The sequence below is a fragment of the Peromyscus californicus genome, unplaced genomic scaffold, assembly GCF_007827085.1.
Source record: "Peromyscus californicus insignis strain IS unplaced genomic scaffold, ASM782708v3 Scaffold_4__1_contigs__length_199733344, whole genome shotgun sequence".
Lineage (NCBI taxonomy): Eukaryota > Metazoa > Chordata > Mammalia > Rodentia > Cricetidae > Peromyscus > Peromyscus californicus.
This window is the reverse complement of record NW_026294562.1, coordinates 85,031,536-85,175,714: the sequence shown is the minus strand read 5'-3', so window position 1 is coordinate 85,175,714 and position 144,179 is coordinate 85,031,536. Positions and strand designations below refer to the sequence as shown.

Genomic DNA, 144,179 nt, shown 5'->3' with positions numbered 1-144,179 from the left:
TCAGGCAAGTTTATTAGGGTACACAACATATCACCACACCTTGAACCATGGTTGACCTCAGAAACTCTTATGTAGCCAAGGATTATCTTGAACTTTTGATTCTTCTCCTTTTGCCTCTCAAATGCTGTGAGTACAGACACATGTTACCTCGCAGTTTATGTGGTTTCTGGGTCTTGAACTCAGGGCTTCATGCATGTTAGACAATTATTCTGCCAACTGAGCTGCAGCTCCAGTACATCACTAGCTCTTTTGATTTTTTTTTTTTAATTAGAAGCCTCTGGTTCTCCAAGACATATTACTGCCACCTGCTGGATCTGTCAAAGCAAAGACACAGATCCATGACAACACTCCTGTAGAGAGATGTAGGCCGACCTTGCACAGTGCACAACCCATGCAGCTTGGGAGCACTAGCCTCAATGTAGGGGACAGAGACTGCAGTCAGATGTTTATTGGATGGTAGTTCAATAAATTACACGGGTTTCTGATATTATGACCTTCGTGGCCTCTGGAATAGGTAAATGCTGGATGGCTGGAGTCAACTGGTTTCGGCTGACAAGCACCAGGTCAAGAGAGAGTAAATGTTTTTCCTTGTCTTGCTTCTTTTGATTCTTAGGTTGGTTCTTGGTCCTTGGCTTTGTCACCCCTGCAAAGAGTTGTTTTGAGGCCACTAAAGGGGGTGCCTTTACAATTTCTGTAGAGGATATATCCATGACATCTGTAGAGGGTGGCTTCATAACTACGATAGAGGGTACCTTCATGACATCTGCAGAGGGTGCCTTCATGACTGATGCAGAGGATACCTTCATGGCATCTGCAGAGGGTGTCTTCATGGCTGATACAGTGGGTGAATTCCTAGGAGGGTACAGGACTGGGTTGATGTTCTTTCTGAACCCATATGCCTGATCCATCAGTTGAAGCCTAGCTGTGGGATTTTCAGGGATATAGGTTTCTGTGGCCGCGGGGATAGGGACATGTGACTGCGGCTCTGGGTCCAGAATCTTCCCTGCTACAAAGGGACACAGGTCTAGGCAGTACAAGTTTTTAGCCTCAGGAAAGTAGTACTCACAGTTCCCTGGGAGCTGCTTGGACAGTTTTCTGACCGAGTCCTGTGTCTTGAGGAAGGACCCCTTGGACTTGTTGGTCTTGGAGGATTTGTTGGTGGCTTTGGGGCCTTCTGAAGACGTCTGGAGCAGAACGTAGGTCACTGGCTTTGAGGCTGGGACAATGTTCTTGGTTGTCATCATGGGGTGATGTCCTGTGATACGTTGGGTGGCTTCAGTCTGGGTCAGGGTTCACAGGAGGCAGTGGCTCATGGGTGGTTGGTGTGGTGCAGAGGTCCCTGGAGACACTGTCAATGAGGTGACCTCAGAGGGCACCCCATTCCTACAGGAAAAGAATTTCTGAGACTGGAGCAGGAATTCTAGGGAAACTCTCAGAAGGGAGGCTCTCTTTTTTCCTACTTCTCAATCATTTATCTACTGATTCTTGCATTTATTATGTGCTCACTCATTCCTTCACTTCTCATCTCCTTGTGGGTTGGTTCATATATTCAACCATTCCTTCTACATTGTTAACTGACTCATACTTTCATTAATTAATCCAATAAATGCTGGTCCTGCTGGAACTGGGAATGTCTACAAAGGGTTATGTACATGCCAGGTATACTGACAAGGGCTTAACACTAGCTTAAGGGCTGAGGAGATGTTCTGTGGCTCAAGGCTGGGGAGATGCTCTGTGGTTCAGGAATGGGGGGATGCTTGGTGGTTAAGAGCTCTTGATACTCTTGCTGAGGACCTGAGTTCAATTCCTATCACCCAAATGGCAGCTTAAAACCATTTATAACTCCAGTTCCAGGGAACCTAACAATTCCTCTGGTCTTCATGGGCACCATGCATGCATGCAGTTCATGTACATACATGAAAGTAAAATGCTTACATACATAAAATAAAAATAAATAAATAAATCTTTAAAAAAATTCAGCTTAAGCCTCTTAAAATTTTCATGAGGGAAGTGATTATTATAGACTGAATATCTGTAACCCCACCTAACATTCCTGTTGAGGCTTGCATTTGGGAGGTGTTATGTAGCAATTTCTTCTGACCTGGAACATTTCATATATCATGGAGGTAAACTCCTTAAGACTCAAAGTTCTAAAGGGAATGTGTAAAGACTGATGCTGTAAAAACAAACAAACTAACAAACAAACAAAACAAAACAAAACTCTCTGGATTCAGGAAGTCCCTAACACTTAACAGATTCACAAGGTCCCACCCCCTCTAAGCTTATATAAATGCTAAGAGTTGTGATCTGAGCAGAAGCTCTGAGCTTTTCCAGTCCAAAGTTCAAAGGTGCTACCACAATCCTCTCAAGACACACAGGCCTGTCACAGCAACACCCCATGACCTGGTATCAAGTTCTGTCAGAGTTTCTATTACTGTGGTAAAACACCAGGATCAAAAGCAGTTTGGGCAGGAAAGGGTTCATTTCACCTTTCAGTTTATAGTCTGTCATCCAGGGAAGGTAAGGCAGAAGACCATGGAGGAGTGCTGCTTCTTTGCTTGCTTTCCAGGGGTTGCTCAGCCTGCTTTCTTATGCACTAGGAGGACCACTTGCCCAGGGGTGGCATCCCCCACAGTAGGCTGGGTCTTTCTACATCAATCACTAATTCAGAAAATGCCCCCAAGACTTGCATACAGGCCAGTCTTATGGAGGTGTTTTCTTTTTTTTTCTTTTTTTAAAGATTTATTTTATTTATTACGTATACAGCGTTCTGCCTGCTTGCAGGCCAGAAGAAGGCACTCTTTATCGATGGTTGTGAGCCATCATGTGGTGCTGGGAATTGAACTCAGGACCTCTGGAAGAACAGTCAATGCTCTTAACCTCTGAGCCATCTCTCCAGCCCCCTGGAGGTGTTTTCTTAATTGAGGTTCCTTCTTGTCAGGTGACTCTCGCTTGTGTCAAGTTGGCAGGAAACTAACCAGGCCCGCTGCTGAGGAGAGAAGGCCGGTCAACCTGTGGAGTTGCCTGCAAGTTGAGCAGAGCGCTCCAGGGCTCTAACTTAGCAACTGTCACCCATATATATATATATATATAGGTGTGGGCTTTGGTGACGCCCTTGTCTCTGAGTCATCCACACTCTTGTAAGGAAGCCCTTGCTCACACTCTGTAGGCAATCCCAGTGAACGCATTGGCTCACAGGTTAGACTAGGATTGTATTGTTACTTCGGTTTGCCATTGATTCTCACTCTGGGATGAATCGATACTTGCTCATGTTTCCCCGGGAAGAATGTCACACAGCAGGAGGTCACGAGGGTGGGGCCCTGTGGTGGGATTAGTGTTTTCTCCCCGCTCCCCGCCCATTCCTTGGCCCTGTAAGGACACACCATGAATACACCGGGCCACCCGTAAGTCACCAAGAAAGCCTTTACCTGTAGTAGAGCCATTTGGCGCTTGCTTCTGAGCTTCCGGCCTTCACAACTGTGAAAAGTAAACATCTTCTGTTGAAACCATCCAGCAGAAGGTTTTGTTTTGTTACGGCAGCCTTAGCTGACTAAGGCATAGTTATCATCACACTCTCATTTTGGTATTTGGGGGGTGGGAGGGGAGGAGAAGGAGGAGGGTGGAACTGAGGTATCGCTCATGCCAGGCAAACACTCTAACATTGAGGGACTTCCCAGCTCTAATCCCTGCCTCCCCCCCTCTCTTGAGACAGGGTTTCTCAATGTAGCCCTGGCTATATTGGAACTCACTCTGTAGACCGGGCTGGCCTCACACTCAGAGACCCACCTGCCCCAGCCTCCAGAGTGCTGGGATTAAAGGTGTGCGCCGTGGCTGCCGCTGCTACCACCGCCCAGCCAAATTCCCCATTTCTATAGGTAATCTGTTGTTACAGTTTGGGAATGTCCCCAGGTGCCCTTGGGAGGTGGCAGAACATTTAAGAGGTAGAGGCAGATGGGAGGAAGTGAGGTCATTGAGGCATACCATTGAAGAGGATAGCAGGCCCTGTGCCCTCCCTGCCCCCTTCTCTCTGCTTCTTGACTGGCAAGGGGCAAGCAGCCCCCTCTGTCCTACCTTCCCACTGTGATGTGTCGCCTTGTCACAAGGCTGAAGGTGATAGGGTCAAACAACATGGGCTGAGACTTCTGCAACCATGAGCAAAAATGACACACGTCATCTGTCATGCTGAGGATGGAGCCCTGGTCCTGATGCCGTGCCTTTGAGTTACATTCACAGTCTCAGTTTTTTTGGTAGTGTCTCCCTATGTATCCTTGGCTAGTCTGGCCAGGACCTTGCTATGCCGAGATCCACCTGCCCCTGCCTCCTGAGTGCTATACCTGGTTCTTGGTTTTTTTTTGTTTGTTTTTTTTTTTTTTTTTTTTTTTTTTTGAGACAGGGTCTCTCTGTGTAGCTTTGTGCCTTTTCTGGAACTCACTTGGTAGACCAGGCTGGCCTCGAACTCACAGAGATCCGCCTGGCTCTGCCTCCCGAGTGCTGGGCTTAAAGGCGTGCGCCACCACCGCCCGGCGGTTCCTTCTTTTTAAGTTGACTGTCTCAAGTATTTTGCCGCAGCAACGGAAAGCTGATTGAGACAGCTGTTCTCTACAGAGCTAGGCAACAGCCAAGCTGGGCTTTGAATCCAGGCAGGTAGTTCTCAGAGTGTAGCTTCTCCCCTGCAATGCTGGACCACCTTCTGAAAACAAGGCCACCTCTCTGTTCCCAGGCCACACTTCAATGGGGTAAGTACTACTCACGAGGTGAGCAGAATAGTGGGGAGGGGTAAGACTTGGGGACCACACCAAGTGCTGTGGGAATCATGGGGGTGGCTTCTTCACTCACCTGATGGGGATGTGGGTGACATAAATGTTCTCTTGCTTACTGGTTAATGATACCCTCCTCATCTGTGACATCAAATCCACGCCTGGAAGAGGTCTTCGTGCACTTATGCAGGGACTTGTTGATGATTCAGTCACCACTGAGCACTAACTGTGGTGTCAGTGTTAGAGAAAGGGATAAAATTACCTCTGTCCATCGGGAGTGCACAATCAAGTGAGTGAAACAGTGGGGTGGCCACACCAAAGCCATTGCACACGGCTCTACTCAACCCTCGGAGCTTGTCTTGGCCTTTGAGGCTCTACATAGCTGTGGGCTGTAAGGGCCAAGGAGTTAAGAAACCTTGTTCTAATCCACTCCACCTCAACTCTATCACGCTGTGCGTTCAATTGTCTTTACCCCTCTGAGCCTTGATTTCCCAGGATCGAACATGGGGTAGTGCTAGGTAAATGCTTCATACTATTAATTAATCTAGTCAGTACCTCCTACATCTGTTTTCCACTTTCTCTGGTTGTGAAGTCTGACAGCATAGTCATGTATCACTGTTAAAACATTTTATTGCATCTATCCCCTCTTTCAGAGATAGAGTCTCCTGATGGTGACCTATGAACTCTTGGAGTGCAAACCATCCTTCCACTTGAACGTAGGAGTTGCTGGGCTCACTGGGGCATGCCATAATGCCCAGCTGTTACTAATCCATTACCACTTTACAAGTGAGGAGCAAACCCAAGATCACACGGCCTAAAAGTGGCGGAATGGAGTGGGCTGATGCCCTATAGATGTAAGAATTTCACTGACACAAAACTCAGTTGCCATTTTCACCAAATCGCTATGATATTCTGAACTAGGAAACCAAAAAGAATGACTAGACCTCAAAGAACTGCCAGAAATGACCATTCTTCCCAGGGGAGAGAATCCACGGCACAGTGGAGGAGCAAGCGGCGGCCTTTGGGGTAGGGCAGGTCTGGGTTCAGCCATTTTCTGATTGGAACCTTCTGTCTTCTCGTCTGAGGCAGCAGGTGAGAGGGCCTGTGACAGAGACGGGTTCTTGTCGCCTGCTGCGTTTGCATTTGTTTATGTTTGGAATTCCCTATAAAGTGAGGAAACTCCAAATAAACCAACGGCAAGTGGGGTTTGTTAACTTACAGGATTGGGAAGCTCGGTGGCAGGCCAAGGACTCAAACAGTAGTGTCAAGAATCTGTCTTTTAGCCGGGCAGTGGTGGCACACACCTTTAATCCCAGCACTCGGGAGGCGGAGGCAGGCAGATCTCTGTGAGTTCGAGGCCAGCCTGGTCTACAGAGTGAGTTCCAGGACAGCCAAGGCTACACAGAGAAACCCTGTCTCGAAAAAACCAAAATCTGTCTTTTGTCTCAGTTGCTGTCGTAGTTTTCATGGCTGTGATAAACACCATGATCAAAAACAACTTGGAAAAGAAGTTCATTGTTGAGGGAAGCCGAGCAGAAGCTCAAACAGAGACCTGGGACAGGAGCTGGTACAGAGGCCACGGAAGAGCGCTGCTTACTGCCTTGCTTTTCATGGCTGCTCAGCCTGCTTTCTTACACACCCAGGACCATCTGCCCAGGGAGCCACTGCCCACAGTGGGCTGGGTCCTCCTACATCAATCATTAACCAAGAAAATGTCCCACAGATTTGCCTGCTGATGGAGACGTTGTCTCCATTGAGGTCCCTCTTCTCTGATGACTCTGGCTTGTGTCAAGTTGACATAAACTGGGCAGCAGTTCCCTTCAGTGCTTTGGCCTCACTGAAGCAAGGGTCACGCATCAAGCCAGGCTACCACCTTCTCATCTTGGGATGCAAAGGGTAAGACAGATCTTCCTGCCATTGACGAAATCTCAGAGAACCCCAATTGGACCAGCAGCCATGTGCTTTCCTTGGAAAAACCGGTAGTCAGAAAGATGGCTTCTGCAGTTCTTTAAGTAAAAAATCTATTTATTCTAATTTAAATAATGTGTGTGTGTATAACTGTGTGTGGGTATGTAGACCTGTGAATACAGGTACCCTGGAAGGACCAAGCAGATGCCATAATAGGCTGTCAGTCTTCTCTTAGAGATCAGGCCTCAGTTTCCTGAGACTTGAGCAAGCAGTTTCTGGGAGGGCCATGGACAAAAGACATAGTCCTTGCAGTAGCTCCCTTTCTGCATATACTCTGACTGCTCAAGGTTCAGCCAGTTGTTTACTGTCTGAGACCTCTCACCAACTTAGAGCTATGTGCATGAGTCAAGGACAGAGCCTGGGCCACTGAGTCAGCCCCCACAGTTAGTACGCGCTAGGCCAGCCAGTCTCCATGGCAGCTCAAGGACGGAGTCTGAGACTTGACCAGGCCTGCCCCAAAATGATAACTGTAACCCCCAACCAGCAAATTCAAAGGTTACATACCCTCACCCAATCCTCTAACACAAAGGCTTGCACTACCCTGCTTGAGGTTTTTCCCTTCAAAAACACCTCATTCTGAGAGTTCAGAGCTGTCTTCCTCTACCCACTGTGTCAGAGTGTTGGACATGGACCAAGCCCAGGCTTGCTTGTTATCAATAAACCCCTGCGTGTTTTGCATTGGATATTGGCTCTGTGGTGGTCTTACTCGAGAGGGGGCAGGTCTTGTGACATGGGCACAACACTCGAAGCATCCAAAAGAGGGTAACAGACTCCTTGGAGCTTCAGTTATAGCTCTTATGAGTCACTCAAAATGGATGCTGGGAACTGAACTGGGGTCCTGTGCAAGAGCAGTGCATGCTCTTAACTGCTGAGCCATCTCCTCAGCCCCACATTTCATTTATGTGTGTGCATGCCTGTGTGCACCATGGTGCACATGCGGAGATCAGAGGACAGAGGCAGGTAGATCGATCACACACAAGTGATGGCCATCGTGGGCTACACAGTGGATTCTAGGTCAGACTGTGCTGCAGGTTATAACTAGAGTTTTCCTGCCTGGCCCACAGTCAGGACAAATCTTTCTCACCTGCCAGTCCCACAGCCGCTCAGACCCAACCAAGTAAACACAGAGACTTATATTGCTTACAAACTGTATGGCCGTGGCAGGCTTCTTGTTAACTGTTCTTATAGCTTAAATTAGTCCATTTCTATAAATCTATACCTTGCCACATGGCTCGTGGCTTACCGGCATCTTCACATGCTGCTTGTCATGGCGGCGGCTGGCAGTGTCTCCTTCCACCTTCCTGTTCTTTCTTTTCTCTTCTCTGTTAGTCCCGCCTATACTTCCTGCCTAGCCACTGGCCAATCAGTGTTTTATTTATTGACCAATCAGAGCAATTTGACATACAAACCATCCCACAGCAGCAGGTAGGACTGTGTCAGAAAAACAAACAGCAGAGCTACAAGAACCCCAGAAGTGGGCTGGCAAGATGGCTCAGTGGGTAAGGTGCTTGCCACCGAGCCCGACGACCTGCAGTCAATCCCCAGGACCTGCACGGTGGATGGGGAGAACAGATTCCTGCTTTGTCCTCTGCCCTCTGAGTGCTAAGATTACAGGTGTGCTCCACCACCCCCAGCTCTTTAGATCAGTTTGTATGTTTGTCAGTGAGGATAACAACGTTTCCCCTCTGCGTGCCTGGGGGGCTTAGCTGAGCTGCTGTGAATGAGCTGCAGGGTACTGCAGATGGACAGGCTCTCAGCATTCCTCTGCGGCAGGGTTTCTTGTGGTAACCTAAGTTGCTTTTATATTATCACATTTGTTCTGTACCGAACTGTAAATCCCTCATGGATGAAGGTTGGGTTTAATCCAGCATTGAGTAATGGGAGTCTAAGAGTCAAGTGACTTTCTTTTCTTTTTCCTTCTTGAGACTGGGTCTTACTTTCTGGATCACATTGGCCTTGAACTCACAGGGAATCCACCTGCCTCCCAAGTGCTGGGATTAAAGGCATGTGCCACGCACCACACATGGCCCAAGTGACACTTCTTTAGATGTGTCTCATGCCTATAGAGAAAGAATTCCTTCCTTCTTGGTGTGCCAGGAAGTCCCAATACATGTAGCTTAGAAATGAGACTTTGCAAGGCTGGAGAGATGGCTCAGCAGTCAAGAGCACTGGCTGTTCTTCCAGAGGACCTGGGTTCAATTCCCAGCACCCACATGGCAGCTCACAACTGTCTGTAACTCCAGTTCCAGGGTGACAGACACCCTCATACAGATATACATGCAGGCAAAACCAGAAATGCACATAAATAAATTTTAAAAAAGAGAGAAATGAGACTTCACAAATTTTAGGTCAGGCCTTCTGTGTGTGATAATTTCTCAGGTCTGAATCAGGTCAAAAAGCCATGGCCCAGGGCTTGGGATGAGGCTCCACTGGTAACATGCTTACTGCACAAACATAGGGGTCTGAGTTTGGATCCCCAGAACCCCCACAAAAGCTGGGCATGGCAGTGTGTGTTTGTAACCAAAACTCTGTGGGGGGCGGGCAGAGACAGATGGGTCTCAGGGGTTCACTGCCCAGTCAGCCTAGACAAATCAGTGAACTCTGAGTTCAGTGAGGGACCCTGTCCTAAAAAATGAGGTGGAAATCTACAAAATACACCCCGCATCTAACTGTGGCCTTCACATATACCTATACAGATGAGTGCACATGTATATAACGTGTCCCCGATAAGAGTGTATAAGATCCTTTTCATAGTGTCATTTTCAAAACCAGGTCTTTTCTGTCTTTTACCTTCTGTTCAAATTAAGGGCAATATGCGACATTTTGCTGCTCCTTACACTTTCCTTTCTCTCACTGTGGAGTCCGAGCACCGTTTCATGCGGCTCCTGGACACTTGGGTCTCCTCCAGGACACTTTGGAGCCTTGGGGGCTGCACAGCTCTGATGAGCATATCGGAGTCTCATTTTCATGCTTCCTAGTATTTGTGCACCTTCCCTCCTAATGTCTTCTCTCAAAAGGCTAGAACTGGCGGGCATCTGCCTGTGCCTGCTGAAGGGCACTGAGTCTCTTTGTAGTCATTCCCTGTAGTTGGAAATCATACAGAAGAAATTGCAGAGTGCCCGGAATAAATATGTGAGAATTTCCAAGCTGTGGTGACTGATTGTTAATCTGGGTGCCTTGCTGCGGTGCAGGTTCCTGAGACGGACTGCTCACAGGCTGTGGATGCTGTGTGATCTGGCAGGCTTGCCCCAGAGGCTCATTTAGCAGCTGTAGAGGGCAGCGCTGCCTCTCAGGGCATATATTGGATATGACGGTCTGTGTGAGTCAGTGGCTTCTTGGCTGCAAAGAACCTGTAGGGTCCAGCATTACCTCTCCTGGTCCTCCAGGACAGCTAAATTGGCCTTCAAATTACCTTCAATGCCCTGGGCCTTGGAGACTGATCCTGGCATGACTCCCATCCTCCTTCTCAGCCCAGTCACTACCATCTCTACTTCTGCACCTTGAGAGCAATTGCTCCTGGTTCCTTGAATATGATCCCACATTTTGAAATCAGAAAGCTCTGTATTGGAGTAATGATTTCATTCTCACATTCTAAGTGCTACCTGCAATGACAGGTACATAGAAACGACTCAACAAATTGCTTTTTATTTATTTATTTTTCTAGACAGGTTTTCTCTGTGTAGCTCTGGCTGTCCTGGAACTCACTCTGTAGACCAGACTGGCCTTGAACTCATGGATATCCACCTACTTCTGCCTCTTGAGTGCTGGGATTAAAGGTGTGTGCCACCACCACCTGGCAACAAATTGTTTTAAGACAAATGACTCCTGGGGCCTGAGAGATGGCTTAGTCAGTAAAGTGTCTGCTGCTGAAGCCTGAGGACCCGAGTTCAGATCCCAGCACCTGTGTGGAAAGTCAGGCATGGGAGAACATTGTCTGGAACCTCAGCACTGGGGGGGAACAGAGAGGGGGATCCCTGCCACTCACTGACTGTCCAGCCTAGCCAAATCTGAATCTCCAGAGTTGATGAGAGACCCTGCCTCAAAAAATAACATGGAGAGCAACTGAGAAAGATACCTAATATGATCTCTGGCCTCCATAAACACACACACACACACACCCCAACCATTCAGATGTGGTCTTTTAGTATTTTGCTGATGTCATGGTGTTTGGTAGTACTGTGGGTGGGACTCAGGGCCTTGCGCATGGTGGACAAGTGTCCTACTACTGAGCTGCACCCTCAGTCCCACCAACTGTGGTTCTTAGGTTATATAGCATGAATAGGCTGGTGCAGATGGGGAGCCTCAGGACCTGCTCCTTCCATGCTTAGCTTGTGTAAAGTCCATGGAGCTGGAGAGCCTGCTTCATCTCTCCTGAGATTTTCAGTCATGGCCACTCCTGGCTCATAGCAGGTGTTCAGCAAATTTTTAAGTGCTGATAACTTAGCATAGCTTAGTGCAAAAGTTTTTCAGACTGTTTGGTGTGTTGGGGGAAAAAAGTTAGTGGATTGTAAATATTTTTAAAAGCCAGAGGGAGACTCTAGAAGCATGGAAGAGCAGGGAGCTTAACTGGACAGTTAACTCTTTACTTAACTGGACAGAATTTCCGAGGAAGGATCTGTCTGATTGAACTTGTCTGGGGAAACCTGGGACCTAATTTTTTTTCCTGTTATTTTGAAGAGTCTCGCTCTGTGTCCCAGAATGACCTAGAACTTACTATGTAGCTTAGACTGGCTTAAAACTCACTGTGATTCTCCTGCCTCAGACTCCTGCACGAGTCACCGTCTGGAGTATGTGTAAAGGATTTTGGCTTCTGAGGCAAGCTGGGATGGTAGACTGTGGTTAACTGATTCATAGCAGAGAGACGGCTGCATAGGCTCTAACCTCAGAGCAGAACTCCTGCTGTGGCCTCCTTCCTCTCTGCCCCCATCTCCATAGGATCACACAGATCTCCTCCTTCGCCTCCCTCACCACCCCATCCCTTTGTTTCAGCCATCAGCTCCCACAGCTATCCCCTGGTAACCGCTGGCCAGGAAGCAGATGGGGCAGGGCAGCAGGTAGATCCTCAGAGCTACACTCTCCCTCCTCTCCTCCTAATCCCTCTCACCCCAGTAGCAGACCACCTGCTGTAACCTCTTCCTCCTCCCCACCCATTCCCAAGGGACTAAGCAGATCCTGGAGGCACACTCTGCTTTCCTCCCTCCTGTGGACCCACTCAGCACTCCCTCTTCCTTTAGCTCATCTCCACCCTAAATGTCAGCTCCCAATAACAAGAAACACATTCTACCTGGAACACCCTGTGGCCATGTCTGGCAGGGATTCAGAAGCATTCCAAATCAGGCAACTCACAGAATACTTTCCTACGAACCAAAGAGGGCAACAGAAACCAAGGAACAGAACACTCACCCAACAAAGACAAGACCAGGTATCAGCACTAGAACCACAACCATCCCAATCCCAGATACCTAGATGTCGGCATAAAAACAGGAACAGCCAGGACACGATGCCTCCACCAGAACCCAGCAACTCTACTACATTAGGCCCTAAGAAATGCAGTACAGCCGAAGCACAGACAAGGATTTCAAAATAGCTGTTCTGAACATGCTCCAGGGCCTAAAGAGGAGATGAACAGGCCCGTTGATGAAACCTGTGAGGACACAGTCAAACCGTGGAGTGAAATGAAGAGAGCAGTTCAAGACCTCCAAGTGGAAATAAGATAAATCAAGAAAAACCAAACTGAGGGGAAGCTAGAAATGAAAAATTTAGAAATTCCCACAGGAGGCAAGTCTCACCAGCAGAATTCAAGAGATAGAAGAAAAAAAAAACTTCATGTATTGAAGACAAGATAGAATAAATGAATACCCCAGGTGAAGAAAATGTTAAATCTAAAACAATAACAACAACAACAACAATAATTAAGGGCTGGAGAGATGGCTCAGCGGTTAAGAGCACTGGCTGCTCTTCCAGAGGTCCTGAGTTCAATTCCCAGCAACTACATGGTGGCTCACAACCATCTACAATGAGATCTGGTGCCCTCTTCTGGCCTGCAAGCATACATGTAGGCAGAACACTGTATACATAATAAATAAATAAATAAATAAATAAATAAATAAATAAATAAATAAATCTTTAAAAAACAAACAAACAAACAAAAAACAATAATTAAAAGAAATTTGGGACACTGTGAGAAGATCAAATCCAGGAGAAGAAACCTAGGTCAAAGGCACAGAAAATATTTTCAACAGAATCATAGAAGAAAATTTCCCTTACCTCAGGAAGGAGATGCCCAGTAAAGTACAAGAGCATACCGAGCACCAAATAGACTGGACCAGAAAAGAAATTCCCCATGGCACATGATAATAAGAACACTAAATGTACAGAACAAAGAAAGACTATTAAAAGCTGCAAGGGAAAAAGGCCAAGTAGCATTTGAGGGCAGACCTATTAGAATAATACCTGGTTTTCAATGGAGACTCTGAAAGCCAGAAGGTCCTGGACGGATGTGCTGCAAACTCTAAGAGACACAGACTGCTACCAGCCCAGACTACTATACCCAGTGAAACTTTCAATCACAATAGTTGAGGAAAGAAAGACATTCCACAATAAAACCAAATTTAAGCAGTATCTATATATAATTCGAGCCCTACAGAAGATGCTAGAAGGAAAACTTCAACCTAAAGAGGCTAACCACATCCAAGAAAACACAAGAAATAAATAACATCAGACCAGCAAGTCAAAAGAATGGGGAAAAGAAAACCCCACACCACCACAACAAATCAATGGGAATCAGCACATATTGCTCATTGATAACTCTCAATATCAGTGGTCTCAATTCTCCACAGACTAACAGAATGGATGTGAAAATAGGATCTATCCTTCTGCTGTATCCAATAAATACATCCCCCCCCCCCTCACCAAAGACAGGGTTTCTCTGTGTAGCCTTGGCTGTCCTAGAGAGTGAGGGACTCAGGGCCGGGATGGTTCTCCCTAGGAAGGAGAAATAGAATAGATTGTTATGGATGGATAGCAGGGGCTGTGTGTGTGTGTGTGTGTGTGTGTGTGTGTGTGTGTGTGTGTGTATCAGGGAGGGGGAGGGGAGAGAAGGGGGAGGGAGGGATTATGGGAAGGAACAGCTAAAACTAAGGACTATTTGAGGTGTCGTGTGGAAATCTAATACAGTAGAAGCTTCCTAACATGTATACATACATAAAGGCGATCTAAATGAAATTGTCAAATAATGGGGGGTGAGGACAGAGCCCCCATTGGATATCTATTATCACCAAATGGATCTTCCAGTTCTGGGAATAGGTTATACTTCATTGAGTTCTTGACCAAAGGGGTCCCGTGGGAACCTCCCCAAACCCCAGGGTGTTGCCAAGGCTCTTGGAGGCTCCACAGAAGCCGACAGTAAAGCCCCAATGCCAAAGACAACACCCACATAACTCTTGAACACGAAGAGGTCAAGCCGGTGCCTACCTAGAGCCTTCACCCCTATGTTCATGGTACAGGAAGGTACCCTGCATGCTACCCAAGGAGAAGTGTGGACACTAACCCAGCTCCAAACACTTGACTTTCACTGGTGACCTGCTTGCAAGATGCATTGGTGCAAGAGTGGCATGAAGCTTGTGAGACTAATCAGCCAATATCTTACTTGAGTTGAGGACCAGTTCGTGAAACGAAACCCATACCATATGCTGTTTGTCTGGTTAAGAACCTGGGACTAGTCAGGCCAGAGAGCTAGGGGAAAACCAAATACTGCTGTTCTGTTAAAGGAACGTAGCAATTAAATGACTCCTAATGACATTCTGCTGTACTCATGGTCTCGGCCTTGCTCAGCCATCATCAGAGAAGCCCTCCTCCTGCAGCAGATGGGAACAAATACAGAGACCCACAGTCAGACATTATGCAGAAAGTGAGAGACCTTAGGACACTCAGCTCTGAAAGGGATGTCTCCATCAAATTCCTGCCCTCAGGGCTTGGGGAACCCTTCAGAAGAGGAGGTGGAAAGAGTATAATAGCCAGAGGGGATGGAGGACCCCAAAGAAACAAGGCCTTTTAGACACAATAGGGCTGGCTCACATATGAACTCACAGAGATTGTGGCAGCATGCACAGGGCCTGCTTGGGTCTGTACCAGGTGGAGTCCTAAAGATGAAAGAAGTGAACATATACCCCCACCCTAACCCAGAAGCTATTTCCAATTGTTAGCCACTTGCAAATAAGGAATAATTTTCTCCAAGGGAGTCTGGTCTCACCGGGGAAACAAACTACTATTAAGCGTAGGTCACATGCCCAGCCAACACAAAATGAACTCAATGGCATTTTTGAAAGTTTTTTTTTATAATGTTAAGTCATTTGTTTATTTATTTTACCTTACAGATTCTTTGTGTGCATATATTATGGCTTTTGGTTTTGTGTTTTTAATGTGACTTTTCTGTGTGAGAATGTGTGTTATCTCTGTATCTATATGCATTTTTTTGTGCTTTTTCTTTGGCTCTTTTTCCTGTTTGGTTGTTTAGTCCTATCCTGATTAGTTTGTTTTTGTGCTATTTTATTTTATTTTATATTATGCCTTAGTTGCTTGTTTGGTTTCTTTTTTTTAAAAAAGTAATGTGTTATTATTTTTGAAAGGTCTTTTTTGTTTTTTGTTTTTTTGAGACAGGGTTTCTCTGTGTAGCTCTGGAGGTCCTGGAACTTGCTCTGTAGACCAGGCTGGCTCCCAACTCAGAGATCTGCTGACCTCTGCCTCCCAAGTGTTGGGATTAAAGGAGTATGTGTTGTGGAATATTAGTTCAAGATGTGTGACATTTGTTTTTGCTGTGGAATATTTGTTTAATGACGCAAAGATGTGTTGCATTCTTTTATGTTGCATTTGTTTAACTCTGCAAAGCTGTGTTACTTTGTCTGCCTAAAACACCTGATTATCTAATAAAGAGCTGAACGGCCAATAGGTAGGCAGGAGAGGGATAGGTGGGGCTGCCAGGTAGAGAGAATCAAAAGGAGGAGGAGGAGGAGGAGGAGGAGGAGGAGGAGGAGGAGGAGGAGGAGGAGGAGTGAGAAAAGGAGAAGAAAAGGAGAAGGCCAGGGGCCAGTCACCCAGCCATGGAGTAAGAAGGAAAGGAAGAAAGGTATATAGAATAGAGAAAGGTAAAAGCCCAGAGGCAGAAGGTAGATGGGATAATTTAAGAAAAGCTGGCTAGAAACAAGCCACGCTAAGGCCAGGCATTCACAAGTAAGAATAAATCTCCGTGTATTTATTTGGGAGCTGGGTGGTGGACCCCCAAAGACCTAAGAGTAAAAAAAGCCAACTCCATGTGTGTCACCCAGCTGCCTGTTTGTCCTCTAAGGAGAGACAGGGTGTGCAAGCAGATGGTAGGGAAGTGGGGAGGAAATGGGAGGAGTGGGGAGAAGGAAAACTGGAGTCAGAATATACTGAATGAAAAAAAATCTATTTTCAATAAAAGAAAAAGAAAATTAAGCTGGTTGTTGTAAATTCAAATTGAGCTTTGTGATATCAGGAGATGAAATTCCATGGTAACCAGAGAGGAAAAAAAATACATACACGTAAGTGTGTGCATTCAGAAGGCATCTATAGAACATGCATACACACAAAAGGAAATAAGACAAAACCCTTTACTGTGGAGAATCTGCTAAATTCAAAAGGAGAGAATAAGGCAGGAAATGAGGGGCAAAAATCTATAAGATAAATAGAAAGCAAATAGTAAAACAATAAAGCAAGTTTCCCCCTTATCAATAAACACATTAAATATAAAAGTACTACATTTTCCAGTCAAAAGGCAGAGATTGCAGAATGAATTTACAAAAATATGATCCAACTACCCAATATCCACAGGAAATCCACTTTAGAGCTTCAGACACAAAGAGATTGAAAGTGAGAGGAGAGAAAAAGATGTTCCATAGGAGTATAGGCAGAAGAGAAGTTATAAACCAGCCAGTCACCTAAAGACAGACACTGTATGATTCTACTTAGTGATACACAGAAGCAGAATGTAGGATTAAGTAAGACAGAAGACATCTGATGTTGATCTGTGGCCTCCAAATGTGTGTACACACACACACACACACACACACACACACACACACACACACATACGTGCACATATCTACATGAACATGTATGTATATGGCACACACAAAATTAAAAGAATAAGTTGAGTGTGGTGGCAGCAATTTTTTTGGGGGGGGGCAGTGGTTTCAAGACAGGGTTTCTCTGTGTAACAGCCCTGGCTATCCTGAAACTCACTTTGTAGACCATGCTGGCCTTGAACTCACAGAGATCTGCCTGCCTTGGCTTCAGAGTGCTAGGATTAAAGGCATGCACCACCATGCCTGCCTTGGTAGTAGCCATTTTTAATAACAGACTATGGGAAGCTGAGGCCAGATCCTCCCCCAAAGTTATTATTAAAGAAAGTAGAAGATATTAAAGAATATTACATGTAATAATATTTTATGGTTTTTTGGCTTGGTTTTATGTGTATATAGGTATCACTGTGAGATCACCATGCTAAATGCATTTTCTGATGGTTGTTGTGTAAAAAGTTTGAAAGTCAAGGTGTGGTGGTTCTGTGCACAGGTTGTGGAGTCAGGAAGAGGCGTATATGGGCTTCGTTTTCCTAAAGGAAGACCAGTATATGGGCCATGCTGTGGAACTATGGTCCTGTGCAAATAACGTTGGGTGGTTTGAATGTGAACTGTCCCCTGTAAGCTCAGAAGTTTGAATGCTTGGTCCCCAGCTGGTGGAGAGGAATTGGAAGGTTATGGAACCTTTAGGAAGAGGAGCTTGGGTGGAGGAAGTGGTCACGGGGCACAGCCTGGCCCCACTTCCTGTCCCCTCTCTGCTTCCTGGCTGCAGACACTATGTGACCAGTTGCCTCAGGCTCCTGCTGCTCTTGTTGCTAAAATTTCTTCCCTTGGCAAGAGATATAAACATTTACTCCTCTTCCAAGGGCCCCAACAACAGCGGAAATTCTACCAAAGTTCACCAGGGGTTACCAATGAGTGACCTTAAACTAATGGAAGGTTTGTACCCAGCAGGGATGATGACTCCCCAAGGCTTTGTAGATAGAATCTCCCCCCTCCTCTATCCCCTCCCCCAAGACCATGTGCAATTAAGGCAGAGTTGCATGTGGCTGGTTGGGAGGGGTGGCTGGGTACTCAGGTGAGGGTCCGATGTCCCTTCCATGGGAGGGGTGGCTGGATACTCAGGTGAGGGTCCGATGTCCCTTCCAAGAGGGCGTGTCGATAGTCACCAAGTCCAGCAGTGTTGCTCTTTGGTGAGCAAGCCCAGTTTGGTCTGTGGTAGTTTGTCTCTGAGGATAATTCCTTACAGCAGCCTTCTGTGGACTGTGGACTGTGTCTACTCAAACTATGAGCTACAATAAACCCCATGTCTCTTTAGTTTCTTCTTCTCCTTCTCCTTTCTTCTTCTTCTTCTTCTTCTTCTTCTTCTTCTTCTTCTTCTTCTTCTTCTTCTTCTTCTTCTTCTTCTTCTAAGATTTATGTATTATGCATACAGTGTTATACCAGCATGTATGCCTACATGCCAGAAGACGGTGGCACCAGGTTTCATTATAGATGGTTGTGAGCCACCATGTGGGTACTAGGAACTGAACTTAGGACTTCTGGAAGAGCAACCAGTGCTCTTAACCACTGAGCCATCTCTCCATCCCCTTAAGTTGCTTCTTATTTGTTCATGACAAGAAGAAAAATATTCCAGGTGGCATTCTGCCTGACATATTGTTGGTGTCCCCTGAATGCCACCCATGGTCACCCTTAAATTTAGTCATACTTCCTAGCTAGATGGGGAATCTAGGAAACAATGTAGCCAGCTGGGAGATATATATTTTTGTCTTTAGGAAATAGTAGACATTTCCTTCAGTCTTTTGCAGTCTCAGCTTTGGCAGTGATAGAGACTTCCTGAAGGAAGCACGCCTTGGGAATATCCCTTAATGATGGAGAAGATGCAGGTGGACGGGTCAGGTGTACAGGCTGTCTGGAAGCTAGCAGGTTGCAAGCCCACAACTCCAGTGTGGGGGCTCAGAGGTGTGTGCTTCTCCTCGGCTTTCAGTAACTGGTGATTCTCATTCCTCTCGTGTGTGTGTGTGTGTGTGTGTGTGTGTGTGTGTGTGTGTGTGTGTGTGTTCCTCCTTCTCTTGCTGGGAAGAAACTTGCCCATTTGAGGAGACACTCTGGTTAAGGCTATTTTCAGTTGTGAGAACACTGTTTGGGATGAGAACAAAAATGGACCTCCATCTGCCCAGCTGGGTTATTAGCATCCATTCGGAGGAAGCAGGGTTTGAAAGTACAGTGGGGGCTGCCCACAGCTAGCTCTTTTTTCCTCTGTGCAAATCCTCTGCATTTAGCCCCTGGAAATTCTTCTGAATCAGATACTTCTGGAAGAAAGTCTTAAACACCTAGGAGGCCTTAAAGGATTTATTTACTTATTTACAATTGTCTAATTGGACACAGAACATTGGGTATGCCCAGCTGACACTCTACCATTGAGCTACCTCCTGTCAGCCCGATTTATATATTTCCGATGCAGAGGCATGTAGAGGTCAGAGGTCAATGCCAGGAGTCTTCCTTAACTGCTCTTCATCTTTTTATCTTCTTTTTGTGTATATGTGCATGTGCGTGCGTGCGTGTGCGTGTGCGTGTGCGTGTGCGTGTGTGTGTGTGTGTGGTGGTATGCACACATGTATGTATGAGTACACAGCCCGTGTGTGTGTAGGCCAAAGGAGGAGGTAAGACATCCTATTCTATCACTCTGTGTCTTAGTCCCTTCACAAGTGTCCTTCACTTAGCCTGGAGCTATGCTGGCTGCCAGCCAGACCTGTCAGCCAGGTCTCTGCTCCCATAGTGCCAGGGTATTGGTGAGTGCTAGGTCACCAAATGGGCCTAGGTTCTTAGCCACAGAACTGTCTCTCCAGGCTCTTCCACCTTAGTTTTGGAGACAGGGTCTCTCACTGAACCTGGGGGCTCACAGTTTGACTAGATGAGCTGATCAGTAGGCTCTAGGGATCCATCGGTTTCCATCTCCATCATCACTAAGGTTACAGGTACAGGGGTGTGTGTGTGTGTGTGTGTGTGTGTGTGTGTGTGTGTGTGTGTGTGTGTGTGACCCATTGAGCTTAACAATGGCTGCCTGTCCACGCACAGGTGGGAGGGTGTTTACAGGAACGTGGGCAGCTGATCAGTGGCTACCGCACTGACAGAGATGACAGCCCTTTCCCCAGCCGCCATCACCTGCCCATGGCTCCTCAGTGAAGGAGCAAGGGGTGGGTCCTCTTGGGACCCAAGGGGTGGGTCCTTCCACTTTGGATGTTTGTAAAAATGTGAGCTTTAGTGAAATCGGTGTAGTCCCAGTGTCGTGAGATGACCACTACTATCCATCTCTACAGCCCTTTTATTTACCCTAAAAGAGGCTCTGTGTCCATTAAATGGTCCCTCCAATCCCAACCCCCATCTCCTGGGATCTGCCATTTGTCTCTATGGCTGTGCCTGGTCTAGTTACCTCATCTCCACGGAATCATACTCTGCCCCTCACCCTGTGCATATACTTCACTAATCTCCTAAGCATTTATTAATCCAACCGGGATGATAACGTAAGCCATCAAAAGTTCACCCCTTGTCAATTTGACACCCAAACTCATTCCGTTAAACCACTGAGTTTTTCGTTCTTCACCCCCAAAAGGCTCTATCTTTATCCTTTTCTATCTGGCTTATTTTATTTATGTTTCCAAGTTTCATCTGTGTTGTAGAATGTGTAATAATCCTATACATCTTTATGGCTCAATAGTATTCTCATTTTTTAAATTCATTTATCTATTCACAACATTTTAAAAGTTTAGTTACATTTAATGTGTGTGTGTGTGTGTGTGTGTGTGTGTGTGTGTGTGTGTGTGTACATGTGGAGATCAGATGACAACATTTAGGAGTTGGTTCTCTCTATCTTGTTAAGGCAGGTCTCTTGTTTCTGCCCATCAGGGTACTCCAGGCTACCTGACTTGCAAGCGTATGGTCTTCATCTCCTACCTCACTGTGGGAGTGCTGGGATTACCACTGTGCACCACTGCATCCAGCTTTCTGTGGATTCAAACTGAGGCAGTTAGGCTTGCTTGGCAAGCACTTTTACTCAATGAACCTTCTCTCCAGCCTTATTGAACCCACTCTGTGGAAGAACAAGCAGAGGCTTGACCTACTAGCTTAATTTACAGAGCTAGTTTGTGGTAGGATCCCAGTGAGAACTGGAAGGGTTCCTAACCCTACCCCTCTGCTGCTGTGTCTGGGCTTTCTCTCCCTCTCACAGTTCAACAGCCCCAAAGAGGCTAACAGAATCTATCACTGACTTCTTCCTATGATTCTGCATCCTACTTGTTGATAGCCATACATGGTACCAGATTTACAGAGAAACATCCAGAAAGGCCCAGAGAGCACAGTAACACCCTTGAGCCTTGTTTGTTGGCAAAGAAATCTGAAGGACATTTTGCAATGTCTGACCTTTGGTACTGCAGTGCTTGCCCCTTTAAAGGGGTAGGCATCAGATCACACTGTCTGACTCTGCACTTACCTACTTTCCTGTTGGTACTTCTCAAAGATGTGGTACCAGAGTCAGGGAGACGGCTCAGTTGGCAAAGTTCTTGCCTTATAAGCATGAGGATCTGAGTTCAAAGTTCAGAGTCCACATACAAAAGCCAGACATGGCAATGTGCTTGTAATCTTGGTGCTGGGAAAAGTAGAGACAAGGCATCCCCAGGGCTTGATAACCAGCCAGCTTAACCTGTGCAGTGAGCCCTGTCTCAAAAAGAAAAATAAAGATGGACTATAGCTGAAGAACAATATTTTTTCACTGGCCTCTACATGCCTGAACACACTGGCAGCCACAATGCACTAATACTAACACAGAGACAGACAGACATAGCGAGAGAGAGACAGACACACAATGAGCTGCTACTTGGATTGGTTAGAGAGCAAGGCATTGGTTGGGCTGTTATTAATGCTCAGAACCTGTTTTCACTGAATGGTGCATTTGGCAGCAGTTTCCAGACAAAAGGAACCAACCAGATGTGTGTTAAATCAATCAATGATAAATAAATAAATAAATTAACATTTCTATTTTAATGAACTTGCTGATGGAGTTGTGGAAATTGTTATTGAGTGAGGGCTTCCCACCCCACATGACTAGAAGCCAATTTTAAAGCCCCAGATTTTGATTACACAGCCAAACAGCAAGGAGCCCAGATCACAAAATGTAGCACAAATGTCCCTCCCAGATCCATCAGGAGTGGAGTGGCTACAGGGAGGCATTCCTTGTTGCTTGGACAGCATGCTCCCTCTTGGAGTGAGTGACATTCCCTAGAGGAACCTCAGGGGATTATGGGCTATGACATCCTTTAGCTGATGACTTGGCTTCTGTTCCTATCCATTCTTAAAATGCCAGTTTTGAGCTGAAAGACTCAGCAGCAGAAGGCTGGAGGCCTTTTCTGACCAGCCCTTTGTTACTTAAGAAATCTGTGTCTGAGTGTGCCCAGGCTGCAGTTGATTTACGTCATTACCATTCCTGAAATCTCCTGTAGCCACTTTAGATTGTCAATTCAGAGAGCTCCTGGGAGGAGCTCACCTTCCATCTCCCGTTGTAATGGCTTAGTGATCGCTGTGTGTGTACATGTGTATGCAGGTGCACATGTGTATGCATGTGTTTAGAGGCCAGAGGTCGACATCATGTGTCTTCCTCAGCTGCTCTCACATTAAAATATTTTTAGACTCATCTTATGGTATGAATATTTTGTCTATGGTATGCCCACTGCATGTGTGACTAGTGTTTATGGAGGTCAGAGGGTGGATTGTATCTCCCTGGAGCTGGAGCTCGAGCTAGGATGGTTGTGAGTCATCCTGTGGGTAGTGGGAATTGAACTTGGGTCCTCTGCAAGTCTTAACCAGTGAGCCATTTCTCCAGTCTCTCTTACATTTTGAGGCAGGATCTCTCACATTTTGAGGCAGGATCTCTCACTTAGCTGGAGCACTCCGATTTGGCTAGACTGGCTGGCAAGTTGCAGGGACTTACTTGGCTCCGTCTCCTCAGTGCTTGGATTACTTGTGTGTGCTACTGTACCTGACTTTTTCTGTGGGTGCTCAGATCTGAACTCAGGTCTCAGGCTTGCACAGCCAGTGCTTTACTGACTGAGCCACCTTCCCAGCCCTACTTAGTGATCTCTTGATCACTATGGGATCAAATGTTCAGAACAAGTATCAAAAACTCTGGAACGAAGCAGAAAGCTGACAGCATAAGGTTTTAAACCCAGCGGAAACTTTTCAAGGGTTATCTGACTCCTTGAGGACAGATTTGACTCCAGCTTATGGGATGAGATGTTACCTTGCAGAAAATTGCACGTGATTTTTATCCTATGGAGATGCCATTCGTTTCTAAGCTAAAACATCTTGTGTGATCTTTAGCTGCATTCATAGGCATTCATTGCCCACCTCTGTGTCTGACCTAACGTCCTCATGACTCAGGTAAATAAATCCTTTTGGGATGTATTGATAGACCACTAGCTTCCCCAGACCCCAAAGCTAGGAATGTTTTCAGACAGCCTCTGAGGTTTGCAGTAGAGACTCACCATTCTGCTGTAACCATCCACCTGATGGGTCTGAAAATGCCTTGACCCATGCCTTTCTTTTGCTCTGTAACTATAAAAAGCTCATTAAACTGTTTCCATGTTGGTTGGAGAATGATGTTTGGGGCAACAGAAATCCATGTCCTCTGCCTCAGTTCCTCATATTTGCCTCCAGAATAAACTCACCTCCTTTGAGGTGAGAGCTGGGTTTTGCATGGACAGTTAGTTGTGTTTCCTGATTTTGAATAGTCTTACGGGCAAGCATTAGGAGATGGGACATTATTCATGAGTTAAAGTGGGTGACAGGAGTGCACTGGAGGTTTTCTGACAACAGGGTTTACTCCACTTTTCTGTCCTCACATGGGGTGACCTAGTGTCAGATGTGTGATGGCAGTAGCCAGTTCTGCAAGGCCCGTGACAGGGGGAAGCCAGTGCAGTGAGGAACAGGTCTGTGAGCCCATGTCTTGGGCAGTCATAGTGGTCACAGCTGGTTTGGTGTGGTCTGGGTGGTCTTGTTTTGCACTTGTTTTGTACACCATGATGCCTGTCTGGTGTGATGTAGCCCTGTAACTGTATCAGCTTCTACCTACCATGCACTTTACTTCTTTTTGTATTATGTCTGCCAAGCCCACTTTTGTACTATTTTCTGTTTTTTCTTCTTATTTTTACAATTATTGTTATTGTGACGCATGCGCATGATGTATCTGATATTAGAAGTGTAGATATTAGAAGACAACCTTGTGGAGTTCGTCTTTTTCTTCCATCGTAACATGGGTTCTGGGGATGGTACTCAGGTCTCCAGGCTAGCAACCTTTTCCTATACTACAAAATACAAGACACATAGAGTGTTTCCTTTCTTTATTTGTACACATGTGTGGTATAAGTGTGTGCGTGTGTTCATATGTTTGGGTTTACATGCTTGTGGAGGCCAAAGGTCAACAGTGAGTGTCTTCCTCTATCATTATCTGCCTTATTTTTCTGAGGCACAGTCCCTCACTGAACCTATTTAGCTAGTATGGTTCACAGGTGAGCTCAGGGGATCTTCTTGTTTCTGCCTTCCACTCCCAGCACAGACGTTACAGCTGTGCACCATCATGCCTAGCTTTTGTGCTGGCGCTGGGGATCTGAACTTAGGTCCTCAAGCTTGAACACTTTACCCACTGAACCGTCTCTCCAGACCACCACGTGCCACTCTTTCTTTTTCTTTCTTTTTTTTTTTTCATTTTGGTTTTACGAGACACGGTTTCTCTGTGTAGACCTAGTTGTCCTGGAACTCACTCTGTAGACCAGGCTGGCCTCAAACTCAGAGATCCATCTACCTCTGCCTTCCAAATGCTGGGATTAAAGGCGTGCGCCACCACCTGGCCCACCATGTGCCATTTTCATGCACCATGAAACATGTTCTACGTGCGGTTTTTGCCCCAGTCATTTGACAAACCATAATATCCACGTGCAGCTGGTGGATCCTACACATGCTTAGATGGCGAGTTGGGGTTGACTGTGATTTGCCAGTTTCTGTCCTAGAGATTAATTTTTTTTTAAAAATCTGTCTGTAGGCCTTTAGCTAACTTTGTGTTTATCTAGATGTTTACTCAGCATTCCTTCTGCTGAACGTTTGCACGAGCATGCTCGTGCACAGACACTTGGTGTGTGTGTTCATCTCTCATTCCTTCTGCTGAGTGTTTGCACGGCCATGCTTGTGCACAGACACTTGGTGTGTGTTCAGGTCTCTGACCCTCTTTGAACCAGTTTAGTATCCCACGGTTTCCACCATCTACAAGACAGAAGACCCTGTAACCTGCCCTCACCATAGAACTGTAGAATTGCTGTTTTTAACCTGAAAACATATTAGGAAAACTACACACTGACAAACGGGACAGAAATTCCTGTGAGTGACCTTCTTCCTTTATGTCCACCCCAAGTTTATTTGTGACCTTGACTTCCCTCCTCTACATCAAAGGCTTTATTAAGATGTTTCCTGTAGCATGAATCTTAAAGAGTCTTATTAATAAAAACAAACCCAAGGCCAGTTATTGGGGTGAGTGCTGGAAGATCAGAGAAGCAGAACAAGCCACAGCCTCACCTCGCCAGTTCCTCAGCTGATCCTGTTTACTCAGCCTAGAAGCCTCTCAGGCCTCATCCAGAATGAATCTCAGCTGAACTGCTGCTCAAAAGCCTAAAAGCTTAACCAGCCCTAGTTCCTGGTTTTCACACCTTATATACCTTTCTGCTTCCTACCATTACTTCCTGGGATTAAAGGCTCACTTCCTGGGATTAAAGGTGTGAGTCACCATGCTTGGCTGTTTCCAGTGTGGCTTTAAACTCACAGAGATTTGGATGGATCTTTGCCTCCCAAGTGATAGGATTAAAGGTGTGTGTGCCACCATTTTCTGGCCTCTATATCTAGTGGCTGTTCTGTTTTCTGACCTCAGATAAGTCTATTAGGGTGCACAATATTTTGGGGAACACAATATCACCACAGTTTCCCTTGGGGTGGGAGAGATGGATCAGTGGTTAAGAGAAGACAGGCTTGGTTCCCAGTACCCATGTCAGCTCATAACCACTTGTAACTCCAGTCCCAGAGTATCTGACACTCTCTTCTGGCTTCCGAGGGTACCTACACAAACATGGCACACACACACACACACACACACACACACACACACACACACACACACACACCTAAAACTAAATAGAGCCATGTTTTCCTGGGGCTGGAGGGATGTCTGGGGAGATGGCGTGAGGATCTTAGTTCAGATCTCAGCCAGACATAGTTGAGTGCCCCTGTAACTCTACTGTGTTTGGAGTGGTTGAGAAGGACCACTGAGGGTTGCGGGCTGCCAGCCTAGTTCTAGGTTCAGTGAGAGACCCTATCTAATGGGAACAAGAAGATAGAGAGTGATCCTGATGTCTTCCTCTGGCCTCCACACACACTTGCACAGGTGTGTTCGTACATGTTCGTGTAAGTGGACACATAGATATTTTCATAAATAAAGGCAGGTCTGTCCGTAAGAGAAATTTGGAGGCTTGCAATTCCCCTACCATCCTGTTTTCACTATGAGCTCGCTTTTGTAACAGCCTCTCCAGGAGATGCCAGCAAGGACAGGGACCCAGGCCAGGAGTGGGACTGGTGGTAGGCTGGCTTGTGTGGGTGAAAGGTAATGGCACTGGGAGTGGGTGATGCACCAAGGGACTCATCAAGGAGGTGCCAGGGACATCAAGCTGTCAAGAGCTCTGTGGAGGAGAGCAGAGCATGCGGAGGCTCCGAGGGCTCCTGCAGGGCCTCTTCCACCCTCTTCTGGCAGCTGGGGACTTGCCCCCGTGGGTCTACGGTATCATTAGTGCAGGCCGATGCATCCCGCCATCCTTGGGTTTGACAGGCCCACGTGGCTGGTGGGCTCTTTCTATTGTAAAGTGAACAGCCGTGACTCCAGTGGGTGGAGGGCAAAGTATAGGTTCCTGCCTGGTGCTTGCTGGGTACCATGATGGGACAGGTGTTAATTAAATGGTCCTTAGGCTGTGGGAGGTGGGCTTTTCCCAACTTAGGAGCAAGTGGAAAACCTGGTGCTCCTTCCTCTGCCATCTCAGGGGAATGGCCAAGAGTCTATGGAAGAAAAAAAAAAAAAGTCTCACCTTTATTTATGATTTTTTTTTAATTATAGCTTGCTCTGCCTTCCAATCAAAGGTCACAGAGATGTTTTGAATTTGTACCTACTGACTGCTTAGAACGCCTCTGAATGAATGTGCTATATTTATGTAACTGGCAGTTTATTAAAAAAATTAAATATTATTTCAAGCGTGTGAGCTTGTATGCCTGTGACACAGGCATGTGTGAAGGTCAGAGGACAGCTTGAACCGTGTGAGTCCCGGAAAGAAAACTAGGGTTGGCAGGCTTTGTCCAAGTACCTTTGCCCACTGAGCCCTCTTGCTGGCCCCTAGCAATTTAGTTTAGATCACTGGTTCTTGTCTTTTTAGGTCAGGTCATTAAGGGCATGGAAGTGGAAGGAATTCATGCTGATCTTGCAAGGTGATTGAGTTCCTAGGACAAAGGGCCATTGTTAAAGAGTAAGGGAGCTGGGGAGACGGCCCAGTAGAAACAGTGCTTGCTGTGCAAGTATGAGGACCCGAGTTCGAATCTCCAGCGCACAAGTAAAATGTCAGAAGTCGCTACTCACGTGCCTTTGGCCCCTAGGCTTTGGGGGCAGGAACAGCGGGGGGGGGGGGGGGGGTCACTGGGGTTGGCTGGCCACCAGTCTAGCTTCAAGTTCAGTGACAGAACTTGTCTCAAGGGACTAAGGTAAGAGTGATAGAGCAGGGCACCAAAGGCCTCCTCTGGGAGTCACTCATACCTATGTACACCATACACATGCATGTGAGGTTGAGACAGGCCCTTGAGTCTTTCTGGCTTTCTGTCTCACCGTATAATCTCATACTCTCAGCATGCTTCCACCGTAAGGGCATCTGCTGTGTTGTGAGCTGCCAGAGGAATCTCACCAGGAGCTGAATAGGTGGAGCTGTCCAGACTATGTGCAAATCTAGGCCCCAGAGAAAGAGAGCACAGGCGTGTGCTTGATTGTTCTGAAAACTAAGGCAAGCTCAACAAGGCTCTAGCACTCCACAGTCACCAACAGGGAAACCCATGTCTTCCAGGAAAAAGTCTGCCTGAGCACCCTGCACGTGCACACATACACATGTGCTGCACACATACACTTCTCTACTTCTGTAGAGTCAATGCATTAAAAAAAAATCAGCTTCGTTGACATGTGTCTTTGTTATTTTTATCTTGCTGTGATAAAATACCATGACCAAAAGCAATGTATGGAAGGAAGAGTGTATTTTGGCTTCCAGTTCCAGAGGGAGAATCCATAATGACAGGGAAACATGGCAGTTGGTGGCTGGAGCGAGAAGCTAAGAGATCAGATCTCAACCGCAAATGTGAAGCAGTTGGACTGGCTATGGGACAAAGCTATTGTCTTAGTCACTGTCCTCCTACTGCTGTGAAGAGACACCATGACCACAGCAACTCTTATAAAGCAAAGCATTTAACTGGGGCTGGCTTACAGTTGCAAAGGTTTAGTCCATTGTCATCATGGCGGGAAGCATGGTAGCACACAGGCAGACATGGTGCTGGAGAAGCAGCTGAGAGTTCTACATCTGGACTGGCAGGCAGCAGGAAGAAAGAAACACTGGGACTAGCTTGGACTTTTGTTTTGTTTTGTTTTTTTGAGACAGGGTTTCTCTGTGTAGTTTTGGTGCCTGTCCTGGATCTTGCTCTGTAGACCAGGCTGGCCTCAGACTCACAGAGATCTACCTGGCTCTGCCTCCAGAGTGCTGGGATTAAAGGTGTGTGCCACCACAGCCTGGCATCTTGGAGTTTTGAAACCCCAAAGCCCACCCCTAGTGATACACTTCCTCTAACAAGGTCATACCTACTCCAACAAGGTCATACCTCCTAATCCCTTTCAAGTAGTGCTACACCCTAATGACCAAGCATTCAAATATATGAGCCTATGGGGCCCATTCTCATTCAAACCACCACAGCTATGAACCCTCAAAGCTCAAGTCCAGTAATGGACTTTCTCCGGCAAGGCCCTATCTCCTAAAGGTTTAATGACCTCCCCAAATAGTGTCACTAGTTGGGGACCAAGTGTTCAAATATCTGAACCTGTGTGTGACATTTCTCTTTCAAATCATAACATGTGATTGCACTTAAAACCTTCCTGTGTTTAATATGATGTTGTGGGTGCACACTTATACCATCACCACAATCAAGGATATAAACACACACCATCTGCAAAAGCCACATATATAATTTCTGTAATGAAAATGCAGTCCTATTTTAAACATTCATTCACTTTGAACCAGAAATGCCAGTTCTAAGATGAGCTACCTAAGGAAGTAGTTACCCAGATGGGGAGATGCTCATCACTGTGCTGTCAGTAACAGTGAACAATTAGGTGCAACCAAGCAGTATTGTGATGCAGTCACACCATGAGATCCAGCACATCCATTACAAAGACTGAATGTAGGGTGCATATTCATTGTCATGAACCTGTCCATCTGTCCATCTTCTATAAGAAGAGAAAGATGGCCAGGAGGTGGTGGCACATGCCTTTAATCCCAGCACTCTGGAGGCAGAGCCAGGCGGATCTCTGTGAGTTTGAGGCTAGCCTGGTCTACAGAGCAAGATCCAGGACAGGCACCAAAACTACATAGAGAACCCTGTCTCAAAAAAGAGAGAGAGAGAGAGAGAGAGAGAGAGAGAGAGAGAGAGAGAGAGAGAGAGAGATAGAGACAGAGACAGAGAGAGATGATATCAGATATCCATCCTCTATCTCTCCAGGTGTCTATCATCTATCTACTTATCCACCCATTACTTATCTATTTATCCATCTACCATCTATTTTTCATAATCTACAATCCATCATCTATCACCTTTCCATTTACAGATCATCGGTTTACCTATTTATCTATCTATGTATCTATGCATCTATGTATGTATGTATGTATGTATGTATGTATGTATGTATGTATATATGTATGTATGTATCTATCTATCTATCTATCTATCTATCTATCTATCTATCTATCTATCTATCTATCTGTCTATCATCTCTATAATTGTGCTAGCTAGTTTTTTTGTCAACTTGACACAAGTCATCTGGAAAGAGGGGACCTCTACTGAGAAAATGCCTCCATCAGATTGACCTGTAAGCAAGTCTGTGGGACATTTTCTTGATTAATAATCGATGTGGGAGGGCCCAGTCCACTGTGAGCAATGCTACCACTGGGTAGGTTGTCCTGGGAAGTAAAAGAAAATTAGCTGAATGTAATTTTAGAGAGCAAGCCAGTGAGCAACATTTCTCCATGGTCTCTGCTTCAATTCCTGCCTCCAGGTTCCTGCCTTGAGTTCCTGCCTTGGTTTCCCTCACTGATGGACTATAAAGTATAAGATGTAATAAACCCTTTCCTCCATAAGTTGCTTTTGGTCATGGTGTCTATCACAGCAACAGAAATGTAACTAGGACACATGTATTTTCTATGCCTCTATCTATCACCAGTTATCATCTATCCATCATATGCTGTCTATCTATTGTCTTAGTTAGTGTTCTACTGCTCTGAAGAGAACCATCACCATGGCAACTCTTAGAAAGGAAAGACATTTAATTGGGTGGCTTATAGTTCAGAGGTTTAGTTCAATATCATCATGGTGCGACATGGCCACATGCAGGCAGACATGATGATAGAGAAGTAGCTGAGAATCTTACATCTTGACTCAAAGGCAACAGGAAGTGGTCTGTCTTACTGGGCATGGCTTGAGCATATATGAGACCTCAAAACCTGCCTCCACAGTGACTCACTTCCTCCAACAACAAGACTACACGTACTCCAACAAAGCCATACCTCCTAATAGTGCCACTCCCTTGAAGGCCAGTTTTCTTTCAAACCACCACAGTCTGTCTTTCTGTCTGTCTATCTATCTATCTATCTATCTATCTATCTATCTATCTATCTATCTCAAGCCATCCATCCATCATCCATCCATTTTTCATCCTTTACAGTAACTCTACTGTATCTAGCTATCCATTATTTATTTATTTATTTATTTATTTATTTATTTATTTATTTATTTATTTTTTTGGTTTTTCGAGACAGGGTTTCTCTGTGTAGCTTTGCGCCTTTCCTGGATCTTGCGCTGTAGCCCAGGCTGGCCTCGAACTCACAGAGATCCGCCTGGCTCTGCCTCCAGAGTGCTGGGATTAAAGGCGTGCGCCACCACCGCCCGGCTTCATTATTTATTTTTTAATCACCTAGCTTCTGTTATCTGTCTCTGTTCCATCCTTCTCTCAACCACCTCTGTCTGTCTGTTGCTCCTAAGGACTATTCTCAGGTGGCATTGTCTGGCTTTCCTCAGTACAGCATCCTTACAATAACAATCTAGGAAAGGTCCTGTGGGAAGAGCATCTCCTGTAACTCAGATGTTACAGGAGACAAATACTCAAATCGGGCATGTATGACCCAGTGTCACCAAGAAGTGACAAGGCCCCTGGAGCCTCTTCAGCTGAAGGAAGCAGGGGATGGTTTGGATAATTTCCACCCTAAGTGGAAGAGCAGAGGTGGCCATGGTTAGAGGGAGGTTGTTTTTTAAATCTGCTGTGTAGGGCATGGTGGCACACACCTTTAATCCCAGCGCTCAGGAGGCAGAGGCAGGCAGATCTCTGTGAATTCGAGGTCAGCCTGGTCTATAGACTGAGTTCCAGGACAGCCAGGGCTACACAGTGAAACTTCATCTTGAAAAACCAAAACAAACCAACCAACCAACCAACCAACCAACCAACCAACCAGCCAACAAACAAACCATCTGCTGTGCTGAGCTCTTCATTTCCCAAAGTCAGAATCAAAGCTAAAAGAATCTGTGTCTCCATTTTACCAAGAAATGGAACAGGGAAGTCAGGTCACTCCCATGAGGTCACAGTCAGTGGCAATGGCAGGGGTCCACACCCACATCTGATTCTCTGTGTTGTGTTGTGGAGGCCCCACGTGGGTCCTCCTTCAAGGAGGAGGCAGAGGGTCATCTCCAGCCATCAGCGACTTCAGGCTCATCCACCGCTGCCTTACCTGAAGAAACCTCCTGTGTGGGTAAGCTCTCTTTGAAGACAGAGAGTACCAGTGAGAGACGTGTCCCCCTGGCAGTCAGCGTTTACCCCACATCTCACTCCTAGGATGGCTGAGAATGTTTCAGCGAACATCAAATGTTAATTCCTGATAAGCAACCAGAACTCCAAAATATCTCGGCAGCTGCTCCCCCAGAAGCCTGCCTCTACTTGTGACCTCAGGGACAAGCTGCAGACGCAGGTGACAAGCTGAAGCATGAAAGCTAGACACTGGCTTCCCAGCTGCCCATCCTGCCATGGCAGAAGTGAAATACAGATGACCCCTGGGACAAGCTGGTGTTTCACTTGTTAAAACTTGGATAGGGACACCAGCAAGATGGCTCAACAGGTCATGTGCTAGCCACAGAAGCCTGACCACCTGAGTTTGAGTCCCAGAGCCCACATAAAGGTGGACCACAGAGTTGCTCTCTGACATGCATACTCCCCACAACCCAACCTCTCTCCCTCCCCCTCCCTCCCCCTTCTCTCTCTCTCTCTCTCTCACACACACACACACACACACACATTTATGTGTGCACACACGCACGCACGCACACACACACATTTATGTGTGCACACACGCACGCGCACACACACATGCACATGACAATAAAATTAAATAAAAAAAAAAACATTGACAGGCACTAAGGGAGGGAGGTACCAGGCAGAAGGAATGCTCCGTGCTCTAGAAGAACCAGAGTTTCTGGGCAAAAGCACCAGCTTTGGGAGGCCCAAGGACTAGGCTTGCCCAACCATCCTAATACACCAATCAAAGAGGTAATAGTGAGCAGAGGCAGGAGAGGTTTAACCAGTGTTCACAATGAAAGAGGAATAGATAGAGGGATCCGGTGATTCCCCAAGTCCATCTTCAGGGCACTGATGAGAGTTTTAAGTTAAAACAAAGGGAGAATTGCACCAGGGGACAAGAGCTAGACATAATTAAGCTGCCCTGCTCAAGGTGTGGTCTGGATGCTCTTGCCCAGTTCTGGTTCTGCAGGATGGTCCCAAGAAGACCTCATTGCTTGGGATGAACAACCTGGTGATCATGGATGATCACCCCTGCTCCAGGGTGCAGCTTTGCCTTTATAGACAGTTTCCCTCATTTCAGTGGAGCGGGGAGGTCTGAGAGGCTCTGCTGTTAGTGGAGTCCAAAGCCAAGGACTGGAGAATTTTACATGTCGTTTTGGGGCTTGGAATAGAATGCTGTAAAGAGCTGATAGTAAATGGGCTGGAGAATGGCAGTAACTGCCATACAGACACGAGGAACTGAGTTCAGATCCCCAGAGCCTGTGTAAAAAGTCAGGTGTAGCAGTGGATCTGTAACTCCAGGACTGGGAGTTGAGGGGTTGGTCGGGTGGGTAGAGGCAAGCATATCTCTGAAGCTCATTGGTCAGCCAACTTAGTTGAATTAATAGGCTTCAGACTCAGCTATAGACCCTGTTTCAAATAATAAAGGTGGAACTTGATCAAAGAAAGACCCCTGACAATGACCTTTGCCCCCCCAAATGTGCACACACCCACATTGACAAGTACACACACCACACATACAACACATAAAAATAATAAATAAATAAGTGGGCTATATGATGCTCAGTTACTCTTCCCTTTGTCTTCAGTTTCAGAGGGGGATGGGATGAATCAGGTACCACAGACTTCTATATACAAAGTCCTTGAGTGATTAGCGTGCTTGCATGCAGAGGTAAGCAGGTCACCCAGTGTGAAGGAGACATGGGAACAAAGGCAGAGATGCCCGGCTTTATATCTGGTATTTAGTTACCTTGTGGGCACAAGTGAGAAGTCAATCCTTACAGTAAGTGCAGTTTCTGTCCTGCTGTAGCAGAGGGCATAGCATAACAGGAGCAGGCAGCAGCTGTGTGGCTAACTGGACAGAAAATCTATGCACAAAAGGCTTTGGTCCCACAGAAAAAGCCAACAGCCAGGACAAGTTCGAGGCACCCCAGGATGAAAGCCACAGAGACTCCAGCTGCAGACAAAGAAATTCTCATTGGTTGTGACCCAGGGGCAGACCTTGCCAGGGCTTACTGTGACTGAACTTCAAAGGTAACTGGTTGTGCCAAGGTTAGGACCCTGATGCATGGGACAAGGTCATCTATTTGGTGTCCCCCAAAGTGTGGACTCCACTCCTCCAGGCCCCTCTGCAGCCTCCAAGGCTATAGGCACAGTCTACATGGTATCTAGGCTTCCTTGTCATCTGGCTGCTAGTTGGATCCATCCTACACTGGAAACAGGGAAGAAACTGGTGGAGAGGATAGAGATGCTGGGTACCTCCAGCCCCCACTCCTGGTTAGAGCTTGACAGAGCCATTTTGGGGAGGACCCTTTCCTACAGTGACAGCTCTAACCTCCCATGGCACCATCTCTGTTCTTACCCACTCAAGCCTAGGTGCGTTTCTGAGAACATTTGTTAACTTCCATCTATCCCCTAACCCTGCTCATCTCTTGAACAACACATCCTTCAGACAACTCTTTCCCATGGCTCCCTTCAGAATTACGTTTATTCCCACTTGAGACTGACTGTAAAGTCCACATATGGGCTTTCATCTCAGAAAACTGCAGACACTGGTACTGATTTCCTGGCTCAGCCTCTTAGCTAGCTAATACAATCCTATTGATTTCTAGTCTTCTCACCTAAGAATCTGAGCGTCTGAGTTAAATGGTCTCAGTGACACTTTTGCTATCGAGTCCTAAGCACCACATGGGCCCTGGGAAGTGCTGGACACATGTTGACAATATACGCCTTTTTGTTGTGCCAGCAGTGTACAGTGTGACATCCATCACCATCTTATTCCTGCAACAGTCCTGAGACAGGACAGCACACGCTACTAGACCAGTGAATAAATGCTGTGGGATGTCCTGTATGTTGTGAATATATGTTGCTATGATTGATTGATAAATAAAACACTGATTGGCCAGTAGCCAGGCAGGAAGTATAGGATAGGTGGGACAAACAGAGAGGAGAGGCTGGGAGGGGGAAGCGGGGAGAGACGCCAGCCTGCCGTCCAGGGAGCAACATGTAAAGGCAACAGGTAAAGCCACGGAACATGTGGCGACATATAGATTGACAGATATGGGCTGAGTTAAGTGTAAGAGCTAGTCAATGGTAGGCCTGAGCTAATGGCCCAGCAGTTTAATTAATATAAGTTTCTGAGGGATTATTTTTTAAGTGGTTGTGGGGTCCGTGATGCTGGGCAGGACTGGAGAACACTCCAGCTACAAATAAACATATGGAGAGGTTCAGGGATACTTGGGGTCCCACTATGTGATGCTTAATGTTGACTGACAATTTGTCATGACCCAGAATCACCTAGCAGCAAGCCTCCAGGCACACCTGTGAGGGATTAGCTAGACTATGTTAGCCTCCAGGCATACCTGTGAGAGCTTAGATTAAGTTAGTTCAAAGTCTCACCCCAAAGGAGGGTTGCACCATTGCCTGGGTTCAGGGCCTGGGCTGTGTAAAGAGGAGGCTAGCTGAACAGTCAGTTCTGTTACCTGATTATGGAAGTGACGTGAGCTGCTGTTTCAAGCTCCTGATGCCATAAAGGACTGCACCCTTGATCTGTGAGGCAAATACATCTGTCCTTCTGTAGATTGCTTTTGTCAGGGAATTTTATCACAGTAACAGAAAAAAGGAACTGAGATACATCCCAAGTGAGGTATCTTGAACTCTGCTTGAAACCCTGGAGTCCTGAACCTTATTCCCATATAATCCTTGCTGCTCATGTCTTTCCTCCTACCCACCCTGTGAAACCATGTGGGCAGGGGTTAGCATACTGTGGTCCGCCCAGTGAAACCACGTGGGCAGGGGGCAGCACATTGTGACCCAATTTGGTTCAATGCTTGCTTTTGTGCAATGCGAGAGTTAAAAATAAAATTTATGTAATTGGAAAAAGGGGTCCAAAGAATAATATTTCATGACACGTTGTTATGGTTACCTCCAGCTGTCAACTTGACACAAACCTAGAGACACTTAGGAAGAGGGAAACTCAACTGAAGAATTACCTTGATCAGATAGGCCTATGGCCATGTTTGTGGAGGCATCAACCCCCCCTCTCCTCACCTTGGTTTTTTGAGACATGGTTTCTCTGTGTAGCCCTGGCTGTCCTAGAATGCTCTCTGTAGACCAGTCTGGCTTTGAACTCACAGAGATCCTCCTGCCTCTGCCTCCCTAGTGCTGGGATTAAAGGTGTGCACCACCACCTAGCACAGGCATTTTCTTGATTAACAATTAATGTAGGGGGGCCCAGCTCACTGCAAGAGGTGCCATCTCTAGGCTGGTAGGCCTGGGCTGTATAAGACAGCTAGCTGAGTAAGCCAGGGGAGCAAGCCCATGAGCAACATTCCTTCATGGTTTCTGCCTCAGGCTCCTGCCTTGAATTCCCTCAATGATGGACTATAAAGTGTAAGTTGAAATAAACCCTCCCCAAGTTGCTTTGGTTTCTGGTGTTTCAGTAACATGATCATTCTACGAAGTTAAGGTTTTTAGACACAGTCTGGAACTCATAGCAATTTCTATCAAACAATGGCAGAGTTTCACAGCTGCAAAAGGTGTGCGAATCTAAAATATCTGCTGTATGATCCGTTATGGGAAAAGTTTGCTGGTCTCTGGGACAAGAAATTGCCTCTTTGAATCCTCTTACGTGTGTTGGATGCAGCCCACTCTTCTGGCAAGAAAACATGGGGAGCTGAACGCCATCACTGGCATTAATAGGTACTAACAACTCCCACACACTGAAGTCCTCTGACATATCAGGCCCTTTGAAGCTGACATTCTTTAGGTATTTATAACATATTTCTTTTCCATTCGCTGTACAGACCAAGGTTCTCACAAGAGAAGTAACTTGTCTGAGGTCATGTATTAAGGGGTACAGTTTAGAACTGAATCCAATTTTTCTGCTTCCATGGACACTTTGCAATTAAACCGGACTCTTCTGAACAGAACCAAAGCTCACACCCTCCAGCCAACACCTGATTTCATTACCCAGATCCCCACAGAGGGTCTTAACTCCCATTCCACTCTGCCTCAGTGATGCACATCACATCAGGGCTAACCAGTTAACCTGTGTCTAAGTGACCACTTCAAGCATGAACTGGAGACCTGACCAGGATGGCAACGTTCAGTTCAATCCAGGATGCTGGAACCTGTGTGAGCTGATCTGCTGTCTCTTGGCCACCGAATAATTAAGACCAGCTTGTTGAGAATCTCCGCCTGGAGGACTTCCCTTCTATGTGTGTTTACATTTGCTTAGTGTGAGCTCTGCTCTAGACATCGCTGCAGGACATCTTGGTGCTGAGTTCATGCCAGGGGACAGGAGTGCATCAGTGAATGCTCAGAGACGGGATCTTGCAGACAAAGGGGAACTTCCTGTAGCAGGCGTTATCATTCCAGGACCTCAGTGCTGTGAACAGAAGAAGCAGAGAGTCTGGGTGAAGATCCATCGACTGCAGTAAAAGCCACCACATCACTGCTCTGGAGTAAAAGTTCTTTCCCCAGCAGGCCTCACTTGCTGATGCTTGCAGAAACCGCTCTCTGATCTTCGTCTCTCATAAAGCTGGGTTTGATCTGCCGCTGGTCCGGGGAGGGTAAACTGCACTTAGAGACTGCCCCAGCTCTGCTTGCGGGACTGCAGGATGACCCCCAGGATAAGTCACTTTTTTTTTTTTTTTTTTTTACCTCCCACCACTCCTCAGAAGGAGAAGGAATTCAGAAGAGCAGCGAGATACTTGGATCTGGGATTCTGTGCACGTTTCAAACCTAGCTTCATTTCTTGCCTGCTTTGTGACCTTGAAGAAATTGCTCAGCTTCCTGGAGCCTGGATTCACCTTGGGTTCCAGAGTTGATAGAGCACAGAACGTGTGTTCAGACAATGGCTGACACTTTGAGGAACCCATGTTCCTACCCCTGTGCTCTGCCAGAAGTACCTCAATTATCTCAGCAGCCTTTTACATAGGGGTGAATATTAAGCCCATTTCCCAGGAGAGGAAACAGACTCTCAGAGAGGGAGAATCACTCCCTGTGAGGACATAGCTGCAAAGCAGTGGGGCTGGAATTCAAACCCAGGTGTGTGCTCTTCAGTGCCCACACCTCCATTCTTCTCCAACCCCAACTGTGTTCTTACATTCACAAGTACCAGCCTGGGATCAGGGCTTGGACTTTGGTTCACTGGTGAGCTGACCCAGGAGACTAACTCTCAGTGCAAAAACTTTTTAAAAAGGAATATAGGCTGCACTGTGCACATCAAAAAACTTAATGAAATCTCTGCTGCCCACTCTAACTCTTTAATGCCTTTTCATCCATTTAGAGCCTGAATGTCAACAAACCACTAAAGATCACTTAAAATACTTCTATCCTAGACAGTATCTTATCCCCAGGGAATCTGGCTGCTCTCCAACGTGCTGAAAACAGGACATCCTCTTAAACCTCATTGTGTCCCTCCTTTCCCCATGGTGCCTCTCCATGTACTTTGATACCTCCCCATGTCTCATGGTGACCCCATTCCTCACTGTATCCCCATCCTTCAGGGTGCTTCCCCATCCCTCATGGTGCCTCTCTAGCAGCTCTGCGAGAGTTCAGGTCCAGGGTACCCACCGCTGCTGGGCCGGTACCACATCTGCACACAGTCTTCTTCTGGGTCTGTATGGATGCCATCACCAGGCTGGCTCCTGTCCCAGTAACTGTAGTCATAAGGAGAGCCATCTGTCCATTCAAACTGCCCTTCCTGTGGTCCATTCAAGGAAGTAGAGAGGAAGACCAAATATTGGGTCAGCTCCCATATAGGAAAAGCATTATAGTACTTCATGCCTGCCACCATGCATCAAAGCCCTCACTTGTAATGTGTACTATATGTATAGGAATATTTCTATACACTGTGTGAACATATGTCACTATGATTGGTTTAATAAAGAAGCTGACTGGTCAATAGCTGAACAGGATTAAAGTTAGGTGGGAGAGCCAAACTGAGAATGCTGGGAAGGAGAAGGGCAGAGTCTGGAGTCACAGAGAGAAGCAAAATGAGCATGCCATACTGAAAAAAGATACGAAGCCATGTGGTAAAGTATAGATAAGAAATATGGGTTAATTTAAATATAAGAGCTAACTAGCAACAAGCCTGAGCTATTGGCCAGCATTTATAATTAATATTAAGTCTCCATGTTGGGAACTGGTGGATGGGAAAGAAACACCCACCTACATACTATGGTTGTCAGCACTGCTCTTCCCAGATGCCTTGTTTGACCCTTATCATGTGACCTTTACTTACTTTGTCCTTACTGCTCTGTACTGCAGGCAACTTCATTTTCAGAAAACTGGCACATGGATGAGTTGGCCTAGATTCATTAGTGTTGGTACTCAAACCCACATGGACCTGACTCCAGTATCCAACACCTAAGCACTGTCCTTTCTCAGCTGGTGAGACTTACACTTCCTCACTTTCTTTTATTCAAATGTCTGTGTTTTTCTTTCCTGGTCTGGAACTACGCTGGCCTGCTGGAAATCTGATTGGTGCTGCGGTGGGTGTGCGAGCCAGCTGTGGAAAGAATGACACCAGAGGCCATGGGAGCAGGAGTCACACCTCTTTTTGTCATTTTTCTGGTCTTTAGAAAAGTACCTCTTGAGGCATGGATGATTTGAAGTCCTTTCTGTGTAGTGAAATAGCTGAGAGGGGGAAGGTGGAGCTCAAGGTTTCTTCTCTAGCTGCCTTCCTTGCTCTGTGACCTGGGACATTACTCAACCTCTCTGAACCTCAGTTTCCCATCAGTACAGCAGAGTGAATATCCCAGAGAGGTTTGAGGGTTGAGTGACTTTCAAAGTATGTGAATGGCGACATGGAGCCTGGTGGACAATGCCTGGCCCCGAGAAGAAAAGGAAAAAAGGCCTTTTGTCTTGTTTGTTAGGGTTATTAAGCCTTACACTATACATTTTTCCCCTTTTCTTCTTTTTCTTTTCTTATTTATTTATTTATTTATTTATTTATTTATTTATTTATTTATTTATCCTGAGACAGGGTTTCTCTGTATAGCCTTGACTGTCCAGGAACTCAATTTGTAGACCAGGCTGGCCTCAGAGACCTGTCTGCCTCTGTTTCCCAAATGCTGGGGTTAAAGGTGTGCGCCACTATTGCCCAGTCTATAATGTACCTTCTTTAGATTGTGATTTAATGTAGATCTAAACTAATTTTATTTATTTATTTATATTGGTTAGGATGATTTTAATTTAAAGAACTCCCAAGTCTCTGGGAAATACTCTATAATACAGTTAAAACTGAGCAAGTGTTAGTTGCACACTTAGCTGGCACCCAGTGGTTCCTTCAGCAGAAATTTCCACACAATTCCACCCTGCCTTTAGAAGTCCTTACTAAAAGGAGGGCACTGGGACAGAGGTAAGGGCCTGGTATGACAGCTAGTCTAATTTTAACGCGGCTGCTTTAAATGGCAATATTCATTTTATTACAGGTTCATTTAGTCATTATTTTTACAGGGCTGAGGATGGAACCCGGGGCCTCTTGTATGCCCCGTCACTGTATCTCAAGTCTGTATTACAAGTTCTTCCTCACTTTTTTTTCTTTATTTGTTTGAGGTTCTAGGGATTGAACCTAGGGATGAGATAGGAAGCCCGAGTTCAGGGCCTTCCACAGTAAAGAATGAGCTCAGGGTGAGCCCAGGCAATCAAAAGACACTTCACCTCAAAAGAAACAGTCAAGTGAGCTGGGGATGCAGCTCAGTGATGGAGTGCTCGATCATCTACTGTGTGCTGAGCCCTGGGTTCAGTGATGCGGAAGTGGGTGAAAGACTCTCATGTATCTAACCACGTTTTTGTTTAGAGAATCCAAGTCAAAACAAAGGCTTCCTCTGATCATCCTATATGTTCTGGTCACACCTACTCCCACAGCTAACAGAGGCAGGTCATTGTCACACCCACTTCCATGGCTAACTAGGGCATGTTGGTGTCTATGTGCTGGGTGTGTAACTGTGACCTGGCATTGTTAAAGTGGAGCCTTGGCTGGAGTTTCTCCACAGGATCTGACAGCTGTGGCTTCCTCACCTCACCTGCCTGTGGTCATGAAGGCCTGTCCAGATGTCAGCTGGGATGTCAGGAGCACAGCTGTTCACCAGGTCATACACAAAGACGTTCTCTTCCCAGCTGTGGATGTAGGAAGCACAGCAGTAGTTACCATCTCCACTTTCCATAGGATGGAGTCTAAAGCAAGCTTGTTAAGTCTTCTGGACTAAGGAAAAAGAGGACAGGATGTAACTCTGCTTTCCTTTTCTGTTCTCTTAAGATTTCAGTTTATTTGTGTGTGTGTGCCTGAGTATGTGAGCACATGTGCGTATGGGTATGCATACCTGTGTATATGTGCAGCAGCCAGAGAGAGTCTTCCTCTACCACTATCTCTGTCCGAGTGATATTCATCTGAGACAGTCAATCCACAAACCTCTTTGCTGAAAGTCGCAAGAATATGTTATAAAGATTCAGCTGTATATAATAAAGTTATACCTAGAAGGGTCAAGGAATTCTTCTAGAGGAAAATCAAATATCAAGGAATATTTGATGATATTTGGCTTTTAATATATCAGCTGTCTTCTGCTATGAATTTCTTGTGTGCTCACATACTACTAGGCTTTAACTGGCAAACAGTATAAGCTTTGCAGGCCTACTACTGATCTGAACTAGGTAACACCCCTACAGAGCCTAGGAGACAGGTAGGTATACAGATGCATAGCTTTGTTTCTTGTGCAAATGAAGCTCAGACCATCCCTTTCCTTAAGGCCTAGTGGCATTGCAGAGCTATTGACTCAGGACAAAAGGGTTTTTTGCATAACTAGGTGCAGTGAAGGCTGGTGCAGAATTCCTGGTCAGAGCAGAGTCATGTGGCCAGAGAAGGGAGAACAGGGCAGAGTTTTTGGATTAGTAGGGATTGGGGCAGATCAGAAGAAGAGGAAGGAAAGAAGGGAGATGAGGGAACAGAAGACAAAGATGAGGTTGAAAGCATAAGAGCTTAGTTAGGGCTATGAGGACAGGAAAAGAGAGGAACTGAATGTCAGAACAGAACTGAAACTGTGTAGATAGAATTTTATCTTAGAGAAATAAAGCAGATGGGCAAAAGAGCCTGGTATACTTAGATTCTTTTCTCTCAGAATACCCCCATGCTGGTCATAGCATCTTTCCCAGGACCCTGGGAGGAATCTTCTCAGGGCAGGTCCTTGGGAACATTCTGATACTTCTTAGCTAGGCTGGAAGCCAGAAAGCCCCAGCAATCATCTTGTCTGGCCATCCTTGGAACTGGGGCTATATAGGCATTTGCTAGGGCACCTGGCATGTTATGTAGACATTGGGATCTGAACTCTGGTCTTCACAGTTGTGAAGAGAGTGCTCTTAGCAACTGAGCCATTTCTCTAATCCCTCCATTATTCTTAATTAGGTCAACCCTTATATGGCCATCCATACCAGCTCAGAGAAAGAAAGACTCAGCACAATACTTACTACTACTCCAAAAATACTGCAAATGATGTGGGTCATACTGAAGATAAGAAGAACAATGGAAGGGCCGCACATTGTGTTGTGCACGCTGAACAACTTAATGAGATTTCCAATACCTGCTTTTGTTCTCTCTCCAAGACCCACCATGCACTGCCAATCCTTACATGAGGTGGTATTGTGTTCCCCAAAATATTGTGTATTCTAATAAATTTATCTGGGGCCAGGCATGTGACACACGCCTTTAATCCCAGAAAGGAGCCTTTAATCCCAGGGAGTGGTAGTAGAAAGCAGAAAGATATATAGGGCATGAAGACCAGAAACTAGAAGTATTTGGCCTGGTTAAGCATTTGGCTGGTTAAGCTTTTAGGTTTTGAGCAGCACAGTTCAGCTGAGACCCACTGGGTTGAGGACACAGAAGCATCCAGTCTGAGGAAACAAGACCAGCTGAGAAGTTGGCCAGGTGAAGTTAGCTGTGGCTTGTTCTGTCTCTCTGATCTTCCAGTATTCACCCCAATAACTGGCTCCGGGTTTGATTTTATTAATAAAGACTCTTCAAGATTCCTGCTACACTTACATGGCTTCTTCTTTCCTAATCTCTTCTCACATAGCATCACTAAAGTATTTCCTGTCTGTCCATCTGTCTGTCTGTCTGTCTCTCTCTTTTTTTTTCTGGGAAATTCAGCTATAAGCTTGAACTTGCTCAGTCCACTCAGTGTCTTTTTGGAGGAGTCCTAGCCTTGATTTCAAAAGCTTATCAACAAAGAAACCAGTGAGGGACCCTGGTGTTTGCTCATTTTCTAAAACAATGAAGAAATAGAGATGAATGGTTGGAAGGACAGAGAGATGGGTGGATGGATGGAAGTAGGAATGGATAAATGAATGGATAAAGGATGGATGATGAACGGATAGAAAAATAGAAGAATATAGGGAATGAAGGGTGTATAGATGGACATAGCAAAACAGACTCACAGAGGCTACAAGTACCCACTTATGTTAGGAGTGTGCTCCATGTTATACAGCCATGAATTCATTTCATCCTCATAGCAGGCTGGAGTTGAAGCAGACTTGGCTGGTGTCTGCACCAAAGCCATTCCCACAGGATGATTTCATCTTACTATTGTAATATTATAGCCTAGGAAGGCACATCTCTTTCCCCAGTTCTCTTTAAAGCTAAAATTGCCAAAGGACCCAGCTCTAACACCTAGCTGAAAGGCACGAACGACTTTCAGGGAGAGTCTGGGAAGCACTTTTCTCTCTGATAGAAGGAAGAAAATGTGTGGAGAAGGCTCCGGTCTCTGCTTTGCCCTTCCTGTTCGGAAACTTTCCTGAGGAAAGTCAAGGTAACTGCTCACCCAAAGAGTAGTTCACCCAGTGCTTTGATATTAGCAAGTCCAGAAAAAGCCATCAACTGAAGTCAGGAGGGCAGAGGAAGGATGTGGAGGCAAGCAGACAGATGGCAGCACAGGTCACTCAGTTGTTCACACGACCAGATGGACAGATGACCTGGCAAGTGGTTCCCACCATGGGTAAGAGGTGAACTTCAGGGCATCAGGGAAGTCATAGTGCTCTAGTCCTGGACCGAAGGCCTATCAGCTCCCATGAGCATGTTCCAAGTGCACTTTGGAAGGGCTGTCATTTTGTGGGCGCGTCCACCATGGAGTGTGTCTCACCTGAAGTGAAGGTCAGAGGAGGTGGTCATGCCTTCCACCTTGTTGAGGAAAGGTCTCTCTTGTTTCTGCTTTGTTGCTAACTCCAGGGAGCTAACCTGCAAGCTTCCAGGCAACTCTGTCTCCACCTACCACCTCACACAAGAAGTGATGGATACAGATGTATATCAGGTATCTGCTCCACCCCCTACCATCCAGGTTCTGAGGATCAAACTGTGGTAGTCAGGCTTGCACAGCTGGTGCTTTTACCTACCAAGCCATCTTCCCGGGCCACCTATCCCCATTCCACATGTTTGTTAGGTCAGCTGTGTCACCGGATCAAGAGCTCTGATGCCCTGCAGTGTATGGCACAAAACTGGCAATTATAAAGACGATTCTCCCAGCATGCTCTTTGCTACCACTGTTGAGTTATTTGCCCTCTCTTTCACCCAGGATAACTTCAATGAGAAATTGTGTTGGGTAAAAAGTAGCTTCCATGACCTGAGCCAGGAACCAGTTGGAGACATCAGACTCCAACCCTTTCCCCCAGGGGCTCTTGGCTAGGCCACAGAGGCCCGAGCAGTCCACTCACCTGTGAATGGAGGCCAGCTTGGCAGATTTCCTACCCACAGTGAACTGAGAGCAGTGCAGGTCGGCCTCTGCCCAGGTCCTGTTGATGGGGAAGAATCTGTAGCAGTGACCTTCAAACTCTGTCCAGAACAGGGGGCACATCGAAGACATCTGGGGTCCCTCTGACAGGGCTGGGGATAGACAGAAAACAAAGTAGGAGGAAGATTGATGAGGCTCATGTTGTTTCTATGCCTTATATTACACATTTTAAGAGTAAAACACATTCATTATGATTAACACAGTTCTGTGCCTGAAATAAAAAAAAAAATACATGCACACCCCGGGGCTACATAGAGAGACCCTGTCTCAAACAAACTAACTAACCAAAAAAGAGATTTATTTGAATTATTTATGCATTATGTATGTGTGTATGCTGTGTGTGAGCAGGTGCCACATGTGTGAAGGTACCTCCTGAGCCAGAAGGGGGCGCTGGCTCCCCGGGTGCTGTAGTTACAGGTGGTTGTGAGCCACCATGTGGGTGCCGGGACAGAACCTGGGTTTTCTCTTAAGTGCTGAGCCTCTTCTGCAGCCCCTATTGAGATTGTTTTAAATAGCTCTTGAATAGCCCCTAAGTAGCCTCCCAAGAGTTTAATGACTGTCTTATATTTGGATATTTAGATTTCTTCCTTCCTTCCTTCCTTCCTTCCTTCCTTCCTTCCTTCCTTCCTTCCTTCCTTCCTTTCTTTTTAAATACAAGCCTATTATATATAATACTAAGATAAGTTTCATGCAACAAACTCTGTCAGTGTTTCTGGTGGTTTTCTGAGGAGAGACTTGAATGGCTTTGATACAATTTCTAAATTGCCTCCTGAAAGCAACTTCCCCTCTCACTGGCATGGCTGAGGGGACGCAGCTCACTCTGCCCTTGATAGGTCCGACTGCCATCATTTCCCTGGGAATGTTTGCGAATTTTAGAAGCAAGAAATGGCACCTTGTTTCAATTTGCAATTCCAGGCTATCTGTCAAGTGTGTGTATTTACTGACAAGCTAGAACCAAGACTTTATATCTTTTGCCCATCACATTGCTGGGGTCAGGATAGGTTGTTAATTGTGAGAAGCAGCACATTGAAAACAATAACAGGATTATGGTGTTTGAGATGATAAAGTCCTCTCAAGTCTTGGCTTCTCTTGAAACTTCTTGGGGGTGTTGTTCTTGGAAATAGAAGGTGGCTGTTGGGAGAGGCAGATGATTGAGAACCTTCCATTTACTAGGTTGGGAGACCCACGTAGTGAGCAGTGGTCTCTGGACACCTACATACTGGCCATCTTTGTGTCTGACCTGCTGTGACTCATAGGCACATTCTCTTCTTCCTCAGATGTCCAACTGGCAGACACCTGGAGCTTCTTTTGTAACCACTCAGAGGCACAGAATCTCTGCCTTCAAATCGCTGCCATAGCTGACTGACTCGAGAATCCTAACATAGTGAATAGGAGCTGGGGAGGTGGATCAGTGGGTGCAGGACTTGCTGTGTGACCATGAGGACCTGAGTTCAGATCCCCAGCAGCCACAGAAAAAGCTCAACATGGTGATACATGCCTATAATCCCAGTGCTGGAGGTTTGGGGGCATGTGTAGAGACAGGCAGGTCCTTGGGGCTTGCTCGCCAGCCAGTCTAACTGAATAGGTGAAGCTTCAGGGTTAGTGAGGGACGCTGTCTCAAAAAGGACCTGGCATTGTGGCACATACCTTTAATCACAACACCTAGGAGGCAGAGGCAGATGAATCTCTATGAGTTCAAAGCTGGTCCGGTCTACATAGGGAGTTCCAAGCCAGTCAGGGCTACATAGGAAAGAAATCCTGACCCCCACCCCTCCCCCCAAAAAGGACAGCAAAAAATGGAGAATAACATCTCTTTTTTCACACACATTCATATAGAGCATTTATTTATTTATTTGTGTGTGCCCGTAGATGCACATCCACATGGGGGGGCAGAAGACAACTTCAGGTGCCATCCTCGGGAACACCAGCCACTTCCTTTGAGACAGTCTCTCATTGGTCTGAATCTTGCCGATCAGGCTGGACTAGTTGGCCAGTGAGCTCTAGGGATGCCTCTGTTTCTGCCTCCCCAGTGCTGGGGTTACAAGTACAGCTACTACACCTGTTTGTTTGCTTAAATGGGGTCTCTCGGGGGATGGAACTCAGATCCTCATGCTTTCAATGGAATCATTTCCAGCCTGAGCTATCTCTCTAGCCCCCATGGAGCATTTATGATGTGAAAACAGACAGAAAGTGAGGCTTCAATAAGATCAGCATGGCAAGAAAGTGTTAGCGACCTCCGGATCACAAAGACTTCCTTTACAGCATCACATACCGCTTCCTCACGGGACATAAGCAGGCTGAGGTTGGCTCATGGCAGGTCCCCAGAGTTCATGCCTTCTGCTTTCATCCAGGTTGACTCATCTACCATTCTCAAATGCCTAATCAGACCTTTGTGGGCATTCTCTTGCCTTGACTCTGGCTAATTCCTGCTTCTCTTCTAGTCTCAACTGCAAGGTGGCTTTGGGTACTGTCTTAGTCAGGGTTTCTGTTGCTGTGACGGAACTCCATGACAAAAAGCAATTGGGGAGGAAAGGCTTTATTTGGCTTACACTTCTACATTGCTGTTCATCACCAAAGGAAGTCAGGACAAGAACTCAAACAGGGCAGGATCCTGGAGGCAGGAGCTGATGGAGAGGCCATGGAGGGGTGCTGCTAACTGGCTTGCTCCTTGTGGCTTGCTCAGTTTGCTTTCCTATAGAACCCAGGACCACTAGTCTAGGCATGGAATCACCCACAATGGGCTGGGCCCTCCTCCATCAATCATTAATTAAGATAGTGCCTTTCAGTCAGATCTTATGGAGGTATTTTCTTAGTTGAGGTTCCCTCCTTTCAGATAACTCTAGTTTGTGTATCAAGTTGACATAAGACCAGCTGGTGCAGGTCCCATCAGATGGGAATCTCTGGTAAGTGCTTATGCACCCCGACTCCCACGTACTCCCAGGATTCTTGTCCAGTGTCGCCCTGTTTGGTCAATAGCTACTGCGACTACTCATCTTCTCCCAGAATCTTGGCACACAGAGGGTGCATGGGACTTAGATTTAAGCATTTGATTTTATTTTTAATTATGGGGGTGGTTACATGCATGTGAGTGCAGTGTCCTTGGTGGCCAGAAAAAGGTATTGGATCCCCTAGAGCTGGAGTTACAGGCAGGTGTGAGCCACCTGATGTGTGTGCTGAAGTGGGAACTGAACTGGGGTCCTCTGAAAGAGCCCTAAGCTTAGCTTCTGCGACATCTCTTTAGTCCAGGTTCCGAGTGAACACAAGCAAGTAGGAATGTTCAAACAGCAGCGAAGGCTCGTTGCCCGATCCGAGTTTTCCAGATTGTTCTGCACTATCGTGTGATGAGCAATACAGCATGGCCTGGAATCTCACTGGCCGTACAGACTGTTGGGAACACTTACTCAATTACCCACGTTTGAAATCTGGGAACTGCTGGCCTGTTAGTAGGAAGATGAAGCCTGTAGTAGGAACTTCCTTCTCCTGCCCCTCCTCCTTCCCCCCTTTCCCTCTCTCCTCTCCTCTCCTCTCCCCTCCCCTCCCCTCCTCCCTTTCCTTCTCTCCTCTGCTCTCTACCTTTATCTTCTCCTTTCCTTCATTCCTCCTGCCCTCTTTCTCTCTTTCTCCCCTTTCTTCCTGCCTTGGATAGATCTTGGCAAAGAGTAATTAATAATTAATTAAGTGAAGGGTGACTGGGTGGGAAGAGGAGGAGGTAAAAGCCCTTGGCCTCAAAGCCTTCTTCCCCAAGGTGGAAAATACTTCCGAAACTACTCTGCATCTTCCCAATCTGGTCCCTTTGAGGTTTTTTTCCCCCACTAAGGAAAAAGGAATTTCTGCATGCCTGGGTTGAAGTAAACCAGAAAATGGGACTGTGGTGGGTCACTGCCCAATTCTTTTCCTCCCATCCAGGCAAGCAAAAACCTTTAATTGGAGGGTTGGGAGGCACAAGAATGAACTCCCAGAAGGCCGGTGTTTCCCTTCTTCCTTTGCCTCTGGAAGCTTAGAAGCTGGGGTTGGAAGAGTTTTCATCAACTGGACCGCTAACCCGCCTTTGCTAACCTGTCTGTCTTTATGGGCATGCTGTTGGGTTTGTATATTGACCTTCAGAAAATGATAGTAAAGCAATAACCAGAACCAACCTTTGCTGACCACGTGCTGGGCGCCAGGCACTGTGCTAAGTGCTTTGAACAGACTGTTAGTTTAATCTTCACATCCTTCCAGGGAGGCCCTGTAATCACTACTACTTTACAAAGAAACTCAGAACACATCGAGGTTGACTCCCTTGTCAAAGGTCACAGAATTGCTCAGAGGTAGCCTCTGGAACCCGAGATTTTTTTTTTTTTTAAGAGAGAGAGCACAGAAATAATGATGTCATTAATATTTAACTCGTGGACGTGAGTCTTGCAGGCAAAATTAGAAACTTGTTATTTGTTTGCCCCTTTGAGGGAAAGAATTAACGGCTCTCTGATCCCTGCCAGAAAGGACATCACAAGTAGTTAGGACAGCACAGCACAAGGGGCGCCCAGACGGGTGATGGATGGCAAGGGCTGTCCCTGAAGTATCTAAACACAGCACGCAAGCTGGACTTGAAGATCTGAGGGGCTTCCTGGAAAAGGTGATGAATCGGTAGAGACCTGGAGATGCTACCAGTCAGAGAGTGTTCCCGGCAGAGGGCACAGCCCAGGCAGGGGGCACGGCCCAGGTAGGGGGCATGGCCCAGGTAGGGGGCATGGCCCAGTTAGCGGGCATGGCCCAGGGAGAAGATGGAGTATGTCGGGGGACAGCAAATGGTTCAACAGGGCTAAGAATCTGAGAAGGAATCCAAGACAAGGCTGGAGGGAGCTTTGGGGGATAGAGGGAGAGAGTCGGACAGGAGGTGCAGGGCAGGAGGTGGAGGCTTGTTGCTCAGGAAACGGAGAAGCCAAACTGCATGGTCTTTTTCTCAATTAGCAGCAGCCAAGGCCTCCCAGCTGGGGGAGTGGGGGGAGTCAAAGCTTTTGGGAGCTGAGCTTGTTCTGGGATGAAAACACATCCGTGGAATCCAGCTCTCCCACTTTGAAAGAATAAATTGTCACCTTCCCACGCACTCTGGCTGTGAGCTCCCTTGGCCCTCCTCCAGCCGCCCACAGATGCAACACTCTGCTCTCTGCTGCCTCCTGCAGATGCACTCACAGCTCTGCGGTCTCTGCTGCCTCCTGCCCAGAGCAGCCTCAGGACCAGATAAGGAGAGGAGGTGGGGAGGTCCAAAAGCCACATTTGCCTTTTCCATTCCCACAGTGGGCCCCCGATACACCTGGAAGCTGAAAGGAAGTGTCTTCCAGACTCGAGCAAGGTTGAGGGCTGGACCACCGTTATCATCCTCCTATTACCTGTCTGGTCTCAAGTCTTGGCGGCACTCCAGAGCCTTGCTCTTTCCATCTGGAGCTCTGCCTTTTCCTCTCTGGGACAATCTGGAGGCCCCAGAGCGAAGGAAAAGCCCCCAAACCATTGCTTAGATTAATCCCAACAGGCACCACTCACTGGGTGTTTAGGGCTTGATTCCTGGAGGCCAGCCCAGCAGCGATATTAGACAAGGATTGGAGAGGCTGCCACCTCATCCTGGCAGTTGGGTTTGTAACTCTCTGAAACTCCTAAGCACTTTAGTGCTGCTGGAAGACGTGGTTCATGCTCATGGTTCTGTGGCTCATTGGCAGAATAAGTATAGTTGGCCTTCATACCTACAGGCTCTGGTCCATGACTTGAACCAATAGTGGAGAGGAAGCATCTGGGAGGCACTGCACCTGTGCTGAACACAGACTTCTGGGTGCTGGGAATCATGCCTGGGAATTTGCATGTGCTAGACAAACACTCTACCCAGGCCCCGGCTTTTGGTGTTTTGAGATAGGGTCTCACTCTATACCTGAGTCTGGCCTTGGATTTAAGATTCTCCTGTCTAAGATTCCTAAGTGCCATAACTGGGGGTTAGACAGTTTTTCTTTCGTGTCATCCTTCTCTACACAATGCACCCCAGAACACAGGAAATGGGCATTGGTAAGATGCAGCTACTGCACCCTTCTACAGCAGAGACCCAGCATCTGAGAAATTTGTCATCTATGGGAATGTGGAACCAAAACCCTGCAGATGGCTGAGGGACCACAGTATGTTAGACACCAAGTTTAACCAAGATTTAATTAAAGACATCAGCATTTACTGAGTTCCTATATGTTCCTAAGTGTGTGACCTCGGGCTGTTCCCACATGGTATTAGTTATCATATGCTAAGGAGTTCTCCAAAGTATGTGTAGAGTGTCCTGTGACTACAGAGGGGGAGCGGGGGGAACAGCCAGAATGTCTGAGGCACACTCCAGGATTGGATCTACTCTAGGAGGCAGGACATCCAGTTGCTTGGGCTTCTGTGCCCCATCGGAGGAGCTTGGACTCTGGCACCAGATGACCCTGATTGAAAACTGCTCCCTGAGCCTCAGTTTTCATCTGCAAAATGTGCATGGGTAAGTCTGGGGAGATGGCTCAGTGGGTCAAGTGCCAGCTGTGTGAGCATGAGGACCAGAGTTATTCAGATCCCCAGTACCCATGTAAACAGTCAGACACAGTGATGTGACTTTGATCTCATTGCTGGGGAGTTAGAGATGGGCAGGTCCCTGAAACTCATTAGCTAACTGGCCTAGCTGAATCAGTGAACCTCAGGATAGTGAGAGACTCTGCCTCAAAAGATAAAGGCAGAGAGCAACCGAGGAAGACACCAAATGTCAATCTCTGGTCTCTACACAACAACATTCGACATGCACACACATATGAACACACACAATGGGCTTGGCTGAGTGCTTATTTCCCTGAGAAGATGACTAGGCAGAGTGAGCATCCTAATAGACTTCAAGCATTACCACAGCAGAAGCGGTCTGGGCCCCAGAACCTTCCCACAGCCAAGAATGCAATGCTGTATTTCTGGAGGGTGGGGAGAAGGCTGAGCAGCTTGACTGATCCCCATCTGCACCCAGAGGCCCTGCAGAGGCAGGTGCTGAGTTTCAAATCACTTTGCCCTGGTGTCACATGAAAAGCTCTGGGTTCAGGAGCTGGGGGAAGGAACCAGCAATGGCTGAAGAATTCTAATAGCAATTATCTTTGTTACTGCTATTAGGTGCTGACTCTAAGTACTTCACTTGCTGGAATCCACAGAAACAATGGGGTCAAAGGTAATTTCAGAGGAAAGGCTTGGGGGAAAGTCTAGTTTGGCTAGGTCCTCCCAGGCATGTATGAAGGATATTTTCTCCAAGAAAATCCAGAACCGATGCTGAGTGGATCTGTGCATAGATCAGCATGCTTGGGGAATGGATAATGAAAGGCAGGAGCTATGGGAGAATGGCTGATGGGTTCCCTGTACTGCTTTGTACAGCATAGCTGGGGGGGTATCCAGAAGAGAAAGAAATCAAGGTCATTCAACACAAGAGGACTTTGGGGTGCATATCCACCCTCAAGGTCTGCAAGGGACCACAGGGCCCCTACTAAGTCCATGCTAGTCAACCAGCAACGCATTCTCTCATGCTTGTGTGTCACAGTCTCTCTGGATTGATATCATTTTCCTAGAGTCCTCGTCTGCTGGGTGGGGAGTCTGGGGAACACAGTAAGTGCTGTGTGAACAGTGATAGTCCTGGTCAGCAGTCTGCAGCCTCAGTTTCCCTGCTGCAGTAAGGAAGGGTCCGGTGGTCAGAGGTCTCCAAGATTGCCAGGTCTCATGTGATCCTGGTTCACCTTGTCTAAAAGAGGGTGGCACATGGGGACAGATGTGTTGTCTGAAATTTTCCATCTCTGATGAATCCTGTTTGTCACAATGAAACTCTCCTGCCTGTGACATTGTAACACCAACTACCACAACGACAGGGGTGTCGAAAGAAAAATGCTGTTTTTTTTCAAATGCTTGTCATGCGGTCAGCACCTTATGTACACCATCGCTTCATTATTATCCCCACACACACACGTGTGTGTGTGTGTGTGTGTGTGTGTGTGTGTGTGTGTGTATACATATGTGTATGTACATATGTGCAGTCAAGCATGTGTGTAGTGGATATGTTCTCATGTGGGTGTATATTCGATTGAAATTGGGTTTCTACCTCCGTCACTCCCCATCTTGTTTTTTGGAGGCAGGGTCTTTCTCAGAACTGCAGCTCATTGATTCAGCAAGGCTGGCTAACCATCAAGTCCCAGGCATCCTCCTGTCTCTGCTTCCCCAGCTCTGTGATTACAGGCACACTGTGGTGCCAGGCTTTTTATTTGGCATTAGGGATAAACCTCAGCTCCTGTGCTTGTAAAACAAGCACTTCCAGCCACGGGCTGAGAGACACGTTTCTGCAGTCTCAGGCCCCAGTCTACGGATTCTGCTGTGATGGCCTGAGCTGATTAATGCAAATAGAGAGCTTGGGTAGAAGCGAAGCTCCCAGGCTTGGCCAGGTGAGCCGAGGCTACCCGCCTCCTTACCAGGGGGTTGCCCAACAAATAAACAGAAGAGTGGTTAGTAAATCAGAATTTCAGATAAATAACAAGTAATTTTTAGTATAAGTTTGTCCATGCAATAGCTGAGGTACACTTAGACTAACAAAGGATTTACTGGTATCTATGTACTGATGTTTTATCTGGTAACTCGGAGCCCCCCAATCTGCGACAGCCAAATAACTCGCCTATTGACAATCTCCACCTGGAGATTTCATAATAGATTTCACTTAAACGGGGATGAAAATGATGGATCTCTGCCACAGGGTTACTGTAAAGATCACATAAACTCATGATGAAAAGTACTTAGAACTATGCCGATATATAGTAAGGGATTTGTGAGTCTTCCCTCACAAATGAGGTATTTGTGTGTACACATATATACACACACATATGCATATATGTATTTAAGACAGCATCACATAGATACCACAGTCTAGCCTGTCACCTCTTTTGTAATCTATCCAGGCTTTGAACTCTCTATCCTCTTTCCTCAGCCTTCCGAACATGTACCACTGCTCCTGGAGCTAGTGGGTCTTTTAAACAATGCTTGAAAAGAGCTTGGTGGAGGTTTCAGGTCAGAGCCTCAGGCACACGGGCACAAGGAGATGCAGGCTGCCTCCCAACCTGAGAGCAGTTGTCTGGTGTTATCGCCCCAGCTGCTGGTTTGAAATATGGAGGAATTCAAACTCAATGACTGCCCCTCATCCCCCAAATGGCATATAGGGAGGTCACGTGCCTGGGGTTGATGAGTCCCATTTCCTGGGGACATCCCACAAAGCCCACAGGGATGGATATCACTGGAGCCAGGCTGCCAGGGAGACCAGGAGAGGTGCAATTGTGTCCATCCTGCCCGTCCACCTCCAGTGCATCTGCATCGGAACGCTCCCTGGGGATGGTTGGCATTGCCAAGGTTGGAGTCGGGGGAAGGTTCTAGATGTCAGATTTCTAACAAAAATACCATTTTCCATTTCCTCATGGTGTCAGGTACAGTGCTAAGCACTTTCTCCACAGCCTGGAGGAGGTGATCTTATGACACCCCATCACCACACACACACACACACACACACACACACACACACACACACACACACACCACTTTCTGGCACTCTGGAGCAGGAAGCAGGAGGATTGAGATTTCAAGACCAGCCTGAGATAATAGCAAGATCCTGTCTCAAAAATAAATGACTGAATAACTAAAATTTAAAAGGAGGGAGGGAGAGAGGGAGAGAGAAGGAGAGAGGAAGTAAGTCAGTTTCCCAGGTTAACAGCTTGTAAACTGCAAAACTGAGATTTACCCTTTAAGGGACGAGGAATCCTTCCTCATTAGGGGCCTAGCTATCAGGAGGGTCATCTTAGCCCCCCAGTACCCTCCCTCAGCATTCCCACAACCCAGGCAGCTGGCCTCTCTAGTGGGCCCTCAAGTCCCTGGAAGTGACTTCCCCCAACCTGTCCTTGTCCCTGGCTGCTGTGCTCACCTGAGTGAATACTGATGTCGGTGTGTGGAAAGGCCCTTGCAGACAGGAGGGCCAGGAAGGCCACAGCCCACAGTCCGCACTTCTGCATGCTGAGCCCAGAGGGAGCTGCCTCTGGCTGGAGCAGAGCAGCACAGAGCTTGGGTTCCTGATGGCTTTTCGAGGTTCAGGCCTCCAGCAGCTAGGGCAGATGGGATGGACCCCAGCCCCTCCTCCTCCTGCCTCTCTCCCAAGCCTCTGCATCACTGAACATGATGCAGAATGACAACTAGGAGCAAAGCCATGCTCCAGGCCCCTGGGAACCCCTGAGCCACCTGAGTTCCCAGCTCTCAGCCTGTCATCTCTTCTTTGAGCCTCAGTTTCTGCCTCTGTCAGACAGGATCACAAAGTGGCCGGTGTTCCAGCTTGTCCGAGACCACCAACCAACTCCGTCCTCTTGAGTGAATACCTCTCAAAAGGTAAAAATGCAAGTTAAGGTTGATTACAGAAGGTCCTGAAGCCTTGGAGGTGATTTGTGTGGTCCACATAATGCCTTAAGATCAATATAAAACCAGGGCTGGCTCAGCACATGTCACCAAGTCTGATGACCTGAGACATGCGTGGACACACAAGACAGAAGGGAGAATTAATTTCTGCAAGTTTTCCTGATTTCCAAGCAGCATACTTCACACACACACACACACACACACACACACACACCCCACACTGATGTCAGGTTATAATAATTAGGAGTTGTTGTTTTTTTGTTTTTTTAACTAAGGGTTGATTTCTGACTCCTGCTGCAAATCTGAAAACTGGACAAGACTCAGCCCCCATTTCTGCAGCAGAATCACCGCCCAGAGGTGAAGAGGGCACCCACATCAGGAGGGCTGTATGAACTCAGGTTTACCGAGGTCCTGTCCACTAGGCTGATGCTAAGGCCCACAAGGTCTCTCTAGCTGCTTGCACGGTTAAAGGAGGCATCTGTAGAAGGGTCACACAATGAGTTAGAAACGTCACAATGGTCATCCTGTGAGCCTAGCTCTACTGTATGATTTGTTCATTCTTAAATGTCTTAAAACCCACTGGTGTTTTTCTCAGGATTTCACTGCGTGTAGGAGGGTCCCTGTATTTTTCATTTTGCATACGTATGTGTGTTTGTGTGGACTGTGCACATGGAAGCCTGAGGTTGGTGTCAAATGTCTTCTTTAATGGCTCTCCACTTACTTTACTTTTAGAGACAGGGTCCCTCACTGAACCTGGAGCTCATTGATTCCGCTAGACTGGCTGGCCAATGAGCTTTAAGGATTCTTCTCTCATCAGCTCTGGGCTACTGATCTGTGTGGCGGCACACAGCTTTTTACAGGGGTGTGGAGATTCAAATTCAGGTCCTCATGCTTGAGAAGCAAAACACTTTACCAGCTGAGCCATAACCCTGCCCAAGAACTCCGATTTGTGCAAACAAGAATTGCTGTCTCTTCTATCCTGTGTGTTCTTGGGCAAGCCACTTTGCCTAGCTGGGTCTCAGTTTCTCCCTCCATCTAATTAATAATAAATAGTATATATCTCCAAGAGATTAAGTAAAATTCATTTCTTTGCTTACACCATTTTTCTCCTTGGAATTTTGAGACAAGATCTCACTATCTAGCCCTGCCTGGCCTGAAATTCATGGTCCTTCTGTGTCAGCCTCTCCTGTGTAGGGAGGACAGGTGTGCACCACCATAGCCAGGTGTTTGTTCTTTTCAACATGGATGCTTGCCAGTAGAAGACGCTCGCTAAACAACAGCACGGGTTGCCATTATTGAGCTTGATCTCAGGAAAGACTTACCCTGGCACAGCTACACCCTCTCCATCTTGTATGCCCCTTATCCTCCCCCAAAATGCTCAGCAGGGGGCTCTGACACTTCACGTACCTGGCATTCGTGAGTAAGATGGGAATATGTCAACTTGCTTTCCTAGTCACTCACTTTCCCTCTGGATCCCTCACTGCTATGCTCGTGAGGAACAACTTAGCTCTCACCCACACAGCATGCTTTGCCCCACTGGTACTGGCACCGAAGTCTGCCAAGGCATGACTCAGCATACAGGCTCAACTCAGGCCCAACTCCAGTTTACAGCAAGTCTGGAGCACACTGGTTGTCCCCAGACCATTGTGTTAGGGCAGCTGCCAAAGCACGTATGTTTATTCAGAAGTAGTGAACATTTAGTACATGCTCATAAGAGTGCTGACATTACTGTGAACGTAAATTTTAATGTGTGACTATTAGTCTTCATCATTGACTTGATTGGATTTGGAACCACTCAAGAGACACATTTCTGAGTGTGTCTGTGTGTTTCCAGAGACATTTACCTGAAGAGGGATGACCCAGCCTGAATGTGGGCACACCATCCAATGGACTAGAATCCCAGACTGAAAAGAAGAGAAGAGGAGGAAGCCAGTCTGGCATCAGTATTCATTTCTCTTTGCTTCCCGTCTGTGGGTGCAATATGACCGGTTGCCCCACCTACCTTCCCTCGCAGCTGGAGCCGTTCCCTCCACCATGCGTTCCCTGGTATCATGGACTATACCCTCAAAGCTGTGAGCCCAAGCAAACCCTTCCTTCCTTGAGTGTCTGTGTCAGGTTTCTCACAGCAATGAGCGAAGGTAACTATTATAACTTCCCACACTACTCCCTCTGCTCCAAACACCCTAACCTGACACTAGTGAAGGGACTTACAAATATAAAGTAGTCATTCTCTCTTCAGTGTTATTACCCTGTGAGTAGAAATAGAGAGGCCCCTGCTGCTGTGTTATTTGGGGATACCAGGAACCCAAACACATCTGCCTTACTCCATGTTCGATGCGATAACAAAATACCTGAGACTGGATAATTTACAATGAAAAGAGATTATTTGTTTTCAGTTTCAAGGTTGTAAAATTCAATATCAGGGTATCTGCATCTTCTTGCTACAGCATCATAGGTGGGAGGGAGGGAGAGACGGAAAGGGAGGAGAGAGAGAAAGGGGCAGAAGAGGAGACGAACTCCAGAGATAAACACCTTAATCCACTCTTTTTGAGTCCAAAACACCTCACATTAAAAAAATTCAATATGAATTTTGGTGGGGACAAACATTCAAATCACAGAAATGTCCTTCTGAGTATGAATGTTCTAGATGGGAGATGGAGAAATAGTCTAAAAGAGGCCTCTGGAAATTCTTGTGGAAGGAGAATTGATGGTAGGTAGATTGATAGTTTATAGATGATAGATAGATGATAGATGATGACAGATGGATGACATATAGATAGATGACAGGTAGGTAGGTAGATAGGTAGATAGATAGATAGATAGATAGATAGATAGATAGATAGATAGAAGATTTTAGACAGATAGATCTTGCTGAATCCCCACCTACAGTCATCTGTCCTGTAATGTGGTGTCTGAGTGCTGTTGTTGATCAGTTCTATCCCCTCTCTGAATGTGTCCTTTGCTCAGTTGAGGTGTGGCCTGTGTAGGTGCATCAGAATTGCAGTCTCAGGCCATGCCAGGAGCTACTGAATCAGAAACTGCTCTTGGTTTGCTGTTCCCTAGTGGCTTGTGTGTTCATTAAAGTTTACAGTATATTGCTCTAGACAGGGGTATAGAACTTTTCTGTAAAGAAAGAGTACATTTTTTAGGCTTTGTAGGCTTTGCTAATCTATCACTGTTCAGCTCGACCAGAGATCCGGGAATAGGCCTGGAAGTGTTTCAATAAAACTTTATTTATAAAGACAGGAAACGGGTTGGGCCAACTCATGATCTAAGTCTCAAGTTTAGAGACAAAAAATGCATGATTTTTTCACAAGTGGTTTGCTGTCAACTGGAGATTTAAGGATCTCTTTGTAGTACAGTGTGTGTGTGTGTGTGTGTGTGTGTGTGTGTGTGTGTGTGTGTGTGTGTGTATGTATGTATTTTCTAATTTCTTAAAATGACATTTACTGAATGATACTCTGTTTTCCCTCCTCTATACATGTGTTTATGGGAGGCTGGGCAAGTCAGTTAAGATCTGTTTAAACCATCTACCAATGATCATTTATCTATGTATGTATGTATGTATGTATGTATGTATCTATATCTATCTATCTATCTATCTATCTATCTATCTATCTATCTATCTATCTATCTATCTATCTATCGTATGTCTCCCTCATAAGGTTTTAGCTTTTAAAATGTTCTTTATGAGGCTGGAGATATGGTTCAGAGGTTAAGAGCATTTGGTATGCAATCATGAGGAGGAGAATTTGGATCCTAGCACCCAAGTAACAAGCTGGACGTCTTCGAATATTCTGGTAACTGCAGCTTCAAGGGAGGCAGAGACAAAAAGATTGCTGGGGCTCCTGGTTTCCAGTTTAACCAAGAAAACAGGAGCTTCAGGTTCAGAGAGAGACCCTATCTCAAAGGAATAGGTGGAGAGTGATGAACGGGGACATCTGGTGTCCTCTTCTGGTCTCTGCTTGTTCATACATATACCTGCATACAAACATATATACACACACAAACAAACATTTTAAAATATTGCTTAGTTAGTAGTTAAAGTCCTCTGTCCTCAACCATTATAAAAGAGGATTCAACTCTAATACATTTTGTAAATTATGAGATAGATGTTTTCATGTTCTAGACTTGCTGCTGTGTGATTAGACACCAATTAGTACATCTCTCTAAGCCTCAGCTTTCTTACCTACAAAATATGAGCAAACTGATACTTCTCCCATACAAGTACTTAGAAAATGCTTGGCACATGAGAAACACCCACAATCTGGAACCTCAAGTAGTCTTGGATAAGATGACCTAAAGTTGAGAACTAAAGGAGCTGGTGTGGTCTGGATATGGCTTGAATGTACTCCAAAGGTCCCTATGATGAATCAGAGTGGCAGTATTGGGAAATGGTTGAGCCTTTAAGAGGTTGGTCCTAATGGGAGGTCACCACGGACATTGTCCTTGGAAAAGGTTAGGGCCATTCATGTGAGAACTCACAAGGATTATGAGATGAGCATGCCAGCACCCTCCCTCTGTCTCTGCTTCCTGGTTACAACACTTTCACCAAGATGTGACTCCATCCACTGCCCTCAGCAGATTTCAAACAGTGGCCCACTTTGATCTTTCACATTTTCCCTGCCTCAGGTGCTTTGTTATAGTGATGGAAAGCTAACATGCTCTCTGAAGGTTAGCTACTTTGAACCTGTAAGGCATTGCATTCCAACATTTTCTTCTAGGTGTAAACTATTAGGTTTTTACCTACCAACCCCGCTGGAATAATTTCTACTAGGAATTTTTGGACATAATGAAGGGTAGGTATCCCACTAGAAGTGGACAATGGGATACCCAGAAAGGAAAGTGATGCTTCTGCCTTGCAATTATTCTTGGTTTGATAGGAGAAAAATGCCAGTGCCTCAGATGGCAGGCTGGTCTTGGTGCCCTAGATGGGACTGTTCGTTCAGTGCAGGTAGGGCAAAGGTCTGTAGTTTGTGTCAAGTCTGGGGGTATGGTTGAAGTCCCAAGATGTTCTGAAGTTGGCCTGAGCTCAGAGCTGCAGCTGAGGAGGAAGAAGGGAATGCTTTCTCTTCCAGAGATGAGAATACTCAAGAGAACTGGAGAAATGGAAGTATCTTTAAAACTCCCCGCTACTGCTCCCCACCCACCTTTATTCTTTTAACTTGGGTCCCCACACCACAGTGAGTGGTGAAGTGGTCCAGGCATCTCTTTCCCACCTCCTACCTGAGGAGGAGGAGGATGCTAATTAAAACAATGGGTAGTCCAAAGCAGGGCACCTTGGGCTCTGGTTTCTATAGAAACTCAATCCTCCTTTCACCTTTCAACACATCTCCCTGTCTCCTGACAAACTCTATTCCTGGAGATGTGGATGGCTCTGATCTGGGCTGCCAATGTTCCTTCTTGTCCCCAGCAAAAGCTGTCTGATGCACGCCAGGTAATAATAGCCACTGGGTGCTGTGCCAAGACTCAAGTGAGGACTCTGCCAGCTTGATTCCAGCATGTCCTTACATCTATCCCTTGGGGTTATTACTGATTGTCAGACAAAGCAGACCAGTGGGGGCAGTTGGCCACGCCTACTCTGGATTACAGATGTCTGAGGGGGATGAGTTCAAGGACACCCAGAGATACTTAAAACAACAGATACTCAAGTGTCTTTCATAAGATGGTGCAGTGTTTACATAGAACTAACCTAACCCTAACCCTAACATGCCTTATACGGCATGCCCTCTGAAGACTGCATCATCTTAGACTGCTTACAATACCTAGTGCACTGGCCATGCTACTGATACAGCTATTGCATGTCATCATATGGGGAATGATGATGAGAAAAGAAATATGTGTGCATCTAATACAGATTGTGTTGTTTTGAATAAGAATGGCCCCCATAGGCTCATATATTTGAAAGATTAGTCACCAGGGAATGGTACTATTTGAAAGGATTAGAAGGATTAAGAGGTGTAGCCTTTTAGAGGAAGGGTGTCACTGGGGGTGGACTTTGAAGTTTCAGAAGTCCGTGCCAAGCCCAGAGTCTCTCTCTCTCTCTCTCTCTCTCTCTCTCTCTCTCTCTCTCTCTGCCTACGGATCAGGATGTAGTTCTCAGCTACTGCTCCATCGTCTGCCTGCATGCTGCCATGCTTCCTGCCATGATAATGGATTAAAATTCTGAGACTGTAAGTAAATCCTCCATTAAATGTTCTCTTTTATAATAGTTGCCTTGGTCACGGGGTCACTTCCCAGCAATAGAACAGTGACTAAGACACAGATGTAAATTGAGAAAAATATTTATTATTTATTTACTTTGTGTATTGGAGTGTAGGTGCATGTGTGCAACCATACTCATGTGGAGGCTGGGCAGCTTCTGGGGAGTCAGTTCTCTCCCTCCACCTTGTTTCCTGAGGCACTGTACTTCATACACCAGGCTAGGTGGCCTGTGAGCTCCCAGCAGATTCTCTTAAGAGTACTGGGATGGTAGATAGGTACCAGCACATCTGGTTCTTTATGTGGGTTCCAGAGATCAAACTCGGGTCATTATCAGGCTTATACGGTGAGTGCACCTGAGCTGGCCTTCCGGCATCACTACTTGCTTCATTGAACTTTGACAGAAGAGCATTGTCCCTGCTGCAGGGTCTTGTGGGGAGAAGTCTGGTACTTCACACTATGAGCCCTCTTGTTATTACTGAGGAGGCCAGCAGAGGCTGGGGCTGCCTGATCTCCTATCTGCAGCCCAGCTGAGCTCCTCAGTAGTTACAGTGGGCCAGGGTGTGCATGTGCACAGTCCACCCCACCAAGCTCATGCATGTCTCTCTTTGCCCAGGAGTTTCTCTGCTGCTGCAGGAGCTTGTCCGACCCGCACAGCACAGTCCTGAAATATCAAACACTATCCACTTTCAGGAAGAACCTGAGGGAGAAGGCTCAGTAACTTAAATCCTCTACAATAATAACTCTGAGCTCCTGCTGTCCCCAGTGTTAATGCAGACAGTCTTTAGTCCTTCATCCTTTTTCTTTAACTTAGGTTTCTTGGGGCTGTCTCCCCAGTAAGTCATTTACTTCCAAGTTGCCTCCTTGAATCTGCTTTTGAGGGACCCTGACTAAGACCGCAGGAAAACAGAAGTCTGGAGGAGTTGCCTGGATCATGTCTGACTGTGGGCCCAGGATTTGGGCTGTGGTTTCTTTGGGTCCAGAGCCCATGAGCGTGACCATTGTCTATCGTGTCTCTCATGCCCGTTATCCACCTCTCTCTCATGTTTGCCCTTTTTTTGCTTTTGTTCTCTTCTGTCCAGGCCCAGGAAGGAAGGTGTTGTGTAGAAAAGGAAAACACTATTTCTACTTTTCTCTCTCAAGAACTCAGCCTTCAATCCTGTGACTTCTGCTATAGAATATCAGAAACAGTGACACCAGCAACACATCATCACAGATTTCTCCATCCCTGTGATGTGTTCAGTTGTCAACTTGACAGAATCTAGAATCATCTGGAAGATGGACTTTTGGGCATACCTGTGGGAAATTACCTTGATTACATTGATGTGGGAAACACTTCTTATATGTGGCCTGGGCCATCCTGGGCAGGACATCTTGGACTGTACAGAGAGTGAGCTGAGCATCCATTGCTCTCTGCTTAACTGTGGATGTGACGTGGGATCAACCCTCTCAAACTCCTCTTGCCTTGGCATCTCGATCACAGCTGTCCTTTTACTACAAGATTAAAAAACCCTTTTTTCCCTTATGTTGTTTTTATCACAGCAACAGAAGAGAAACTCAAACAAGTACCTTTTGTATGCAGGAGAGGCAAGACCTTTTTTAGTCTGTTGTAGTGTTTACCTGGGCCCAGTCCTGAGCAGGGCATGACTGATAAAAAGCTAAGCCATGACTCTGGTCTGGGACAAATGAGAAGTTTTGTGGAGAATGACAAATGTAGAATAACTGACTATAGCATTCTGCTTCAATCAGGTGGACACATGCACACACTCGGTATTCCTGTGTGACATGACGAGTGACACTTGATGTCCAGAGTGCTGTTTCCACATCTAACAGGGGGGTGGGATCATAACAGATCCTATTTCGAAGGTTGCTGTGAGGACTAAATAGCACCTGGATTATCACAGTGCACAGCAGGCAGTCAGTGGTAATTTTTTTTTATCACTATCATTAAATATAAACAGAAGTTTCTTGCTGTTGGGAGGACAGGAAGGAGATGTTATTTCACCCTTGGAAGATCAGGAAGTAGAAACTTAAGATAGGCCTGTAGAATACAAATTGTTGCCTGGCATGCATGTTGTACCTGTGTCACGAAACCCCCAGAGACCACCAAGGAGCCAGTTTCTGATGCAAGGACAAAAAGGTCTTTTTATTGTCAGGTTTGAACCTGGGCCACCGCCTGGCTGATGAAGGGAAATTCAGTAACCCTGGGCTCAGGGGTTGGAGGGTTTTTAAAGGAAAAAAAACACAGCTGGGAATTACGTGCCTTGGTGGTTTTGGGGATTGGGTAAAAGGGGTATAGGGCAAGGTGAATTTTTCAAACTATTGGTCTAGACTTTCAGCAAAACCACATTTGAAACTATTGGGTTAGACTTTTGGCTCAGAACCACAACCTGCTGACAGGATTATCTGTATATCTGCAAGGGCCATAAATGCCAACAGGATGTCTGCAGGATCATCTGGATTTTGTTAAACTTTACTGCCCTGTTTCTTAATTGGCTGCTTCTAGGGTGTCTGTTCGAGTTGTCATGGCACATTCCTGATGGTCTTCTAGGAACTAAGTACAGTCCCCAGTCACCAGGTGGTCTATGATGGTAGCCATTCCCCAAGATGTAAAGTCAAGTCTAGGCCTGCATATTGCCTTCACAGTGCACAATGCCATGGGTTCAATATGGAGGATAAGTTAGGACTATTGGTAGTCACCAAGATGTTCATTAAGTGGAGAGAGACTACCCAAGAGAGGAAGTGAAAAACAAAGCCCTGATGGGCCTCAGCTGAGCCCCTAGATCCCTATGTCTGCAGCTGGAACTTCTGTTGGTGACATCCAAAGGCATCTAACATAAACACCAATTCCTTTTCATGTGGGTTCACCTCTTGGTCCTCAAATTGGTACGTTAGTTTCACCTGTTCTTCTTCCCTGGACGACACCCCCGCCGTACCAATGAGGTCCAGCATGACCATGTGCAGTCTGATTGCCCCACTGTGTGGACCGTGTTTTCCAAAGATGGCTGCACTGTATACCACACACCTTACAAGCTCTTCCTACAGTCTAACTGCTTTTTCTTTCTTGATATTCCCCATGTTCCCTCCCCTTAATGACAGCATATGTTTGTGACTATTCCAACCAAGGCATGATGGTTAGCCTGGGCTGTCAAGTGCTTGAGATCTATTATCACCTGGGACAGGAGCCCTGGAATAGGGTGTGCCGGTGAGTGATTACCTTGATTGGATTAACTCAGGTGAGAAGTCCCACCCACAGAGAGTGGTACCATTCCCTGGGCTTGGGTCCCAGGCTGCACAAGACAGAGAAAGCTAGCGGAGCACTAGCATGCATTCATGCTCTCTGCTTCCTGACTGCTGGTGCAATGTGATGCTTTAGACTTCTGCTGTCCTGATTTCTCTACCAAGACGGGCTGGAAGCTTGAGTTGTGAGCCAAAATCATCATTTTGGTTACAATGATGAGGAAAGCATATGATACAGAAGTTCCTAAGGAAAAGCAGAGAGAGAGAGAGAGAGAGAGAGAGAGAGAGAGAGAGAGAGAGAGAGAGAGAGAGAAACAGAGACAGACAGAGAGACAGAGAGAGGTAGAGATGGAACCCATGATTTTTTTTTTTTAAGACAGGGTTTTCCTGTGCAGTCTTGGCTGTCCTGGACCTTGCCTTATAGACCAGGCTGGCCTTGAACTCAGAGATACACCTGCCTCTGCCTCCTGAGTGCTGGGATTAAAGGTGTGCACCACCACTGCCCAGCAAACACGTCCTTCTTGTGCCCTGTTCTCAGAAGTCATAGAGAATCCTTTCTGCCATTTGCCCTGTGTAATGCTACTTTTCCTATGGTTGTGTTAAAATGCGCTGCCAAAAGTGTCTTAAGGGAGGAATGGCTTACCTTTTCTTGAAGTTTCGGAGGATCCTGTCTGTGACGGCTTGACCCGGCTGTTTGTAGAACACTACAGTGGCAGGAGTGTGTGGCATCACTAGCTTGGGACCAAGCATTCAACACATCAGCCTGGGGAACATTTTGTATTCAGAACCATCACATCCACTGCCATGCTGTGATGAAGCCCAAGGTAGCCCCCTGTGAAGGCAGCCTGTGCTAAGGCCTCCATGGACAGGGAACAAGTCCTCAGCTGTCAACCAGCACTAAGCATCGAACATGGGAGGGAAAGCCTTTAGAAGGTTCCATGCCCTAGCCCTTAAGTGTTCCAGCTTAGGTCTCAGGTGCAGGGAGCAGAGCTGAGCCATCCCTGCTGGGTCTGAGCTGCATCTTACTGAATAAAAATCTGTTATCAATATAAACATCACTGCTCTGAGTAGTTGGGTGTGTGTGTGTGTGTGTGTGTGTGTGTGTGTGTGTGTGTGTGTGTGTGTGTTGTATGTGTTTCTGTGTGTATGCTAGTATGTAGGTTTGTGTGTGGAGGTCAGAGGTCAATGGTGAGTCTCTTACTCATCACTTCCATATTATGTTTTAAAATAGAGTCTCTCACTGGATTCAGGACTCACTGGCTGACTAGATTGGCTCGCCATTGAGCCCCAGGGATTCACGTGGTTACACACACACACACACACACACACACACACACACACACACACACACACAGAGAGAGAGAGAGAGAGAGAGAGAGAGAGAGAGAGAGAGAGAGAGAGAGAGAGAGGTGCAGCTTTTCCTCCTAGATTGAAACATTCCATCCTGCTGGGAAGTTTGTCCCTGGAGCTGACCAGATTGCCTAGGCCCCTCCCTCCTAAGAGTAAACAAAAAAGAGACCTGAGAATCTCTCAGACAAGCCAAACTGTAAAGAAGGCTCCAAGACCAGACCATCTGCTTGGAAGAAGCAGAAGCCAATGGAATTACCTGCAGACTGTGCAGTGTGCTCCAGGTCCCCAGCTTTTATGAGCTGTCACCCATGCTGGGGTGGGCTTTGGTGATGCAGGTGTCTTTGAATCATTTCTGCTCCTGTAAGTGATCCTTCATCCATATTACTGTAAGTAACCCCAATAAAACTCACTGGTTCACCACGTTGGACTTGGTGGTATCTGTACTTGAGTCTGTTATGGGCTCCTTATCTGGGGTAAGTTAGACACGTGTGTTGCATCTCTCCAAAAAAAGTCTTGTCACACAACACATACATGTGTGCACACACACACACACACACACACACCGTATTCCATACTAGGATTACAGTTATTCTTTGTTGGGCCTGTCTTTTTACGTGGGTGCTGGGGCTCCAACAGCAAGCACTTCCCTGAGCTATCGCTTGGCTCTGACTGGATTGCCTTATCATGCATACTAGCAGCCAAACTCCCTCCCATCTTCTATGACATGAACAAAAGAGATAACTCCAATGCATGGCACAAATAAATAATCTTTAATTTTCAACAAATAATTTCCCATGACAGAGGACGATACGCTGTGGAGAAAGATACAGAAGCATCCCATGAGGGAAGAATCTATTCTAACTACACTAAAGCCTTAGCACATGAGACACGACTGTGCTGCACACACAAACACGGAGTTCATTGGAATATGATCGAGGGGAGAGGTCATGGTGGAGGGCTGTGGCACCATTTACATTCATGTGCCAGACCCTTGATGGGTCATAACCACCACAATTCAGTCAGAAAATGTTACCTTTGCTCTATCATAACCCTACTTATGGGACACACTCAAACTATTGCTACTTGATGCGGGGTCTCTGATGGATGAAAGGACATGGGGTGAACTTGCACCGGATGAAAGGCAGAGAGATAAGGGAACTTTGAGGATGGAGCCTCTGGCCACCACCTTGCTGTCTAACAGGATGAGGAGGCACACATGTGCTCACCTGTGAGGGCACACACACAAAAACATACCCACACATACCCACAGGGAGTCCCAGAAATAAGATAACACAAGGACAAAGCAGGTGAGCCTGGGTTCCTGACTCTGAATTACTGTCTTTTGTCACCCCTGGTCTCTCCAAAGAGTATAATCTATTAATCACATTTACTAAGGAGAAAACAAAGATACTTACACCTTTGGAGAAAGGTATCAGGTGTGGAGACCCCAGGAAATAGTGGCCTGCTCAGAAGTTTCCTGGCAAGGGTGTTTTTGAAGTGGGGATCAAGTCCCTGACATACCAGCCAAACTCCTGGTAAACTGAGTCAGGCTCTTTTCAGAAGGCCTCTTTTCTCTGGCCCGAGGTTGAAAGCACATTTTGGGACAGGGGTATGGATAAGAGCAGACACTGCCAGTAAGTCTCACAGCAGAGCCTACTCAACTTGTGATTTACGCACAAATGGAGTTTCCGGGAACTTCATGAGCTTCCCTCAATGAGGGTGGCTATTCCATGATCAACTGTCAGCTTGCCCTCAGTGCTGAGAGGGCGTTGCGTATGCACGTGCACATGTGTAAAAGTATATGTAGGTGTGGGTTGAATATTTATGTGACACATTTTTTTTTCTCTCTTTTTTCAAACCAGTGAAGGCTGTCTTCCCCGTGGCAATCAGGTCACCTCCAGGGAGGCAGGAGACACGCGGTCACACTCGGCCCGGGACCTCAGACTGTGCCACTGCTCCACAGCAGTGCGGTGGGTGTTTAGCATCCGCCTCCAGTGGTTGGATTCAGAGGGGCCGGAGGAATACTGGCCGATGACGATCCTCCCAATGAAGTCATTGCTGCTCTTCATGTTGTGACCAAACACTAGAGAGGCAGAGGGGTGAGGGCAGGCAGGGAGGAAGTCAGGTGTGGGGAAATGGGATGGGGAGGTAGGCACAAGACACAGGTCATTAGCTCACACATTGCTCAGCAGCAAACATGCGGTTGTTGCTTTGGGGACATTGCTTCTTCTCATGGGGACAGTCTCCTAAGCACAGCTGAGGCTCCTGCTGTCCCTTACCAAGTCAACCATGTTCCCACTTACCAACTTTTGCACTGGCTATCCCTTCTTTGAGAAAGCTGTGCCACCCACAATATGTGACTATAAGCTTACGTCTCACTGACTCACACATTGCCTATAGAACTCTATGAACGGACATAGAGTTCTGGTGGGACAGCAAGCCATCACCATAGTCCAGCTAAGAGGACAAGCCAGGATTTCCTATGTGTGTTATAAGTGCACATATTCGTGCCTATGTGTGCACTTGCAGAGACCAGAAGAGGACATTGTGTCCTGCTCTATTATACTCTGCCTTATTCCCTTATGAAGGGTCTCTCAGTGACCTGGAGCTAGACTGGTGACCATCAAGCCCCAGTAATCCTCTTGTCGCTAGCCCCCCAAAGCACTTGGATTACAGGCATGCACACCCAGCCACATTCAGATTTTTAATGAGCGCTGGGGAATTGAATTCAAATCCTCATGCTTGCCTAGCAAGCATTCTTACCCATTGATCCATCTCTCCAGGATCAAACAAAAGTATATCAACAGTAGTATTATTGATATCATGGTCTGAATAATCTTTTACTGTAAAGGCTTGTCTGGTGATGTGAAGGGTGCTTAGCATCATCTCTGGATTCTACCCACTAGATGCCAGGAGCAGCATCCCTCCTTCAAGCTCTGACAACCACAAATGTCTCTTGACATGGCCAACATTCTAATAGGGGGTCAATCCAACACAGATGAGAGCAACTAGAGTTGAATTAAGGATAAACATTCTGAGGTGAATCTTGGGCTCTGAAGCAGCAAGGGTGATTATTAATCTCGGCTGTCAACTTCAAAGGATCTAGAATCACCCTGGGAGACTGGCTCCTGGACGTGCCTATGGGGGTTATCCTGTTTAGAATGACTGAGGTGGGAAGATCTGCCCACTGTGGGTGGCACCATCCCCTGGGCTTGGGTCTTGAACTGTATGGAAAAGGAGAAAATTTGCTGAACATATTGATTACTGTGTCTTGACTGGTACTCAATATAGGCAGCTCCTTCAAAGTCCTTCTGCTTTGACTTTTGCCGTGATGGACTGTACCAGAACCATGAGCTGAAATAAACTCCTTTTGGAGGTTGCTTTTCTCAGGGCATCTTATCACAGCAAACAGGAAAAGTACCTGTGACATAAGGAAAAGTCTCTTGTGCCTCCCTTTCCTCACTGAGTGGACAGGATTCTCACTATACTTTATCTTGAAAGTTAATGCATGATGGAGATGAAATACTGTGTAGGGCTCTCAGCACACAGTGCCTAACACGTGGCAAATGATGTATCACCGCTTTGATCTTAAATTTCTGTCCATTGACTTCATAAAAATGAGATTGCACACATCCTCTGTTTCTCACAGTGGAGGCAAGTTCACTGAGAAAGATGTCCAGGGTAGTTTCTCCCGCCCCTTGTCACATCTTCTGTCTCTCCTAAGGATTCTCTGTTAATTCCAATGCAAGCTCAATTAGTGTCTTTCAAACCTAATGAGATGGTTGGGTTGATTTATCTTTTTATCCAAGTTCAGCTTCATTCTTTATCTGTGTGTGGGTAGTTCAAGCGTGCCATCGCACTAATGGGGAAGCAGGCTGTGCCTGTGTTATAAATGAAAGGCAACAGAATGGGAAATATCACAGATTCACCCAGCAGGAGTCAAGCAAAGGCAGGCTAGATCCCAGGAGGGGTGCTGATTATCAGACAAAACAGCTCAAAACCACAGCCCCAAACAGAGCTTGAATGCTAGTAGTGAGCCTCCATTCTCCCGTGTGGGGCTCACATAGAGAATTCCAAATGATGGAAATGGGAGTTGGGGGAAGAAAAGTGGAAACACAAAACTGAGAACACCATCCAGCATCTGAAAACCAAAACATCTGGTGAAACAGGGCAGGAGAAACACACTGCTTGCTCAAGGGGTCTGCTGCTTGTCAGCTCTGTGGGGGAAATTGGAGCATGTATATTTTTTGTACAGTTGGTAATGAGCTTGGTGTGCATAGATGGACCTTATTACGTGAAAATCCCTTATGACTGAAGGGCAATAAGTGATGAAATCCTAGCTTAGAAAGGAAATTGCTAAGGTGATGCACTGCAAAAACATTTTTGAGTAGGTAACAGTCAAGACCTTTTTGAACCATGTTTAGTAAGGAACATACAATTTTTTCTTACCAGATAAGAACAGGTTGCCAGGGTTCCTCTCCCTGTGAACCTCAGTCTAAAATAAGATTTTATTAGGAGACCATTCCAGATTCATGTTCTGACCCCCTCTGCCTCTGCAAAGCTCAAGAATAATAGAATGGTCCTGTAGCTCATGCCTACAATCCCAGCATGTGAGAGGCTGAAGCAGGAGAAATCCTGTGTCAAGCCAGACTAGACTATAGACTGAGCCCCCATCTCCAGAACTCCAATGAAAGAATGGCCATACATAGCAGTATTCCTCAAATAAGCATTGGTTTTATATCTGTGAGAAAGAGGTTTTAAGGAGGGAAATCTTGGGTTGGGGAGAAGACTCATTCAGTAAAGTGTTTACCCATGTAAGCATGAGGACCAGAGTTTAGAATCACAGCATCCACATAAACAGATCCTGTGCACTCACTGGTCCCAGCCTATCCTAATTGGTGATCTCTACGTTCAGAGAGAGATCCTATCTCAAAAAATAAAGTAGAGAGAGAGATTGAGGAAGACACTCAACCTTGACCTCTGGCCTTCACGTGCATATGTACACACACATACAAATGAATACACACACACACACACACACACACACACACACACACAGAGAGAGAGAGACACATGAATAGAGACAGAGACACAGAGAGAAGAGAGAAAAAGAAAGAGAGAGAGAAGAAAGGAAAAATTTAAATACTCTAACGTAATGAAGACTGAGTTGGTTCAAAATAAAAAGCAACTCGTGACCCAGCACATTCTGCTCTAAGAATGAGCCCCACAGCACCACCTACAGAAACAGACACAGATAAATACACACAAGGATGCTTTATACAGCAGGAATTGACAACATAAAGCTTTCAAGACAAACACAGCTCTTCACCTGTTTTTTGTAAATAAAGTTTTATTGAAACATGGCCAACCCCATTTTCTTACATAATGATGCACTGTGCTACAGAATTATATCTTAATTTGTTTGAGTTGCTGTGGCAAAATGCCATCACCCAGGTGGCTTGCAAACAACAGAAATTTACTTCTCATGGTTCTGAAGACTGGGCAGCACAAGATCAAACAAGCTTCATCTCTGGGGAGGATCCTCTTCAGAGATGGCATCTTGCTGTGTGCTCACCCAGTGGAAGGGACAAGTCAGCTCACTGAGGCCTCCTTCATCAAGCCACAAATCCCAAATGGGAGTGTTCTTTCCTCATGACCACCTCCCCACAGTTCCACATCCTGATACAATTACCCTAGAAGTTAAAGCCTCAACATCTGGATTTGGTGGCATGTGTGAGGGCAAATACTGGAGCCCAATCACCTAATCATCCCCTGGGGGTCCTATCGCTCTCTCTTAGTAGCTCATTTGCACCCATGCCATCGACTTAGAACATGCTTTGTGGATGCCAACACTAAGAGCACTAATTAACCTCTGATATAATAGAATGCCTTGGATCTACATGATTGCTGGAAAAGAGACAGCGACACATATTCAAAAGGAGATGGGGGGGATCTCCAAGATACACAGTTCACTGAACTGTCATGAGAGCCTTTCTCTGGAAAGTCCTACTTTTTGTGTTACATAAGTCTGTAGAGTTTGAACTTCATGTAACAAGTACATATTATGTTGGAAGAAGGCAAAAAACAGCCGTTATTAGAGATCCGCATCTAAATCGCCAGAAGGGAAGGAAAGGAAATGGGAGCCGTAGAGCCTACGCTTTCCAGCCTGATTTGCAAAGTTACTTGGCTGATGAATCGGTTGGCCCTGGGGAGGAGGTGGGAGCTCTCCCGGTGATTCAGTCCTGGCGGATGGGAAGGCCGCCTCTATGGCCATCTGAATTAACTGGCAGGCACTGGCACTTGCAAAGTGCTTAGTAAAGTTTCACGCTCCTGACAGTCTGTGAGAAAATGCACAATTTCAGAGGCAAATGTAAGTTGAGGTTGAATAAAGCTAATGGCATCAGTGCAAAAGCTGTGCAGGGAGAGGTCAAGAGTTGACATCACGGCAATACTAAGCTCTGTGTCGCTGCAGAGAGCAGAGAACTAAGATTAGGGGCCAGGCGTGGTGGCGCGTGCCTTTAATCCCAACACACAGGAGGCAGAGGCTGGTAGGTCTCTGTGAGTTCAAGGCCAGCCTGGCTACATAGTAAGTTCCAGGACAGCCAGGGCTACATAGTGAGACCTTGCCTCAAAAACAAAAACAGATTAGACATGAAATTCGGAAAAGGAATGTAGCATGCTGGGGGCATCCCTGTAATCCCAGCCTGTATGAGTCTGAGGCAACAGGATCGAAAGTTTGAGGTCAGTATAGACAGTGTCTCACATAAGCGAACATGAAAGAATCCAATATGGTGTCTGAGACAGTGGGCCGGATATCCCTGCTCCTCCATCCATGGCTTAGGAAGCCACGCCCTATAGCTAGTGTGAGTGGCACTCATAGAATTGACACAAAGGGAAGCAACCCCTAACTAGATCCTCACGTTCCTTTTCCCTGCAAATACTCCTTACTGGTTGTCACAGAGCATGCATGTGAAAGCAGACACTAATGTTTTACTGCAGCACACACACACAGACACACTCTCCAACTGTGCCCTTGTCATTCAGAGTCAATTTCCCAATAGCCTGTGACACCCAGAACATAGACAGTCAGGACAAATGTCACAAGCTCCAAGTGGATCATGAGGAGGAATCCTCAGGCCCTCTCCAAGAACCTGTTTACGCTTCATGGGTTTTGACACTGAATGCATGTGGTATTGCGGGTTGGATGTGGGTCATCCTAACAAAGTTCATGTATGGGCCTCAGTGTGGCAGTGTTAAGGCGGTGGGGGCCTTTCAAAGGCAGAGCCAAGGGCAGCTGGGTCATTATAGAAGAGTACGCCTGAGCCCCGAATTTCTCTGTCTTCGTATCTTGCCATGTGATCTCCCTTGATGCCATCTGCTTTGAGATCTTCAATAAGAGACAAAAATTGGGGCTGCCCAAGCTTGGACTTTCAGCCCCTCAAAACTACGTGTTAAATAAACTTCTTTTCTTTAGAATGTACCCAGCCTTATGTATTTTGCTATAGTAATAGAAAATGAGCTAATGGGATTGATCATCTGTTTTCCTCATCTGAAACAACACAAGGTAGTGCAGTAGATTGTGACTATCAGACAGACAGAAGGACTCAAAGGAGTGGAATAGAATGGGGGCTTCTGGGAAAGAGAATGCCAACTTTTTCTCCTGTGAGGAGAGGTGAAGGAGATTGCTCTGAAATCATTCCTTCTATAACCGTGACTCTCAGTCTACAAGAAAGCTCTCTCTCTCTCTCTCTCTCTCTCTCTCTCTCTCTCTCTCTCACACACACACACACACACACACACACACACACACACACACACTCAGAGACAGAGACAGACAAAGGCAGACAGACACAGAGAGACACACAGAGAGAGACAAAGGCAAACACACACAGAGAGACAGACAGACACACACACAGACAGAGACAGAGGCAAAGAGAGAAAGAGAGACAGAGACAGGTTGATAGACACACACACACACACACACACACACACACACAGAGAGAGAGAGAGAGAGAGAGAGAGAGAGAGAGACAGACAGACAGACAGACAGACAGACAGATAGACAGACAGAAGCAGACAGACACACACAGAGAGAGACAGACACACACAGAGACAGAGACAGAGAGGCAGATGGGGAGAGACATGGGGGAGAGACAGAGAGACATACACACAGAGAATGGTGTAGAGCGATAGAAACAGAGTGGCAGACAGAGAGAGGGAGGGATGAGACAGAAAGACAGACAGAGAAGAAGAAAGAGAGAGAGGAGAGAGAGGGAGAGGAAAAAGAAGCATAGAGAAAAGAGATAGACACACATGGAGAGAGAGAGATGGAGAGAGAGAGAGAGAGAGAGAGAGCATCCATTCACCCATTTTACATCGGAAAACCAAAGTCCAGAGAAGTAACTAGAAAGTCCTTTGAGCTTCAGTCAAAATCTAGCTCTCTTGAACCAGTTGTGGCAAGCTGAAGCATCCCATGTTGACACTTGCTGTGAAAATGAATTTGTTCTTCCCTGCTGGAGCTAAACTCTTTTGATTGCTAATTCCCTTTGCCAAGGCAGATGGTTCTAGAAGGGAAGCTGGATGCCTTCAAATGTGGGTGTGATAAACACTACAAATAAGAAAAAGGGAGGGTGGTCCTCTGTTTCATCAAGGCTCAGTTCCTGTGCATGCTGGGTCACAGGTAACTATGGATTTTGTTCCATGTCACCATGGAAGGGTGCCAACACTGCACCCTCAGTGCAACCTTGGGCCTGCAGCGTAGGGGCACCCTCAGATCATGTGTGGAACCCTAACACCCCCATACTGCACTCAGTGCCCCACCTCTTGGATGCTGGAGTAAGTTGCCTACCCATTTCTAGAAAAAAAAGTGCTAAGTTAGCAAGACCCATACTGGACATTTCACAACCCTTCTGGTTCACCACAAGGAGTGGGGGTGCCTGCATTTCAGGATGTTCATGAGTCAACCTCAGGGACCCACAGGGTCGTGCATCTGATTCCCCTACCCTTGCACAGGTCAATTCTGCATACCCCAACAAGGGGTCCCCATTCTCTTTACTTCTGCAGAATCCCCTCAGCAGCAAGCACTCCTCACTCTGTTCTTTCTGAAATCAGCAAGCTACTCCAGGGTTGTCCACAGCAAGTTACCTCAGGAGGCTGGTGATGAGGCTCAGTAATTAAAGAAACTTGTTAAAGCAGGAAGGCTTGGGCTCAATCCCAGAACCCCTGTAAAGAGCTGACTATGGCTGGTGATGGTGGTGCATGCCTTTAATCCCAGCACTTGGGAGGCAGAGGCAAGTGAATCTCTGAGTTCGAGGCCAGCCTGGTCTACAGAGTGAGTTCCAGGCCAGCCAGGACTGTTAGAGAAAGCTTGTCTCAGAAAAACAAAAAATAAAAAAGAGCTGACTATGGTGGCATGTGCTTGTAATCCCAGAGCCGGGGAGGTGGAGATGGGTGGATCTCTGGAGCTCATTGGCCAGCCAGGCCAGCCTAACTTGCAAGCCCCAGATCTTGGTCAAAGAATGGTTGAGCTCTGACCTCGAAACACACAAGCACACATATGTATGAGCACACACATGAACACTCTTTCTTATACAAAGTCTACCTAGCCCTTTTCTGGGTCTCAGTTTCCATATTACAGATGGGTGGGCAGATGCAGGTTTCCCGCGCCCCTTCAGATGCTGTCTGTCTGTTTCCAAGACCTTTCATCAGGCCGAGGCTGCAGCTCAGCGGTAGAGCACTTGCCTGAGAGATTTCACCCTGACTTTACAAGCTTTCCTGGCTCCGTTCATGATTCATAGCAGCTGCTCAGACAGATCTGTTTGCCTCTGCCTTTTTTGTTCCCACATCCATAAGGACAGGCTGGGTAACCACACTTTAATCACTGGAAACCAGTATCACTAATCCTGACTTCTGCCATGCAGGCACGGGGAAAGCACTTAATCCACACCACAGCCCTGCTGGGAAGGCACCGTCATGCTCTCTTCCCCCCCAGCAGGTGGGAAATCCAGGGCTCAGAGGCATTAGTTTCAGTGTCCAAGGTCATCCATACCCCAGGAACAGACATGGAAAGATAGGTACCACTTTCCTTTCTTTATCACAGAATTAAAGGTCTTAGCTGGTCCCTCCTTCCCCTGACTCCCCCATAGAGAGAGGACAAGATGGAAAGTATGATATAACACAGGATAGAGCTGGGGAGATGACTCAGTCAGCACAAACGCTTGCCACACAAGCCCAGAGACCTGAGTTCGATCCCCAGAGCCAGGCAGAGGAGTGCACACCTGCAATCCCAGTGCTCGGGAGTTGGAGACAAGCGAACCTCTGGGGCTCGCTGCTAACCATTCCCTCCTATCTACAAGTTCCAGGTTATGTGAGAGATGCTGTCTCAAGAAATAAGGTAAGGATACCTGTGTGTGCCTCTGGCCAACACACACACACACACACACACACTCACACACACACACACACACACACACACACACACACACACACACACACACACACACACACTCACACACACACAAGATACATGGAATCTCCTTGATTTATGCTGCTTGTGTCCCATAACTTAAACCATAACTTAAAACAACTTGGAGGGTATTTTAGTCCACAATTTCATGTTATAGTCCATCACAGGGAAGTCAAGGGGGCCAGAACCAGGAGCAGAGAGAAATGCATGCCGGTGCTCAGCTCACTTTCTCCACCCAAACCGGTCAGAAATTCCTTTTTAGGGAATGGTGCCACCCACAGTGGGTGTGTGTGGGTCTTCCCACATCAATGAATGGATTCAAAATACTGCCCTCCCCATGCCCACAGGAAATAGCTCACTGGGACACTCTACCCAGGTGATTATAGGTTTCACCACGGAGATAATTAAAACTAATCAGCACAGATGGTTTATCAGTTAGATATCTTTTCCTTCCTTAAGAAATGGAAACCAAGATTAAAATCTCTTAAAACCCCTCTGAGGTGGATGGACCTGCATCTCTGTGCAGCATCTCTTGCCTCATCTGCCAAGATGACGTATGAGGTGAAACACCACTTTTAGATCTGGGTGTGAATCACATCATTTTGTTGGAAGCCTCTGAAGGTGTGACTACAAAGCAATGTTTTTGTTTTTACATGAACCACCAAATTTTATACATTGGACTGAAGATGGTCTCTGCACGCTCATTCCAGAGATGCTGGCAGGGCTTTGGTGAAAATGTTCACTACCAACTGTCTTCACAGCTAGCCAACGAGACACCTACTGATGCTTTAGGAGCACAATTAATTATATCTTCCTTGCTCAGCCAGCATTGCTTCAGAGAGAGTCTGCTGGTGTTTAGACCTGGGGGACTTTTGCAGGTGTTTTTCAGACACACCCCAGGTGATTCTCATATACCAGGCTCTGTGCAGAATAAAAATTGCAGGTGGACTGAGGTCTTCGATGGACTGTATAAAGGGACCCATTGTGGTCTGATCTTCATTGCCAACTTGATTGGATCAGGAAATGTCTAAGACCTTAGTAAGCATGATGGAGTTTTAATATGCTGGCTTTATGGAGAGGTGGCAAGAGGACTAGGGGCTTAGTTGGAGGAAGCAGGCCATTGAGGGGTGGGGGTTGTTCTTGGAGCTACAGCTAACCCTGACCCCTTCCTGCACTCCCTTGTCACTGTTTCCTGTCTGCCACAAAGCTGGGGAACTGAACCTCTCTCCTCCCTGCAGCTGTTCTCTCAGGTATTGGCCACTGGGTTGCAGTCGTGACCCACATAGCAGCTGACCCGGTGCTCTGCTCTCATTGGAGTAAACCTCTTACTGAGGGCTATGGAGAACACTGCCTAGGATGGGCAGGTCCCTTTAAGACTTTAGTCCCTCCCACAAGACAACCAGGAATGTGTTCATGGAAATTCACCCTGTTCCCAATCCAACAAGTCATGCCTCCCTTGGAGGGGAGAGCAGGCGCCTGGAAGAATGTGGAGGTGTTACTTTAGGCTGGAGTGCACATGCTGTTTCCATGAACAATTCGATTGTGAAGATTTTAGGCTTTGAGGACCACCTGAGGTTTCTGCTGAAATGATTCAACCATGCTGTTGAAGGAGAAAGAAGCTATAGACAGTTGGCCACAAATGGGACATGGCTAGGCTTCAATAAAACTTTACTTGTAAAACAAGGAGTAGGCCAGATTTAGACTATGGGCTGTAGTTTGCTCTCAAAGTGTGGGCCCCAAACCACAGCCTCTGAAATATCCTTCAAAAACTAAAAACTTGGTTTCCTGTGGTGCTACTGGGAGGTGGTAGACCCTTTAAGAGGCAGGTCCTCACAGGAAGAGAAGTAGATCATTGGGATGTAACCCCCTCTTTTGAGATGTGGGGAAAAAAGGTCTTGATACATATGCAGCTCAAGCTGGCCTTGAACACACAATCCTCTTGCTTCAGGCTAATTGCTGGGATTCCTAATGTGCAGGAGGCTGGCCGGGAGGACTATACTGGAGATGCCGGCAAGATGGCTCAGCTGGCAAGGTACTTACTGCTGTACCAGTCTGAGCACTTAGTAGATCCCTGGACCCACAGTGGAAGGAGAGGATTGGCTTAGTCAGGTTTCTACTGCTGTAAAGAGATCACGATTATGACAACTCTTATAAAGAAAACGTTTAATTGGGGTGACAGCTTACAGTTTCAGAGGTTCAGTCCATTATCATCATGGCAGGGAACAGGGCAGCTGGGAGTATGGTGGCATGCAGGCAGACATGGTGTTGGAGAATTCTACATCTTGATCCAAAGGCAACATGAAATAAACCGATTCACTGGGCATGGCTTGAGCATAGGAGACTTCAAAGCCAGCTTCCACAGTGACACCCTTCCTCCAACAAGGCCACACCTACTCCCACAAGGCCACACCTCCTAATAGTGCCACTCCCCTTGGGGGCCATTTTCCTTCAAACCACCACAGGACTGCTTCCCAAAGATCGTCCTGGCACAAGTTTGTGCACCCGCCGCCGCCGCCGCCGCCGCCGCCGCCGCCACCACCACCACTGGCATCATCACCACCACCACCACCACCACCACCACCATAACTGGCATCACCATCACCACCACCACCTTTACAACCATCACCACCACTACCATCACAGCCATCACCATCATCGCATCATCATGATCATTATCATCAAAAGACCCTGTTGACTCTCATCTCCTACTGCTCCACCCCAACTCAGTTCCACCCGTCCTGCTCCAATGTACTGCCTCACCACAGGCCTAAAAGCAGCCAGACCAACTGACCACTGACTCACACTCCTGAGGCTGGTAGCCCAATGCAAATCCTTCCTTCTTTAAAGTGCTGTATCTCAGGCACTCTGTCCCAGGGATGTGATGAGATGACGACTCCCAGGTATTCTGTCCCAGGGATGTGATGTGAGGATACAGGTTCTCAGCATCTGTATGCTTTCTTTGTTTTTTTGAGACAGGGTGTGTGTGTCTCATTATGTGGCTCAGGCTGGCCTGGAATCAGTCAGTTTCTTGCTTCCACCCCTAAATTCTAGGATTACAGGTGTACCCAGTTGGGCATCTGTACTTTCATAATCCTTTTCAGGTGATGCATGGACAGCCAGGTTCCACAGCCACTCCGGCCTAAGAACCCTTGCACCATTAAGTTGGGGATTAGAATCCCCATAAAAATACCCAAAGAAATCAGATCCTTATCTTTGGAGTGGTGCATTCCTTTTCCATAAGCTTCTTTTTCCTACGACTCATGCTGTTACATACCTCTCACTTCAAAAGATGAAAACCTCTATCACAGCCCTTTTCTTTTAAGGTGATATAGACTCTTGAGATATGATTTTTAAGGTAGAAGTAAAGGTTACACTCTTAAAATTCCTTTGATAGACCCACAAGATGGCTCAGTGAGTAAAGGCACTTGCTGCTGAGCTTGACAAACTGAGTTTGATCCTCAAGATTCATACTGCAGAAAGAACCAGTTCCTGCAAGATGTGCTGTGATCTCCACATGTGCTAACACACACACACACACACACACACACACACACACACACACACACACACACGAGCACATTCCTGCAGGAAAGTGACAATAAACTGTTCAAAATGACTCCTTCATGTAAGTGAAATTCAGGACTTTTACTTTCTATTCTAGACCTCCCTTTTTATGGTTGTCATATTTATGTGCAACATAGTTTTTCTTTTTAATAATACAAATTTTATTTTATGTAAATATTACTAGTATATATGATAATTAGTGTAATTACAGAATTTACAGAGGTGTATAGTAATACATACATAGAGAATATAAATTATAGAAATAAATATGTATATATGTGCTCATGTACATGTACACATACAAAGTATGTGTGTGCACGCATGTGGTTGAGTGTGTGAGTGCAGGTGTGCATGTGTGTAGAGGTCAGAGGTCAACATCAGGTGTTATTCCTCAGTCATCTTTTATTTTGAGACGGGGGTCTTTCATTGGCCTTAGCTTGCCAGCTGAGCCCCAGAGAGTCATCTGTCTTCACCTCCCCAGTGCTGGGGTTCCTGGGTATTGGAGTCGGGTCCTTGTGCTCATACGGCAAGCACTCCGCATGGCGAGCACTCTACTAACTGATCTCTCTCCAGCCCTGGTGTCTCAGGTTCCATCTCTTTATAATATTGTGGCCCTTTTGTGTCCCTATATACAGGTGACATGCACCCATGAGCCATAAGGTGGTGAAGGAGTAGAGAGCTAACTGATAAAATCTCTGCTCATTCCCCAAGAGGCTTTCCACCCTCCTCCTTTGCTGGGCCCACAGTCCACCTGCCTAGGCCATGGCAGCTGGGCTGCAGGATTTGTTTGCGGAGGAAGACATTTCTGTTTGCACACATTTTTGTAGGTGGAGACGGGAAGGCTGGGAAAAGTGGCTGAAATTCACAAAGAGGAGCTGGCACCATGATTCCCCTGCTTCCCTGAGAGTTCCTCACACTTGGCAGGTAAGGAAAAAACACCCCAGAGTAGCCGAGCCCCAGACAGGGCAGGCAGAAGCCCCTGAGCTCTGCCCTTCCTGTGTCGATCTACCCTTCTGGACAGATGCCACACCCCAGCTCTGGCTCAGATGTCTCCGTGTCAGCAGCATTGCCACTGGTGCTGGAACTGCCTGTTACCCACGCTGCCGTACACTGCTGGGTGCTTAGCAGTGTCTCTGGCCTTTACCATACACTAGATGCCTGTAGCATCCCCTGGGCTGTGACAATCAAGAATGGCCCCAGACATTGCCAGACATCTGCTGGAGGGTTAAGTCAGCGAACCACAGGTCTAAGTTGACCGCTGCTCAGGGCATCCTGGGTTACTACTAGGCATTTAGCGATGGGACCCCCAAAATGGACTCTGGCCCTGATCTTGGAGGCAAACAGCACTCAGGAAGGCCAGAGAGGAAACAGAGCAAACTATGTGAGACACAGAATAGCTTTGCTGTTTGCTGACTGCAGAGAAGGCTGTGTGATCCTCAAAGCCTGATGGCCATTCTCACTGGCCTGCACAGCTGGACTACATTTCCCAGCCTCTCCTGCAGTGATATGCATTCCTTCCAGTCCTGGTATAAAATCTTCCCATGCAACAATCAATGCCTGTCCCTCTTCAGCTCTCTGTCCCTGTCTCTTGTCCTTGTTGCACAAAGTGGTTGGAAATGAAAGCCAGAAAAGCTTGAGATGATATCTGAGCCTATCGTAGCAGCCAGCCTCCCCTTAACTATACACAACCTCTAGCCTCTCAGCAAGCCATCTGAACTTCCCGGGCATCTCCCCAGCCCTGCAAAATGGGCTGATAACAGCACAGAGTGTGCACCCCTCATTCGATCACCCGATATCTCAGACTTCTTGAATGTAGACACAATGCTACAAGTAGAGATGTCACACCATGAAATCTTGTTTTGTAAATTCCCTTTAGATTATATGTATCAGGTATAGATGAAAGATAAATGAACTTCATGTTTAGACTTCGGTCTCATGCCCAAAATAGCTCACTATGAATATGCAAACAATCAAAAAAATTTTAAAAATCCAAAACACTTTTGGTCTCATGCATTTTGCACGAAGTGGCATGTACTTCATCTGGTCATTGTGAAGATTGCTGAGATGGTGTTACAGAGTGTCCAGGACACTGCCAGGCAGACACTACGCACTTCATAAAGGTTGGCTATTAATACTGTGGGACCGTCAAGTCCCTGCCTCTCAGTTAAGAGTCCTCTGACTTCTGTTTTACTTTCTTGTCCAGCTTTGCTGAATAACTTGGAAAAGTTCTCAGACTCCCCAGGGACTCAGTTGGACTTTAGGGACACTTTTGTTCCTTTGTAGTCCTGGGGATTGAACTCAGGGCCTGGTGCATGGTAGACAAGCAATCTGCCACTTAGCTGCACTCCGAGCCCTTTGTTTTTCTTTCTTTCTTATTTTGAAACAGGGTTTCATTAAGTCGCTCAGGCTGTGAATTCACTCTGTACCCCAGGCAGGCCTTGAACTTCCTCCTGAGTGGCTGGGATTGCAAGCCTGAGCCACTAGGTCCAGCTGGGAATACCTCTTGTGACAAGGGGCAGGGGTGCTCTCATTTGAGCACCGGCTGTCCAGGCACATGACAGGTGTCCTGCCTCTCCTCACTCAGAGTCCACCAAGAGGTCAAGAGTGGCCTTAAACAAAAGTGGGAGGGGACTTCACCCATGAATCACCTACAGATTCCTGTAGACTCCAATGCATTAAACAGGATGAGGTCCATCCCACAGCGGACACAAGATAGGTACTTCGGCTGCCAGGCCAGTGGACAAGGCACAAGCCTGTAGGCCTATTAGGTACTCAGGATTCTAAAGGACATGCCACAAAGTCTCAAAGTCCCTCCTGTGGCCAGTATGGGACACCTGTTGATGAAGCTGGAAGGGAAGCCTGTTCCTTTGCTTCTCATTCATCTGTTCGTGGGCATGTGCACACATGCGTGTGTATACATGTGGACGTGAGCGGTTGACATAAGAAGTCCTGCTCAATCACCCTCCACCTTACTTTTTGAGGCTGGGTTGTTCACTGAACCTGGAGCTCACTGACTGGCTACCCTGGCTGGCCCGTGAGTCCCAGGGAGCCCGTCTCCACCTCCCCAGTGTGGAGTTTCCTGGTGTGTGCTGCCATACCCCACTTTATGTGGTTCGAAGGGTCAGAATTCAGGTCCTCCAGTTACTCACTGAGCCATCTCCCCAGGCCCTGCCTGTCCTTCACTCCAGAATGTGTTCCGGGTGAATGATGCCTCTGCCCAAGCCTCTCCAAGAGTGACTCCCACAGAAGCAGCCACGCCTTGCTCTGATGCTGGGAGCTGAGGAAGCAGAGACCCAGAGAAGAAGTTTTCATGTCGACTTACAAACTGGAAAAGCGAGAAAGTGACACCCACGGAGCATCTGCTCTGTGCACAGTCCTTGCATGCACACCGTCTTACCCAGTCCTTCACAGAGCCGTGAGCCACATCTGTTCCCAGTGCTTGCAGCCCCAGGTACACAGTAGGTGTTGGATAAATACTCGCATCTCGCTCCTTACCATAGCCCCGACATTGCATAATCCACTTCCTTCATTAATTCTGATCTGGATACTCTGGCCTTCTCTCTCTCTTTTAAGAACAAAACAAGCTCCTTTCTGACCCAGGGCCATTGGACTTGTCATTTTCTCTGTCTAGAATGTTCCTTTTTCGCATAGATGGTTCTTTCTCAGCATCGATTACTCAAGGGTTTTCCTTGGGACAGTGTCTGGTAAGTGATGTATCCATCACTATTACTACGGTCACTTCTTCGTTGATTTGAGGGAGGGGTATGGCAGTCAGGGAATAAATTTGGGGAGTGGGTTTTTTTCTGTTAGCATGTAGATCCTGAGAATCACCCTCGGGTCATCAGGCTTGGCAGTGAGCTCCTTTACCCACTGAGTCATCTCACTGGCCCTGGAGATGGATTTTACTTGTATCCTGATAGGTGAAAAATAGGGACCAAAGAGAAGAGAAGGTTTTGCTCTCAGTGGCACCGTGGCTAGGTTGTGGGACTTGAGCTTCCTGATTCTCAAGCCTAGGGTTGTTTAGACAGTAAAAGGCTTCCTGGAAATGCCAGACAGGACACTGGCCTGTGCCCTGCATGCTGTGCCTTTCCCTCTGACGGCAGCTCTAGGTGGATGCAGCCACAAGAGGTGTGTGTGTGTGTGTGTGTGTGTGTGTGTGTGTGTGTGTGTGTGTGTGTGTGTTGTTGTTGTTGCTTAATTTCCAGCACAGGCCTACCCCACAGGCTAGCCCTGGCAGCGTTTGAGGCAGACTTGGATAAAGGCCTGGCTTCTGTGGGCCTTCCTTTCTCACTCTGTCTAACTCAGGTGCTGCAAGACAGGCGTACTTGATGAACCCTGGGCTCCCCTGTACTCTCACATCCCCCACAGTGCTCCCATACCCTCCACAGTGCTCCCACATCCCCCACAGTGCTCCCACATCCCCCACAGTGCTCCCACACCCCACACCCCCTGGTAGTGCATTAGGTGCTTTGCTCATTGCTGAGATGAATTTCCTGAACGAAGCCACTTAAGGGAGGAAGGACTTAATCTGGCTGTGTTTGAAGGATGGAGCCCTCTAGCAGAGGAGGTGTGGCAGTTCTCAGTCACACCTGACCCCAGCTCACTTACTTTCCCATCTGCCATGGGGTCAACGGGTGAGCATTTTACTTCACATCCACTTCTCTGGTTCTAAAGTCTCCACACTTGTATTTTTCTGCTGGTTGCTGACACATTCGTTCTTATCTTCTTCTTGAGAGGGTTCACCCTTATTTCTAATACAGTTCCTCATGTTGTGGTGACCCCCCACCATAAAATTATTTTCATTGCTACTTCATAGCTGTAATTTTGCTACTGTTATGAATTATAATGTAAAGATCTGATATGCAACCCCAAAGGGGTTGTTACCCACAGGTTGAGAAACACTATTTTAGAACATGGCAGTCACAGCTGCTCTGAAGTCCTGGGAGAACCCCAACATTTGGCAGTGTTATGGCTGCATCATCAATTATATGTTTCCCTAGGAGTCTGTCAGGTTTTCTTGGTTCTTTATAAATGAAGTCATTTTGGATTGTTACAACATATATTTGAATACTATAAGACCCTGGGTCTTGTTATTAATATGTTGATGTTTAAACAACTAAAGTAATTAGTTTCAGATCACAAGTTCTACCTGGCCTTCTGTATGAAATGGTTCCACCATCAGCTCAATTTTCAATGCCTGTGCTATGGTCTGCCCTGGGTACGTCCCCCAGTGATCAGTGGAGGAGTTGGTGACAATCCACCCTGTGCAGTTCACCTTGCAAAGCCTCCGTTGTACCATCTGAGGGTCATATCAACTCCCACTGAACTTGGGGTCCACACACAGGTTGATGGGGACCCTTATCCAGCTCCCTGCTTTGTGAGCTTCCCTAGTCTCTGGTTGCCAGGGTGACTCTCACGATCCTCTGGCTGGACTGAGGGCATTAAGCTGTTCACTCAGCTGCTTGCTGCTCATGAGCAGATCTGGGACTGGAGCCCGGTGCAGATGCCAGTTCTCCCTCTGACCCGTTCACACACTGCCAACTTAGCATGCTGTGGGAGGCCACACTGGTCTGGTTCTGCAACTGGGCTGGCATGGGTATGTCAGTTTCTGGACATGGTACCAGCTGGTAACTTTGGGGCAATGGTGACTAGGTAAGGAAGGTGCTGGGCTGAGCCACGAACCTTCAAAGTGCCAGCACATCAGCTCCCCACACACTGAGGTGAATAAAGCAACAGATAGGGTTTTTCAAGTGGCTGTCTGAACTGGACAGGTCCACATGCTGCTTCGCCTTTAATTCTTTTTTCCATTTTTTTTTTCCTGAGAGAGAGTTTTTTCCATGTAGCCTTGGCTGTCCTGGAACTCTCTCTGTAGACCAGGCTGGCCTTCAATTTAAGAGATCCGCCTGCCTCTGCCTCCTGAGTTCTGGGAGTACAGGTATACGGTGTGTGGGAGCCCGTTCTCAGGTTCCTCGTGACTTTACCCAGCAGGTTCACATAGAGGATGATTAGGACCACGGGCCTGAGTGCAGGTGTCTGAGATGGTCTGCACTTGGCTGTGCTGGGGGAGGAGGTCTTTTGCTCCACCCCTTGGCGTCTCTATAAAAACCCTGGGGCAGAGACAGTCGGGGCTCGTTGGAATAGGTCCCAGGTTCTCTTGAGGCTATCCTTTATTTTCTATCTGTTTATCTCCACAAGATTCTCCACAATAAATCCTTCTATCTAATATTTCCTGCTGCTCGCACTCAAGAAAACTCTGGGGAACTATGGGGGTGGTGGGTAAACGCCCCACAATGGTGCCACCGCCCTACACCTTTAATTCTATAACAGGAATAATGTGCTACATTTTACATGTGAAGAAGCTGGACTCGGAAAGGTAGAATCACTTGCTTAAGGTCACAGCTGACTAATGGTGGGCTCAAGATTCATCCCAAGTCCTTATAATTCCAGGGTCCAATCCTTCTATGGTAGGACTATCTAACATAAGCATCATCATCATTGCCACCAGCAACAGCATCACTACGACATCAGCATCAACACCAGTAGCAGCAGCAACAACAACAGCATCAATACCCACACCACCATCATCATCATGATTAGTAAGTACAGCAGCAGCTACAACAACAGCAACAGCGTCAATACCAGCACCACCACCACCAACATCATGACTAGGGCAGCAGCATCACCATCACCACCAGCCTTAGCATTGTCAGTACCACACTATCGCATCTGGTAAATCTTAAGTATCAATCAACCATGTGCAGGCATACTCAAGGCTTATGCTATAAAGTGTTGAATTAGAAACTCATAATGGAGGAGAAACTGAGATACAGAAGAGAGGATCATTTGCCTGGTGTTATGGCTAGGTGGCAAAGGTGAAAGGTGAACCAAACCATGTCTCCTTCCACTCCACAGTCTGCACAGCCTAGAGCCCTCTCTCCAGGACTCAGCTGGGGTTTGTTCTCACGAAACTCAGCTGAATGAGGCAAGGTGGAAGCTGCAGAGCAGTACGGCAGGTGGACTGGGATAGGGCCAAAACTTTGGGGAGACATCTGTGCCCCAGAATAAACCCATAATACAATTCCATCTTAGAACAGCCATGTCCCTCTCAGACTAGCTTCCTCCTCTCTCCTTCAATGGATGTGTTCAGCTTTTCCACAACCCTGCTCCCTAAACCTGGGGTGTGTGTGTGTGTGTGTGTGTGTGTGTGTGTGTGTGTGTGTGTGTGTGTATGTTGAGTTGTATGTGTGGAGGCCAGAGTTAATGTCAGATGTTTCTTCTATCACACTCCATTGTATTTATTTAAAGACAGGATCTCACTTAATACCCCTCACTGGCATTGAATTCATAGAGATCTGCCTGCCTCTGTCTCCCCCAGTGTTGAGACTAAAGGCCTGTACCACCATCCTCTGCCTGGTCTTCTACCTTATTTTTTGAGACAGCTTCTTTCACTGAACCTGGAGTTCAGTGATTGGCTGGACTGGTCAGCCATTGACATCCCAGTACCCTTCAGTCTCTACCTTCCAGTGCTGGAATTATAGCCATGCACCACCATGCCTGGCTTTTCTACTCTTTTTCTTTTTCTTTTCTTTCCTTTCCTTTCTTTCTTTTTTCTTTTTTTCTTCCTTCCTTCCTTCCTTCCTTCCTTCCTTCCTTCCTTCCTTCCTTTCTTTCTTTCTTTTTTGAGACAGGGTTTCTCTGTGTAGCTTTGGCGCCTTTCCTGGAACTTACTCTGTAGCCCAGGATGGCCTAGAACTCACAGAGATCCGCCTGCCTCTGCCTCCTGTGTGCTGGGATTAAAGGCATACGCCACCACTGCCAGGCTGCCTGACTTTCCACACAGAACACTTTTTATGCATGCCACCTTGCGCCCAGCAGACCCCTCCATCTTTCCAGGGTAGATGCTGGAGGCACCACCCTCCATCCTTTGATCTGTACCCATTGCCTCCCCGCCCATTTCACTGCTGCAGCAGATTCACTCAATTAACCAAGTCTGCACTCCAGCTGTAGAAAGACGGGCAGTTACGAAACACAGACCAGGTGCCCCGGAACTCGCCCTCACAGTGGGGCCTGGGAGACTTCCAGACAGACAGTGGGTGGGGAGGGAGCAGATGGACTCTGGGCAAAGTCTGGCTGACATCGTTTGTGCAAGAGAGCCACCTCAAAGCTTTGAGAGATAGATGTCATGTCAGGTTTGACAATAGCTCTGGACATCAGCCTTTTAAACAGTCCTTGTCAGGCTCGGTGTTGTGGTACCTGCTTGTAACCACAGTACTCTGGAGGCAGAGGAAGGGGCAGGGGCAGAGGCAGAGGCAGGGGCAGGGGCAGGGGCAGGGGCAGAGGCAGAGGCAGAGGCAAGAGGTGGTTAGTTTGAAGCCAGCTTGGGCCAGACAGAGAGCCTGTCCCCAAAACAAGTCTACACTTTAGTTTGTTTTCTGTTGCTGGGGGAATTTATAAAGAATAGAGCTTTAGCCGGGTGACGGTGGTGCACACCTTTAATCCCAGCACTCAGGAAGCAGAGCCAGGTAGATCTCTGTGAGTTCAAGGCCAGCCTGGTCTACAGAGCGAGATCCAGGACAGGCACCAAAACTGTACAGAGAAACCCTGTCTTGAAAAACAAACACAAACACAAACAAACAAACAAACAAAGAATAGAGATTCATTTGGCTCACAAGTCTGGAGGCTAGAGACTATGTAGTCCCAGCTGGTTTTGAACCCATAATCTTCCTATTTCCATCTCCTATGCACCAGTATCACAGGCATGTGCCATCATTCCCGGCTAGACTCTGCATTGTCCCATGCATGTGAAAGTCAGCAGGCTGGCAGTAGAGGAGAAGGAGGAGCAGGGAGGGAGGGAGGAAGGGAGGGAGGGAGGGAGGGAGGGAGGAAGGGAGGGAGACAGAGACAGAGAGAGACAGAGAGAGAGGTGCCAGACATTCCTTGGCTTTCTTCAGAGCTGTCCAGCACAAGCTATTATTAATGGTATGCCTCGCTGTCTGTGTCCTGAAGAGTTTCTGCAGCATGTACTCTGAGATCCAGCAAGGCAAGTGGGTAACAGGATGTGGGTCTTCCGTGTGGACCCCTGCAGTCCATCCACTGCCCAGCTGAAGATTGAAGGTGGCTTTCGTCAGGAACCTGCCGGCCTCTTTCACACCCTCTGATCCCTCCACTGGTCCATGCCGCTCATCTCTTAACTCCTAGCTCATGTGCCGCCTCCTCTCACTCCCCAGTCTTGACCTAAGCTCCCCAAGGACATGTGCCCTGAATATCTGAGTTGACTTGAATGTGTAATATCTAACACAGTCCCAGGTAGCGCAGGACACTTAGGAGACACTGAGGAACAAGCAAATGACACACGATCCTTTGTCCCAAGTTAAGGTTCCCCCAGCTTCATCTCCAAGAAGACAAGGTCTCCTCTAACTCTGAGAAGGAAGAGGACAGAGAGTGATCTGGTCTTCTTTTAGAAGAGCCTCAAGGTGGAATCTGGCTGCAGAATAGTCGTCTATGGATGATTTCAAGTAGTGATGGCATTAGAGCGTATCTAAGGAGTACCTTCGCCAAGCTAAGCTATAGACATATGCTAATACATCTGGACTTTAAAACAACCCACTGAGTGAAATGCCAGCACCCCCATTTTACAGATGAGGAAACTGAGGCTGGGAAGGTTTGCTGGGAGCAAAGTGCCAACATGACAGAGCCCTAACTGCTGGGTTACATTCCCTCCAGGCAGTGGAGGAGGATCGCCTGCTAGGGTCCCACATCAGCAGCGAATCACTCCTTAAAGTGCTCACATTCTATGTGGCTCCAACTGCATTTCTTTCCTTTGTTAAAAAGTTGCAAGTCAAGCGTGGAGGCTCCTAGTGGGAGGCAGAGGCAGGAAGATCACCACGAGTTGGGGGCCAGCCTGGTCTACACAGCAAGTGTCATGTCCAGCTGCCGCTACATAACAAGGCTCTTTCTCAAAAAACAAACAGGGCTGAGGATGTTGGTCAGTTGGTAGAGAGTCCAGTTAGCACACACAAAGTCCTGGGCTTACACCCATGATCCCAGTCAGCATCACCTACAGAGTTTGAGGCTAGTCTGCATGTCTGAGACTCTGTTTCAAAACAAACCAACAAAAACCAAGCAAACAACAAAACAGCACAGTACACACACAAGATACATTTTAACACTGTTTAACACACAATCGTGACATGTACTGCCCTGATATGAATGAAGGAACCACTGCTGTTGGAGCCCATGGCTTTTGCTGTTGTTGGTTTGAGGCAGGGTTTCTCGGTATAGTCCTGGCTGTACCAGAACTCACTTTATAAACCAGGCTGGCCTCCAACTCACAGAGACCTGCCTGCCTCTGCCTCCTGAGTTCTAGTATCAAAGGTGTACACCAACATGCCCTGCCTGAGTCCATGTTTGAACAGGTGTTTGTCAGAGTCAGGGTCTCACTACATAGTCCCAGCTGGCCTTGAACTCATGATGCTCCTGTCTCCATCTCCTGACTCCTGGGGTTACAGGAGTGTGACACCATGCTAAGACTAGATAATAATAATAATAATAATAATAATAATAATAATAATCTTCTCAAAGTGAAATTCTCTACCATTAAAAACAGATCCTTGCCAGGCGGTGGTGGCTCACGCCTTTAATCCCAGCACTTGGGAGGCAGAGGCAGACGGATCTTTGTGAGTTCAAGGCCAGCCTGGTCTAGAGAGCGAGATCCAGGAAAGGCGCAAAGCTGCACAGAGAAACCCTGTCTCGAAAAATCTAAAAAAAAAAACAAAAACAAAAAACAAAACAAAACAAAACAAAAAAAAACAGATCCTTATGTACCCTGCTCTCAAGCCCGGAAACCCCTATTCTCACAGATTTTTGACTAATCTACGTGATGCTCGTCCTTTTCTGGCTGGCTTATTCTACAGCACATGACTTCAAGCTTCATGTTGTAGCAGGCATCCAAAGAGCTTCCTTTTTGGGTTTAATGGTCATTTCATGGTCTGGATAGGCCAGGTTCTCGTTGTCTTTCTGTTGTAGAATATTAGTTGAAAATGTTCATTTATGCTGTGGAACATTTGTTTAATGATGCAAAAATGTGTTGAGTTCTTTTGTGTTGCATTTGTTTAACTCTGTGAAGCTGTGTCACTTTGCCTGTCTAAAACACCTGATGGTCTAATAAAGAGCTGAAGGGCCAATAGCCAGGCAGGAGAGGGATAGGTAGAGCTGCCAGGCACAGAGAATAAATGGAAGGAGAAAAAGAGAAGAAAAGAATAAGAAAAGGAGGAGGAGAGGGGGATGCTAGGGACCACCCACCCAGCCAAACAGCTAGACACAGAATAATAAGGAAAGAAAAGACACACAGAAATAGAGAATGGTAAAAGTCTAGAGGCAAAAGGTAAATGGGATAATTTAAGAAAAGCTGGCTGGAAACAAGCCAAGCTAAGGCCAGCTGGGCATTCATAAGTAAGAATAAGCCTCCATGTGATTATTTGGGAGCTGGGTGGCGGGCCCCCAAAAAAGTAAAGTGTAAAGACTGTATCCTTTGTCCATCACTGAGCACCTGGGTGGTTCGTCTTCTATCTGTGTGGATGCTGCTGCTGAGAACACAGGGACACAGACATCTGGGTCTCTGCTTTCAGTTCCTGTAGATTCTCTGCCCCTCTTCTTACACAGAGACGTAGAATTGGTGGGTGGCAATAGAGTTCTACTTCTAAGTTTTTGAATATTGAATTGAGTCCCTTCCTCCCTTTCCCTCTTCTTCCTGCTTCCCTGCCTCTCTCCTCCTCCTCTCCTAGCAGTTCCTTCCTCCCTTCTTCCCTCAATTCCCTCCTCTTCCTCCTTCTCCACACTGTCCCTCCTCCCTCCTCCCTCCTCCCTCCCAATCACTTCTGTGGCCAATTCACATTCCCCTTCACGCAGGACCTTTGTGGATTTTCCAGAAAGGTCCTAAACCATATGTTTCAAGGGTGGGAAAGCAATCTTCCCTTTTCCTTTTTTCTTTTTAAACCCAGCTGTAAAAAAAAAAAAAAAATCACCTGACTGCCTGCAGACAGAAGCATCCTCCCTCCCCACCATGAGAAGAAACTTCTCAGAGTGCCCAGCCCCCAGGCTAATTACAGGGTTCCCCAGGGAGTCTCAGCAAATGCTTAAATTGCAGATCAACCTGACTTTTCCTGAGAACTGTTTGGAAACATGGGGCTGGGCTGGAACTCAGATCCTTAGCCTGGAGGCAATAGCACTCTCCCTGAAACAGCAAATAAAGGAAGTCAGAGACCTGTGGAGCTGCATGAGGGGGTTGTAGCTTGTCTAGATCCAAACCCACTCATCCACACTTTTGCTACTATTCTAGCCAGAGCCCTGTAGGTAAAATGCCAACCAGCTGTAGTTCCCACTCTTAGCTGTGACTCTGTACCCTAGCCAAATATTAGAAATATCTGGGGGTACTTTATAATATCTTTATATATACAGTAGACCCCCTTCATCTGTAGGAAGACAATCTGAGAGGCCTAGTGGATGCCTCAAACATCTCACAGTACCAACTCTGTATTATACCTGTGATGGAGTTTAACTTATAAATACAGCAGAGTAAGAGATGAACGGCGGCCAGTAATAAACTAGAATACTTACTACATCTATATACTGCCCTCCAGGTTCCATGGATACCGTTTGTGGGATTTTCCATTCAGTGGTTTGGTTTTTTTTTTTGGTTTTTCGAGACAGGGTTTCTCTGTGTAGCTTTGGAGCCTGTCCTGGAATTCACTCTGTAGCCCAGGCTGGCCTGGAACTCACAGAGATCCACCTGCCTCTGCCTCCCGAGTGCTGGGATTAAAGTCATGCGCCACCACCGCCCAGTCATTCAGTGTTTTTGTACTTTATTTGACTGGCTGACTGAAACCCTGGTAGCAAAACTATGGTGAGGATCTGCTGTAGACACCCAGCCCCAGCACTCTGGTCCAGTCTCTGGGGATGAGACATGGCCACTGGCTACATTCTCAAGCTCCCTGATGGTGCTGTAAGTAGCCTTGACATCATGGCATCGGGAGCCATGCTAACTTCCTCCAGAGTGAATATTTGCCACAGTGCTGGCCTTACGGGGCATGAGCCTTGGTGCTTGTATGGTTAAGTACATCTTTTGTGTGTGTCAAGAGCACAGGTCCTGGGCAGGCAAGCGAGCTCAGAGGGTCAAGTGCCAAGCCTGACAACTTCAGTTTGATCCCCAGGACTTACACAGTGGATAGAGAGAATGGACTCAGTCAAGACACCATGATATGCAAGTGTACACACACATACACACACACAAATAAGTAAATGCAATTGAGAGAGAGAGAGAGAGAGATCTTTTCTGATAGAGCTTTGACAATGCTTCCCAACTGAAAACAGTCACCTCAGGTGGGGCTCTGTGTGTGTGTGTGTGTGTGTGTGTGTGTGTGTGTGTGTGTATACACTTGCACTTTGAAACTTCTTTCTTACAGACTAACTATGTGAGATTTAAGGGGTTTGAAACCCGCTGCAAATAAGTGCAAACTTCTCCACACTTGGATTTCCTTTGTGAGGAACCAGACACCTTCACTGATAATTTCAGAACAGTAAGTAGTACAGTGATGGCTATAAAGAGGCCAAGTGCCCCTGAGGACCCAGATGGGATCAACTGGGTTTCTGTTCTGTCCTTAACACTTGGAAGCAGTGTCTGAGCAGGGAGAAGATGTTTAATACATACTTGCTAAATTCATGAATATCTACAAAAATGTCCTTTTCAATTTATTCTTTGAAAATTTCATCTTTGTGTGTGTGTGTGTGTGTGTGTGTGTGTGTGTGTGTGTGTGTGTGTGTGTGTGTCTACTGGTACATGTGTATGTGAAACCCAGAGGAGGAGGATTGTCATCTGCCTCCTTATTCCCTTGAGAATCTGATGACCACTGCCAAGGAGCCCCCAGTACTGAGGTTGCGGGTTCATGCAGCCATGTGTGGTTTTTAACGAGTGCTGGGATTTGAACCTCATGCTAGTACAGCAAGGACTCTTACCACCGAGTCATCTCTTCAGCATCTCATAAAGATTTTGGCCAGGGCAAGAGTTCATGAAATACCTGGAGACAAGGACTTTAGACTACCTCTAAACAGAAGAGAGTTTCCAGTTGCCCCAGAGCAGGACTCCTGGAGGGAGATGTCAGGCCAGCCAGAACCACAGAGCACATCAGAGCTCTGCCGGAGTTGGGTTTTTGTTTTGTTTTTAAGACAAGGTCTCATTTTGCCCAGGCTGTCTACGAACTTGCTTTGTAGCTGAGGCTGACCTTGAACTTCTGATCCTCTGGAATGCTGGGATTACAGGTGGGCACCACCACGCCAGATTTGTATGGTGCTAGGCATTGAACCTGAGCAAGCACTCTAGCATGAGCTCTGACCCCAGCTCCATGCCCAGGCTCTTGAGTGACAGGAACTATGACATCATGTGTGATGACTTATTTATGCTACTAAAATTCAGGGTGATTGTTATGCAGTAACAGATAACTACTAAACCCTAAAATCAAACACAATTGTATCCCAAAAAAGTAGATTAAATTTTACCAGAAAGTGGCACGTGACACCTCTACTTAAATATTATATTCCCCATGCCTTTTACAATTGTCCTTTCTGAGTTAGGTGACCTCACTTTCTTTTTTTTATTTTTTTTTTGAGACAGGGTTTCTCTGTGTAGCTCTGATTGTCCGTACTCATTCTGTAGACCAGGCTGGCCTCAAACTCAGAGATCCACCTGACTCTGCTTCCAGAGTGTTGGGATTAAAAGCATGGTCCACTACCGCCCAGCCTTCTATACTTATATTAAACCCAGCAACCTGAATCATCCCAACCACTACCATCCCTGACATCAGGACCACCACCATCACCATCAAAGCTGACATAATATATATAAGATACTATTCAAGGGTCATAAATCATTTACTCAACACAATAAACCTATAACACAAGAGCTAATATTATCCATAATTTATAGATGAGGAAACTGAGGCCCAGGGTAGTTAAGTGGCAGTTTCAAGGAATCTAGCTTGAGTTAGATTCCTGGCAATTACGTAACAAAACTTGGGTGTTGTCCAAGTTTCTGGATAGGAAGTTGGTTCAAATCTAGTTAATTGAACATCAGACACCAAATTCTTAGGCGTTAACTCTGTCTAGATGCCTTCAGTTTTTATGCAACAAGTTGAACATGCCTCACCAGAACTTCCTCAGGATCTAGGATGTTACCTTACCTGTGAATACTAGGCTGGCATTTTCCAGTTCTTCCTGGGGAACTTTGAAGCTGAAGGATTCATTGTAAAAAGGGTCAATTGTGCCTCTCAAGAATGACGTCTTCTTGGTTTTCACAAGCTTGAGTCCATGTACCAGCTGGATTTTTACAAATGGGTCTGAGGATTGGATACAACATTGTAGAATACTGGAGATGAGGAAACATAATCTAACCATCTCTCATCTCTTCAACTTTCCCGCCTTCCTCTCACTCTCCCACTCTCCCACCCACCCACCACCCACCCATCCATCCATCCATCCATCCATCCATCCATCCATCCATCCATCCACTTTTTGCCCATCTCAACCAATTCATCCATCCAGCTACACAAGCACTCATTTACTCTTTTGTCCATCCATTTCCCACCTATCCATCAAGTCATTAATACACTCACCATTCACCATTTTTCTATCCATCCATCCCTCTGTCCATCTGTCCATGCATCCATCCTTCCATCCAAGTTATTATCTATGTAACAGGGTAACCATCTAACCCCTCCCCATCTCTATATAGTCTGCAGTGCTGGGGATGGAGCCCAGGGACTCCTGCATACTAGGAAAGGGTTCTACTACTGAACTGTTGTATTTTTTCTATCCATCTACCCACTGATTCACTTACTCATCCATTTATTAATCCAGGCATTAATCCACCCCTGCTTTCACTTAATCATTCTCCCATGTATCCGACTGTTCTGTTACCACGTCTATCTTCTTATCTGCTGATTCCCTTTCCTCTTCCTCCATACATCTACCACTTATTGAACGCCTCCCCATGTTTTAGGCATCGTGTTCATTTTATAAATGGGAAAACTGAAGATTTAAAGATAAGGGACAATTTGCTCAAGGTCTAGCTGGTGGAGGCAGAACCAGGTTGGAGGCAATCCAAAAGCAGAAAGCCATTACAGGCCAATGGGCTCACAGCTCATACACAGGAGGAGAAGAGTGAATGCAGAACTAAACTTGTCATGCTTTGGTCATTTTATAGTTAGAAAGGGATTTGTGCAGGTGATTGAATGTAAATATTTAAGCAACCCAGTGAGATAAATACTATCATTATACAATTTTCGAGATGAAGGAGCTGAGATATTCAGAGGTTAAGTAACTTCTCCAGGGTCACATCTTTGCAAACAGCACAGACACGTTTTACAGCAGGCAGTTTGGCTTCCCTCTGCTTCAGCATCCTGCCTCTCCATTGCGGTGAGCTGGAATGCGCTAGCCACTGCAGTGTTCCTTCCTTCCTCCAGCCCCCTTGAAGCCTCTACTTTACAGTGTGACTTTTGAGAACTTAGGGTGCAGTCTAGATTTGGCTGTCATCTCATTGCAAACAACTTCCTTTGGCTATTGGATCTGGGGCGGGGGAGCAGCATTTCTACCACTGAGCTGAAGGAAGGGAGCCCAGCAATCATGGCTTCATTTACAATAGCATCCTCAGCTGTCACAGAAGAAGCTACTACATATAGATGGAATGGAATCTGGGCTTTTTGTTAAATGTGTTTGAACCGGTTTTTGCTCGAAAGTAAATAGCGCTTTCAGAGCTGGGATTTATAAAAAAATACAGTACAGGAAATGAGCTGCAAAAAACAAAACAAACAAACAAAAAACAAAAACAAAAACAACCTTCAGGCTGGGCCCACCTTGTGAGCTATCGCCACCTAGAGCATAGCATCTGCATTACAGGCATAGGATGTGGGAAAAGCAAGTTACTTCTCAGTGACGTATAAGTTCAAAGAGAAGATGGATTTCAGAAGTTATCGTATCTGGTCACAGGTGTGATAGGGTTCCCACGATGACCTGTGTCATCCTAAGACATAGCCGATTATTTACTTTTTTCTTTTTAAACTAGCATTCTAGTTCTAGATGCTGTCCACTCTTACGTTACCTTATTAATAGCACCAGGACACAAAAAACTGGGTCCTTCAAACAACAGAGAACCCCTTAGAGATGTAGAGGATACTAGGATTGTGCCATACCTGAACCCTGGCTCACGTCAGTCTGCAGGAGCTGCTTGGCTCGAATGATGTCCACATTCAGTCTCCCAGCACTTGGGAGATAGTTTAGAGACAGAAGCAGCTCGCCCAGCTCCACTTCATTCTGCAGGAAAGAAAATCGTCAGAAGGTTGCTTCGTTAGTTTCTCCCCTTTAGTGTCCCATGTACAGGAGGCTGACTCCCAAAACTCACGACTGGGTGGCTGAGGGTGGGTCAGTCGACAGTGGGTGCCTCTTTCTTGTGCTTTTTATTTTGCATGGGTATGTATGTATGTGTGTACATGGAGGAAAACCTTTATGTGCACATGTATGGGTTTGCATGGAAGTCAGAAGACAGATAAACCTGGGCATCATCCTCTCAACGCCATCCACCTCTTTTGAGACAGGATCTCTTATTGGTCTGGAGCTCATCAACTACGCTAGATTGGCTGTCTGAGCCTCCAGGATCCTCCTGTCTCTGCCTCCCCGATGTTGAGACTACAAGCATGTGCTGCCATGCCCAGCATTTTTATGGGGGTTCTGAGGATTGAACTCAGATCCTCAGGAATACAAGTGTTTTACCGACTAAGCCATGTTGGACTTCTTTTAGTTTCTGCCTCCAATTATGTTCTTGTTTATCTCAGAAAGTGTTTTCTGCTCTTAGGAAGTTTGACAGCAGCAACAGAAGTGATGGGCAAGTGCTGTGCTAAGTGCTTTGGATGTAACACCCAATTGAGTCTTCATGACGAGTCCAAGAGGCAACACTATGTACTTCATTCAGTAGATGGTGGAAATGAGACTCAGTCCAAAGTCACACAACTGAAAAGAAGTAGTTTAGACAAGAGAAATGATCGCAGACTCTTGAACCAGCAGAGAGCTACCTGGGAAAGGTACCACTCTTAACCGTAGCTAACTACAGAGCCCACCCCTTTCCACGACCATGCTCAGCACATTACCCCTCCTACCAAAGAGCACCCCTTTCCTCTATGTTGGGCTATCACACTTAAGAAAAATCTACACAAGTACCCAGGATGGTCGACTCCATGCTGCCTAGAAAATGGGAGCCTCATTTTCATGTATCTATTTAAGAAATTGTTAAAAAAAAAAAAAAAGTTGCTTCAGAGTAGTGAATCATTCTCCATTACCCACTCCCCAACTGTATTAATTATAAACTTTTGACAAATGGTGTTTTATCTATACTCACCTCTGTTTATAAAAAATTAGCTGAGGGTTTTAAACTAAGTCTCAAGTAGGGTGTAATTTTATCTGTTTATCCCCACACAGGCATCTCTAGGTGATCAGGATATTAAAATAAGCATTCCTAGTACGGTTAACTTCCAGGCATATGAGAAGTCAAAAACAACCAAGGAACCTCAATATATGCCATCTCTCAGATTCAAGGATTACCTCATGGTCAATCTAAATTTCTACATCTTCATTCAACCCCATATATGATTCAGAAGTAGCCCCTAGACATACACCATTTATTAATAATATTTCAGAATGTATCTCTAAAGATGTTTCATCTATTCCCATATCCATCCATCTACCTACTTATGTATGCATGCATGCATCCATCTTCCCACTCATCCATTTACTTATTCATGCATACATTCATGCATCCATCCTCCCACTCATCCATCCACTTACTCATGCATACATGCATGTACCCATCCTCCATCCATCCATCCATCCATCCATCCATCCATCCATCCATCCATCCACTTACTCATGCATACATGCATGCATCCATCTTCCCACTCATCCATCTACTTACTCATGCGTATATGCATGTATGCATCCATCTTCCCACTCATCCCTCCACTTACTAGTGCATATATGCATACATGCATGCATCCATCCTCCACCCATCCATCTACTTACTAATGCATACATCCTCCATCCATCCATCCACTTAATAATGCATACATGCATGCATCCATCCTCCATTCATCCATCTACTTACTCATGCGTACATGCATGTATGCATCCATCTTCCCACTCATCCCTCCACTTACTAGTGCATATATGCATACATGCATGCATCCATCATCCATTCATCCATCCACTCACTCATGCATACATGCATGCATCCATCCTCCACCCATCCATCTACTTGCTTATGCATACATGCATGTATCCATCCTCCCACTCATCCATCCATTTACTAATGCATACATGCATGCATCCATCCTCCCATCCATCATTTACTCATGCATACATGCATGCATCCATTCACGTTCTCTACCCTTTTCAGCAAACAGATGGCAAGTAGCAATTCTAAAACAATGTTTATCACAAAAAGATTCCTATATGGTCTGGGCATGGTGGCACATGCCTTTAATCGCAGCACTTGAGAGGCAGAGGAAGGCAAATCTCGATGAATTTGAGGCCAAGCTGGTCTACAAGGAAGTTATAGACCAGCCAGGGCTACAGAGTGAAACCCTGTCTCAAACACAAAACAAGATCAGATTCCTATATGGATCAAGTTAACCTATAAACAAGAAACAACCTCACACTTAGCTACAGATTTCAAACTTGCAGCCCATGGGTGTATTTTGTTTGGCTCACGTCACATTCAGACAGACAGTTACTAATTATTATGTACTTTTAAAGACCAAGTATTTCATATTAAAAAATAGAATTTCTTGCTTTGCTTGATGAACAGGAAGGTCTGCTAGTGCTGGGGCCACGTTCCCACTTGGTGACCGACAAAGAGTCTTTGCTGGATATATATACTATAGTGGTGGGCCCCTCTGTGTACCTACTTGTGGAAAACCAGTTTTACAGAAGGGCCTGCTCACTTCACTTACCAAGTGCCCCCCTGCCCTGTTACTTTTTTCATCATATTTTATTTGTTTATTTAGTAGTTTTGGGGGTACCCTTACCCACTGCCAGCACCAAACCCCTGCTGTCAATATCTGAGTTCTCAAATCTCAAGTCCTCTTCTTCCACCATTCCCAGTCGCCTGGCCAGTCTTCAGCAAGGCTGATTTAGACAGAATCCTTCTTCCCTTGGAGGCAACCCTCATTAATATTCCATCACTGTCTTGGGTGAGGACTGAGCCCAAGCTCTGCCCCTCTACAGAATCTCACTGCTGTGCTCCTGACGCCGTCAGGGCGGTCCTGACTAAAGCCTGACTGTCTGTGCTTTAGAGTGTCATCTGGAAAGCATCGGCTGCACCAGCATGTGGACATGCTTTGGGCCCCCAGCACCCACATGAAATCTGGGTGGGGTGGCACATGGTTACTCCAGTGATGGGGGTTGGGAAAGCACAGAGACAGGAGACTCCCTGGAGCTCACCGGCAGACAGGTCACCCTAGCTGAACTGGTGAGTTCTATGTTCAGTGAGAGCTCCTGTCTAAAAAATAAGGTTGAGAGTGAATGAGAAAAATATTTGGCATATACCCACACAAAACATATACACATCCACACAAACACATATACATGAATACACAGAAAACATGTACACACACACCTACACAAATATGTACGCATACAAACATCTATATCCACAAACATGTCCATACTCTTCACAGATGTACACACTCACACAAACATGTACACACCCACAAATATATATACACAAACATGTATGTACCCACATACACACAAATATGTGTATATACAAACATGTATACCAACAAACATGTACACATCCACACACCTACACAAATGTATACACCCACAAACATGCATACCACACATACACACAAATATGTACACATACACACGTGTACCCATAAACATGTACACATACGTACACACCTAAAAAACATGTACACAATGCACACACACACAAATACATGAAGACACATACACACAAACATGCACACAGCCATATACACACAAGTATGTATACATACAAACATGGATACCCACAAACATGTGCATGCCCACACAAGTATGTACACACACACAAGCATGTACACACCTACAAACAAGTGCATACCCACACAAACATGCACACCCACAAATATGTGCATGTACACACACACACACACACACACACACACACACACACACACACACACACACACAGAGTGTCTCTGAGGGGCTGAAGATGTAGTTCAGTGCCTAGCAAGTATAAGGGTTCTACCTCAGGACAGAAAAAAAAGTGTCATTGGGTATTTTTTCCTTAACACCATCTACTACCTGCTTGGTGAGACCTGCCCTTGAATTATGTCCCCTGGTTACCTTTGTCTTTTCAGGTTTCTCCTGCCCTGGCTTGGAGGGTCAGATTTTCAAGGCAGGAAAGCTGAACTGGGTACCCTGGGACATAAGAAAAGCCCAGGACCCTTGACATGGTTGCATGTGGCCTCCTGCTGGTCCTCAGAGACCTGGAAGGTGCAGCATCCTTAGCATCTGACCCTGCAGGTGCATCTGTTTTCCCGTGAGTAAGACTGGCTGAGATCCTACAGGAGCTCAGGCCAGGGGAAGCCATCCTGGTCTTCAGGAACTTTCCTCTTCCCAGGTTTATAATCCAAAACAACACTTCCCTCACTCCTTCTAAGTTCTACAAGCTTCTCAACTCCTGATGCCTTCCTTCTATGTGGAACTGGGGTTGGGAGGGATTAATAGCTCAGTCAAGCTGCCTAAACATGAAAGAATAAACTTGGTGTGTTTAAAGAATAAAATGAAGGGTAAGATGGCTGGGGGTGGGGCATAGCCAGATTCTAGAGACATCCATGGGCCATGGCAAGCTGCTCAGTGGCTGTCCTCCTAAGGGAGTCTGCTCAGCCTTGGACATTCTCAAAGGAAGCGGGAGGGGACAGGACACCATTGCCTGAGCCTCGGTACCCAGGGACTTCTTGAGCCCTTCCTGACACCCTCAAGAGCAGAGAGGCCTGCTGTTTCCTTCATCGAGGCAGCCAAATGGACCCTCTGAGGCAGCTTCCTGGACTCATCCCCTTTCTAGTCATTTCTTGCTTTAAATGGGCTTCTTGCTTATGTGGGCTTCAGGCTTACTGTTCCCTCTTCTTCCCAGGCCCACCCCACACCAGTTCCACAGCGTCCACTCCCAGCCTCCCCGGGGGAAATATGTGCATTGATCCAGCTGCTCTTCTGCTTGCTCATCAGGGAGTGATCAATGTGCAGCCCGGGGATGGTTAGTGGGGACTAAAGAGAAGGCTAACTGAACAGAGCACTTGATGATTCATTTAACAAGCTTCATTCAATAGTTCCTGGATCCTCAGTCCAGGGGGTGTCGTGGTCGTGACCACTACAGCGAGTCAGTAAGACATCAGCATAGGCTCAGTCCCTTGTGTGGCTGTAATTCTGTCCTTCCAGCAACACCAGAGGCTCCCACTTTACAAATGAAAGAATCCATCCAAACCATGTGGTTCAGATCATGAATGACATGGGGAGGGTGCAGGCTCAGCTCCTGTCTTTAATCTTGCAGGACCTTCTTGATAGTTAAGGGGCAATCACAGACATGCAGCAAGCCAAGCACAGTCTACTGGGTGATAAGAGGTTAAAAAAAAAAAAAGTCAAAGCACTAGGATCTGCTTGCCTACCCACATGGCTACCATCAGGATGAACCCATGACTATACCGCTGAGGCAGCTCCGAACCCACAAGGCAGAAGGAGAGAACCGGCTCCTACAAGTTGTGCTCTGATCTCCACACATGTTCTTCAGCACTCTCACATGCATACAAACACATGTGCACACATACACAAAAGCAGAAAGCAGAAAACGATGTCCTGAAATCGGAACCCCGGCCACAGCTGATGGAAATGTAAAACTCTCAACAGTCTGAGCCTCAAGAGTCTCAACGCTGCAGTCGGGTGATGCACAGTAGGCCATGTGCTTGCTAAGGAAGCATAAGGATGGTTCGGATCCCCAGCGCCCAGGTAAAAGGCAGCCGATAGCACTGTTCGTAATCCTAATGCCGGGGCGGCAGACACAGGTGGGCCCCTGGAGCCTGCTGGTTAGCTGGCCCAGCCAATGGGTGAGCCCCAGGTTCAGGGAGAGACTTGGTCTCAAAACATCAGGTGACAAGTGACTGAGGGACACTCCCTGCATTGATGTCTGGACCTATATGCATATGCATGCACACTACACACATGTATACATGCAATACCCACATGTACACGTATACACATACATACAAAATTTTGACACACAGCCACCATGGGATCCGGCAGTTCTGCTACTAGAGAAAACAGATCTCTACACAAAAACTTACCCACGAGCCAGGCTTTAGGTGGGGGAACCTCAGCATTTGAGAGGCAGAGGCAGGAGGCTCGTGAGTTCAAGACCAACCTGGGCTGCATGGTGAGAGAGACCCTGTCTCAAAACAACAACAACAACGACAGCCCGAACCCACAGAGAAGAGAACCCAGCAAAAGCGCCAGACGTTCATGCAGTGCTATTCCCAGCAGCCCACAGGTGGAGGCCGCACAGCATCTGTCATTAATGGAGATGCACCGTGGTGTATGTAGACAATCAAATGTTCTTCAGTCATAAGAAGGAACGAGGGTAAAGGCACTTGCCATGAAAGTCTGAGGACCTGAATTCCATCCCTGAAACCCCCGGTAGGAGGAAAGAAACCAACTTCTGAAAGCAGTCCTCTGACCTCCAAACACGGGTTGTGGTACGTGCGCACACACGAACACACATATACACATACGTGCACACACACTCTAAATTAGAAACGTGTAAATGAAGGAATGATGCACTGACACATGTGACACAGATGGACGTGGAAAACATGCTTGACACAGTCATGTGATCCCATTAACACACAAACATACAAACTGTGGCGGTTAACCTCGACGGTCCGCTTGACTGACGGACTGGTTTTGTCACCTAAGAGATACTCCTGGGTGTGTCTGTGGGGATGTCTACCTGAGGGGTGGGTCTGGTACCAGACCCACCCTGAATCCCACGGGCTGGGGTCCCAAGCTGAATAAACAGAAAAAGGACCAGAATTCATTGCTCTCCTCCCTGAGCGCAGATGCAATGTGACCAGCTGCCCCTCTCTCCCGCCACCACGCCTTCCCCTCCATGACTGTCTGAGTGCTCACTCGATGAGCCAAGCATCCCTTCCTTCCCCAAGCCGCTCTTTGCCATAGCAACAAGAGAAGTGACAGTAACAGAGAGCACAGTGGTGTTTTCCGGGATCTGAGAAGCGCGGCAATGCAGGGTGACCACGTCACGGATACACAGCCTTGTCCGAGTGATGGAATGTTCTGGAATTAGGTGGAAAGGATGATTGTACACCACTGAGGGTCCCAATGCCAATGAATGGTAGACCACATTAATATTATGTCAACTTAGCCTCCATTTAAGAGGGCACCACCAGGCCTGTGGCACACTAGAGAGCCTGAAGTTTGATCTAGCCTCAGCAGGATGCGGCCACCACGGCTTCCTGGAGAAGGATGAACTGGGGTCTTAAGATGTGAGTTGAATTTTGTTTAGCTTATCCTGTTGTAGAGAAATGTTGCGGGAAGTTGGACCCTGACAGATGGAATAGAACCCGGGAGGGAGTCTTTCCTTCCAGTCCCATTGCCCTCTCCTGCTCAGGTCCTGAATTCCTAAACTTCATAACACAAAGTTCCAAACAACTTGTTATTCATGACAAAGTAGCTGAGATAGTTAATAGATTAGATTTTAAAAAATAAATGAAGACTCTCCTTTATAAATAACCTCACCCCAGGCAATTTCAAGTTGTTATGGTTGGGTTGGTCAGTGGGAAAGATAAGGATGTCTTCCCATGAAGGCAGAACAGGTGTGTGCTGGGGACCCCTGCAGAAGTAGGTGGGACCCCCATCTCTATTTCAAATAAGAGAGATGTATATTTTAGGGGCAAGAGTATAAAAAATAACTCTAAAGGAATTATTGAGAAGTTAGAAAGCTGGGGTCTGGGGGAGATGGGTAAGAGTGTTTGCTGCCCAAGCATGGCATGAGGACCTGAGTCCAGATACCCAGCACTCATGTAAAAAAAAGATGGGCATGGCCATATGCCCGCCTTGTAACCCCAGTGCTCTGTGTGTGTGTGTGTGTGGGGGGGAGACGATGGCTGGGGCTTGTTGGCCACCAGCCCAGCTCCAGGTTCAGTGAGAGACCCTGTCTCAAGGGAAGGGGGACAAGAGTGATGGAACAGGACAAGACACCGGATGTCCTCCTCAGGCCTGTATGCAACGTGTTCACACAGACATGTGTATACATACCCCATACACATACACACACACACACACACACACACACACACACACACACACACACACACACACAAAACCACACATGAACAAAGAAGAAAAACGTAAGACCATGGCTAGTGCAGGAGTCCTGCAGTTTCCAGGGAATCTCAAATGTCACCTTCTCATCTAAGCTTCCCATCAAACCAGCCTGGTCCCTCCATCATGCAGCCTTGTTTTATATCCTTTGTGGCACTCTGTCCTTACCAGATGTTTTCACGTTCCCCATAAAGGCCAGCACAATGCCCATCTGTCTATTCCTATATAGAACAGGAGTGTCCAATCTTTTGAAAATTTGGCATGACATTATCATTCACAAATGAGTCAGGCCACATTCATAGCTATTCTGGGACACACGTGGCATGCTGATATGGATAGTCTTTAACTTACAATGATTTAACTTGGGATTTCTTTTTTCCACATTGCCTTTGAATTTTGTATGCTGATGCCTGAGCTGGGGCTATGTGTACTTTCTCTCTTGCAGTGTTGTGAGGAGTGAGTATGACTCCCACCAGCCATGAAAGGACAAGGGGAGACACCAGTCCACAGGTGTGCTGTGCTATTAAACTGTGATGTTTGGAAGGCTAGACGGCATTTCCGTCATTCTAACTAGATGCCCGAGATAATCAGCTTATAAAGAGGAAAGGTTTACGGCAGTTTCCATCCACCATAGGCTGACCCCTTTGCTCTGGGCCTGCGGTGAGGCAGTCTGTCACGTGGGAGTTCACAGTGGAACAAAACCACTTAGGTCGTGGCTGGTGAAATATTGGTGAGTTGTCATGTGTTGTTCAAGCTCACTGAGAAGCCAGCTCTGGAAGCAGGCACTTTCCCCCTAATTCAGATTCAATCATGTTGGTCTCAAAGTGTCCTCTAAAGATCCCCATCTCGGGGCAGGCTACCCCTAATTCTATAAGGGGGAGCAAAGAGAGCAGCAAACGGCTGGGGGGTTAAAACACTGCCTTTGAGAACAGTGAGATGGCAAACCATCTCCAACAGAGGTCACTATTGTTCATCCCACAGTATGAAAATGCCTGCCGTGGGAAGGGAAGCCAGAAGCCGGGCCACAGAGGGACGGTGTTGGGGGCCCAGGAGAACACTTCCTCCCCAGTGTATTCCTGCTGGATACTCGTGAACCCTGACGGTGCTAGCCTTGTTTGTTCTGTCAGACCTCTCTGTCAGATGTTGTAAGCACCCGACTTGATGGCTTGCTATTGACCTACAGCCTCTGCTTACCTGCACTTGCTGTTCTTATGCCTTCTATGTGGTTAATAAACACTCATTTGAAACCCAAAGCGTGGCTACCATAGATCTGCCACAGGTCCTTCTCTGGACCACACAGAACAGCTGGAATGCAAAACAGAGGAGGAGAAGAGGTCCAGGGTCTCTTCGGTGGCATGTCTCCATTGACCTAAAGACCCTACGTCCCATCTTAAAGGCCCTATCACCACCCAATAGCACCCCACTGAGGACCACTCTTCCACCACAATGGGAGACAATGACGCTGCAGTCTGCAGCGGGGAGGTGAGAGATGCTTTCAGCTTCAATGTTTTTAATCCACAGTGGGTCTGTGGGAATGTGACCGCACTGTAAGTCAAGCCGCACTCATGGCACCTGATACCACTTCAGTCCTGGTGATCCTGAGAACAAGCTATGCAGGCCCCAGATGGACATGGAACCGCTGTCACATCACCATCCCAGAGAGGACATGAGCAAGACACACCTGTCCTTCTCCACCTTAGGAGGCTGGAGGGAGACGGGAGGAGGAAACTGGACGAGAGAATCATTTCTCCCTTTTTCCTTTTTGAGGCGATGTCACAAATAAACAAGCCTCATTTCCTTTTTTATAGAAGCCTGATGAGCTTAATTGAGTAGTGCCACGTGGGGTGGGCTCAGGAGACCCAAAATAGACCGTCTGTAAATTACACAAGTGAATCCAGAGCCCCCTCTGCCAGCTCTCTGGCAGCCTACGTGTGCAAATGCTGTAGCTCTCCACCCAGGAAAAAAAACCCAACCCTGCAAATCCTCTCCTGCAGCCTTTGAATACAGTCAAGCTCTAATCAATAAAAAGGAAATCAAAGAAAACCATCTGGGACAAAGGACATTTTCTGGGGAAACAAGAGCCGGGCTGTCTCCTCTCAGCTTTCTTTGAAGTGCTTCTAAATGCTCCTTCTGCTCACGCTCACCTTGCAGAGGGCTTCACGAGTGTGCACACAACTTTTAATGAGGTACAAACACAGCTGCTGGGCAGGCCCCCTCTGCTTTCACTCTGACCACCTCGGAGAAGCCTTTGTTTCCTAATCTACAGTGCAAGCAACCTTTCTAAAGAAAATGATTTTTAAAAAAAAAAAAAAAAAAGCAAAATCCATCTTACATAAAAACACACTTCTGTATTTACAAGCTACATTTACAAAACCCCAGCATTTTACACACTTCATCAACATGTCCTTTTCTCCTCCCACCTCTGTCAAGACACCCGCATGTATTTACACAGCTGCCTGGAGGACACAAGCAGATTCTGAAATTTCCTTGTAGGGAACTTTAAACACATGTATTTTCCATGTAATGACCTAGGCGTGCATCAGCTTTAATCTAACAGTGTAGTCTGATATTCTACACTGGATTATAACTATTTTTCTATTGATAGATACCTAGTTGTGTGTATTATGTTTATGTGTGCAATCCCATGCGTATGCAGTGTGTGTGTGTGTGCGCACGTGTGCGTGCTTGCATGTGTGTGTGCATGCATGCTTGTGTGTGTGTGTGTGTGTGTGTGTGTGTGTGTGTGTGTGTGTGTGTGTGTAGGCCAGAGGCTGACATAGGGAGTCTTCCTCAATCCCTCTCCATTATTCATTGAGACAGGATCTCTCAATCAAACCCACAGCTCACAGGTCCAGCTAGTCTCGCTAGCTGGCTTGCCCTGGGGATCCACTGTCTGTGCAGTGTGATTACAGGTGTACTGCCACGCCCACTGGGCACTGAGTGAGTCCTGGGGATCTAACCATGCTTGTGCAGCTGAACAATCTTCCCAGGCCCCCAGCCCCACCCCGTTACTTGTATGACCTAAATGGATTTTTTTTAAAGATTACATCCTTCTCATAAAACCCTGAGGTAGGATAGTTGGCTCAAGAAACAGGAAGATATTTTTTTGACAATCAGTATGAATTGGAGGATTGATTGCTAAAGGGGGTAAGCTAACTTTACAGCCACCAGCATACAAGATGCGAATCTATGTCTCCAGGAGAGACTGGGGAAGGGTGTTAATGCTTTAACAAATGGATGCAAGATCACGGTGACTTCCGACACAGGACGGCTGCATTTCTCCAGTTGACTATTGTCAGGACTTGGATCTGACACATCCCCTCCAGGCTTGTGTGTCTGAGTACTGGTCTCGGCTGTCAGTGCTGTTTGGAAAGACTACGGAACCTTTGGGACTAGCTGGTGAAAGCAGTTCACTGGGGCAGGCCTTGAAGGTTGTATCTGCTTCTGGTGCAGGGTAAGGAGTGATGTGACCGGCCCCAAGCATTTGCTGCCATGGACCAAGATGCTCCAGCTACCACACAGTCCCTGCCATGATAGTCTGCACATCTGAACTGTGAGCCAAAAAAACCAAAAACCCTTCTCTCTAAGTTTTGTCTTTGGTCATAGTGACAAGAAAATTAGTGGACAGAACTATCTAGTCAGGTGTCAATGTGTATTGATCCCACTTTATCACTTATGTATGGGGGATATGGTCCAACTTTCAATGTGTGCCTGAAAGCACAGGCAATAGTGAAGCCAATACCCACCACAATTTCTCTATGTGTTTTTACGGGCAGTAAAGCCAAACATACAAATTAGGCACAGTAACAAACCAACACTAATAATATTAGAAGAATTAGAATAATACACTATAATGAGTTGTTTAAAACTTATTAATTATATCTGGAATTTTCCATTCGTATTTTTGGACCATGTTTGACCCTGGTAAGTGAACCATCGAAAGCAAACCCATGCACAGGAGACGAATACTGTCTTTCCTCTGTTCAGAACCACTGGCTTCTGACTTTCCATCTAAGTCCAACATCTTCTCCATGCCCACAATGTGGGTGACGATACAATGGGCTGGATTTATCTGCCACTGTCAAGCTTTCCATCATTCTTGTCCAATGACGTCTTAGTTACTTTATACATGGTGTGATAAAGTGCCTGGCCAAAGCCACGTCAGGGGGGAAAGGGTTTATCCCAGCTCACAGTTCCCAGGGGACACAGTCTATCAGCAGGGAAGGCACAGCAGCAGGGACATGAAGCTGATGGTCACATTGCAAACACCTGAGAAATGGAATAACGAGGGGGAGGGACTCCAACTGGGGAAATGGGAGGGAGTTCAGTGCAGAAGGAGAAGGGTGGGCGAATCACACTGGGGTTGTTTGATAAAGACTCTCGAAATCACATTATTTTATATTTACCTAAAATTACACAGAGTGTGTGTTAGTGTGTATGTATGTACAAATACATATGTTAAGGGAGATATATATATATATATATATATATATCTCATATATCACATGTAAATATATTTAAAATATATGTGTTAAATATGTATATATATATATGGGGGGGTTAAGACATTTGAGCTGACAATGCTCCCCACAAGAACCATAGTCTAACAAAATCCCTAGGATCAGACCCAAGCAGGGTACACCCTTTCAAAATGGTGTTCAGGGTAATCCAAGTGACTCGCCAAACAATACAGGTTTTTGATGTAGCCCCTGGTTGCCTCTCAGGGTTGAAGGTAAGCCCCTCCTGCTGAGGACACCACACACTTAGGATATAGGACTCAGATGACTGGAGCTTGATCTGACCTGTTTCCTACAACCTAGCTTCTAGGGTTCCAGAAAACGCTACCCAAGCTGCTAAGGGAGGGAGGCAATTAAACAGTCCTACCAGCTGCAACATCTGTGAACCACAGCAAGTACCGGTGTGGCAAGATATGAATAAAGGTGCAGTAAGTGGCACTCACATGTCGGTGGCCACCAACAGCTGTCTAAGTGGACTTAAGGCCCACTCCACAGGAGGGAAATCATCCCAGGCACTGGAAACCTAGCTGGCTTCCTGGGGCTAGAGAGGAAATGGACCTTAGAAAAGAGTTTGCTATTGAAATTTTGCTAGACCACCATAATTCCTTACTACATTCTAAATCTTTGACACACCTACAGGAAGTGTAGGTATAGTCTGCCTCTAGTGTAGACGCTAGGCAGAAAGTATAGGCATAGGTCTGCGGGCATACAGCAGACCCGCTCCTCACTAGAGAAGTCTCACTGTTCAGCAGATGGAGGCCATCATAGGAAACCACAACCAGACACAACACAGAGATGAATGCAGAGATGGGGATCCCAGCCCCAGCGGTTACATCAACACCACAGCTCCTGCACCTATGGCTCAGGAAACATTGGGGAGGATGAGGTGAGAAGATTGTAAGAGACATAGTATCAGGAAGTCTGCTGTGAGCAGTCTCTCCTAGAATGGCTGCAGAAACAAGGCCTGAACAATGACATTGTCAATGGACATGCTAATGTGGGAGGGGGAAAATCTCTAGATGAAGAACTATTGATGCTGAGAGAAGGCGAATTAGCCTCTCCCAGCGACGAGGCCCCTTAATGGTTGTCTATTGCAGAGTGATCAGCCTGGAAATCATATATACACCACCAACAAAAACGGACTCAGTAGGTTGTGTGTACACACAACGTGAATGTGTACATGCATGCACATATATCTATTTACATGCATGTAACAAATGTAAGCAAAGAAAAGGAGACTATCGACTTGAGAGTAGGTGCATGGGAGGGATTTGAGGGAGGACATCTGGGGGAGGCAGGACTGGCTGGAGGAAAGAAGGAAGTGATGGCCCACTTCCGGTGGTGTATTTCTTCCAGCAAGGTGTCTCCTACTACGGGTTCCACAACTTTCCAGCACCACTAGCTGAGGACCAAGTCTTCAGATGCATGAGCATACTGGGGACATTTCATAGTCAAACCACAGCAGATGAGTAGCTGATCAAGGAGTTGAATTTGTGTTTTCCTGACTGCTGAAGAGAGCAGGTTTTTTTTTTCAGGGTTATCAGCTTTTCATACACTGCTGTCTGTGACAATCCTGTCCATTTCTTTTTGCTCATTTTTCTGTTGAGCATTATTCTTTTCTTACTAACATACAAAAAAACCTTCAATATTGCAGATACTAATCATTTGACAGTTACATGTTCCTGGGGTTATGTTCCCCCCAAATATATTTGCCATATTCAATTTCAACCCCAAAGCCGGTTAGAAAGACCTTATTTTTAAATGGTCATAATAGGTAGTTGGCCAAGATGAAGCTACCCTGGAGAGGGAGGACCCTGATCTAATATGACTGATGTCTCTATAAAGGGGAAACTGATTTCAATACAGAGACAACATACACAGATGATTGTAGATGCCTAGAAGACAAAGGACACAAAGGATGGACAACAAACCCTGGTAGGTTAAGAGAAGCTTGGAGCAGACCCTTTCTTAGTGCCTTCCTGGTCACATGGCTCAACAACAACTTCCGGAATCATGGGAACAGCTAGCCTGTCTTGTTTGAGCCACCAGGGTATGGTTCTTAGTTATGTCAGAACTGGCAAACCAACACATTTGCATAAACACGTTCCCCGGCTGCCTTCAGTGTCCGTTATCAGAGCTTCAGGTTGACAAAAGCCCACCAATTTGACATGTAAACATATTCATCTTCTCCCTTTATGGTTTGTAAGTTATTTTTGACCATTTAAAAAGATGGTTAGCTATGACTACGCTGTAAAGATATGCTTTATTTCCTTCTAAGACAGACTTCCAAATGTAAGTTCTTGACTATGTGGGCTTCTTTTGGTGTATGATACAAGCAAGGTAAGGATCCATTTTCTTTTTCTTTCCCTTCCTCTTCTTTCTTTCTTTCTTTCTTTCTTTCTTTCTTTCTTTCTTTCTTTCTTTCTTTCTTTCTTTCTTTCTTTCTTTTTTCCTTCCTTCCTTCCTTCCTCCCTCCCTCCCTCCCTGCCTCCCTCCCCTGCCTCCCTCCCTCCCTCCCCTCCCTTCCTTCCTTCCTTCCTTCCTTCCTTCCTTCCTTCCTTCCTTCCTTTCTTTCTCCCTCCCTCCCCCACCCCCACCTCTCTCTCTCTCTCTCTCTCTTTCTCTCTCTCTCTCTCTCTCTCTCTCTCTCTCTCTCTCTCTCTCTCTCTCTCTCTCTCTCTCTCTCTTTCCTTTTAGATAAGGTTTCATGTAGCCCAGGATGGCCTCAAACTCAACGTGTAGCTGAGGATGACCTTGAACTTATCTTTCTTTTTGCCTCTTCCTCATGAGTACTAGAAATACAGACATGCTCCATCATGCCCAGTTTATGCAGTGCTGGGGACAGAACCCAAGGCTTCACCCATGCTAGGCACACACTCTACCAACTGAGCCATGCCCCCTAGCCTTCTATGTTTTATCTCTGCTCCTCAGGGCTTGGAGCTCATTCAGAGCAGTGCCTCCAACTTCCCAGTGCTTCTGGCATACAGCAGACCCACAGTAAATGCTGCTCGGTGAAATGCTTACTTATAGCTTTGTGTGTGACACCCAGTCTTCCAAGGAAGCTTGGAGAGCAGGTCAGTATTCTGGTGTCTGAGAGTTTCTGTCTTAGACTGAATGACTGTCCAGACACAGCCAACCCACTTCAGACCCACTCCATCACAAGAGAGTAAGATTCATTCTGTATCAACCATGCGGCCAGTGAGTGTCTTATTGCAAGCACTCAGCCCCAACCTGAAACCAGGGTAGGCGTGCTGCCTGTTCTCCACCTACCCAGTGAAGAACTGATAGGCTCAGTTCCATTAGACTGCACATTGCTGTACCAAACACTGGGTATACCCAACTGAAGCAAAGGAGGATTTATTTCAGCTCACAGTTTCAGAGGTTTCTGCTCCCATCATGGCAGAAAGGAAGCTGAATGGAACAGTACAGAGAAGGGGAAGATAGGGGCCTTGAGGACATGTCCCAGTAATGTATCTCCTCCAACCAGGCTCCACATTCCACAGATTCACCACTTCACAACAGTCTACTGAAACTGAGACTCCATGAATGGATTGAACCTTAGGTCAGAACTTTCAGGGTCTAATCATTTCTGGGCAGACACACTCAGAGGTAGGTGTGCCTTACTAATCTCCAGGCTTCTTCAGTTCAATCAAACTGACAATCAGTACTGACAATCAAGACAAGCAACCTTATGATAAGAGATACCCGCCCCCCCGCCCCAAGCAGAAGCAGCACAAGCCAGGATGGCCTTGGGGACCTTCTAGGGAATTGACTGGAAGACACAAAGGGAGAAGCTGGATCGGGAGCATTGGCGTTAACCTTTTATACCATTTCCTTCTTCCATTTCCACAAAAAGCCTTATTCTGTTCTGCATTGTACAGCTATTCAGAGAAATGACCATCTGTCAGGCCTACAGAAATGTATAATAGGTGCTGGTAGTGGTTTGAATAAGAATGGCCCCCATATGCTCATATGTTTGAATGTTTGGCCCCCAGTTGGTGAAATTGTTAAGGCAGGATTAGAAGATGTGGCTTTATTTGGAGGAGGTGTGTGGGCTTTGAGGTTTCAGTAGTCTACACCTTTCCAGGTAGCTCTCTCTGCCTAGTGGTTGTGGATCACATGCAAACTCCCAACTACTGCTCCGGCGCCATGCCTGCCTGCCTACTGCCATTTGGCCACACCATGATGATCATGGACTCACCCTCTAAAACTGTAGCAAGCCCTCAATTAAATGCTTTCTTTTATGAACTGCCTTGGTCACTCTTCATCCCAATAGAGAGTATCTAAGACAGTGAAGGTCTTTTTAGTATATAAATAATTCACATAACCAATGCGTTAATTATGCAATGACTTAACTAGCATGGCAGCTCATGTTATAAAGAGTAAAAAATGCTATGGGAACTCACCTTCCCAAGCCTCCCCTGCACAAATGATGCTGATATGAGAAAGAGGAGAGATGGGAGCTCAAGAGTTGCCATACTTTGCATGAGAAAATTCTCTGAAGGTCCATGTGTCAAAGGCTTGGTCCCCAACTTAGTGTTATTTCGGAGGTGGAGCCTTCAGCTTTCAGAGATGTGGCCTATTTGGAGGCCTTTGGATGCCTCAGGGTTTGTCCTTGAAGGAGAATGTGGGGCACTGGTCTCTCTCCTCTTGTTCCCCAGTCATTTTGTGAGCAGTTTTCCCCTCCATGTGCCCCCAGTATGAGGTGCCATCTCAGGCCCAACGTAGTATTGTTTTGAGTCACTGGATCAAACAAGACCACTTAGGGATCTGAACTTTAGTTCACGACAAGTCACAAAGGTGCTCACCTATCAACTTCAACATCCTGCACCCTACATCAAATTCATCATCATCATCATCATCATCATCATCATCATCATCATCATAGTCATTTTCTCCTCACCCATGTCCTCTAGTTCCCTGCCTAGCACCCAGCTCAGTAAACCTCTCTCTCAGGCAAACTTCATGACATTCTAGAGACCCCTCCTTTTAGGTCATTCCCAACTCCCAAACCCACTGACAGTGAGTTGGAGCCCTCACACCAACCTCGGTACATCTAAGTCACCAGACCCCTTGCTCCACTCACTGAGGGGCACTGCTCAGGCCTGAGTAGGAATTGACCCTGAGGGTCACGTGTTGCACACCTGGTCCCCAGCTAGTGGTGTTGTTTTGGGAGGTTGTAGACACTTAGGAGGGGAAGTCTTAGTGGAGAAGGTGGGTCTCTGTGTGTCCTTGGGGAGTGTGTGTTGTAACAGGCTTTCCTCCCTGTCTCTCTCTAGTCTGTCCACCAAGAAGTGAAGACCAGCCTCCAACACATACTCCTACCACCACATTTCTCTGCCACAGTGAACATACACAGGCTGGAGCCCCCTGCCACACACTCCTGCTGCCATAATGCTCTGCTGCAATGAACTGGACCAAACAAACGTGGCCCGGGGCCTCTAAACTGTGAGCTACAATAAATCCCTCCTCCTTTAAGTTGCTTCTGTCAGAAAACATCATCAACGTCAATCCACAATGACAACAAAAAGTCAAAATATTTTTTGTCAAAACAATGAGAAAGGTGACTAATACAGTTACCTTGTCCCTGTTATTATATATCTCAAAATCAATGGATATCAGCTGTATGACCGTGTCCCAAGCGATGTTTCACACGGTCTGGAGGCAGTGTTTTTTGTTTTGTTTTGTTTGTTCGGTTTTGACAACCAAGGAAGGGCCAGAGACTGGCTTCCCACAAAGAGAGGCCAAGGATATTGTTCAATAGCCTCAATGGACAGGATGGTCTAGCCTGGGAAACTAAGGGTACCCCAGTGCAAAGCTTGCTCTCCATCTATCTCATGTTCTGCCCTAGGAGCAACTGAAAATGTAAACCTAGCCCAGGATCTCCCAGCATGTCATCTTTTAATGGCTTCCATCTCCCTCAGGATAAAGTTGAGATCAGAGCTTAGTCTCTGAGACCCTTCTGTCTCCGATTTCTGCTGTTTAATCTCCTGCTCCATCAGAAGGGCAAATCACGTGCCAGGCAAACGGAATATTTCAGATAACCCGCATCAAGGTGGTATTCACATGCTCTCTGCCTATCAAGGACAATGCTGTTGGCTACTTTAGAGAACGCATGGAACCAGGCTCTGGTGCCGCCCTGGGCATGGGGTTGTGAACAGGCCTCTCACACGCTAGGGAAGTCCCCGTGTGGGGAACAGTTTAGGACTCTGAGTTCTGTCGCTTTCAGTCTAGACCTGGAGCCCCGACTCCCACCTCCATCCCCAAGACCCACATGGAACTGACACACGAGAAACCTGCTCCATTCAGTATACAAATGAGCCACAGCCACAGCAGAGGTGTATACTGGGCATGGTGCAGGTGTGATCTCACCCAGCTCTCAATGGGTCCTGTGATGAGGATGGTGATGGTCATGGTCATGATGGTGACAGTGATAGTAGCACTATAGGGCTCAGGTGCAAGTCTAATATCACCCTCCAACCCGGAGGCAGAGCCCGGTTGTGAACGAGAAGTTCACATTTGGTGTCTGTACCCAGGTCCCGGCACAGAGCTTCTAGGATATCTGGAATACTTTCAGTAGGGAGAGCATCTTTTGTATGCCAATGAGTTTGCTTGATCACTGGGGACCTCTAGGTAACTTCAGGGTGGGACTGGTTACCAGAAAGAGCATGAGTAGAGAGTGGGAGGCTTTATCCCCACTCTGACCTCCAGGGAGAGGCGCCTGAAGTGGAGGCTTAGTTCAGCCACCAAGTGACAATGGTTCTACTCATCACATTTGTGCTGTGGGACCGCCACCCAAACTCACAAGCATCGGATTTGGAAAACATTGGTGATTCCAGCAGGGGGTTGGAAGAGCGGTGTGCCTGGAGAGGGGTGGAGATGTCACACGTGCCTCCCTCATGCCTTTCACCGTACATCCCTGCTGCTGGCGGTTCCTAGGTCATAGTCTCCATGATGAACTAACTCCCATTGTCAGGATGCTCTCTGTCCTAGGGCAAGAGGCCAAACCACCGTGGACTGAACCCTGTAAAAATGTGAGCTAAAATAAGAAGTAAAGGGCTTTTCTGGGCTCTGTGAGCTCTTCTACAAAGGACTAAACTGGAGCACAGGGTCCAGGGGACTATTGATTTAATAGCCTGGTCAGCCAAAGTGGTAAACTGGGACATAGGACCGGCACGCACTATCTGAGGGAGGGTAGAGTCCAAACTGAAGCAAAATATAAGACAGTTGGTGTCCAGAGAAACGGAGACATGGTTGTTCTGGGGGCAAACGGACACATTTGGTGTCAGCATTCTGAGTCAGCTCACGGGGAATGCTCCTGGGAGACTGAAACAGAGGTTCTGGGAAGTCGGGTCTTCACACTGTGCAAGCCTCCTGAGACAGACAGGAAACTGAGGCTGAATGATGAAGTGTGACCTTCCTGAGCACATACCTCTCGTAGGTGGCAGAGCTCGAACTTGAACCCAGGCCTGTGTGAGTGCAGGGCCCATACTCTTACCCATCACTGGACCATATAATCTGGGGGTGTAAAGATGGTTGGCACAGTAGCAAGACCTGCTTGGAAGTCCGGCAACCTAGCTCTAGTCCCAGTTCTACCGTGAAAATCTGAGTGACCTCAGACCAGTCACTCAACCTTCCTGCCATGCAGTCTTCTCGTTTATGCAATAGGGAGGTTCACCCCGCATTGTTCTGGTTCCTCCTTTAGTTCATGCTATCACTAGGGAACACAAGCTCGTGTTGGGGCCAGTGATGGCTCAGCAGGTGTCCTGCTTGGGTTTTTATCAACTTGACACAAGTTAGAGTTGTGTCAAGAGTAACTCATTGAGGAACTCAATTGAGAAAACGTCTTCATCGGATTGTCTGAAGGTAAGTCTGTGGGGATCTTCTTGATTGTTAATTGGGAGAGGAGGGCCCAGCCCACTGTGGATGGTGCTACTCCTGGGCGGGTGGTCCTAAGTTGTATAAGAAAGCAGCCTGAGCAATCCATAGTAAGCAGCACTCCTCCATGGCTCCTGCTTTAGTACCTGACTCCAGGTTCCTGCCTTGGCCTCTCTCAATGGACTGTGACCCACATGTAAGTCAAATAAACCCTTTCTAGCCCAAGTAGGTTTTGGTCATGGCGTTTGTCACAGCAATAGAAAGTGAACTGGGACAGTAGGTAAAGGTGCTTGCTACAGAGCCTGATGACTTCGGTTTGATCCTGGGTCCCATACAGTTCCCACAAGTCATCCTCTGAAACTCCACAAGCGCTCCATAGTATATACACACTAAATAAATAAAGAATGTAGTTAAAAATCTTAATAAGCTCTCAAGTGTGAAGTTGATTTTTACCAAGGGAGGAGGGGCACAAGAAGGCCCCCACACACGGAAACTTCTAGTTCCTATTGCTCTGCCGGGTTCTGATCTGGTCCCCAGAAGCATTATAGGGCTGCCTATTAGAAACTGAGCCGGAAGCAGTTTTAGCACACACACACAGAGGCCAGCTTTCTAAAGGTCAAGGCTGACAGCAGCTCAGGGCAAGTTTAAAACATTGCCATTTGCCTGGTTGAGGGCTGGATGGTGACAGTAGCAGTTGGTGAGGAATCTCAAAATACAGAAGGCAGTTAGGAGTCTCTGTTTACCAGGCTGTTTTTAGCAGTCCAGAAGGCAGGCTGGGGGCGTCCGTAACTCCAGGCAGTTTCCAGGTACTGGGTCCAATCAGCACAGAACGCTGAGCATCTCAAATTATTTTTGCCTTGAAAACAAGCCCTGGTGACACCACTCTATCTGCTGCTATCGCAGTGGACATATGTCACTAGACATTTGCCCAGAGCTATAGGATGTACGAGTTAACAGTGTACCCCAAACTGCAATAATGATGTGTTAACGTGGGTTTGTCTCTGGTACCAAACATACCGCTGCGGTGAGTGATGCCGGGAATGGGGAGACTGTGCGTGGGTAGGGGTGAAGGGGAGTGATAGGAAACCTATAAATCTCCCTCTTGATTTTCCCATGAGAGCCTCAAACAGTCGTGTGTGAGTGTGTGTGTGGGTGTGTGTGTGTGTGTATGTGTTGGAGTGGTATATGTGTATGTGTTCCTCTGTGTGTGCATGTATGCATTGTGTGTGTATGTGGGGGTAAAATTTCAATATCCAGCATTTTCCTCAATAACTCTCCACCTTATTTTTTGAGGCTAGGTCTCACTGAACCCAGAACTCACCAATCCAGCTAGACTGGCTGTCGGGTAAGCTCCAAGGATCCTTCTGTCCCTGCCCCCCAAGCACTGGGATTATAGACACTTGCCTTGAACTCGGGTTTTTATTATTATTATTATTAAATTTTATAATTTAATTTAATTTTACATATCAGCCATGGATTCCCCTGTCCTCCTTCCTCCCAAACTTGGGTTTTTTTTTTTTTTTTTTTTTTTTTGGTTTTTCGAGACAGGGTTTCTCTGTGTAGCTTTGCGCCTTTCCTGGAACTCACTTGGTAGCCCAGGCTGGCCTCGAACTCACAGAGATCCGCCTGGCTCTGCCTCCCGAGTGCTGGGATTAAAGGCGTGCGCCACCACCGCCCGGCTAAAACTTGGGTTTTTAAATGGACACTAAACATGGGTCCTGACACTTGTACAACAAGCATGTTACTAGCCCAGCTACCTCCCAAGCCACTCCCCCAAAATTAAAGATAATTCTAGCCAGGCATGACGATGCATGCCTGTAATCCCAGCACTCAGAAGGCTGAAGCAGGGGGGTTGTGAGAAGGGTAGGCTGAGTAAGAATGGCTAGGAGTAAAGTCTTCAGCATCTGGGTTCAAACCCCAGCAGGGTGGCCTTGGCTTCTCACTTCATGGGAGAAAGGTGGTAAGGAGGTGGAGGGAAGGAAGAAGTAACAGAGAACGGAGGGAGGGAGGTGAGGAGGGAGGGGGAAGTAATAGAAGGTGGGAGAGAAGCGAGCTACAGCACTGGACCAGGAGGGCCAGGAATGGAAACAGTGAACAAGACCTGCAGGTGAGGTGTGGGGGTGTCAGAGATTCTCTGCATCTCCAGGGACTTGGATGAAAAGTGGAGTTGGAAAAAAAAAAAAAAAAGAATGGAGTTTGAGTTTGACAAGATGGAATGTTCCCCAGTCCCCCAACTGTAAACTTCTGAATGGCTGAGAGAGTGTGATTCTTTGAACACTGAGTGGTCAGCCATTGCAGAAGGCACAGGAAGTACCCAACATGATGGTGATGTGAGGGGGCAGGCCTGCCCAGAGGAAGTGTCTGTGGGGTGAAGCCAAGATCACAACAGTCTCCGTGTCTTCCCGCTCTCTTCTTGTCCTCTCTGTTTTAGTATGAAGGCCTGTGTCCAGATGCTACCTCCCACCGTGGGTGTCAGAGGCCTCTTACCTTCTAAGACCACAGGCCAAAACTGCCAGGGAATTAAGCTCCCAGCTCCCAGTAGCCTTCACTCAACAGTTCTGTGGATGAACAACACTGGGCTCCTGTGTGTGCCTTGCACAAACTCCCAGGTCCCTGTCAGGTTTAAGAACCAGACAAGGGCCTGTTGTGTTGACCTGTCTGTCTGTCTGTCACACACCCTTCCTGACTTTCCAAATCCTTCCTGGTGTTCCCAGTTGGTGACATTTCCTAGATATATGACCAGCCTTGCCTCAGGGCCTTCTTCATGGGGAATTCATATGAAGAAAGGGGTAGACCTTCATCTAGGAAGACAGACACACAGCTGACAGGACAGTCCTGTCCCCATGCTGGAAACCTGGATACCGTTGGGATGTGACATAGCTCAGCAGGAGAGGGTACACTCAGCGTGCACAATGCTCTGGGTTCAATCCCTAGCACATAACTCACCACAAACCAACCAACCCGCCTCCCCGAAGGCAGCCGGGGTCATTGGATTCTTGATCCAGGCTGCACAGCTTTGAGATGCACCCCCAGCATGTTCGTTTACAACGGCCCTGTCCCCTGCCGGTACCTGCTTGGGCTGGGCCAGCCTCACCTGCGCAGTGTACGAGGTATGCCTCTTCCCAGCTGTACCTTCCCCTTCCCTGGCCTGCCCAACTCTCTGTCCACAGAGGGTGCACTCAGTGCCTAACAGCCTCTTGGAGTCCCAGCCCAGCCTGTGGCCTTAGGATGGCTTCCCCAGCAGCTAATCACACCCCCTTCAGGCTGGACCCGGGGAGGGAAGCCGATCACCTCACAGTTTGCCTGAGAGACATCCACGCGTCATCAGTTCCATAGCCCCCACTTTTGTTTTTGTTTTTTTCTTCCAAGTCACTTTCTGAAAGTCAAAATGATTGATATCTTTATACCCCGGACCATCACTCTCCTGATTAAACTGTTCAGCACTGGGGGCAATGCTCCAGGGTGGAGGTGCCGTGAATCTGTATATATGGTAAGAGTTTACAGAACTGGGGCTGGAGATGCCTCATCAGAGTCCATGCTTCATAAGCATGGGGATCTGAGTTTGGATCTCAGAACCCACTAAAGAGCCCAGGCATGGATATGCGTACATGGATATGCATACATGGACATGCGTACAACCCCTGTGCTGTGGGGACAGAGACAGGAGGATCACTGGGACTTGCTGGCTACCAGTCTATTCTAGGGTCAGTGAGAGCACTTGACTCAAAGAAATAAGGTGGAGGGTGATCGAGTAGGACACGTGACACCCTCCTCTGGCCTCCACACATTCATACACCTTACGTACTCCACACACATACATCCCCCATACACCAAAGGGTAAAAAGATTTCATAGAACTACATATGCACTCTCTCTCTCTCTCTCTCTCTCTCTCTCTCTCTCTCTCTCTCTCTCTCTCTCTCTCACACACACACACACACACACACACACACACACACACACATCCCCATGTATGCCAATGCATATATATATACATATACACACACACTCACACATGAATACATATGCACACTCACCCATGCATGCCCATGCATACACACATGCATACTCACACATGCGTATGCATGTCCACATACACACACACACACTTACACATGCATGTACATGCATACATACACATGTATGCCCATGAACACACATACATACACACACACACACATACACACTCACACATGCACACACACACATTCATATATGCATGCCAATGAATACACATACATACACATACACACACATACTCACACATGCACACACATGGTAGGGGGACATGTATAAAAACCAGTGGAATCGGAATTTGGTCTACTCTAGTTTACAGTGTTTTGTGGAATATCCTATATTCTCTGGGCTGTAAGACACTGTCCTAGGGACAATGGAGAACAATTGGAACCCTATGCTGCTTTTGAAACTTCATGTGAGTATAACTATTTCAAAATAAAAACAACTTAAATGCAAAATAAGTTTCTTCCTTTGGCTTTTTTGACACGAGATCTCAAGTAGCCCAGGTTATCCTCAAATTCATTACATAGCCAAGGGTGACCCTGAACTTCTGATCCTTATTGCACCTCCCAAGTGCTGGGATTGCAGGAATGTATCACCACACCCAGCTTCAAAAGAAAAAATTAAATCGTAAAATAAGTTAAAATAACAACCTTATAAAGAAAAAGAATTCCCAGGAGGTGACACAGCAAAACTCAAGCCTTACCTGAGAACTGGGGATCAGAGCCTTCCACCAGTGGCCACCCTTCACCAAGTCCACTTCGCACAGAGGCACCGCCACTTTCCCAATCACACAGTGGCGGGAGAATTTGTCAAAATCCACCACAGTGAGCAGCAGGGTCCTCCTCTGGGCTTCTAGGAAGGGGATCTCGAAGGTGTAGCGTTCCTCAAACACAGGCTTCTGGGTCTTGCGCTTGACTCCTGTCTGCTTGGAGTTCTTCTGGTCAGGCAGGAGGCAGATCTTGACATAGGGGTTGGAGTGGGCCATGTCCTGGCGAGAGCCATCGTGAGAGATGGGGGGTGGCAGGTCCCGGGCCTCAATCACCCTCACCGTGAGGTGGTTGTGCAGCAGGTCATACTGTGTGCTGAAGTGCAGCATGCCCAGCTGGTACTTGGACATGATCTCCTCATCAGTCAGAGAGTCCACATCATCAAGGTTTGGATCAAGGGAGTAAAGCCGGGGCTCAAACTTCCTGAAGTAGTCATCAGGGGTGTAGGTCCGGCGCAGCACCGACGGCTGGATGGGCTCCTTCTTGGCACTGAGAACTCCAAACTCAATAGGTTTGATGTCAATGAGCGGGGAGCTGGGGCGCCGGGAATCCAGACCTAAACAGCCACCAAGAACAAAGATCACCACCGGCCACCCGGCGACATCAGCAAAGATCCCCAGATGCCCACGTGGGCTTCTCTGCTTCAATGGGCTCTTCTGTGCACACTGGAAATGCAGGTGTTCCATGAGCCTTGGAATCTGTTTCAGGACCCCTGACACACCCAAGCCCTCAGACACTCAAAGCCCTACTTGAAACAGTATAGTGATTAGCAAGATGGTTCAACAGGTAAAGGAACTTGCTACCAAGCCTGGGGACCTGAGTTCAATCTCACATGGTGGAGAGAGAGAACCAGCTTCCAAAAGTTGTCCCCTGAGTTCCACATATGCACCATGGTGGAACACACATGCACACACACACACACACACACACACACACACACACACACACATAAAAAATAAATAAATACAAAAGAACAATATACAACCTATGCATGGTCATCCATATATGTTCATGCATGTCCAACCTGAAGCCCACAGACAACACGCCCCCCAGTGAATACAGTTCAATACACTTGTAGACGACATTGAATCCCAGTGCCAAAAGGCTGGATACCCCTGCACCGTCTCCAAACAGATTAAAATGCCAAGGACAATACAGATGTTGCAAAATGAAACTTCCTATGGCAAGTTTTCCTTTTCCTGGTGTGTGGTGGATTCAGTCCAGGGCTGCATGCATCTAGGCAAGGCTCTACCACTGAGCCGTAGGCCTGGGCCTCTCTTTATTTTTTATTTTGAGATAGGGTATCACCAAGTTGCACAGACTGTCCTTGAACTCATAATCCCCCTGCCTCAGTCTCGTGAGTAGGATTATAGGCCTGCACCACCAAGCTCGGCTATTATACCATATTGTTTAGGAAATAAAGACATGAAAAGAAAGTCTGTGTTAAGTATAGACACACACACCCAATCTTTTTTTCTTGGCTCTTTGAGACAGGGTCTTGCTAAGTAACCCTCAGTGGCCTGGAATTCACTTTGTAGCTTGGGCTGGCCTTGAATTCACAATTCTTCTACCTTGGGTTCCAAGTGCTGGGATTGGTTGAACCTAAGGGTACAGAATGTATGCATATGGAAAGATAACTCTATTCTTACTTATTGTGAGAGGTGGGATCTGGGAGCATCCCATCACTATGATCAGAGCAGCTCAGTGCCAGGTAGTGCTCTGAATGGACACCATGCTCTGAGTCAGCTGCTTTTTATAGTCCCCTGGATTATTAGATGAGACATTAGTCCACCTTATGGATGAAGGGATAGACTGGGAGGACCTTCTGGAGCCCTGAACTTGCAAGTGCAAGATCCAAGAGGGAAATATACCCTCCCCAACTGAGGTATAGCACTGCCCCACTCTGGGAGGGTGGACCCAGGGGTCAGCGTGCCTGGGTGGAAGCCCAGTTAGTCTATGAACAGAGGGAAACCTGAGGTCTACAGGCGCAACAGCCCCTTGGTCTCCCCCATCAAGCCCTTGCCTTTGTTTTCCTTCTTCCATGACCCTAAGTGCAAGCGCTGCTCTTGTTTTGCGACAGGATCTTACTCTATAGCTCAGGCTAGCCTGGAACTCACTCTACTCCAGGGTGTCCTAGATTCTCTTGCTTCAGACTCCCGAGTGCTGGCACAAGCCACCATGCTCAGCTAGGCTTTTTTCCTCGGTACTAAGAGAATGGCCCCCACCCCTACCCTGCCAACCCCAACTGTCTCCAGGCACTTACTGGAGATTCTCCGAGTCAGGCTGTATGTGGACTTGGATGTGTCTGAGGACGAGCGTCTCCCATCAGGGGAGTTGGTCCTTGGGGTCAATGGGACATCACTGGCTGTGTGGACGGAGTCACCGTCCTTGTCATTGCTCCGGCTGGCCATTCTAGAGGGGGAGAAGGGATTTCAGTGGCTGCTGAGACAACCCCCCCACCAGAGTCCCATGTGGACCAGAGTCACCTGCTCTCTGCATTCTCCCACAGTTCAACCACTACCCGCACCTTTCCCAGAGCATGAACAAACATTCAGTGGCTGAACACAGGGACTCTTGTCTTGGGGCATGCATGGTGATAATGCAGTCGCTGACCCACACTATATCACTATGAATGATGGAAATAGAGTCTTGCTTTTTGCACAAACTATGAAATAATTCAAAGATATCATCCCTGATTTAGAAAATAGCTTCAGAGTTGGGTGGAGGGCATGCAAACCCACACTGTTGCCACATGAGGGCGCCACTATGGCGGAATGAAGCCAGAGACCTGCCAATCTTGGGTCCAGCAGGAACAGTGTGGTTGTTTAGCTGCATCTGAACTTGGGAACGTGGCTCTTGGGGCTATGTGTCCTTCTGTTTCAATACTCTCCTTATTAAATCTTCTGATTTAACATCCTTTAAAAATACGCCATCACAATGTCACTCAAAGGTGGAGTGGCAGGTGGATGACTACAAAATGGTCCTGTGAATCAATGACTTGAGAACAGAAGTTGGAGGTGGAGAAGCAGTTACGAATTAGCAGCAGCAATGACTCAACATGATGCTAATGAAGACGAGAAATGCTAAGAAACTGGAGGAGGCATGGGCAAGGCTCGGGGACAGATGGTGAGGGAGATGAGAGATGATAGATAATGATAGATAATAGGTAGGTAAGTAGATGTATGGATAGACAGACAGATACTTTCAGTTGGAACCCTAGCGAGGTGACCCTGGGTGACTCCCTCCCCCTCTCTGTTCCTCCATTTCCCCATCTATAAAATGGGAACAACCAAAAGACCACCTTCTCTGGCTGCTAAACTCTCAGAATGAGTTAAGAAGCATCAAATGACACAGCAGTGATATAGTTGGGTACTTGGCATGTTTTAGCTGATAATAAAATAGAGGTGGCTTTAAGATCCCCCCAAGCTGGGTATGGTGTGTGCCTTTAATCCCAGCACTCAGGAGACCGAGGCAGAATAGTCCTGGGTTTGAGGTCATGTTACCAAGAAAGACCTTGTCTCAAACAAGTGAACAAAACCAGGTCTTGCCAGTACTCAAGCTGGGCATGAGTGCTGAGGCAGGGAGGAAAGGGAGAGCAGGGAGCCTGCAAAGAGATCTAGTGTTAGCAATACTGTGCATGGGGGAATGTTGTGCATCGTGCACCCTGAGCCATAATGGCTGATTAAGGCCATCCAGTCACATCTCCTCAACTTGACATTTAAGCCTACAAGGAAACAAACATGTCTTGAAACCCCAAAATGCAAGCTTTGAATTCTAGAGGGTCTTCAGGGGCACCTGATGGGCGTGATGAGGCTGCCTTGACCACAGAGTGATGAAAGGCAGCAGGCAGGGCAAGACAGGCTGGAAAGGGGGGCTGGATACCTGCTGGCTGTGTATGGACAGCAGATGAAATGTGCGGGACAGGTGCATGGGGACAGGGGGCAGGACCAAACTGGGGCAAGACTCCCTTAATGCAGAGCAGCAGTCTCTGGATAGAATGGCATGGCTCCTGAACTCCTGCCTGTCTATGGCCCTGCTTCCCAGCTGCCAAGCTTTACTGTGACAGCCACCTCCTCCTATGAGACCCACACACCTTCAATGGTCAGCTTAAATGTCACCAACCTCTGGAGCCACTAAAACACAGGTGTCTGGGAGCACAGGGGCTGCCCCACCTCTGTGTTCCCTCAGATACCCTGGGCCTCCCTGTTCCCTCTGCCTAAGATGCTCCTCCAGGCTCTTCTCTTGCCTAGTTTTTTGTTCTTTTAACCACTCAGGTTTCTGCTTCAGTGGCCTTTCCTCCAAGGACCACAATCCTGTCCTTGAGACCTCTCCCATCCCCCTGTATAGCTGTCTTTCCCTTTAGTGCTGCGCTCATCTTCAGGGGTGGCCCACTGGCTTGTTGTTTACATCCCAGAATGAACTGGGATCAGCAACACTGAGGTGTCCTGTCATTCCCGGACACTGGGATCTGTACTCACTGATCAAAGGGGGCAGGGAGTGGCGAGGGGCACCAACGGTGCCCATAAGCACTATCTTAGGACATTCTCTGAGCAGTCCTGCAGCCAGCTGTTATGGACTCCCTCCCTTACTGATGGGAAATGCAAGCTTGTGATGGGAGCTGATTTGCCTTTTGATGAACCGTGGTACCCTAGGGGATCCCAGCTATGCTCCCTTTCACAGCTGAGCATCCCCTGTGCAACCCACAAGAGCCATACATTAAGCAGGTAATCCATATAGGCCTGTTGGACACAAACAACTTGGCTTTCATTCACTCTCCCATAAGGACCCTTCTGGTACTGCTCCAACAGAGCCATATAGACAGTGCAGTCACTGAGATCTTCATCTGTCCGTATGACATTAATACACACGATAATGTCTCCAGAGACTCACACAGAACACGCAGAGGCCGGCTCATCATACACGTCACTGTATGGAGACAGGCCCCAGATGTCACAGTGGGAATGGCATTGCACAGCCCGAGCACTTGACATTTCTACTTCCTGTCTGTTTGATAACATGCAACTGCCCACTTGGTAAATAAATCTGGAGCAAATGCAAGCTGCAGATCTGCTTTCTGAATGATTGAACCCGCTTTCCCCCTTACAGATTTCTGTTCTGCATTGTATTGTGTTGGATGCCAAAACTGAATGAGGTGCTACTCAGGGTCTGAGGCAGCCCAGCTCATCCTGGGAAGCAGAAAGGTCATGTACAGCTGTTTACATTGCAGATTGTCCAACTCCAGGTGGTACAGCCCGCAATGCCATAACATGAATGGTACTGCTCAGAGTTCTGGAGTATGCTGGCCCTGGAAGGAACATTCCAGTCCACTTCTCTGTTTTTGTCTGCACACAGAACGAACCTCTTGCTCCAAAAATAATTTTTTTTTTTTTTTTTGCACAAAAGGCCAGTATTCAGTGTAAAACAAAACTGTCTCCAAACTCAGTGTTATGATGAGGCTACATACTTACATAGGTAACATAGTTACATGGTTACAGTGTTCCACAGGTTCCTGTAACAGGGAATCTCTGGGTGTCCGGGGGTGGGTGGGTAGGAGCCTGTATCTGACTGTAACTGGCAAGGTTGGGAGGAGGTGACATCTGCTGTGTGAGGAAGAGAATCCAAATCTTGAACCTGGCCCTTGAAGCCGTGCACTAGCTGAACTTGAGGCTCCTCCCCCATGACCCCAACCCTTCAGGGGGGCGGCATGCATGTGCTCTTTCCCTTGGCCAGCTTCATTCCTTCCTCTCTAGTTACAAAACTTGAAGCATCTGCCCCAAGGGTCTGTGAGCTGGAGTCGCACCCATTGCCTGGCTTCCTAACAACGGTGACCCTCCCTTCTCTTCTGTCTGTGATAGTGGTCACATGCTGTGATGGGTGGCCAGTTGCCTCAGGGTCACAGGCCCAGGAGGCTAAAACATTTACTCTCTAGCTCTTTACATGCTTCAGACAAGAGCAAGCCTTCCTTAGCTCCAGGTGGAGAGGCAACCTAGGGGGACAGCTATTTTCCCTGCCTGAAAAGGTAGGGACAAGTGACGGGCACAGGGTGAAGGTCAGGCCAGTGCATTTTTCTGTTTTTGAATCGTTGTTTTATTTTTTCTTTTTCTTTTCTTTCTTTTTTTTTTGGGGGGGGGGGCGGGGGAGCTGAGAACCGAACCCAGGGTCTTGTGCTTGCTTACACTGAGCTAAATCCCCAACCCCTGAATTTTTTTTTCTATGAAGATGATAGAATGTAGATCAAGCACAGCAGCAAAAGAGAGCTTAAGAATGAATGAAGCTAATTCAATGGAAAAAACAACAGAGAAACCATGTGAGCCCTGGATTTAGCCATGCCTGAAGCCATCATCCCTGGATTTTCCATGAGACCCTAGGCTAGGCTGTCACATATAGTATGTAAGGTATGGAAGTATGATTCTAGAGCGGCAACCTGCTCCCACACCTGCCTATGTCCTAGATGAAACTGAAAAGTCCCTGAACCCATTCACAAAAGCCCATCTAACCTCATGAAGAGGACAGTGTCCCGTACAGCATGTGCCCAAAGAAATAACTACTGGGCTGGGAAGGTGGTTCAGCGGGTAACCCTTGTCACATGTTGCTGAGGACCTGAGTTCAGATTCTCGTGAAAGCCAGCACTACTGGAGGATAAGAGGCAGAGACAGAGAAGTCCCCAGAAGGTCACAGGCCAGCTAGCCTGGTGTATGCAGTGGAGAACAGCAAGAGGCCTTGTCTTGAGGTGCAAGGTGAAGACTTGGGTTGACTCGTGGCCTTCACATGTACTTCCAAAATGTACACATGTGCAAATATACCATACATCATAGATCAAGGAAACTGAGCCTCACTTCTCTGTGATGAGTGAACAAGAGCATTTTCAGGGTTCAGGTTCTTCCTGAGGGCTAGTCAGGTGGCCAACAGACTTTTGAAACTATATACACATATATACTCACACATATGTGCACATGCATGTGCGTGTATGTTTGGATGCTTTACCTTCTGTTTCATCTCCAGTTTGAGAATCAAACCTTGAGCCTCACACATGCTGCAAATGCTGAGCTCCATCCCTAGCCCTGGAGTTCCGGAGGCTGGCCTGGGACTCAAGCTCCTTCTGCCTCCAATTTTAGGACTGGGAATACAGGTGTGACGTTCTACCTGGTCATCAGCTTTTCTTTTGAGTGACAAAGACATGTGGCTTTTAGGATCCAAATGGTCTCAGCCACTCTGCGACAAGGACCCTTTAAAATGGGCTTGTCTCTTACATCTCAGCTTTGTGACCATCTACTTGAAATCATGTCCTCGAGATGAGTGAAAGGTGTCTGTTGACACCCAATAATGACAGAAAGAATGCTTATGGATCTCTTGCCCCTGGGCTAAATGCATTCTGAAGGCAGCTCATTCGCATTTGTTTTGGAGACAGGGTCTCACTACATAGCTCAGGGTGATCTTGAACTCACAGCCCTCCTGCCTCCACCTCCCCAGCCCTGGGATTAAAAGCATGCATTACTGTGGCTAGCCTTCTTCACTTACTCTTACTTGTAGCCCTGTGAAATCAATTATTTTACTATTCTCATTCTCTAGATAAGAAAATCAAAGCCAAACCAGGGTCTTTAAAAATTGCACTCACAGCCGGGCGGTGGTGGTGGTGCACGCCTTTAATCCCAGCACTTGGGAGGCAGAGGCAGGCGGATCTTTGTGAGTTCGAGGCCAGCCTGGTCTACAGAGTGAGATCCAGGAAAGGCGCAAAGCTACACAGAGAAACCTTGTCTCGAAAAACCAAAAAAAAAAAAAAAAAATTGCACTCACTTGCCAGGCGGTGGTGGCGCACGCCTTTAATCCCAGCACTCAGGAGGCAGAGCCAGGTGAATCTCTGTGAGTTCAAGGACAGCCAGAGAAATCTGTCTCAAAAACATACACACAAAAACAAACAAACCAAAAAAAATTGCACTCACAGGGCTGGGGACATAGCTCAGTTGGTAGAATGCTTGACTGGCATGGATAGGCCTGGGTATGGTGGCCCATGCCTGTAATCCCAGCACTCAGGAGGTAGATGCAGGAAGATCAGAAATTCAAGGTCATTTTTGGCAACACAGCAAGTTCAAGGCCAGCCTGGCTACAGGAGACCCTGTCTTAAAAAATGAAAATAAAAATAAACAAGGAATGGTGGTCTATTCCTTTAATCCTAGAACCCAGGAGGCAGAGGCAGGGAGATCTTTGTGAGTTAAAGGTTAGCCTGGTCTATAAAGAGTTCCAGGCCAACCAAGGCTACATAGTGAGACCCTGACTCAATAAACAAATAAGTGTCCCACTTTTGATCATCAGCGAAGTCTTAAGTACTCTTAAGTACTTTTCTAAATACAAATTCAACAAACCTATTTGGTAAATACTATTTATTTATTTATTTATTATCATTTCATACACACACACCTTTTTTTTTTTTTTTTCCCAAAACAGGGTTTCTCTGTGAAGCCCTGGCTGTCCTGGAATTCATTCTGTAGACCAGACTGCCCTCAACTCACAGAGATCTGCCTGCCTCTACCTCCTGAGTACTGGGATTAAAGGCGTGCGCCAACATTGCCTGGCTTTTATCATCCCATTTTACAGGTGGAAAACCAAGGCTCATAGAAGTCAAGCAACTTTCCCAGGGTTAAAGAGCTAGAAAGCTGTAGCAGAAACTGAATTTGAACTCACATAGGCTGACACGAAACCACTGTGTTCTGAAAACACCTGAAACTTGCTTCTAAGAAGAAAAAATAAGAGCATGCATGGCATGACCTCCAACCCAGAGGAAAGATGGAGCTCCAGGTGCTTCTGGGATTTCAGCCCAAGATTCAGCTGAGACAGTTCTAGGTCCTACCCCTAGGTTCCCATTGTACCCAGCTACTCCTGGGTTCCGACTGTACCCGGCACCATCTCCTCTCTGGGCCTCCCTCCTAAAGTCCCCAGCAGCTGTTGTTGATTATTTCTAGGTCTTTCCCAACCCAGGTCTCCTGGCTCCTCCCCAGTCTGACCATATCCCTCTCCCTGCCACAGAGAGGTGGATCAGACATGTGGCCAAGCTTCAACACTGCCTTCCCAAAATATCTGAGCGACTGGCAGATGAAGACGGTGTGTGAGGGCACAGGAAGGGAGTGGATTAGAAACAAAACAGAAGATGCCAGAGTGAACACCACCAGCACTGGAGGCAGGATGGGCCGGGCATGCCTCCCTGTGGCTCCGGGGATGCAGGCCTTGTTCAGGTCAGCCAAAAGGCGCCATCAGAAAGGCGCTGGCAGCTAAGACTCACTAAGCACCTACTCAGCGCAGGCCTGGGACTGGGCATTAGGACAGTCTGTCATGCTGTCTGGGAAGGGAACAGACACTGCTCCTCCTTCGAAGGCCACTGCCTTCAAGAAGTTCTTCAAAAAGAACCCAGATTTTTTCTGCTTGGATACTTGGGCTACTTAAAGTGTCCCCAAGATTAGCATCACCCGGCTTGCATCTCAGAAGCTCGGTGTGAGAATGGCTGAGCAGGAGTCTCACCGCCAGCTGGTGCCACCAGCTGGCCCACAAATGAGGGGGCACAGAGAAGCCCTTCTCGGCTATGTCCATGGTAACTCAGCCTATCTCACCCCACCCTCTGCCGGTCCTCCAGTGGAGGGGATGCTGGGAGGTGAATGTCCCAGTGGGTTACTCACAGCCATGGAGGAGTCTGGGCAGGGAAAGGTCCCAAGATCTCTACTTCATCTTCACTGGACTGGCAGCAGCTGGACTCATAGCACCTCTGACAACAGTGTCGACAAGTCCATCCACACAGCAGTACATCAGAGATTCTAGAAAGAAATCCCTGAGGCCATTGGGAGAAGGAGGAGGGAGGAGGAGGGTGAGGAAGAGGGAGAGGAGAGAGAACACCCCCAAATTATAAGCAGTCCGTCTGGTATGGGCTCCACCCATGACAAATAGGCACCCCAGAACAGAGATGCCGGTAGGAGAAAAAAATATTTTTTTTCTTCCCCTCTCCTATTTATGCACCGTGGGCACGGGATGGCAAACAGACGTGGCTGCAGCCAGCCGTTCGGAGCAAGCAAAACACTTGCAGGTGTTTGCCTTTGTAGTTTATGTGTGTGCCTTTCTTGACAGGTGGGCGGTTATTACAACATGGAGAGGGCCAGGCAATATGTTCTCAAACACACAATGCATAGGGTTCTCTCCTGGCAAAAGGAAAAAACAAACAAACAAACAAACAAGATACTTCAGGAAAAATAGCCCCAGGGACATGCAACTAAACTAGGGGAATCCCACAGAGTTGGGACACACATGCTGTCCAGGGATGTCCCTTTTGTCAGGGTCTCCCTTTCGGTAGGAAAGAACAGAAACTGTACCCTTGCTAATACCCTGTGACTCAGTACTCAGTCATGCCCCAGCCCCACACCAGGCTCCAAACGGAAAGGCAAGCATTTGATTAGAATCCAGACCAAACAGATAATTGAATTAACCCACCTCGTTCAGTGGTTCCAACTGCCCTTTTAGAGAGCCACGGTGAAGCCAGGGTGAGGGGCAGAGGGAGAAGAGAGAGAGAGAGAGAGAGAGAGAGAGAGAGAGAGAGAGAGAGAGAGAGAGAGAGAGAGAGAGAGAGAGAGAGAGAGAGAGAGAGAGAGAGAGAGAGAGAGAGAGAGAGACCAGTTTAGCAATATTCCAGCAACTCAAAGAACAGCAAGACAAAAACAACAGAACAGCAGCACCCTGCTTCTTCGCACTCACCATTCTGGGGAGGGAGCTGACTTTACTACCAAGGTATGGCTATGTTTGCAGGGCTGCTGGCAGCCTCTTGGTTAACTAACAGCGAATAAACGGGAAATGTGAGCTTTTCCATTGGATGTGCACCGTGTGCTGTTATGAATCAGAGCGGGTAGACAGATCGTCAAGCTACTCAACAACGCAGCCACACTTCAGGGGACTCGCAAACCTTCCCAGACTGAAATAGCCAGAAGCCAACCCAAGAGGGCCTGATTAGCTAAACTGACAGGCTGACTCCCCCGCCCCTGCCAGGGCCCTACCTTCCAATTCTGCTCCAATCCTGCTGGTGGAGAGCATCCGTCGACCACCCACAAATGGGGGAGGGGCTGGAGGGAAGCCAGGGGCTGGTCCTCCCTCCCTGGTGTGGTTCCACCCCTACCCCATCTTCTTCTCATAGGTCCCCAAGCCCCAGACTCCCTCCTCTTCTTCCAGAGAAGGGCTCCTTTATGGATCCAGGATTTCCTTTTCTTTTTATTATTGTTATTACATTTCTTTAGTGCGTATGTGCATTCACGTCTCTCTCTGCGTGTGGTCACAACCATCCACGGCACTATGTGGCGGTCAGAGGACAACTCTCGGGAGTCCATCCTCTCCTTCCTCCACCTGGTTCCAAGGATCGAAGTCAGGTCATCAGATTTTGTGGCAGGCAACTTTGCCAGCTGAGCCATCTTTACAGCCCCAGGATTTTTTGATTCAAAACTAAACCAAACACATGATCGAATTAACCCACCCGGCAGGTATCAAATCCTGCTGACCAGATTAGGACAGTTCCTAGGCTGGAACGGAGGTGCAGCCCAAACCCAGGGCTTTGGAGTGCACAGGGAGCCAACAGGGAGGAGACAGTCTGGGGCTGCTCCCAGATGTTAACATCTTTCTGACCCTTGCTCTTCCTTGTAAACACAGCAAGACGAGTCCTCTAAGGCTGGGGATAGCCCAGTCCAGCTCAGATTTAATACTGGAGCATTCCCCTGTGTTTATTTTTCCAGCCACCTTTTGCTTCCATCATGTGATCTTGACTCTCTTTGCCCATGGGTGACACAGTTTCCTTCACAGACCTTTTGTGTGCCTGGTGACTTGCTGGCTGTCCTGAAACAGGGTTTAACTCTGTGGCCCAGGCTAACCTAGAATGCTTCATCCTCCTGCCTCATCCTTCCAGATTCTGGGATTATAGGTATGTACTATCATGTCCGACTTGATTTTTTTTGTAAGTTAAAATAAAAAAGAGAGTTTGTTTTTCCACTGTGAACGTGTGTGTACACATGTGTATGTGTGTGGCATGTGTACATATTCCTGTGAGTGCTTGTACACATGCACGTATATGCGTGCACATGTATGTAGAGGACAGAGGTCAACGTCAGGTGTCTTCCTTATTTTGACACAGGATCTGGACCATGAACCTGGAGCTCATCAACTCTAGGCTGGTCGGCCAGGGAGCCACAGGGATTCTCCAGTCTCTGCCTCCCCACCACTAGGGTAGCACAACACCACACTCAGCTTTCACATGGTGCTGAGGATTTCAACTCAAGCCCTTAGAGTCCAATTCTAGAGGAAAAAAAAACAATTAATAATAGCGTAGGTGGTGATACTATTAACTAAAAGTCAAGCTCCGCAAAGTGCCATGGGTTGTCTCGTGGGAAAGCACCTAAAGGCGCTCGTCACAGGTCCCTCCAAACTCAGCCAGACACAGAGTGCTAAAGGTCACAGATCATAAGACCTATTAAGTCGGGAGGGAGGTGGGCTCTGAGCCTGGGTTGCTTCTTTGGATGATTTCTTAATATAGAAAGGCTGTGTGACTCTCAACCTCAAAATAAACACACCTTCTCTGTGGCTTCTGAGACAAGGTGATTCCTCCTGGTCACCAAGAGCCACCAAGAGCCACCCTGGCAAGTTCAAGCCCTAAACACTGCGCTCTAGTGGGGCTCGCTTGAAGCTGTTTGCTCTAAGCTGAGCATAGTGGTGTGTGCCCATCATCCTGGCCCCAGGAGGCTGAGGAAGGAAGGCTGTAAACTGGAGGCCAGCCTGGACTACATAGCAAGACCTTGTCTAGAAAGAAAAAAAAGCCGAACAACTGAGGGCTGGTGAGAAGGTTCAGTGGGTAATGGTGCTTGCCACCAAACTCAGTGACCTGGGTTCAATCCCCAGGCCCCGCACGGTGGAAGGAGAGCTGTTCTCCACTGTCACACACACCCTGAGATGTGCAGTCCTCCCCAGTCCTCCAGGGTCCCCCAGGCATCGCAAAGTGAAAAGTTTAATGTAAAGGAATGCTTTCCAAGCACCTGTGGCATTCTAGCAACTTACGGGTGTGTTCTCAGGGCACGGATGGTCAAGAGATCCATTTAGCCATTTACACAGCCATGACGACCAGGGAAACTGCCGGATGATGCACAGTTTTCTCAAAGCCCAGGTACAAGATGGTGGACCAGGAGCAGCCCAAGGCAGGGACAAAGGGAACAAGAAGGAAGACCCAAGGCCAGGGTCTCATCTGCCTCATCCTATCCTCTGGTCTCCCTCTTCTGATACCAGTGGAGAACTGATTCAAGCCAGGAAGCATAAAGAGAAAGGTCCCAGGCACCCCACAGAGGTCAGCAGTGTCCAGCTCACAGCCCCATGGTAGGCCACTACCCAGCCCTCCAACAAAGAAGGATTCCTGTTTTGTTTGTTTGGTTGGTTTTTTAAGACAGGGTTTCTCTGTGTATCCCTGGCTGTCCTGGAACTTGCTGTGTAGACCAGGCTGGCTTCCACCTCACAGAGATCTGCCTGCCTCTGCCTCCAGAGTGCTGCTGGAATGAAAGGTGTGGGCAACTTGTGGATTCAAGAATTTTTAAATGGCTGCAAAACATCACAGACAACTATTTCGTAACTTTCAGAAAGTCTCTGAAACTCATTGACTGAAACAAATAAAGCTTTGTGGGTGCATAGCCACGCCCACTCTCTGACCTCCCGGTGCTGGCTTTAGCACTGTTTTCCCCACTGAAAAGTTGTGGCAGAAGAAAAAGAATACTACTATCCGTGTTCTATAGACATTCAGAGACTGTTTCTAAGAAGGGAGCCAGGACCCCCTGAGAAGCAGGACTTACACATCCCTTCCCAGCCTACAGTTCACATACCACTATGACTGCTAAGTAGCTCTGTGTGTGTGTGTGACCTTGGCAAGTGACTTAACTTCTCTGTGCTGAAATACGGTTTAGGTAGCTGAGCAATGACCCACCACTGTAATCCCAGCACTCAGAAGACGAGGCAGGAGCTAGCCTGTCTCAGAAAAAGAAAACATATTAATTCGATGAAGAACCATAAAACTGGTTTCACTGTTCTCCGCTCATTTCCTTGGACATCACAGGGGCAGAGACTGTGACCTATGTCCTCAGTGCTGTTCCATAATTGGTGTCATCTTGGTGTTGAGCAACTATTCAATAGCATCCCAACAACTTCCAAGACACAGTAGATGTACAGTAAATGTGACCTTCATTGAACTTGAAATCAGGACCTAGGCAATCCATGAAAAAGCAAGCCATTCCTGGGAATCAAAGCCAGAGGAGGAGAGGGTCAGGTTCCACCTGGTGCAGGCCCTCTGAGGAGCAGGGTACAAGGTAGCAGGGGAGCCCTAGGGGGTCTGCAGTCCCCTGCCCGCCTCCACACACACCAAGCTGACGCTGGGAGACAAAAGTGAGTCCCTGGACCTGGAAGTCACTCTCTCCCTTCCTCTCCTGCTAAGAGCATGCAGTCCTAGAACCCCTCAGCTCTTCCGATCTGTTCGCGAGTCTGGCCTCCGTGACCTTGGGGATGACCTGTCACCACTTCGCAATTTGTAAAAGAAACCGGTTTCTTCACCAAGCAACACAGTCCATCCCCACCCGTCCCCCCCAAAGGCGGGGTCGGGTGGGGTGGGGGAGATACTTGGAAAGTCTCTGCTTCTGGAAGTCTTGGGGGCACTCTGTGAGAAGGATGGGGGGGGGAGAATCCTGCACTTCTCAGACCTCAACGGACTAAAGTAACCGTCCCCACATCCCTCACTAGTGTGCTCTGGCCTCTGGATGTCCCCACCCCTCTGCACCCAGTGCCCGGGCGAACGATGTCCTTGTCCCTCTAGGTCTGAACAGCTGCCTCCAGCTGGCTCCATCGGCCAATTAGCCCGAGCCGTCACCACGGCAACGGGCGCTGGCGGGTCGGGTGGCTGGCGCGCCCCGGGCCGCCCTCCTGCGGCCCCTCCCCTGGGGTGGGTGCCAGGGGGACGGGGTGGGGGCGTGCAAAGTCACCCTACGGTCTCCCTTCCCAGGGAGGCGAGCGCGAGAATGCAGGTCCCACGCAGGGCCCTCCGTACCGGATCTGAGGTCCCCTGCCCTGGTTCCAGGACACGCACAGGTGCCTGCTCTGGGGCACCCGTTGTTTTGTTGTTTTTGGATTTTTTTTATTTTTCCCTCTAGTAAGTTTGTGGGAGCTGGGTGGTGCGCACTCCCGCGTCGCGCGCTCCCGGCCGAGGGGGCGCGGTCCCCGGTATCCCCTGGCCGTCCCCCCAGCCACAGTCCTACCTGGATGTACGCCATCTTCGCCCGCGCTCACTCACTCCGGCCCGGGCATGGCGTCGCCACAGCCCCTTTGCCCTCGCCGAGGTAGCACGGCCAGCCGGCAAGACACCAGTGGGCGGCCGGGTGGCCCCAGACGTGACCAGCGTGACTGATGAGCGGCGCCCGCCCCTCCGCCGGCCGCCCCGTCCTTGCCCAGTCCTGCGGGGCCGCCTCCCTGGAGCTCAGAACCAGGATGCCCTGAGGTCCCCGGCTTCAGCCTCTGGTGGACCAGCACCCACAGCCACACCTTGGGGAGCTCCCGGGTTGCAATAAAGCTGGGACGCCTGGCCAGGAAGTCCCGGGCGAGCCGTGGGGACTGCGGCGACCCCGGCGCGGGCGGGGCCGGCGACGCTGGGGCCCGAGCGCGGGAGGCGGGGGAGGGGATGGGGACCGCGAAGGGGTAGGCGGGGGCGGTGCTCGGGTCAGCGCCGCCGGCAGGAACTAGAGTGGTACCGATCCACTGCCTCATCGACAGCAGGGCTTCTGGGGCGACTGAGAGGCTGAGGTGACACGGCGCAGACCGTTGTGGGGTCTGGAGTTGGAAGGTCCCCTCCAACCCGCCCTGTGTCCGAGCGGTTTGGCGAAAGTTTTATGCTAGCCGCACCCGACGCGCCTAGAACCGGGCTGGGGACTGTGTAGAGGCTGAAGGGCAGGCGCCACCTATTTAGGGTGGACCTGGCAGCTTCCGGGACAGTGCTGGGGCAGGGGGACGTTCACCCTGGCTCGGCTCTGGGTGGGCCTCTTTACCGAGCCCAGGACGCAACAGGTCTGGTGCAGGGCGGCCGCGTAGCGCCACCCAGCGCCGGGCTGCGCTCGGGGCGTGACTCTGCCCGAGGGCAGCTGGGACTCCACTGTTCAGGACCTGTCGCTGGCGGTCGACTTCGCCTGCTGGCTGGACCCACCCCCACCCCTACCCCCGCACTGGAAGATCGCCAGTGCATCTCCCAACCCAGGGTCTCCATCGCTAGGCCACTAAGGTCGGTGCAACCCTACAGCTAGGGACTTGAGGTGGAACGTGGCCCTCCTTGAGTTTCTATTTTCCATGCCTGGCAGCTGGTGTCGCTGCTCACCAACTCATCAGGCTTGTCATTTCAACCTCTTGGCGTGCCGGTCTTTTCACGAATAAAAATGGGGTCAAATTTCTGCCCAGCCTAGCCTCCAGGGGAGATAAATGAGTAAAGGAATATGGAAGTAATTAAGTATGTAACGCACACAAGGAAAAATCTAGCATCTGGGAGTACGACATTTGTAGCACAGCATGCGACATGTTGAATAACTGGATCCTTTGAGCCTAACAGCCGTCACCTTCATCAGAGCAGCTGTGCTACTTTGTAAGAGAACACGGAGGTAAGGCTTGTTGACTGGAGGCCTTCCCTCATATAAGGAGGGGTTGGAGAGGACCCTCGCCTTAGATTCTGGCTGCTCCCTGCTGCACCTCCAAGCCGTTTGTACGTAATTCTGTCCTAATGGCACGCAGCCTCACTGTCTCCTGAGATGCTAGAGTATATAGACGGTGGAAGGTTAACTGGAGCCAGTTGGGTTGGTGGACGACCTTCATATACGCAGCTAAGGAGAAGTGAGATTTTTTTTTTCAAGTGGTGCAGATTCTTTGGGGGACCACCCATACTCCTGCAAGTAACCCCTCACCCATGCTCTATAAGTAAACCAAATAAACTGTGGTCCTCCAAGCTGGGTTATGGTGGAGTCACACTTTGTCTCTGGAGTCCTTTGTGGGGAGGGTTTATGTTTCTCTTGGGAAAGAACACATTGAGTGTGGATAATGGGTCAGGCAAGTCCATGTTTCCAGAGCACCACTCGGGTGCCTTGACCCTGTCATTATCTCTACTACAGAGCCTAGAGCAGGGTAGGTCCTCGGCAAGGTGTCCACTTGTTGCTGGTCCCTGTGCTGGCAGATTCTGGCCCCTGTGCTGGGCCCTGTGCCGGGTTTGGCCCCCTATTTAAAGATGGAGAAACTGAGGTACAGAGAGGTAAGGCCACTCCCCAAGGCACTGACTGCCTTCCTCACACTTGGCAGGCTTAACCACATGATGGTATTTACCTGTGTTAATTCAGTGTTTCCCTTGTGGGGGAGGAGGCTTCACAGAGGAAGCCTACTTCTTGGAGAGATGGGAGGGGCTAAAAGAGTTTGATAGACGTTTCTATAAATAACAACATCTAGCTTACATTATTATTATTAATTTTGAAATCAGTTCTCACCATGTAGCCCAGGCTAACCTCAGACGCTACTGTCTCCACATCCAAGCCTGAGGTTACAAGCATGCATTACTGTGCCCTGCTAAATCTAAGCCCATCTTCACTTCTGTCTTCTACTCTCGGCACACATTCAACATTTTAATTTTCAGATAAACTTGAAGTAGACTCCTTTACTATCCCACTGTTTAGATATGCAAAAAGGGAGGCATATAGAGGTAAAGAAACTTGTCTGGAGGGTATATGGGTTCCAGGAGCTGGGATCCAGGAGGAAGCCTAAACTTGAGTCCTTCCCCTAGCCGCTGTGGCTGCTGGTCCCATAATGCTTGATCCTGGGGGGAAGGGAGATGAACTTCTTGGAGCAAACTTAATTCTTGATATCTGTCCCCTTCTCTCGTCTGGTCTCTTCCCCCCTCTCCTTTCTCCTTTGCTCTCCTCTCCACCCCTCCTCCATCTCCCCCATCACCACAATCATCAAAACCACCTATACTCCTCTCTTCTCTCTGGTGTTCTGTAGATAAGATCCCCCTGTGTACCCCAGACTTGCCTCAAAGTCATTACGTAGCCAAGGTAGTCCTTGAACTCTCCAATCTCCCACCTCTGCTTCCCTAGGGCTGAGATTACAGGCGTGCACCACTTGGCCCCTGGGACCTTAATCTCTTAAGATTTGAAGTCTGTGAGAATACTAAGGATCCTGGCAAGGGAAGTGTTTACTTGGTGTGGGAAATCATAGAATGTGCCATCTACTTCTGTCATTATTAAATGTCTTGGTTGCATGCGAAGTACCTAGCACAATGGGTGCTTAATCACTATTTAAGTGCTTGCTGAGTAAGTAAATGGACAGCAATGGCTGCTCACAAGTACGGCTCCAACACTCAAGTAAAGTGCTAGTTACACTGGGGTGCCGAGCGCACCACACCGATCCTTGTTTAATCTCTGTGGGAATTCCGCAAGGCTGCTACGGTGGCGTCTCTCTCCCTTTCACAAGTGAGGAGGCTGTAGTGTTGGATTGGAGGGCAGAGTGAGCTATCCACAGTAAAGGGATATGCTGATCTGCTCCCCAGGAAGGCCAGCTGCTCATGGCTGCTCCATCCTCAGAGGTCAGCTTAAGGCCTTCATCAGATGAGCTTGCAAGGTCACTCCCAGACTAGATTCCAGGGCCCTGTGACCTTTTGATCATTGCCCTGTCCTTCACAAGGAAGGCTTCCTTGAGGGACTGTCATTAAACTGAGTCCTGAGAATTGCAGGCAGGGGGATTGTTCTGGGGGCCAATAGTGCTTAATCTCAGGGATCTATGGAGAGATGTCCACGTAGTCTGTGAATTTACAAGGGAAAGTTTATGGCTTTATACTGCCTTACAGCTGCTGTTGACACTTAAAATTCCATTTGTATTCTTTCTTATAATTTTCTTTTTATAAAATGTATTTATTTATTGTGTGTACATATGATGTGTGTGTGTGTGGGAGTTGGGCAGGCATGTGTGTGCCACAGGAGGCATGTAAAGGTCAGAGGATGACTATCTAGTCTTTCCTTCCACCACATGGGTACAGGGATCGAACTCCAGTCGTTGGGCTGAGCAGAAAACGCCTTTATAGTCATAGAGCCCATGTTTGGACTCTTTACAGCTTGAAAATTGCAGTAGTTACCAGGCCCAACACTATATCTTTGCATTGACTGCATCGGGGAAGAAACACATATAAGTTGGGTTTGATGACACATGCCTATAATCCCAAACACTCAAGAGGCTGAGGCAAGAGGATTAGGCATTCCAGGCCAGCCTGTGCTACATGGTGACACCCTGAATCAAAACCCAGAAGATAGCTACAGTCTATATATGTGTCCTTATACCCACAGATAAGCGGAGTCCTCATCCCTCTGCAAGGAAACTTCTCTTTGCAACAGATGGAGACCCTTACAGGAAAACCACAACCAATTAAAATACACAGTTGTGAAGCTTAGTCCCAGTGGACACACGCACAAAACAACTCTGCACCCAAGGCTTAAAGAACTTTGTGGAAGAGACGGTGGGAAGATCTTAAGAACCGGAGAGGATCAGGGAGTTCGTTGTGAGGTTGTGTGTCTTGAGAATATCAGAAACCACACCCGTAAATCTCACCAACATGACTGCCTAAACATGAGCCGAATAAGGACAACAATAGATATGCTGAATGGAACAAGACCATGAGGCCTCGACCCTACATGAAGAACTACAAGCAGCTAAGGAATGCTGGGAGTGGGAGAAATAGTCTTCCCCGGGGACGAGCACAGCAGTCGGTTATCAATACCAAATGGTGAGTCCTGAAAACACACATATGAGTAACACTATACAAACCGAGCAGGTTGTATTTAGGAATGTTTATGTATATACATATATGCATGTAACAACAATTAATGATAAAAGAGGTCATGAATTTGAAAGGGAGCATGGTGGGGTGTACAGGAGAGTTTCGATAGAGGAAAAAGAGGGAAGAAATGATGTAATTATATTAAAATCTCAAAAATTAAAGAAAAGTAGAAAATAAACAAACAAATAAAATCCAGGGGAAAGAGGAGGAAGATAAATATTACTATATTTCAATTTGCTTAAATATTTTGATAACTGAATATCCAAGTAATTAATTTCTCTGATGTCTGATATACTATGGTCTATACTTCTAAAACCATTCTCCTGAAATTCAGTCTACAGGCTTCCATGGACTGCCCGAGTCCAGTGGTACAGGGGACAAGGAACCCCTCCCCCTCAAAGTGGCAGGTGCATTGGTTTAGCTGCAGACCACAATGAGGCCAGTGAGGTTCAAGCAGTTTCCTGTCACTCCATGAGAGAGAAGGGCCTCATTAGTGGGAAATCCAAGGGCAAATCCTGCAGACACAGCTGGAATCCGGAGTGTCTTAGAAGCCATGGAGTCCCTGCATCTATCACTTCTTACAGAATTTTTTTTTGCCTCCCCCCCCCCCCCCCGGGTCGATTTGCTTCTTGAGGCAAAAGAGACAGAAGAGGGAAAAAGGCTTGCAATAGTTATCAGGCCCAACACTATATCTTTGCATTGACTGCATCGGGGAAGAAACACATATAAGTTGGGTTTGATGACACATGCCTATAATCCCAAATACTCAAGAGGCTGAGGTAAGAGGATTAGGCATTCCAGGCCAGCCTGTGCTACATGGTGACACCCTGAATCAAAACCCAGAAGATAGCTACAGTCTATATATGTGTCCTTATACCCACAGATAAGCGGAGTCCTTGGTTTACATTTTTATGTTTGTGGTCCAATGAAGAGAGATTCTATGTCACATGTAATGGTCCTGCTTTGGTCACATGCTGAGCCAGAGGACCCAGGGCTCTGCTAGAGTGAGACTGGGCAGGCAGCCAGATGTGTGTGGCATCAGGAGTCACTATCTGGTGAGAACCATATAGATGGCAGGAAAGGCTGGCTTTTTAAGAAAAAGATGCTGGTGTCAGAAGCATTATTCCCACCATGAGGTAGCCGTGGCCCATCTAGAGGTCTCTAGTAGCATACCAGAGGGAAGCATAGATGTTTGTGGAATTCTATCCCTCCTAATGCAGGACAGTCTGGGGACTGGTTTCCAGTTCCTCTTGTGGTACTGCTACCATCTCCAGCTCTTAAGATGAACCAGCCTAGAGCACCAAGTCCTGGGGGGCGGTGGCAGATGCATACACATAATAACAGTCTTCAGAAGGGAATTAGAGGTGGGAATGCAGTCTCCAGCCCTCACAATACCTGTTATCATTCGAAAGTGCCAGGGTGGTGGAAACAGCTGTTGCCACCCATCTGAGCGATGCAGCCTCTGGTTCAGGGACTGTCAGTTTTGGCCATTCTCACTGACGGAACCTGTTGCCTAAGTCCACTTTAATTCTATGGCATATAAAACACGTCCTTCAGATCCTGCCTTA

At 47.2% G+C, this 144,179-nt stretch overlaps 3 protein-coding genes across 7 annotated transcripts; all 3 read right to left on the bottom strand.

Annotated features, from left to right (window-relative positions):
• Positions 1-461: 461 nt before the first annotated feature.
• On the bottom strand, positions 462-1,241 carry LOC128123842 (uncharacterized). The gene has a single exon (XM_052760135.1). The coding sequence runs from the start codon at positions 1,239-1,241 to the stop codon at positions 462-464; it is 780 nt and encodes a 259-aa protein (XP_052616095.1).
• A 35,608-nt stretch (positions 1,242-36,849) lies between these two features.
• Positions 36,850-54,861, bottom strand: Clec19a (C-type lectin domain containing 19A). The gene is made up of 5 exons (XM_052714310.1): positions 54,774-54,861; positions 44,742-44,910; positions 41,072-41,165; positions 38,616-38,745; positions 36,850-37,425 (listed from the first exon to the last, which is right to left on the bottom strand). Exons 1-5 carry the CDS (start codon positions 54,859-54,861, stop codon positions 37,346-37,348), a joined length of 561 nt encoding a protein of 186 aa, XP_052570270.1. The 3' UTR covers positions 36,850-37,345.
• Positions 54,862-66,795: 11,934 nt separating this feature from the next.
• Positions 66,796-138,421, bottom strand: Syt17 (synaptotagmin 17). 5 transcript variants are annotated; one of them, XM_052762916.1, is made up of 8 exons: positions 138,020-138,421; positions 133,197-133,214; positions 132,395-132,543; positions 124,993-125,141; positions 122,666-123,285; positions 97,313-97,433; positions 95,306-95,461; positions 66,796-68,129 (listed from the first exon to the last, which is right to left on the bottom strand). In XM_052762916.1, exons 1-8 carry the CDS (start codon positions 138,032-138,034, stop codon positions 67,933-67,935), a joined length of 1,425 nt encoding a protein of 474 aa, XP_052618876.1. In that variant the 5' UTR covers positions 138,035-138,421; the 3' UTR covers positions 66,796-67,932. The 5 variants fall into 5 exon arrangements, with proteins under 5 accessions (XP_052618876.1, XP_052618878.1, XP_052618875.1 ...); XM_052762918.1 differs by having other exon boundaries at positions 133,197-133,219; positions 138,020-138,420; XM_052762915.1 differs by lacking the exon at positions 138,020-138,421 and adding an exon at positions 133,754-133,777.
• Between the last annotated feature and the right edge of the window lie 5,758 nt (positions 138,422-144,179).

What these genes read in the sequence shown, in the direction of transcription:
- LOC128123842 (XM_052760135.1), bottom strand. Translation starts at nt 1,241, where the DNA reads ATGACAACCAAGAACATTGTCCCAGCCTCAAAGCCAGTGACCTACGTT.
- Clec19a (XM_052714310.1), bottom strand. Translation starts at nt 54,861, where the DNA reads ATGCAGAAGTGCGGACTGTGGGCTGTGGCCTTCCTGGCCCTCCTGTCT. An exon ending in CGACATCAGTATTCACTCAG is followed by an intron (nt 44,911 to 54,773) that starts GTGAGCACAGCA and finishes GTCTATCCCCAG; the next exon opens with CCCTGTCAGAGGGACCCCAG. An exon ending in GTGGTACCGGCCCAGCAGCG is followed by an intron (nt 37,426 to 38,615) that starts GTGGGTACCCTG and finishes TTCTGTTCACAG; the next exon opens with CACTGAGGTCCTGGAATGAT.
- Syt17 (XM_052762916.1), bottom strand. An exon ending in CCTGACTCGGAGAATCTCCA is followed by an intron (nt 123,286 to 124,992) that starts GTAAGTGCCTGG and finishes GTGGCTGTTTAG; the next exon opens with GTCTGGATTCCCGGCGCCCC. An exon ending in CTCTGATCCCCAGTTCTCAG is followed by an intron (nt 97,434 to 122,665) that starts GTAAGGCTTGAG and finishes TCTTTCCTGCAG; the next exon opens with AATGAAGTGGAGCTGGGCGA.